Source organism: Ceratotherium simum, chromosome 11 (genome assembly GCF_057802395.1).
Source record: "Ceratotherium simum simum isolate JZ-2026a chromosome 11, ASM5780239v1, whole genome shotgun sequence".
Taxonomy (NCBI): domain Eukaryota; kingdom Metazoa; phylum Chordata; class Mammalia; order Perissodactyla; family Rhinocerotidae; genus Ceratotherium; species Ceratotherium simum.
Genome location: NC_141910.1, coordinates 59450378 through 59594556, shown reverse-complemented (window position 1 = coordinate 59594556; position 144179 = coordinate 59450378). Strand labels below are relative to the sequence as shown.

Sequence of the window (144179 nt, the reverse complement as noted above, 5' to 3'; positions counted from 1 at the left end):
ATCTGTATAACGGGCCTGGCCGAGTGGTGGCAAGGGGGCTCCTTGTTCCAAGTCTGTGCCTGGGGACTTGAGGCCTGCCCTCGAGGGGCAGCCAGAGGCAGCGGCCACAGCAGGCTGCCCAGCTGAGGGGTGACACACCACAAACCTGGTACTCAGCAGGGGGAGGCAAGTGGGGGGAGGGGCACCAATCACAGTGACTCCGTGTCATCGCTCTCAGCTTCCCAAGGGGGGTTATGGCCCAGTCAGGGTGTTAGAGATGTCCCAAATCAAGGTGACTCTGGGGATGGCAACTGGCAACCCACAGAGGGGGACAGATGGGGCAGCCAAGGCCTCCAGAGCCTTGTCCCTCCCAGCCCTGGCTGTCCTGAGGAGACAGCTAAGGCCAGAAGCTCAGTGCAGGATCCCCCCTCAGCCCCCAACGAGGGCTCCTTGAACTGCTCTCTAGGTGATTAATCCCCAACTCCACTGGCTTAGGGGCCTGATGCCTCTGGCATATGGGCTTCTAGAGACATCCTCCCTCTGCTCGGGCTAAATAAAGTGTCCTCAAGTTTCACAGAGGCAGAAACTTACAGCTTTTAAGACACCTGCAGCCAGCCAGGGCACCAGCTGTGCGCACATGGAGGGAGTGGGGAGCACTTTATCACCCGAATCTCTCCTATCAGTGTCCCTGCAGCTGCAGAGTATCCCCTTTAAAATGAAAACACCTCTGGGAGACTAGTCACTCACACTAGAGCAAAAATCAGCTCCATATGGGGGAGGGGCTAATTCTGGAGCTGGGGCACTGGGGATGGGTAGCAGCTATGGAAGATGGGAAAGGATTACAAAAGGGAGGCTACAAGACGCCAAGAGCAGACTTTTTAACCTGTTTCAAAATGTGGTCACCAGCCCACCCTATACCCAGGAAAGAAAGACTAACTTCCCTTTGCTCCAGCTTTGAGCCACAGATGTACATGACTTCTCCTCCCACGTACAGGAGAATAAGGGGCTTGCCTGGGAACCTGCCTCTGGGATGAAGTACAATTCAGACCGACTAGGCACTGAAGCTACTAGAAGCCCAGACAGACAGAGGAAGGGCAGAATGTCCTTGAAAGGGTCCCATGGGGGTGGGTCCCCTGGCAGAGTGGAGCTGGTACTTTCTGGCCTGAGTGACGGAGGGCAGAATATTCTGTGAAGGCTGGGTCTGAGGAGGCTGGGCTCACTTCCTAGATTGCTGGTGGGGCCCCAGCCTAAATGGGACCAAAGTAGCCAGGCCCTTCACTGTCAGCCTGTCCTCCTCCAGGGGACCACTTGATGGCTGGGAGGTCCACACAGCCTCAAGTGCCCAGCACTGAGCTCCCAGGCCTGAGCAGCATCTGCACACAGGAGGTGCCAAGATGGCTGAAAGGGGGCATGGATGCAGCCCCAGTCTTAGGAGCTCAGAGTTACCCCAGCAAGGGGAAGTAGCCACAACACCTTGCCCAGGGCTCAGGGACAGCCATGGGGTGGAAGGAAGAACCTAAGGATCCGATCTGGGCTGGGAATTACCCGAAAAATAGAAATACCTGAATTAGGCTTGGTAAAAAAATCACAGCTAATTTATGGAGTCCTAAGTGCCAGGTACTAGTCTAAGCCCTTTATCTGAATTAATTAATGTAATCTTCACAATAGTCAATGAGGAAATTGAGGCAAAGGAGACAAGCCAGTTGTCCCAGGGACACAGGCACTGAAGGGCTAGAGAGGGTTTGAGGCCATGCAGTCGTGCTCCAGTAGGCACGATGCTAACCACTCGCCACAGCGAAGACTCGCAGTGCAGACCACGGGGCTGGCTCTTACGCCCAGGAAGAAAACAGCCATCACTTCCACTGGAGGCTGCACAGGGAAAGTGCAGAAGGAAGGAGGAACAAGGGGCAGGGTGGCCTGGCCCAGTTTCCTCTCTGGGGCAACCTGCACTCTGCAGTTCTGGGCACAGGCCACTCTCCCCCACAGCTGGGGACCTTGCTCAGCTGGCCTGAGCCCCCACATAGGTGCCCTGGTGTCTGGGTTCACTGGGCCTCCTTCCACCACCTGCCAGCCCAGCCCACACCTCCTCGGATCAGGAGCCAGCCCCTGGCAGAGGCTCAGGTAGAGGCGAGCAAAGTCTGGCCTGCCAGTGAAGGCTCATTTATTCCTAAGAACAGGCAAAAGCCATGTTTGCAGACCCCATTATGTCAGCACACTGGGGTAAGACCAGCCGGCCATTCACACAGAGTGACTACACGCCTGGGCAGGGGCAGGCTGCACCCTTCCCCCAGCCGCGGCCTCCAGGGGTCTCCCCAAGCACAGTCAGCCCCAAAGCTCCCTCAGACTTGCTACTCTGAGCTCCAGGCAAAGAGGGGGCTCCCAATCATGCCACATATGTTATTGCATTGGATCTTTTCAAAAGCCCTCTGAGGCAGGATATGAATAACCCCACTTTGCAGATGAGGAAACTGAGGCTCAGAAGTAGGTGAAGGAATGTGCCTGAGATTACAGAGGGAGGAAGTAACAGAAACTGGACTTCCTGTCCTGTGCTCTTTCCAGCCTCCTCACAATGCCTCTCTGCTCCAGCCTAAGGGGAGACTAACCAAGGCAGACTAGCCAGCCAGTTCTGGGTCCCACCTTGCCTGGCCAGCCCCAAGGCTTCAGGACCCCAGACTGGGCCCTGGAACCCACCTCAAAGGTAGGCAGACCCGGGCACTCAGGCTCAGGCTGCTGCCATTACACTGGGAGGAAAGGGGGACGGGGCACTCGCCAGATGCCCAGCCCATAGATGGGCTTCTAGAAGAATGATCCTGTTCCACAAGGGGGTGGAGTGGAGGGGGTGAGGTCAGGGGCTCTCTGCTCTTCCCACAATTCCCAGAGCCCAGGATGCCTCAGGGCCTGGCTTCCTGGCTTGAGCCTGCCCCAGGGAAACTTCTACCCCTGTGCTCATCCCCCAGACCCCTGTCCCAAGGTCAAAAGTGCCTGCAAGGGGCAGGGAGGGGAGGCGGGGCAGAGCCTGAGGATGTCACTCAGCCCGAGTGGGCCCATTCTCCTAGCCTGGCCACAGCTCGGCAGGCCCTGGCCAGCCTGGAGATCTTGCTGTCCAGACCCTCCCCCGGCCCCATCCTGAGGAGAGGCAGTCTCCACGGACAGCAACACCACACCCCAGCGGTTCCCTCTGGGAGACGCTGAAGTGACGTCAGCCTCGACGACAGTCTCGGAGGCTCCTGAAACACCCCGCAGCCTGGGGCCCTGCGAGCCCAAACCTGACCGAATATCCACCTGGGACACTCCCCGGAGATGGGACGCCAGGGCCCCGGAGTTTCCTGGGCAGCAGGGATGCTGAGAAGCTACTGGAGAGAAGAGCCAGTGCTATGCTCCTGCCATGGGACTGACACAGGCAAGTCCCTAGCCAGGTCGGGCTCTGGGCATCAGTGGGCACCTCGGAGCCGGAGGCATGGAAAGGGCGGTGTAAGTCCTCAAGTCCTCCTGGTGCCCAGCACGTGCTGGGTGCCAGGGGCGGACGAGCACACCTCAGCCTTCCAGAAGTTCCCTCCCACCTCCCCGTGTCCCACCCACCCCAGGTGGCCCCAGAATCCCGTCTCCTCAGCCTGCTGAGGGGGCAGAAGGCACCCAGCGAGGGCCACTGTGGCCACAGGACATGCCAGTAGCCCCAAGTGGGAGGTTAGAATCGAGCCGACGTCATTGTGGTGAGACAGTTCTCTTGACACCTTTGGAGATCAGTGGCGTCCGAGAGCGGTCCCAGAGCAGGACTGGCAACCTCTGCCGCTCCTGCTGCCCCTTCACGGAGACCCCCTTCCCTTACACTTCCCATGGCCAGAAAACATCCTGCCTTACGGCCTGAGGTCCCGACTTGAAACTGCTGTATGGTGGGACCCTGAGACAAACCTGCTCAGTCTGCACGACCTTCAGTTATCACTCTCCCTCTGCCTGTCTACGCAGACCGACCTTCCTGTGGGATGCTAGGAATGGCCACCCACCCTCTCCTCCATGTGCCCCTGGAGCCCTCCCTACCTGCACAGAGCTGTCACACGGCAAGCGCCCAGGCTCTGGGCTTTAGATCTGGTTGAGCTAGGGAGGGCTCATGACCCTCCCAGTGCTTGAGGCAGAACTCTCCTGGGGCAGCAGGAGCAGGGCAGGCCCTGCTCAGATGCCCAGCAGTCCTGTGACACAGCCACCAGAGGTCACAGACACCCAAATGCATGACCTCCCCTTGGCCTCTCAGCCTCCTCCCCCATTTCACAGATGGGCTCACTGAGGCCAAGAGAGGCCCATGCACAAAGTCACTCAGCAGTAAAGAGGAGGGCCAGGGCTAGAAGCCAGGCCCCTGAGCCCTAGTCTGACTTGCTGTATTCCCCTACCCCATGCCCAGCACAAGGTGGGCTCACAGTCAAGGCTGGTTGGGTGAGTCTCAGGGGAGGATCCGTGGGCCTGGCACCATGACTCAGCTGAAGAGTGGAGTGATATACACGCCTGCCTTCCCTACTGCCCCAACCTGCCCGACATGGCTTCCGTTCCTGCGATGAGCGGACCTGGGGCAGGTGGCCAGGATGCCTGGGTGTGTGCAGAGAACATCACCAGGCCCCCACCGCAGCCTGACCTTCTTGCACAGGGGCCTCCATCCACCTCTGTTTCCCACACTGAGCTCTATAGTCCTCCTCCTCCAGGCAGCCTGCCCTGCCCTTTACCTCCACAGATGACCCCCCAGGCAGCTGATGCTCCCTGGAGTCCCCAGAGGAATAATGGTGGGGGACCCTGAGCCCCTGCCAAGTCCCCAGTGCCACCTTCACCCTTCCCAGGACAAGATCTCTGCCACCATGTGGCTGAGAGCTGAAGAAGGAAAGGGAGGCCCCTTGAGCAGACAGGGGAACTGAGGCACAGAGCGGCAACGACCTGCCCAACCACACAGCCGGGGGTTACACTGGGACTAGGGAGGACAGGTGTTCTGGCTGCCCTTCTCCGTAGGAATAACTTTGCCAGACTTCTAAAGCCAGGGACGGAGGAGTGTCAGAGCTGCAGTTCAAAGAGGAAGAGACGGCCAGAAAGGGAGGGAGCGAGGAAGACAGCTTCCTGGTTTCTGAGGAGGAAGCTGCAGACAGGTGGTGACCAGGTTTCCAAAAAACTTGGACTGCAGTCTAACCAGCAGGAAAGCCCAATGGGGAAATCAAGTCAGGACCGCCCAGGCAAAGCCATAGCTGCAAGCCATGCTGTGGCCCACCACCCCACATCGGTGTGTGTGTGTACACACACACACACGTACACACACACGCATGCACATGGCTACTCGTGGGCCTGCAACTCTCAGGTGAGTCCCTGGACAAGGAGCTTTTCCCAGGGCTGAAGGCCGGAAGAGCACCCTCTACATATAATTAGGCCGCCCACGGAGCCGTAACCGCCAGGAGGAGCGACCCTCAAGGGGCTCCAGAGGCAGGAGGGGGCGCATCTGGAATCCTCTGAGGTCAAGTCAACAGGAAACATCACTGGGCAGATGACTGAGTGAAGGAGCAGGTCCAGCCACCAGCCTCCCCCTCTCCTGACTAATGGTTCCAAGCCCTGAGACTGCCCACTGCACTCCCCTCCCCGGTAAGCTTGCCTCCACACACTTGCGGGCCCCCTCCCTGGCTCCCTAAACCTGCGCACGTGAGAGGCAGCAGAACACTATCCAGAGGAAGCTAGACCACCCTCCCACGCCACCCCGTGCCTCTCCCTCCTCTGGGCCCCCCAGCACCGAGCATAGAAGAGCTGACTAGGGGCCCCTGTCCAGGGCCTGGGAAGGCAGGGGACCTTCCAGTGCCAACTCTCCACGCAGTGTAAGCCTCTTGAGGACAGGCAGAAGCGGACAGATAAAGCCAGCCCTTCCTGGGGGCTGTGGAGGGGGCTTCCCATGTCCACCTAGAGCTGGAAGTTGCACAGTTGCTAAAGTGACCCCGAGCTCAGGGTCTTGCCTCTGTGGCCTCACCTCCATGGCCTGCACCCCCAAAATACCTCCTTGCTTTGAGGGAGATATGCATGCCCTCATGGCCCACTCGGAGGGAGGTTCCAGAATGCAGCTCCCATCGAAAGCCCAACCTCTGCTGGAACAGCTGAGAGGGAAATGACACCATGCTGAACCTGTTCCAGGGTGTGGGAGCCTGGCGCCGAAAGCCCTCTTTCCACAGACTCCGTTAATCCCATTCCTCCTCTCTAGACACACTCAGGCAGGCCCTTATGGGGGGGCTTTCAACCCAGAACTCCAAAATTGGTTGTTGAAAAGAAGGAGGAAATCAGGAAGTAGTTTGTCCTGTAAAACGACCAGGGTTCTGCAACTAGAAATCATTTAACCACCAATTCCTCATGTGGCTGCTGCTGCAGCAGGACCTGGCGTTGGAGCGGCCAGGAGGTGGGACCCAGCACTGGAGCCAGGAGTCCCGGGTTCTGGTAAACCCACCTGTGCCATGGTGCTCGCCTCCCAGGCTTAAAAAAGGATTTCCAAATCCACAAATGTTTCCCCAGTGCCCAAGATGAAAGTCAGTGCAGGCTGGCTGCTGCCCTGGGGGACCAACATGGGAACAGTATGCTCCCACCACCCCCGGGGTGGGGTGGGTCAGGCCACTGTTCAGGCCAGCTCAGCCTAGCCCAACGCCCCCTCCGTCCAAAATACACACACCATGGTTCTCCTGAATGGAACAGCAAATACCTACTGGGGCCTTGCAGAGTTCAGCCAGCCCCATATGCCAGGCTTCATAGGGGAGACTGGACAGTCCATCGATTTATTCATGCCATACACATGTGCACACACATACATAGGAATCCTGGTTCTGCCACGTCGGTCCCTTGGAGGGGCTCACTTCTACAGGCTTCATCCACAGAATGGGAACAATGATATACACTGTAAAGATTTGGGGTAAAGAGTAAATAAGAATGTAGGGAAAGCACCGAGCACTCAATGTAAGTGACCCTAATTATATCGACAGCTAACTTTCCTCCGGCGCTTTCATTACCAAATACTTTCACGCATTCATTATGAAATGAACACGCAAATGACAGAATGAGGACAGGGAGAACAGGTATGATGCCCGCTTTACACAGGACATCAAGACTCGGAAGTGCAGTGACTCACTCGAGATGACGTGGTAAATTAGTGGCAGAGTTGAGCCTCGATCCTGGGGTTCCACTTAATCCAAAGCTGTTTCTGGCCTGCCAGGCACTATGGGTGCGCTAAGACGGTGCACTGAATCCAAATACAACATGGGGAAGAGATGGAGACGGGACCCAAGCTAAGAACGAGGGCCCTTGCCAATCAGGATTTATCGTGAGTTAGCCTCACTAGGTCCAGGCTACCCGTGACTGGCAAGTCACTTACAACTCAAGTCAGGTGGAGGAACTCGGGGTCTTCAGGAGCTTCCTCCCAGAGGTCATTCACATCTGTTTACCGAGGGAGCTCGTAAGCACCTCCCTTGACAGGCTCTCTGTTATTCTAGCAGGGGTACTGCAGGGGTCCCAGCTGCTCCGTGATGGCACGAGATCCACATACCACAGATCATGAACACGACTCACAGGCGAGACCCTAACTCAGAACTGAAAACTCTTGTCTTAGAAATAATTCTAACAAATCTGATTCGTTTCTTAGTACTGCTGGAGAGAAGTGCAAATCAGAACTGAACCGAAAAGCTGCTTGCCACCCTTAGGCACACACATGCCACTTTTGGCTGCTATTGGACAGGGATGGAAGAGGGAAAAGAGCAAATGAGATTTCAAAATGTAGCAACCTGGGGCACCAGGTACTGGGGCAAAGTGCTCTTTGGAGCTCAATAAAGCCAGCAGACATGCTGTAACCTAACACAGGGACAAAAGTGAGGACCCCAGCATCCAGAGATCATGCTTTGTATTCTCTCTTTTTTTGTGTGTGAGGAAGATCAGCCCTGAGCTAACATCCTTTGCCAATCCTCTTTTTGCTGAGGAAGACTGGCCCTGGGCTAACATCCATGCCCATCTTCCTCCACTTTATATGGGACACCACCACAGCATGGCTTGACAAGCGGTGCCTCAGTGCGCGCCAGGGATGGAACCCGGGCCACCAGCAGTGTACTTAACGGCAACGCAACGGGACCGGCCCCCATATTCTTTTGTTAATAACAGAAGGGAAATAAACATTTCAGAGAATCCTGCCCAAAATAAGAATACTTTTGAGGGTAATATTGATTCATAAGTCACCAAAAAACCTGGATACCAAGGATACCTCATTCCCAAGAGAATTCAGAATTCAAAATTCTGCTGCAATAAAAAACATTCCTCTATAAAATACTCCAAAATTCAAGCTTTTCATTAATTCTTTCCAGGCTCCTCTCCCTTCTTATCCCTCTCCCCACCAATCTGGGTTAATGAGGTTTTATTGGACTCCCCATGAGCCACAGGTAGAGACTTAAACTGGCTCCACCCTCCCACTGGAGCTGAAGCCAGGAGTGACGTCACCTCTGGGAGGCTCGGAGCCCAGGCCAGGCAGTTAGTGCCCCCCTACCCCCCCTACTCCGCCAGGCCGGCGGGAAATGTCTCTACTAGCCCCCATAATTAAGGCAAAAAGGGATTTTATGCCTTTCAAGAAAGAGAAGAGAGAAAGAGAAGAAAACAGGAAATAAATTCCCAGAACAAGCAATTTTTCTTGCATGGCAGAAACAAAAGACCACAGGAAACACACACACACACACACACACACACACACACACACGCACAGAAACCTCTTTAGACAAACTTGTTCTCGTCTCTTGGGAGTGGTTTTGAGCAGCCTCCTGCCCTAGCAGCCTTCCCTCACCCATTCAAAGTCAGGTGCCCAGGATCATGCCCTACCTCGTGGTCCCCAGGGGGTTCTGACCTGCTTCCCACTGGGGCCAAAGAGAACCGTGGGAGAGGGCCAGCTCTCTGCAACCTGTGGACACCCTCTTACATTTAGGCAAATCCCACTGCCTTCTTTCTTTTAGGAAGAGGGTAGAGGAAGACTCTGGGAAGGTACTTTATGCCCCCACTTTTAATCAAACATGGACACACACTGTAAGAAAGAAAGGACAGAGCTCGGAAAGGGAAATGAAACTAAACTTTATAAAAGAAAAAAGAAAACCTAAGCTCCAAGCCAGAGTCTGATTCCAAAGCTTAGTGCTTCCAGGCTCAGCTCAACCACCCACTCCAGGAAGCCCTCCCACCACCCAGCTTTAATGAGCCACTCTCCTTCTCTCCTTTCCCCTTGAGACTCAACTGTCTCCTGGGCCCTGTGTCTCCATAATGTGTCAAAGTTTCTAGGCGAGAAAAAATGCCTCATATTGCAGCATCTGCCCCTACCCAGCACACAGAAAACTCTGGGAGACGTGGTCCACAGAGAATCTCAGATCCTCTGCCTCCCCAGTATTAACGGTACTCTGGGATCCCAGCTCACAGGAATGCCAGCCTCACCCACGGCGGGGAAGGCAACCACCACCACTCCTCCCGATTCTAGCTGGAAATAGGTGGAATACTGCTGCGGCCCACCTTGGGCCTGGAGAGAGGGGAGTACCAGGTAAGGCCAGGTGGGCCAGGGAGGTAAGCCAAGCAGCTCCACTGCCTTCTCCAGTGTTAACTATGGTTCAAGGCACAGTCTGAGTCCCACAGAAGCCATCGCCTGAAAGAGCAAAGGAGGAGCCAGACCTGAAAGCCAGGAGTGCACCGGAGAGCCAGCTCAGAAATCTCATTTTTCCCCATGGCTCCCCCAGATACACACCCCCACACACTCCAACTCATCTGCAGTTCAAGAGGCCTCAGGGACCATCTCCTGGACTTCAAAACGCTTCCAAGCTCAACAGTCACCTGGGAAGCAGGGCTCTTCACAGATCAGCCTGGAAGACACCTCACCTGAGGCTGACCCTGTAAAATACCCCCAAGGTCTCAATAACTGATACCTACTATCATTCTAGAAGGACCCGCTTAAAGAAGGTTGGCATTGCTGAGAGACTTGTCCAAATGCCACATTACAAGTGGAGGACGGGGGTACCCCCCCACACACAGACACCGCCGGCGCTCCTTCCCTGCCCACGTGCCTCCCTTGCCAGAGCTAGGGAAGTGGAGCCGTCCAGATGTGGTGGCGAGAGACCGCCACTTCCGGAAGGGGACTAGCCCCTCGCTTCGCACCTCCCCTCTGCATCCCAGGGGATGGCCGACCCGGCCCGCGGAGAGGACCCCGGGACTCTAGCACCGGTATGGGGGCTGGCGGGGTGGACGTGGGCAGCCGGTGGCCAGCGCTGACACCTGGCGGCCGCCCAGGTCCCAGCCCACGTCAGGGCCAGCGCTGCGGGGCGGTTCCCAGGAAAGGGTTACAGGGGCCGAGAACAAAGCGCCCCCATTGGGGAAGGCGGGCTAGGGGACAGCGGCTGGGGCAGGAGATCACTTTCTGGGGACCCTCGGGATGCTCTTGTCGGCCAGGTCCCTCGTTAGAGGGGTCCCACCCCTGGCCAAATGTGGATGCTGAAGTCCTACCCAAAGGCCTCCCCCCAGCCTCGGGCTCCACATTTGTCCTTCTTTTCCCCCAGCTCCACTGGGCGGGCCAAGGGTCCCGCCTTCCCTCCTCGCGGCTCCAGCACAAAGCCGGGTCGGGGGAGGGGAAGAGCCATTCCCGGGTCCACTCGAGTGGAAGGCGCCCGCCCGCCCAGGCGGTGCCCAGCACGGGCACACGCCCCTCCGCGGGCCGCACAACTTCAGCAGCCCACAAGTTGGGTTCCTGCAGGTCTCTAGCGTTCTGGGGCCAACTTCCCGGAACCTCTTGCTGCCAGCTCGGCCCAGCTCCCCTAGGGCAGCCAACGGAAGGCCGAGGACCCCACCTCCGCCCGCCGCCCGCGTCCCCCGCGCAGCCCTGGCCCCGGCTCCTTGGCAAACGCGCCTGCCCGCTCCCGCGCCGGCTCCGCTGCGCCCAAACTTGCCTCCGCCGAAGGGGCCGGGCGCCCGGGCTCGGCAGGTCTGGTTTGAATTAGAGTCTGCGGGCGGAGCGTTGTGGCCGCGGTCACTGCATCCTCCCGGGTCACCGGCGCGGGGCGCGGCCGCCACGGTGCCTGGGGTGACTGGGTGGGAGCCGGCGACCCCCGGTGCTGCCGCAGGCTGGCGGGCTCCGACGCATGTAGAGCCGTTTTTCAGAATTGAGCGCGGGGCCTCGGCGCAGGCTCCGCTCTCAGGGGCGCCCTGGCCCCCGGCCCGGAGCGGCGGAACCCGCGCGGCGCCCACCGACGGCGGAGGCAATAGGGGTGGGAGCCTCGATTTCGGGGCTCACGGTCTCCAGGCCAGCTGGGCTAGCGCGGGAAGAGGGGAAGTCCCCGTTTCCCCTCCCCCTCCACGTGCCGCCGCCGGCATCGGCGGGTCTGCAAGCCCGGGCTTCCCGCCGCCTCCCAGCCCGGCCTCGGGCCGCACTCACCGGGAGGGCCGGCTGCAGGCGCAGCGCCAGTGCGCAGAGCCAGAGCCAGAGCGCCGCGCGCCTCATGCTGCCCGGACAGGCGGCGGGCTGCGCGGGTCGGGGCTGCGCGGACTACGCGGGGCTCCGGGCCGGCTCAGCCGGTTGCGCTGCGCGCGGACCCTTCCGGCGATGCCCAGCGCGCGGCTGTCCTAGGCGAGGGCGGCAGGGTCCGCCGGCTGCAGTCCGCTCTCTACTGCTAGATTCCTCTCCGCTCGGCTCGGCTCCCACCCGCACCTCTCCGGCGGAGCTCCGCCTTATAATAAACCCACAGGCCCTTAGCCGTTGCAAAAACTGGCCCCCCACCCCCAGCTCGCCAGGTCTCTGGGCCAGCCCCAGTCCCCACCCCCTAGGACCCCGCCCCCCTGAGCCACCCAGCCCGGCCCCTCGAAACGCCCCACCCCCTGCGCCCTAGCCCTGCCCCCGCCCCGCCCCCTCCGCACGGTGGGGGCAGAGCCTCGCCCGGCTCCGGAGCTGTGGTTGGTCCGCAGGCGGCGGTTCCCGGTGTTTCAGCTCCGCTGCTCCCAGGTGGTGGGGGCCGGGGCACACCCCCTTCCGCCCCGGCCCAGGGTATCGAGGCTCCGTACGGGAGAGGGGCGGGAGGGGCGGTAACTGGTCCTCGACTGTGGGCGCCAGTCTGCAGCGCCCTCTGGGCGTGGACACGGAGCGCTCTCCAGGTGCGTTGCACTCCCAGATCCCGGCGGGAGGGAACACTTTCTTGGAGCTCCGCGGGGCTCCGAGGTGACGGGGCCTTAAACCGATGGATCCTTCCCTCGTCTCTCCTCTGGCTGCGGATGGGGCTCCCTGCGTCCCCGCTTCCCCCAGCACAGGTTCCCACATGCGCTCACGTTCTGCCAGCACTCCAGAAAGTGCTGGAAACTCGGGGTCTTACTTCACACAGCTGGACACAATGAGGAGGGGCTGTAAAAAGGGGGGGGCAGTTTTTGGCGTCTTTTTGTAGAAGACAATGCCCTCCCTCTTCATCCTCTGAGCTAAAAGGCAAAATAAACGGCTCCGTTCCCGGCTGACCTTCTCCACGGCCTGCAGATCTGAGAAGCGCCACTTGACTTCCTGGTCCTTTGTGATTCCCTGAGAGGCCCCGGACCTCAGTGTTTCCATTACCAATCGGGCATCTCAGTGCAAAACGGCTATGGGAGGCCTGTGAGGTCGGGCAACGGGCCTTGACAGAAAAAGGGAAGAACCGGCCGGGCCCTGCCTGCAATCAATCTGGTAGGCGGGAGAGATGGTGCCAAACGACCTTGGTACCTGGACCTGGAGACCAAAGATGGCGTCTTCCTCACCCATCCTCCCCAGGCAGAGGACAAGGCCGGCCTCGGGTTGGCCTGAACTGGGAACCAAGAAGGTTTCCTGAGGCGTCTTGACCTCTCAGGCAGGGACAGTTGGCTGAGAGCCCCTGGATTCTCCATCCACCTAGCCTGTTTGCCTGGAGCTAAGCAGCCTCCTGCGTCCCTGTCTCAGCCACACTTCTCCATCAGAGCACTAAAAGTGAGGCCCTCCAAACAGCACTCAGCCCTGTTTTTGCCCCTGCTCCTGAATACCTGTTTGACCTCCCTTTTGGGGCCTCAGTTTCCCCTGGTCTGTCAATGGGGGATGGCAGATTCTCATCAGGCTTCTCTGGGCCTGATGCAGGGTGCCTGAGTGCCTCGGTTTCATGGGTCATCCAACAGCATGGCACCAGGCAGGGCCTCTCCTGGAGCTCAGCAAGTCCTGCAGGTTACAAGGCCCTTCCAGGAGAAGGCCAGGAGTGTGTCTTCAGGGGCTAGCTCCACCTGTCTGCAGTCAGCTCTCTGGTCCTTTCCCCAACATGGAGGGACACTGGGTCAGTTTGGAATCTTGCCTTTCTCTACTGTACAAAATAGAGAGAGTTGGGGTCAAGAAGGGTTTGATGGAGTCTTTTCATATTATAAAATTCACCAAGTTAGTGTTTCTTCCCAACTGAGTAAATTTGCCCCAGATCAATGTGTATTTCTTTGGGAAGACTAGAAAGAGGAGGGACTCTACAGAGGGGTGCAAAGGAGGACACGTATGCAGAGAAGGGAAGTAGAAGGTCAGGGCTTGCCTTTGGCCCAGCTGACCCTGGCCTGCCTGCTTCTCCTCCCAGGCCAAATTGTGCAAGAAAGCCTCTTCCTCCCAGAAGCTTTCTTGGAGTCCCACTCCTCAGATCTCCTACAGCCCTTTGGAATGCCACAACCACATCAGCCTGTCTGCACCCGTATGGCCATCCAGTCCTGTCTGCACCCATCAGCTCCTTCCTTGGGGCCTCCCAGACCTTCATAAATCTAACAACTAAAGGGTTAATGTCTGGCCGAGCCGGGGGCCTCTAGCCTCCCTTCTGCAGGCACTGAGGCAGGGCCTCCATCCTGATTTGCGTTCCCAACACGGGTTATTAAATAGTTTCCATATCATCCCTGGTGAGTCACTAACTGCCTTGAATGTTGCTTCTTTTTCCCACTAAGAGAAAGAAAGTTCTGGAAGGCAGGGCCAGCATGTCCTCCCCTCAGTTCTCTCATTCTTCCCATAGACGCACAGGGCTTCGTTATGGCAGAAATGCACGCTGTTGTCACTAAGGTGGCAACTGGTGGCGAGCGGGTGGGAAGAGGCCGGCAGCTGTGGGGGGGACCGTAGGCACCTAGACTGGCACAGGCATTGTTGGGGCAGGTCGACATCTATCAAAACTTAAACTGCACTGATCTCCTAACTTAGGGATTCTACCTCAGGGAATTTACTCTTCAGAAGTATTTTCACCAGTGTCCAAAGAGGTATGTCTACAAGTTCATCAGTACAGGAAAAGTGAAATGAATGGAAGTACTCACACACCGTGGAATCCTCTACGATACTTTTTAAAATGAAGTAGATTGTTAAGTCCTGATGTGGAATGTTTTTTAAAACCTATTTCTAGATAAAAAGAGCAGGTTAAATAGTGATCTATATATAGTTTGGCCAAAATTTTCTTCGAACAAAAACCTGTGTATAATGTACATAGTCTATATATATATACGTAATAAAAAAGGTCTAGGGAAGGAAAATGGGATGGGGACAGTGAAGGAGAACTTTTAATTTACTCTGTATTCTTCAGTGCTTATAATGAGAATGTATATTCCTTGTTTAATTTTTTAAATTAGAAGTTATTTATTAAATCAATGAAGAGGCTTTCAACCTCAACTAATAGCTTTCCCTCAAGCAGCTTGAATAATAGGATAATAATTTATTACATAAAAAGTAGCAATAACTTATTGTGAATAATTTATTGCATGTACCTGTACCTGCATTGCCCACAATACAATCAAAAACTCCACAACCCTGGAACTTAAGCCCCTCCCAGCCTTCAGCGTAGCTTGTGTGACTCCGCTGTCGGGATGGTAGCAAGATGACGGCATTAGTTTCAGCCATCATGGCTAACACAGGCACAGCTGGAAAGGAGCCCACCACCTCCTAGTGTCTTCTTTAGGAGTAAGGAAACAGTTCCCTGAAGTCCCCACCTCCCCCCCACACTCTTTTTTTCTCATCTCACTGTCCTTAAACCGGCCCCAGGCCCTCTTGAACCCATTGCTGGTAGGGGGAGTTTGAGAACCCGCATGGCTGTAGGTTAACCTTCTAGAGGCTTGGAGAGCCAATGCCATGTCCACTAAATATTTTGACTTCTTAAAGAGTATCAGATGTATGTAAGGGCATTCTTACTTCAAGATGATACAAAACACAACTTTTTTCATAGCAACTTCTTCCCATCGGGAAGCATTTTAAAAGACAGTTTTATTGTGAACCGTTTCGAGCATATAATAAAGAATAATGTTCCTCAAAAAATTAAAAGTAGAATTACCATATGATCTGGCAGTTCCACTTTGGGGTGTATACCCAAAAGAATTGAAAGCAGGGACTCAAACAGATATTTGTACACCCACATTCATAGCAGCATTATTCACATAGACAAAAGGTGGAGGCAACCCAAGACAGATCCGTTGACAGATGAATGGATAAACAAAATGTGGTATATACATGCAATGGAATATTATTCAGCCCTAAAAAGGAAGGAAATTCTGATACATGCTACAACATTGATAAACCTTGAAGACTTTCTGCTAAGTGAAATAAGCCAGTCACAAAAGGAAAAATACTGTATGATTCCACTTATATGAGGTTCCTAGAGTAGTCAAACTCATAGAGATAGAAAGCAGAATGGTGGTTTCTGTGGATTGGAGAGAGGGGAGGATGAGGCATTATTGTTTAATGGATATGGAGTTTTAGTTTGGGAAGATGAAAAAAGTTGTGGAGGTGGATGGTGGTGATTGTTGCACAACAATGTGAATGTACTTAATGCCACTGAACTGTACACTTAAAATGGTTAAAATGGTAAATACTATGTATATTTTACAAAACAAAAAGAATGCTGGGCCAGCCCCGTGGCTTAGCGGTTAAGTGCATGCACTCCGCTGCTGGCGGCCCGGGTTCGGATCCCCAGCGCGCACCGACGCACCGCTTCTCCAGGCATGCTGAGGCCACGTCCCACATACAGCAACTAGAAGGATGTGCAGCTATGACATACAACTCTCTCCTGGGGCTTTGGGGGGAAAAAATAAATAAATAAAATTAAAAAAAAAATGCAGACAAAAACCTCAATTGCAATCCTAAAAAAAGAATATAATGAACACGTGTGCAACTACCACCCAGTTTATCAAATCTTAACATGTCTTGTTTCTTTTCTCTTATTCTTTTTTTTAATGAAATGAAACATTGCAAATTCAATTGTCTTCTCAATTTATGTTTTGAGAGTTATCCATGTTGATACATGTGGCTTTGTGTCATTTACCTTAATTGCTGTATTATAATTCATTGCATGCATATACCACAATTTATTTATCCATGGACATTTGGTTGTTTCCAGTTTTTCAATATTGCACACAATGCTGCAGTGAATTCTTGTATCTTTCTCCTTGAGTGCATGTGCGACTTTCTCTAGAAGTAGATAGAGCTCCTGGGTTATAGGTACAAATATCTTCAACTTTCGTAGGAATTTCTCTAAGCAATTTCTCTAAACAAACTGCTCTCCAAAGGGCTTTATAGCAATTTATACTCCTGGCGGCAGTTATGAGAGTCCCATTTTTCTACATCCTTTATATGACTTGGCAGTTATTGGAACTTTTATAGTTTGCCAATCTGATGCAGGTAAAATGATATCTCACTGTCATTTGGTTTTGAATGGCCCTCCCATTATGAAACATTTTGCTGAAGCCTTTGGTTGCTGACTGCTTGAGCAGACACTCCTGGTTGCTTCCCACATCTGTTTTTCTCCCCCGTTTCAGTAAAAGAACCCCTAAATTTCAACTGGGCTCATGGCCACTAGAAATAAAGACTGCCTTTCCCTGCATCTCTTACAGCTACGTGTAGTCACGTGAGTAGAGCTTGCCAATGGGCCATGAGCAGAAGTGGTGTATTTACCTTCAGGGAAGTGTCAAAGGGAAGAGGCACATCCTTCTCCTTTCCCTTTCTCCTTCCTCCTGGCTGGAATGCAGATATGATGGCTGCAGCTGGAGCAATCATCTTGGACCATGAAGTGAACAGAGGCCATGCATGGCAGAGGAGCAGGTTAGGAGAGGCATGAGTCCGTGGCCCATGAAGTGCCACACCAGCCCTGGACTGCCCACCTAGACGCACGGATCATGGAGAAATATCCTGCTTTGCTTCAGATGCACTTACCCTGGATTTTCTAACCCTTGGCGGCAAATCTGATCCTACCAGTACACTGATCAGTTCGGTCTTCTACCCCTGACCCCAGAAAGTGCAGAGAGCACAGCTGTGCCTGCGGAGGAGAGAGAGGAAAGGCCCTGAAGATGCCTCCAATAAGCACCTGTAGGAGGCGACCCGACCAGTTTCCAGTCCTGAACTGTGTGTTCAAGTTTGGATTTGACTCAAGTCGTCTAATAACCTCTGTCCCAAAAAGAAACGTAGACATGAAGGATCTAGTTTGAGCGGGTGGGTGTTGTCAGAGTCTGAGGCCCCCGAGGGCCTTCTGCTCCTCTCACGCTCTCAGGACTGCTCTCTCAGGGCGGCGGGCAGAGGCATGGCCCCCACCTCCGAGGGGGCTCTGCAGGAAGCCCCTCACCCGCACAGGCTGTGGGGCTGTGCTCGAGTCCATCCTGAGACATGAAAAACTAAAGGCCTTGGGAAGTTTCTGTTTCTTCTAGGCAGCCGATGTACTTGTTCTCGTAGGTGCTGAGAACTGTGTGCTCTGTTCCCTTCTGGGCTCAGGTAGCTCTGAAACGACGGGTTATTGCAAGCCCACTGGCCTTCATATCTTGCTTCTCTGTTACCATCCTCACCCACTGCCTCGTCCCCATGCTACCTGTCCATTTCTGATGCATAGTTTCCCTCGCCTTCTAAGTTGCCTCTAATATTTGCTAGAATCTCAGCAGGGGAGAGAAAATAAATCTGTCCTTTGTAAATATCATTGGAATTTACACATCCAAATCAGAGTATTTACTTCCCCAAAGCGGTCCCATGGGGAGATTGTGCTTATCACCCATCCCCATCCCATCCCTGCCCATCCCATCCCCCTAGGGAGGCAAAGGACTCTTTGTCTATGAGGATAGCTCTTTTTTCTTTGGAGGAGGAGGGTGGCGTGTAGTTCATTTATTTGATAAATGTGTCCAGAGCTGCAGTGTTGCCCAACTCCAGAAAGCACCCTTCCCAGTGCCTTCCAGATAAACGGTATCCTTTGGAATTGTGTTCTAGGGATTCACGTCCCACAGCACCCAGACTGAATGGTGCCCCTGGGACTGGACAATGCAGCAGTGTGGCAGCTGCACAAGTGCCTCGCTAGTCCCCACCGGGACCAGCCCCCCGCTGGGGGCTGGAGACACAAAAGTGAAAACATAAGGTTCTCAAGTACAAGGAGGTCACTGTCTTTGGTGAGAAACAGATATAAACAATCATAATAAAACAAAGAAGTGCATGTCATACCAGCTTGTTTACTGGCAGCTGGAGGAAACAATTGATTCGGAATGCAGAGACGAGGTTCCAAAGGTTTCACGGATGAGGGCAGGGTTGGGGATGGGGGAAGCCGTTAGAACCCGTCCTTAGATGAAGAAAGAGGATTTGGGCAGTGTATTAGTTTCCTGTGGTTGGTGTAACAAATTACTACAGATTTGGTGGCTTAAAGTAACACGTATTTATTCTCTTACAGTTCTGGAAACCAGAGTCTGAAATCAGTTTCACTGGGCTGAAATCAAGGTTATTGGCAGACCTACACTCTCTCCAGAGGCTCTAGGGGAGAATCTGTTCCTTTCCTCTTCCAACTCTGGTGGCTGCCAGCATTCCTTGGTCTGTGGCCGCATCACTCCACTCTTCAGAGCCAGCAACTTCAAATCTCTCTCTGCTGCATCTTCACATGGCTCCTCCTCTGTGTGTAGTAAAATCTCCCTCTGCCCCCTCTCATAAGGATACAGGTGATTGCATTTAGGGCCCACCTCGATAATCCAGGACAATCTCCCCATCTCAGAATGCTTAACTGAATCACATATGCAAATCAGCAAAGACCCCTCTCCCTTGATTTTTTTTTTGCCATATAAAATAACATTCGCAGGTTCCAGGGATTAGGACATGGCTATTTGGGGGCCATTATTCAGCCAACCACAGGCAGGTAGAATAGAGAGAGTTCATTCCAGGGAGGGAACCCAACAAAGAGCAGGCAGGCAAGCAAGAAAGAGCTTCAGGGGCCAGCCCAGTGGCATAGTGGTTAAGTTTGCACACTCCGCTTTGGCAGCCCTGGGTTCAGCGGGTTCAGATCCCAGGTCCAGACCTACACACCGCTCATCAAGCCATGCTGTGTGGCGTCCCATATACAAAACAGAGGAAGATGGGCACAGATGTTAGCAGTGGCAGTATTCCTCAAGCAAAAAGAAGGTTGGCAATAGATGTTAGCTCAAGGCCAATCTTCCTCACCAAAAAAAAAAAGCTTCAGGATGTTCAGGAACTGGAAAGAGTCTGCAGTGGCCTGAACTGGCCAGAGCACAGGCCCTGGCAAGAGCTGGGTCAGATGGAGATAGCCTGTGTAGATTTGTGTGCCACTCATGGGCCTCAGCAAGAGGAGCCACTGACCTTTTAGAGCAGAGGAGGGGCTGGATCAGGTTTGCAAGTTAGAAAGATCCTCTGGCCACTGCGTGGAGGATGGGTGGCAGAGAGGGAGACTGCAAGCCGGGTCATAGGGAAAGCCTGCAGAGAGAGGACCAAGTCTGCCTTGAGGGAGTGGCAGTGATAATGGGCGGAGGGGCTGGATTGAAAAATATGGAGGAGGTAGAATGAGACAAGGCTCGGAGATGGATGAGGGAGAGGAAAGGTGCAATTTTGAAAATCAATGGTAGCATCCTTCCACCTGGTTTATATAAATAGCTGGCGTCAGAGAGGCCAAATCGGTGTGTGAAGTGGCTGCCCGGGCTGGGGCGGCACTGGGCATTGATATCACGCGGTGGACTCTGCCTGCGGCTCATGACTCAGTTCTGGGCCACCTCAGGAGCTGCCTTTGTTGGCGGCTTGGACAGGAAGCTCTCCCGCAGGCAGGTGGCCAGCACCAGCCACACCCTCCCAGGTGCAGTCAAGTTGATTCATCCTGAGCCACTTTCTGGGGTGGGGCCGCTTGCCCCTGGCCCGCACTAGCCCGTCCCCACATGGCCGGCACCAATGACCTGGTGTCTGAGAAGCTGCAAGGCTCTCTCTGACTCAGCCCCCTGTTGGGAAGGGGTGTGATGCTGATGATATCAGGGCCAGGGGAGCGGGGAGCAGGCTGCAGGCCATGTCTGTCTCACCCTCCACCCTCTCAACTAGCAACTATGTGCACTTTCCTCCTACAAACTCTTAGCACTATTTTAGCTGTGCAACCTTGAGCAAGTACCTTAACCTCTCTGTGCTTTAATTTGTTCTCCTATGACCTGGCAAAATACTAGTACCTACTCACAGAGTTATAAGGATTAGATGAGACAAGCACTGGGAAGGGCTTAGCACTGTGCCTGGCACACGCACAAGTGCTCCCTGCGTGTTAGTGATGCTGAAAATGTGACAGTGGGCCTGGAAGAGGCAGATAGACTTGGGTTTGTGACCTGGGGCACATTCCTTAAGCATTCTGAACTCAGATTGTTGTAAAGATTAAATGAGACAATGCATGTTCAACACTTAGCACGTTAACTGGCATCAGGCCTGGAAAATGGAACTAATAGTTAGAGAAGTTAGGCATTCTAAAGCCCCCCCAGCCCTGAGACTAGGGCGGTGGGGAGGGTTGGGAGGGGACTCTGAAGGGATTCCTGGGCTCACAGCAGCTAGGCTGTTGAAGGCATGGCGTTATGTGGTTGCACGTATCTGTGTGTAGCACAGGTGCATACACACACACACACACATACACACACACAGGTGAGCCTCACCTCCAGCCTCAGGACACATGTACAGACTCACTCCACAGATAGAAGGTGACTTTGCATTCCGTCACAGAGACTGTTAGGCAGAGGTCGCAAACTGATGGCCCCCGGGGCTGCATTGGGCCTGTGGAAGTGTTTTGCCCTCACAGTGTTTAAAAAAAGATTTCCATAAGGGAATTGCACATAAGAATCCAGATTTCTGACTTTCTAGCAGAATCGGAAGAGCTGGTAACGCTGGCCCCAGATCCCTTCATGGCAAGGACCAGCTGAAGCCACGGGTCGTGAAGCATGTGCGTTTCCAGCTCATGCACCCACTCCTGGGCCCCGCGGGAGTCTGAGTCCAGAGCCCTGCGAGGCGGCGAGATGTGTTGGCTCTGGCATCAGCCGGATTTCAACTCTGGTCTGGCCCTGCCTCCCTGGACAAGTCATGCAGCCTCTCTGAGCCTCAGTTTCTTCATCTGTAAAACAGGTATAGTAATAGTACCTTCCTCCTGCAGTCCTTATGAGGGCGAAATGAGGTAATATGTGTAGAGCACGAGGCTCCTGCAGTTAGTCAATATTCTACACTTCCCTGCTATTGCTGTTATTACTGCTTCTGGTTCCAGCTCATGATTTCAGGAACAAAGCTGACCTCCATAGAGACTGGAAGGGACCTTCCTTAATTTGGACAGCCTGTTTTCCTCAGGTCTCACCCCTGGTAATCCCTGGGGACCACCCTGTGGGAACCAGAAGTCTCTCCCCGGACCCAGTGTTTCCACGTGTGTACATGTGGACCACCCAGTCCCCTGACACACGAACTTTTTAGGCCTCATCAGGAAAAACACTTATTGTTGACACAGAACTCCCACGTGCTCTGCTGGGTGCCGTATTTGGTTATCCTCCATCCTCCTTTTGGAATCCCGTGCGTGGTATGGAGTGTTGGTGATGCTGAAAAGGCATTCCCTTAAATATCAGGAGCAGGCAGTGGGGTCACTGCAGAGGAGGTGGTGTTTGCCCTCAAGGACCCCACCGTCTATCTGAGACAGGCGGATACTTGGGCAGACAGACACTCAGTCAAGATACTGGACCCAATAGGAGCCAGGCAGTCGGGCCAGGAGATTGTAGAGGAGGCCCCTGGGAAGGCAGGAGCCTCTTATGACAAGCAGAGCTTGTCTAGGTAGAGCGGAAAGGTGGGCCCTCCCGGCGGCGGACACCGCCCAAGCACAGTGGGAGAGGCTGGAAAAGAGCCATGTCTTACTGGAAACCAGATCGCCAAGCTTCTTTTGGGAAGGTGAGGTGGGCCGGGGTCAAGGAGGGCCGTAAACACCGACTCCGGGTGGTGGTCCTGCAGCCACAGGTAGTGGGAGCCCTCTGATGAGAAGACAGTTTTCTTGCACTTCCCTCGGCCTGGCCAGGAGGGTCTGGGTCACTGCTCCGGACAATCCCTCTTTGCTGAGGAGACCGCCTAGGATTGGAGCCTGAAGGTTCTCAAGGTTTCTTGATTTACCCCTCTCATTCATCCATTCAGTCATTGTTATTCATTCGTCAAAACTTTCCTTAGAAAACAGACTTTATTGTTGTTTTAAGGACAAAGTTAATATTTGCTTGTCATTATAAATTCAAACAGTATTAAAGCAAATAATATAAAACTTAAAAGTTCCTTTTCCATTAGCCCACTCCTCGGGGTAACCACCATTAAAAGTTTATTATGGATCATTCCAGATTTTTTCTTGTGCATACACAATTCCATGTGTGTGTTAATATTTAGGTTAACATATATTGGGCATTTTTACAAATCAACATATATAGCACCATCCCATTTTTTAAAAATACCAGTAATACAAGTATATATTTATGCTATAAAAAATTCAAACAATACAGAGGTAAAGGGAGGAAAAAGTAAGAGTCCCTCCCCTGTTCTCTGCTACCTTCTCCCCCTCCACTGTTCTTCCTTTTTGTATGCATTTATAAGTGGTACTTATACAAACATATGATTGTGTGAGTGTGTGTTTCTGCAACTTGCCTTTTGATTCGACGATATGTCTTAGAAATGTCGGTGTCTGGGGCCAGGCTCAGTCTCGTGAACCGCTGTTGGGACTCCACCGTTTGCTCCACATTGATTTATTTAACCATTCCTCTTCTGACCGCTGTCCTTTTTACAGACTTTGCTATCACAAACAGTGCTGCCGAACATCCTCACGTCGGCTTCTTCACGCAGCGTACAGATCTTTCTTGGGATGGAAGTAGACTGGCTGCATCGGAGGAGATTCTGAGAACTCTGCTAAATTGGTCTCCCAAAGGCTGGGCTTCCACGTTCCTTTGGAGGGCGCTTAAAATTGCATTGAGCGCCCCTGCCAAGCCAGGTCCTGGCACAGCTCTCGGTTGGTGGGGGAGGCAGCGAGGTGATACAGTATTAGGGTCCTATTAAGGGGTGATTCGGGAGCTAGGGGACTCCAGCACTGGGGGTAAGGGGCAGGAGGCAGGGCAGGCTTCTTGAGAAGTTGACACCCAGGCAGAAACCCAGCTGCTGAGTTGCCATTTGCCCGGCAGAGGAGCAAGTTGGGAAGGCTGTTCCAGGTAGAGAAGGGCTGGGCAGCGAGTGTGAAGGGGCCAGGGCCATCTGTGTCCTGGGGAGTAATGACGTCCCCTTAGGGCTTAGGGCCACAGATGATGGGAAGTGGGGCGGGATGGTGAAGGGCCTTAACTGCCAAGCTAGGGAGTGTGAATGTCACCAAAGGCCTGCCACGGAGGGTGTTAAGCAGAGATGCCTGATCACACACACACACACACACACACACGCACACACACACGCACACATGGTGAAGTCCGATCCAGGAGAGTGGAAGGGGGAAGAGGACAGATGCCCGCGTGGAACTCACATTGACTAAGAACCCAGTCATCATGAAGGAAGTGAGAAAACCCATGCTCCAGGAAGAGGCAAGAGGCCGGGTGTGGGTGTTCTGGCTGACAGCTCCCAGTTGGGTCCCAGCTGACAGCCAGCATCAACTGAGGGACATGTGAGTGAGTGCGCTGTCAGGTGATTCCAGCCCCCAGCCTTCAAGCCACCCCCGCCTACACCGAATGGAGCAGAGCCACTGGGCCCTGCCGATGCTTGCCCACATTGCTAATCTGTGAGCAAAAAAAAAAAAAAAAGAGAAGTTGCTGTTGTTTTAAGACCCTGGGTTTGGGGGTGATTTATTTTACAGCAAAAGATAAGTAAAACACATTATAATATGACAAAATGTTCCAGGCTCATTTTGTATACTTCCTACCCTAAACCTGTAATTAGCCAAAGAGAAATGGCGCTTGGACACCACAGTCTGAACTCTTGGGGTGAATTGAATTTATAGATTAATTTGGAGAGAAATAGCTATTTGCAATACTGCTTCTTCCTCTCCAGGAATATGATGTCACTATTTAATCAGGTTTTCTTTACCATCTTTCAAGCAAAATTATTTTCTTCACCTTGCAAATTTCTTATTTGCTTTTTTCCATGGTTATTTCATCGTTTTGTTACTAACATGAATTTTTTAAAAATTTGGCTCTTTTTGATGTATAATAAAGCTATAACCATTATTAGTTGTTGTATATTAACTTGGATCTGGCCAATTTCTTGAACTCTCATTAGTTCTAAAAGTTTTTCAGTTGATTCTCCTGGATTTTTCTACGTAAAAAATCCCATCATTTCTTCCTAATACTTCCACCTCTTATGCTTTTCTTAGTGCATTGTCTAGGACCTCCTGCTTCAGGTGGAATAGTGGCGGCGATCGTGGACACCTTTGTCTAGCTTCTGCCTTTAATGGAATTGCTTCTAATGTTTCATCATTAAGTTTGCAGTTTGCTTTTAAGTTTTTGATAGATACAACTTTTTAGGTTAAGGAAGTTTCTCAACATTGTTATGAGTTTTTTCAGAAACGGGCATTGAAATTTATCAATTGCTTTTCTTATTATTTGATATGATTACGCTGTAGTCTATTAAGTGTGCAATAGCATTATGTCTAAAAAAACAATGTACATACCTTAATTAAAAAATACTTTATTGCTAGAAAATGCTAACCATCATCTGAGCCTTCAGCAAGTTGTAATCTTTCTGCTGGCGGAGGGTCTTGTCTTGATGTTGATGGCTGATGACTGATGAGGGTGGGTGGTTGCTCAAGGTTGGGTGGTGTGGCAATTTCTTAAAATTAGACGACAGTGACGTCTCCTGCATCGATTGACTCTTCCTTTCACGAAAGATGTCTCTGTAGCGTGTGATACTGTTTGAGAGCATTTTACCCACAGTAGAACTTCTTTCAAAATTGGAGTCAATCCTCTCAAACCCTGCCATTGATTTATCAACTAAGTTTATGTGATATTCTGAATCCTTTGTTGCAATTTCAACAGTCTTTAGAGCATCTTCACACAGTAGATTCCATCTCAAGTAACCACTTCCTTTGTTCATCCATAAGGAGCAACTCCTCATCTGTTCAAGTTTTATCATGAGATTGCAGCAATTCAGTCATATCTTCAGGCTCAACTTCCAATTCTAGTTCTCTTGCTATTTCCACCATATCTGCAGTTACTTCCTCCACTGAAGTCTTGAACCCCTCAAAGTCATCTAGGAGGGCTGGAATCAAGTTCTTCCAAACTCCTGTTAATGTTGATATTTTGATCTCTTCCCATGGATCACGAATGTTCTTTTTTTTTTTTTGTGAGGAAGATCAGCCCTGACTAACATCTGTCAATCCTCCTCTTTTTGCTGAGGAAGACCGGCCCTGGGCTAACATCCATGCCCATCTTCCTCCACTTTATATGGGACGCCGCCACAGCATGGCCTGACAAGCGGTGCATCTGTGTGCGCCCGGGATCCGAACCCTGGGCCGCCGCAGCAGAGCGCGCGCACTTAACCACTGCACCACCAGGCAGCCCCACAAATGTTCTTAATGGCTTCTAGAATGGTGAATCTTTTCCAGAAGGTTTTCAATCAACTTTGTCCAGCTTCATCAGAGGAATCACTATCTATGGCAGCTATACCCTTACTAAATGTATTTCTTAAATAATAACACTTGAAAGTCGAAATTACTCCTTGATCCATGCGCTACAGAATGGATGTTGAGGCAGGAATTACTTTTTTCCCAGGCTCCCTCCCTTTCTAAACAATAAGGACATAACGCTTTCTCAGCATGATCTTATTTGATCATGGAATGATTTGTGGTGGACTTTTCTCCACTGTTTACCATTCTTTCCATAAGTTCTGTCTGGCCACGACCTAGGTTTTGGGTACCCAGTAAAGACATGGTCCTGAACTTGAAGGGAGCCTCCTACTCAACTGCATGGGCACCAGCACTGCTCCTAAAATGTCTGCCAAGGTGGGACAATCATACATGATCTTCTCAAGCAGCCCTTGACTTGCCCAGGAAGTCAGAGATGGCCACGTCCATAGAGGTTATTGGGCAGCGTCCCATATCTTCAGACTCTGCAGGTGGAAGCCTGCACTTGCTGTGAAGACTCTGAAGGTGGAATCCTGTAACTGGTGTGAAGAGTTGGGTGAGAACTTCTGGGTTTCTGATTTGTAAATACCAACTGCTTTGGGGAGGCTCTGATTGTCTTAACTTTGTTGTCCAGACAGATGCTGAGAGAGAATGGTTTACAAGGCCAACAGGTAAATTTTTCTCAATTCAGTGCTTTCCTTGCTATAATAAGCCAAATTGGCAGAAAATACTTAGGAGTGTTACTGTGGCTTCCTTCCTCAGAGAGAGAAGGAGGGAGGGGGAGAGAGAGAGATTCTCTAACACATTGCCTTTAATCTCCTGGCCCTTGTCTCCATCCTGGCACCATATACATCATGGCAGTGTACTATTACTTGTATTAGTACCAAGAAAAAGAGATTAAATGTACCAAAACAACTAAAATGCTGTAAAGTTTCTTATATTCATATCTTCAATAGTTTTCCTGCTGATTGATTTATCTGCAATTTGAATTATGAGCTCATTTGCAGAAATATAAATGAGCTCCAAACTAAATGTTTTGAGGTTGCACGTAGGCAAACAAACAAACAAACAAAAACACAAAAAACCTTTTTAGTTAACTCACAATAACAGGAGTCACTGAGTACTCACTGCTCCTGCACATCACATATATTCTAATTTAATCCTCACAACTGTAGGAGAAGGGTATCATTTCCCTTACCTACACATGAGGCAAGTAAGACTTAAGGCTTAAAAGATGAAACCATTCGCCTGACAATGTAAACAGTTTGGTACCTGGACAGCCTAATTCGAGAGTCCAAACTCTGCACCCAAGAAAATTTGAATTAATCTAGCCAATTTCTTTCTTAAACTACCAACTAGAATGCAGGGCTATTTCATTTGGTTTAAGTTTCTGGTAAATATTTAGAAAAAAAAAATTCTATGACTAGAACATAAAAGAAACGAGAAATTGCCTACACAATATGGAGGTAATTAAGTTCAATAAAAATTCCACCTAATTTTGAGCTTCCTGTAGGATCTATCCTGTAGTTCTGTTAGGCTCTTACCATCCAGTACTCCTCAGATCCAAGGTTCTGTGGGCAGTCAGGATATCATTTCCACTTTACAAGCCTAAAGGGTTCAGTTTGCCCCAAATCACACGGCCCACATTCCTTAGGGCCCAACCTACGCCCCACTGCCTCCCTTCCCTCTTCCCTCTGGTAGTGCTCAGCACTCTTCTAGAGGCACAATGCAGCCTCTTGGAAGTGAGCGCCAATGCCACAGCACTCCATTCCTTCTCACCTGCGTTCACAGATGAATTTACTTAACGTCTGGAGCACTCAAATCCCATCAGAGATGTGAAATCCAGTCCTTTTAAGTGAGGTACGTAAGGTAGACAGTGAATACTGCTCCTTCGGGGTTTCTCTGCCCTTCCCCTATCCTCCATCCCACCTTTTCACCTTTTTGAGAAACCACTGTCATGAGGGCAAAAAGAACAAATACTACCCCGATCACTTTAGGAAACTGCTTTTCTTAAGTTGGTAAGCTAGGGTGGTAGAATGTGGTATTTCCTTTTTAGGACTTTTTAATTTCATCACTACAAAGTGGGGTACGTCAACAATTCCAGAAGAGTTGCTTTCAGCTGAGAACAGAACCAAACCACAACAAAATTAAAATTGAAGATAATGTGTATGAAGAAAATTCCTTTTCCCATTTAAGTTTTATGTACATCTCCCTTTTGGAGTCTACCAAATTATCTATATGGCTTAAAAAAAAAAACAAGCTATAGAAGAGACATAAAAGTGGAAATAGTATTAGCATTGGTTGACAATTAGGTTTTAGGTAGCTTTTTACGTATTCTGAATTCTTAAAACCAATGAGGATTTAAAATGTTACTATCCAAGGTAACAATGAAGGCAGAGGCTTAGATGAGTTAACATGCCCAAGTTCACAACGTTTGTAAACAGCGACGTAAAAGTTAATTCCATGCCTGAACCTAAATTGTACTTCCCTTTAGACAACACAGTCTCCTATAGTGCATGTGGAAAGGAAACAAACACCTATGGTAAAGATATGTGATTTAACTGAGTCCTCAAAACAACCTTGAAGTATCATTTTTATCAATAAGGAAACAGGCTAAAAGTTTCATCCTATGAAGTATGTAATCACTTTATATAGACAGAGATAATGAATATTAATCAAGATAGGATAAATACCATCAGAGTGATCAGTGGCCCCATACTAGCATCTATGTGATAAAAATATTTTTGTTTTCCTTAAGTCAGAGTAAACTTAAACTTGAATGGGCAATGTGAATTTAATTGAAGGACAGAGGGGTATTTTACCTAGAGAAAAACACAAGACCAGGTTTATTTCATACAATGTTATTCACACATTTTTCATTTTCTAATTTATACATAATATACAAAGAAGATAACATTATTTCATATGAACCAATAAGAGCCAGGACTTAGACAAACTGGTCCAGAGAAACAATCCATATCAAAAGGAGACACTCAAGAGGAAAGCCTAAGTGGTTCTGCCCAATTATGTTTCTTTATTCTGAAATGTCATTTTTAGATTTTACCAAAACTCCATGCCAACTTATTAAAAGGTGGAATCAGAGAGGTGGGTACCAAAAATAGCAGACCATAAAATCTCTACAATAACAGATGTTTTTCTAAAATAGGCCCCAAAGCACTGGGAAGATACGGTCGCCAACACTGGGACACATGGGAACATGAGGACCCCAAGAAAAGGGTTGTTTCCCAATATGCTATTCTCTAGGACTTTCTAAACCTGCAGAGTTAATTGCCTGTGCCAACAGAGGGTAAGGACAAATGAAACGTAGGAATTCAACTGTGCAAATCCAGGAAAGTCACTACCAATCTCCAACAAGGACAACTTTGATCCTGAAACCATGAGCTGATACTGGGAAGAAAAATTCAACATGGGGCCAAGACACTCTGAGGCTGGCAAAACAAAGCAGGAAAGGGTGAAGTGGGGAAAGCACTGCCACTGTGACTGGGACATGCTGATGAACAAGACTGACTAGAAGGGACAGGGACAAGTGGCTGGATTTAATGGCCTCAACATGGAATGTTGGGTTAGAAAACTAGAACAACTCAACATTGAAGATGAAAAAGTATGCCTGGCACTCCACACTTTATACCATTATTTTTAGGTTCATGATATGAACAGCTAAGTGATAAAACCTTTATATTCAATATTATGCTCAGAAGATTGCTTTTCTTCTGCAGACTTCTAATAAAAAATCTCTTTACATGTTCAATCGAAAGAGATAGCATGGTTCATTAGTTTTCAGCACTAAACATAAGTGGGTCAACATAAATGTTTTATACAAAATACTGACTTCAACAAAATACAAAGCACTTTCTTTATCTTTCAGAAACTGAATATACAAAGCAAGTTTTTTTTCCAAAATATTTTCATAGGCAAAGGATTAAAAACCATTTTTAATTATACACATATGGTCACAATTTTGCCTTAAAAAGATTGTTGGGAAATGTACATAAGGCCGCTTGTAAATGTACATCATGTTACTGTTATGTCTTATGTCCAGAGAAAAAAATGTTATCATACAGATTTGCTCTTACTTGGGAGTAGGCTATTCAAAAATACAGTACTCTTCTGTACAAAGAAAAAAGTCACATCACATTTAATAAGATGGAAAAAGCATTGGCCTCCATGGTAACCAAATTATCTCAGTCCAATACTTTCTATTATGCACAATACCCTGACTTCTTGAAAATGATCCAAATCCTAGCATGTCCATATTAACAGAGTCAACAACTATGTTATAAAACAAAATGTTTCTCACAATAATAAAAAGAAAGCTGGTTCATACTTCTGAAACCATATAAAGATAAAAAATTTTTAAAAAATCACTCTTGATTTGGAGAAATAAATTTACATTATACAACACTATATGCCAGGTCAAAGAGGGCAGGGACATAAATGTACACTAAAATGCAAATGTTTCCCAAAGAGATAAAACAAATTTCATTTACAGCATGAAGGTTTACAAATGTACACCTGTACAACCAAGGAAAGCATCACTACTAAATTAGCAAGGCTTTTATAATAAACATTGAAACAAGATTTGCTTTCAAAGTGTAAACTTACATCTATTACTACACACACAATGCATATATTTATAGGAAGCAAAAAAAAGCTATCTGAATATGTAATCATGCTTAAATGCTGAGCTACCAAATTCACTTTTCAGTGGCCCCTTTTCACCTCTATCTGGTTCCTACTTTCTGAAATCTACTATGAATAAGCAAAATAAAGCTCAACATTTCCTCAAAATGTCCTTGTAATTCTATAAGCAAAACAACATACAAATTTCCACTCTTTCTCATTGCAAACCAAACTAAAAAGTTAAAATGGGACTTAACTTTTCGTTTAGTGCGCTTAACTGGATGGAAATGTCACCATGATTTTGTTTTTCCTACCTCTTACAACAATTACATATGTAAGTATATACAATACTTCTGTACATTGCCAGAGACATTTTAGGGCACTATTTGTATTAAAACCACATCCATTGTAAATAATGTAAGTTCTTTTCATCTCAAATCATTTAATTCTTGTCTTAATTGCTGAGTTTTTATTTGCATGATAGTTTGTGAATTACCAAAATACAACTTAACTTTCTTTTTAAAATATTAATAATATTTATGCAGTTGATTGTTAATCTGTTATAAAAGACTTCACACAAAGGACAAAAAAAAATAAGGACTATTTTTCTATATACATCTCTATAAACCTGTTGTGCTATGGGGTCCGTAGACCTACCAGACTGCAAGCCAGTTTATTAAAAGAATACTGTACTTTTTCCTTTAAAAACTATTTTTGTGACTTTACAAGGTAAAAATTTACAAAATATGTGACAGCTTTTTTTGATACAGTTACATCATATACAGGCATTCTGTGCTTTGCCAGCAATCCAATCTGATAGGTCTCCACTCAGGGCTGAATATAATTTATAATTCACCGCCCCACCCCCCCAAATATACACAAGAACCTTAAAAAATTTACAAATGGATGAATAAAGTCAATAAATAGTTTTGCTTTAAAAAAAAATTTGAAGATTCATAGTTGAGTTGTGTTTTGATAATTCACAAAAGAAACGTTCTTTTCACGTGGTTACATCTTCTTTCTCCTTTTCCTTTACAGCATTCCATTTGGTGGTCCTCCAATAGGCCCTAGATCTGGGCTATTTTTCAAATAATATTTTTCCAACTTGGCCAGTATATGCTTTCCGTATGTGTATTTGCGCAAAGTAGTAATGTGAGGTCGAATCTGAAAAACAAATAATCTGCTTAGGAAATCTAAGTTACTTCAGTTTCTGATTTCTAAAAAAGTGCCCCGAAATCTGGGTGATTTAGAAGAATAATTGGTATTTTAAAATTCAAATCCAAACAAAGTTGTTTGCAAAAGCAGTTTTGTTCCACGTAATCTCTCCAAGCTTCTACTTTCAAAATTGTTCAATGAATAAACACACCACTACTTCTAAAAGATTATGCATGCAAATAGTACAGAGGCTCCAAACACAGCAGGACAGTATCACTAGTGAGCTGTAAATTCTTACAAGTTTATGACGGCAGTATTTTATAACTCTAGGCAATTGGATAAAAATTCAATACAAAATGGAGCAAAAGACATGAACAAGCAATCAGATGTGTGATGGCTAATAAATTTAAGATGTTCAATATCTCACTAATAGTTTTTAAAATGCAAATGAGAAGAATCATATCATTATCTTTACATCCACACCGGCAAAGATTTTATAAGTAATAATAATCGGCATTCATGACATAAAGGTGAAACAGCCACTCTTCTCATATACTGGATGGACAGATGGGCAAACATGTACAACATGTTTTGAGACAGATGGGCAAACATGTACAACATGTTTTGAGAACAACTAGGCAGTATCTATTAAAATGTAAAATGTTTACACATTGCACCAGTAATTCCATATCTAGGAATTTAACCCACAAAAAATGTCTTATGCAAAGACATTCATATAAAGTACAGATTATAATAGTTAAAAAATTAGAAATAATCCAAATATTATAAATATGATACTGGTTAAATAATGTAGTTAAAAATAAAACTAAAATTTTTATATGTATATATATTTAAGCAGAAATATTAAATTTAAAATAAGGTAGCGGCCGGCCTCATGGCTTAGGGGTTAAGAGCACGCACTCCGCTGCTGGCGGCCCGGGGTTCAGATCCCGGGCGCGCACCGACGTACTGCTTCTCCGGCCATGCTGAGGCCACGTCCCACAGACAGCAACTAGAAGGACGTGTAACTATGACATACAACTATCTACTGGGGCTTTGGGGGAAAAATAAATAAATAAATAAATATAATTATTAAAAAAAGGTAGCAAGTTTAATCTATCAAGCTGAAGAATTTTAAAAATAAGAAAGCCAAAAATAATTTTATGATCTCACGAGATCATTTTCTCTCTATATGAAGAGAGGTCCAAAAAGGTTATATACTTTGTTCCCTGTTTCTTAATGAATAAATTTTGAAAAAGATAGAGTATTTAAATATTATTTCTTCCAGTGTTCGTTCGTTCTTTATTTTTCTTCCCCAAAGCCCCAGTAGATGAGTTGTATGTCATAGCTGCACATCTTTCTAGTTGCTGTATGTGGGACGTGGCCTCAGCATGGCCGGAGAAGCGGTGCCTCGGTGCGCGCCTGGGATCCAAACCCGGGCCGCCAGTAGCGGAGCGTGGACACTTAACCGCTAGGCCACGCGGCCGGCCCATCCACTGTTCTTTTTAATGGTAAGCTTTTCTACAGAAATTAATGATTTCTTCAAGAATCATTAGATTCTAGGAGGAGGATTAAGAAAACAGCTTAACTTGATTAAAAAAACCAATCAAATCAACATAAATTCTCTCTTTAGGACAATGTATTAGGTTAGTGAGAAAAATCGAATTAGATTTTAAAATCAATGTTTAACCCATTTATCATGGCGAATCAAATATACCTAAATAAGATGGGGAAGGGAAGAACAATGCTAAAAGTAGGTAAATAGATGAGAAATGAATGTGATTTTATTGTGTAGATTACCTTAATAATTTAATAAAAGGGTATACCATATCTACATCTGCCAAAGGTTATTCATTGATTTTAGATTTTTTTCTCCAGTTACAGCATATTATAGGAAATTAAAGCCTAGGGAAGTTAAATGCACAGACTAACGTTACACAAATTGAATCACCTATTTTAAGTGCTATAAACTGTATTACCTTGTGCATGATTATCTTTCTTTGAGCAGGTTCAGCCATATCAATCATCTTTTGAACCACATAATTGGCATACTGGTCCTTCATCATGGTGTATAAGGCACTGTGAGGACCATCATTCTGGCAGCAAACTTCATCAATCAGTAAAGCTCTCTCAGCACGGGAGGCATGAGTAACACACTTTTCTACTACATTGCTAAAAATTAAAGTACATAAACAAAAGTTATTTTTTTCTTTATAGCAAAATTTCCTCAGCTTTTCAAAGAACTTGCTCAACCCACTGGAAGAAAGAAGAGTCAAGATGGCGATTCTCTTGCAAGTCTCCTACAATTCCTTTTAAAATAGAAATTAGTATCACAGGAGAATCCATATTGGAAATCCGTAAGTTTAATTACAGGCCTTTTAAAATTATAATTCAACAAAGGGGTAACCAGGTCACTAATAAGGTCTGAGACTTTCACAAACATGCACTAAATATATTAAATTTGCTATTACTCACAGGTCTTGGGGACAAATAATTTTCTAAAAACAGATTTCCCAAACAGATTTCAAGAATGGGATATATAAGGGCAAACCAATTTGTTACGTACATTCTTTAAGAATAAAAGCAATGTTTTCTATATGTACTTTTTGCCTTTAGTAAAAAAAAGGATTTTATTCCAATGTTATATTCTACATGCATTTCTGTGCCTCCTAATAAAAGCCAAAGAGTTGAAAGAATTGACCCTTGGAATTAAAAAATACTGGAATACCTTGCAAATTTGTGTTGACTCAGGGCTAAGACTTTTCCTCTGATTTCAGAAACAATTTTGCTCTTGTCTTCAGGTCGACCATGTTCCAGTACATGCTGAATAACATAATTGCCATACTGATCCTATGTACAGATATTTAAAAATTACTTCCCTTAAGTCTTTAAGAATAAAGATTATTCTTTAAAAAGATGTTAATCATTTTTCTAAAAATCCCGTAGGCAGTCAGGAGAACACAGTAAGCATTTGTATCACTGTCTGTTTCTACAGTGTTAATTTAACAATAAATTATATTTCCTTAAAAAAAAAATCAGAACCATTTTCAAAAATATATCAACATTTCAAATTATTAGGGAATTTATACCTGTACCAACTGCTCTGTATGTTGGTGGAGTTCTTCTAAGATAGGTAAGGTCTGTTCTGCAGTGCAATGCTCTAGGATGCGCTGAATTACTCTGCAGCCGTAAGGATGAGTTGAAAGTACAAACACCTTAAAACAATTGGAAGAAATAAATTTCTATTCTCCAACATTTTTGGAAAGGTCTATGAGGCAGACAGGTTTTTCACGACATGCTGAATTAATTTAAAATAGAATGTGGGGGATTCACATTTAATACAATCACCACCATGTCAGGAAAGACTGGGAAGCAGGGTGCTCAATTTAGGAGCTAACAGATGTTCTGATCAAAAAGAACTTAACCAGAAGATGGAGGGCACGTAATAATGAGAATGAACAGATTTCAGGGTGGCAGTAGCACACATTTTAATTAAGAGCTATTAATTACTATGTATTGGTTACTAACTGATATTTATTTTCTGTCTTTTATTATACAGTCTTAGGTCTTCCTCTCCCGTCTCCTTATCCCAGGAAATTTGGAAAACACTGCTGGGTTTACAATTCTAATAGTGATTATCTTTACTTCTTGAAGTAATAAAATTAAACTCATGTTTCTAAATATTTTAGTTTCAAAAAAATGAAGCTATTTACTAACTCCCTGTAAGAAAGACGCAGAAATTAATGCACATTCACTGCTTTGTCTATTTTTGTAAGAAAGTACTAGGTATTATCTTGTGACTTATGAAAACTGTCAACACTCAAATTCTAAAATAATGCCCTACTAACTAATTAGAAGCCAAAAACCAATCTTACTTGTCCTTTGAAAGCATCAATGATGAATTGCAGTGACTGCGGCTGAACACATTCAATACACTTTTGTACAACATGGTTTCCATTCTGATCTTTCACACACTTGAGTACATGACCATCTAGCTCCTTTACCATTTCACTCTGCAAAAGAGAAATAACAATAATTTAAATAATTACCTCATCAAACAACATAATAGGATTAAAAAAACTGAGATGGGAGCAAAAGTATACTCAAAATTTTCTTTTTACAATTTTTTTATTTATCAAAGTTTAAAGTTTTACCCCCCCAAAGTATAATTAGCAGAAGTCATTAAAGGTGAGAATTACTAAAACTTTTTGCAGGATTATAATGTAAATGATACTTGCCGAAATATAACCTACTGATGCTGAATTTGCCATATTTAAACTACTATCTTCACTGTGTACATCTTCTACTCATCTTTCGCAGCTGACAACTAATATAACTAATTCAGAATTCTATACTTTTTCCCTACTTAGCATCCCCCTTCCCCTAAATAATTATTTTTAATGGCTGTATGAGTCTATCAAGTGCCTGGAAAAGGGTAAGGAATTGAGCACTTATGGGCTATATGATTTTCACATATTATCTCAATTATGGGAAGAAATTATTGTTGGAGATTTTTGTTCTTTTTAATGATCTTATAAAAAAAGACTTGCTTCAATATATACTGCTTTTATCATTTAAAACCTTCTTTGGGACAGATTCTTGGGAGCTTTTAGATTTTTGCTCATTTAACAGCAAAAATGACCCCTTTCAATGTATATTTAATTATTAATAACTTATTTACAGTAAGGTTTATTTAACTGCATTTTCTTTCAGCAAATGATCTTAACATTTTTTTCTTATAAATTTGTAAGAATTTGTGAAATAAACATCTTAATCCTTAGAGAAAAATATAAGTAGCCACACAATAATCTGTGTGCCTTATCGGTGCAATAGGAAACAGTATTGTGAAGAAATGGGAGTATACATTGTATAAAGTCTCTCTCACCCAAAGAACTCTCAACTACATTCTGACATAATTATAGAGGACTTCTGTTAAGTCAAGATTTAACACAGATGTTTAGTTATAAAATATGGACTAAATTACAAAATAAAATGTACATAAGAATCCAAACCATTATTCATTAACTGGTTCATCTAAGGCTTACTCTCAGTACTTTATATTTTCAAATATTAAAGACATTTAAAATATCTTTAAAGTATCTATACCAGTTTGAGACACCCTAAAACTCAGGATTTCCTCCAGAGAAATAATGCTATTTTCTCACAGATTTTCAATGTTGTGATTAATGCATACATACACATATCCATCCATCTATCATTATTGTTTTTAATTCTGGAATACACTTTATTGTATGTGGCTTGAGTGTCAAAGCTGCTCTCTTTCAAACTACCAATACGTTTTAAGAAATAATTATTTCCTTTACTCTTATTATGTTTCATTGTAATACACAAACCTGTTATATACAAAATAGTATCTACTTGGGGTTATGCATTTCATTTTAAAAGTCTGTTTAATCTCACATGAGAACCATATTAATTAATTAGTGATGCTTCAGCTTATTTTAAAAATCTAGTAGATCAGTATTTGTCCTCATCCCCTACCTCTCTTCAATATTCCTATGTATTTCAAATAATTTTTAAACTTATTTTGATCAGTTACAAGAAAATCCCCATGACTACATGATTGGAATTGCATTAATTCTTTTTTAACTTAAAATATTTAGACTTTTCAGTCCAAGAACACGATACATTTCCCATTTAATTCACATGTGTTCTTTCCTCTCTCTTCAAGAACTGTAAATCTTGTTAACAGAATTCTTAGTGAGTGAGAGTGAGATTTTAAACTTTATATATATTTTTAAATGACCATATAGGAATGCAATTGGTTTTTAAAATTTTATTCGTAGGACCGAAATATAAGTACAATCCAAATAAACACTGGAAAAGTAATATGTATTTCTGATACCAAAGAAAATCAAATAAGCAAGTGATAGCAAAAAAAACCCCATCATTTAGCACTCTGCTTGCCACATACAGATTAGCTAATCAAATATCTTCATTTAGAGATGAAAAGATGTTGAAGAGAATAAATAGAGGACAGATTAAAAATCTTTTGTAAAACTTTTAATTGAGACAGAGTGTGGAAATATTTCATGTTTCACTCCAAGATTATTGTAAGATAAAAAATAGAGTAATAATTTAAAAATCAAATAAAATAATACAAAAAATTTTTTCTTAACTTACAATTACCTGCTGGTCAGATGAAATAGACTCTAATGCTTTTTGAATAACACGGCAGCCATACATCTGCAAGGCTAAGGGTAGAACATGACCACGAATACGAGTAGCCAGGGCTAGTTTTTGATCCAAACTCCCAAACTGACAGAAAAGAAATAACATTAATAAAAAGTGACCAAAATATTACTTTGTTAAGCTTGCAAAACCCACTGTTTGTAGCTTACTGAATCTATTTTTAAAATATCACATTTGGTAATTATGCAGGGAGGAAGCATTTAGGTAAAAGCTAATTAAGATAGACCCAGAGATGCTTGAAATGATAACTGTATTATTGGGGGGGGATTAAGTCATACAATCTAAAATTTCCTTGTTACTTAACATATTAACCATCTGTTATCCTTTTAAAGTAAATATCTTCACTCTTCATTTCCAACAAATGTTTAATATAATGAACTTCTGAGCCAAACATTCAGACCAGATAATTCTCAGCTATATTCTGACATAACTGTGGAGGAAATCTGTTAAGTCAAACTACAACACAGATTTTTAGTTATAAACTAAACTAATTTATACTTATAAACTAAACTAATTTAGTTAGCTAAATTACAAAATAAATGACACCTAACAAATCCAAATAAAGACAACACTATTATTCACTAATGCCTCACCTCAGAGTTACTCCCAATGCTTTATATTTTCAAATATTAATCAGGATTAATATTAAACTTCTCATTTAAAGTAGGCCTATATATTTTAGAAATATTTTTGTAGTAAAATATATATCATAAAATATGTCATCTTTTCCAGTGCCCCCAAAAGAAATGCTATCTACATTAAGCCATAACTCCCCACTCCCCTCTTCTTCCAGCCCCTGGGGTAAGCCCTAATTTACTTTATGTCTCTATAAATTTGCCTATTCTAGATATTTCACATAAATGGAATCCTATAACGTTTGTCCTTCTGTGCCTGGCTTATTTCACTTAGTTTCATCCATGTTGTAGCACGTATCAGAACTTCATTCCTTCTTATGGCTGAATAATATTCTATTGTATGCATATACCACATTTTGTTTAATCCATTCATCTGTTTTGCATTTGGGTTGTTTCCATCTTTTGGCTATTGTGAGTAATGCTGAAATGAACACTCTTGTTTGAGTCCGTTTTCAACTTTTTTTGGGTATATACCTGGGAGTGGAATTGCTGGGTTCTATGGTAATTTTATGTTTAGGTTTTTAAGGAACTGCCAAACTGTTTTCCACAGCGGCTGCACCATTTTACATTCCCATTAACAATGTATGAGGGTTCCAATTTCTCCACATCTCCACCAACATTTGTTGTTTTCCATTTTTTTTCATTACAACCATCCTAGTAGATGTAAAGTGGAATCTCATTGTGGTTTTGATTTGCATTTCCTCAATAGCTAAGGACCTTGAGCTTCTTTTCATGTGCTTATTGGCCATCTGTATATCTTCTATGGAGAAATGTCTATTCAAGTCCTTTGTCCATTTTTTAATTGGGTTGTCTTTTTATTGCTGAGTTTTAGAAGTTCTTTAATACATTCTGTATATAAAATCTTTATCAGATATATGATTTGCAAATATTGTCCTCCAAGCTCATATATTTATAGGAAGACGACTCTTACCCAACTTTCAGAGCTTTTCTAAGCATTAAGCACACAGTTGGATGGATATACAAACACATACGTGTGCTTACCTCAAAAAACTTCTGTATAACATAGTTGCCAAAAACATCTGTCATTAACTGATAGGCTGCTTGTAGAATTTCATTAAATACCATTTGTCGCTCAGCTGGAGTAGCTCTCTCTAGCTTTTGCTGTATGAATCTATATGGAAAAAATTTTCAATGCCACGACAGTACATTGGAAACAGGCTCCTACAAAATCTGTATCTGACTTGAGTGTTACACACCCTCACCCCCACATGCATACACACAAATAAAATTATTTCCAGAAATAGTACTAACACATTTTATAGAGTGGACAGCCAATTTAAAGCAAAAAGGACAAAAGTTATAAAGCATTTCTTTATAACATCTTAATTTAAAATAACTTCTAGTTAGACTGGCAAAAAAAATTTGGAATAAAGATGTTTAATCCTTTTTAAGTGAGCTCTGGTTGCATTATAACCAATGAAAAAGAAAATTACAAGGATTTTACTGGTTATTCATGTATTTTTCATAATATACAATACTATTAAATATCTATTTTTAGAACATAAGAGAAACACTTAGAAATAAAATTCATCAAACACAACTGAATTCCTAACTAAGCTAGCCATTGTGAGTGATCTAAGGTTCATTTGCTACTGAATTTTCAACTATAGGGGGATAAAATTTGTATGCAACCTAATCAAATAATTTTTAAAAATTTCAGGTTTACCTTAAAATAAAACTATAAAAAGAGAAAACATCTCAAACCTAGTAAATGTGTTAGAATTCTACTACCCTTTTCCTTTCTATGCTCTATCTTGAGAACACTAATTCACATGTACCTCAAGCATTACAGTACATTATGTTTAATATGCAAAGGCACCAAATTCCCCTATAACAAAAGTGAAAAGTTTCAAAAAAAAAAAAAAAAAAGTGCACTGTGTCAATTTAAGCCAAGTCAGATCAAATATAAATCTATAAAGAAACACAAAAACACTTAACTTTGTTTTTTGATTTTTTTTTTTAGACAAAGTATAAAACAGGGACACAAGTTCACAAATGTAATTCAGAGCATTATTTTCAAAGGGAAATTGAAAGAAGTTAAATGTATTCAGAGTCAATGTAATGAAAGAAAAAAATATAATCCATATTGGGTATTTTTGAAAAGCTTCCAACTTTTATGCAGATTAAATAATTCTAGTCAAGAAAAATTTAGGCTCTTATAAGGTAGCAATTTTCAAAGCAAAAATGCAGTGGAGAGTATCATAAATCAAAATCACCTACCTAGAACCATGCTGGTCTTGAGAAAACTCAACTATGTGTCCAATCAAGTCTCTAAGCTGAAGGTTTGGGAAGCGGTTGTTTCTGAAATCTTCCAATAATCTACTTCGGCCAGAAGGCATAATATCAGACCTATTATACCGAAGCCGAGAAGGAGGAAAGAGCTGGCTGCTGGAGCTAAATAGACTGGAAGTGCTTGAAGCACTTCGATATTTTGCTTCCGCTCCAGGTGCTGCAGAGATATATCGACCACTACCATTTGTCAGTCCTCCTACAACAAAGCAGCTGTGGTCAGCAAATATCTTTGACCAAGTCATTCCTCAAATAAAAGTTACTTAAACTAAAAATTCAGTCAATAAAGAAATATTCACCCCACTAATTCCTATATATTTTAACAGGAAATTAAAATTGGAGGGAAAATCTCTGACATTTACTTAACGTCTGTGGCTATAGGATATGGGGATAAAAGGAGACTAGAAAACATGATAAAAATAAACCTGTATTTGTTCTTGGCAGTTTAGGTTAAAACATAATTATAACATATAATGTCATACACAAAACTTGTATTTGTTCTTGGAAGCTTAGTTTAAAACATAATTATAACAACTAATGTCATATATACTAGCAACACCAGAATACTGAAACCACCAACAAAATTTTAAGTTACATTAACAAGCAAGGTACAAATATCTAGCAAACTCAGATCTCAAGCCACTGAAATAGTTTGATTGAAATTTACTTGCAATGTTAATGGAACACCAAGGGCTAAATCTGTACTTTTTTGGAATATACAAAAAATGCATTAAGTTGTATAAACGTCTATGTAAAGAAAAACTATTTCTTAGTTAACTCACTAATTAATTTTTGAAGTTAAAAAAACTCACAATATTAGACAATAAACCCAAATTATACGCTATATTAAAATATTTAAAATTTTTATTTAAAAAAATTTCTCCACAAAATACTATTATTTTACAGACAAAAAATGGTACTAATAAACAGCATTTATTATTCTTAGAGCTTTAATATTGACCATTTAAGACAAATGAATAAAAAGCCTCTTTAACTTATATGTCATTACAAACAAGAAAATTAAAGGGCAATCAATAGAAACAAAAATAAATACAAGCAGGAAATTGTTCTTATTACAAATAACCGTTTAGAAGTACTTGACAGTGTCCTTTTAAAAAAGAAAAATGTATAGAAAAATCGTAAAATGCAGATTTAGTAGTTCAGATAAACAAAATCCACCATCAGCTTTATGCTATTATATACCACCTCTGCGTTGAGTAGTACTATATATACAATCCAGGCCACAAGGTACAGATGATGTCAAGGACACACTGTCAGTGCAAAGTTATAGACAGGCATTAAAGGCCAAAAAGAGGTACAGTGACAAGGACAGTAAAAGAGTTATAATCCTGGAGAGTGAATTGCGTTAGACAATTCCTCTTTTACTTTCAGTTCCCACTGCACTAACTTTATTTTTCTTCATTGAATTTTCCATCATGCAGTATAGTATACATATTATCATTTATTTGAATCCTCAGCCCCTTTTCCAAGGTAAATGCCATAAAACTTACCTACAGGCTAGATAGATACCTAGTGCCTAAAACAATGCCCAACAGACAGTAGGTGCACAATAAATATTCATGAATATTTTATGTAACATCAACTGCCTAAGGTCCAGTTCTGTAATATCTTGCCTAAAAGTATGTAATTTAACAAGCCATTTTATACACCAAAATCACTAACATTACATTCTCATGTTCATTCCAGTTCTACACAACTATCTCAACGTTCTCATGTATGAAAAATCTAAAAAGTGAATGAATTCAGTGTTTTAATACTACCCCAATTTCCTCACTACTATTAACCCTCCAGTCCCCCATTATTATTTCTATTTCTATAGTTCCATCAACTGTTCACAACAATAACTAACCACCAGCCAATTCGAGTCTAACGATTCTTTTAACCTTTTTGTAGGGCAGGGATGTTCTGCTTATCATTCCAATCTATTTTTACAAACAATTATATTTTCCTGTTCAAAGGCCACTTTGATGATGTCACTTTATGCTAAAAACCTACAGCATCCTGCTGGAGTACCTCCTCTAAATTCTTCAGCCTAGTTTTCAAGTCATTATTCTAAATCTATTTCTCACACAAATTTCCTAGTAGTACCCTAATTGTTCACTTCTCGCCCTCTTATTCTTGACTATCTCTGTATCACTGCTTATCATTACCTCAAACATAAGGCCTAATCCTACCTCTTTTTTCAACACCAAATTCAAAATACATACTTGCCCCAGGAAATGACTACGCCAATTTTATTTGGTATGTTCCAAGCAGTCCTATCAATATCCAACAGGAATTTCTCCCATGTCTAGATACCCTTTGATTACATTCTATCAGCTCCTAAAACCAAACTCCTGATACACTCTTTGACAACTCAAAATGTCTAATAATGCTAAATTGCTCTGAGTTTAAAAAATCTTGGAATTTCAGTTCTAGAAGACTATTATTTTCATTTATTAAATTGAAAAAATTTCACTCAGGGCAGGATACATTCCTTTCTTTACAAATTAATCAAATAAGCATTTAAAATCCAATGTATAATATACATTAAACATTTTAAATTTGGTTGTCTAAACACTGAAAGAATGTCATCTAAAACCTGTTTTGGGATTGAGGGACATTCTACAAAACAACTGGCCTATATACCCTTCAAAAATGTTGAAGTCATAAAAGACTGAGAAATAGTTCAAGATTAAAGAAGAGTAAAGAGCCATGACAAATGAATGTCACATGTGAGCCCCCAAACCAATCAAACTCCTTCCCAATTTCCCCGCCTCTTTCCCTCCTTCCCCTCCCCCTTTCTTGCTTTTAAAGGACATCTGTGAGGCAACTGGCAAAGTTTAGATAAACTTTTTCGGCTGATTTGATAGTAGTATTATATCACTGTTAATTTCCTAACTTTGATAATAGTGTTATATATAAGAGAATGTCCTTATTTTCAGGAAACATACAGTGATATATTTACGAGTGAGGGACATTAAGTCTGCAACTTCCTTTCAGAGGTATCAGGAAAAAAAACTGGGTGTGAGGGGAGAGGGAGATGCAGAGAGGGGCAGAGAGGGGGAGAGAGGGGGAGAGAGGGGGAGAGGAAAAGAATGATAAAGCAAAGGTGGTAAAATAACATTTGGAGAACCTGAGTGAAGGGATATGCTAGAAATTGTTTTTGTATTAGTGTTACAACTTTCCTATAAGTCTGAAATTGTTCCAAAATTAGTTAAAAACAAATATACAAACAAACAGGTCATCTATATCCATACCACGGCTGACTGGGTGTCTAAAAGCAGAGGTGCTCTGCATCAAATATGTTAAAGGGATAACAGTCCCTTCATTTCCTCACTGACACCCCCCACCCCGTCCCATCATTTACCACTTCTTAATCACTATTGGAATAAGTGTACAGGGCATGGAGATCTGTACTATGATTTCACAGATGAAGTCACTATGGTCCAAAAGTGATGCAGCTAGACTACTAGCCAGGACTCTTAGGCCAGAGCTTATCACACAATAGTGTGCTGCCCCTTCTATGTTATTCACATAGGTATCTTGCATGTTCATTCATGACAACTGAATGAAGGCAAACACCCTACAACCATACTAGTAGAAAATAATATGACTTCATACATTTTCATTAATTTTCTTGAGAAGTCTGCTTAGAATCCTTTCCTATTAAATATCAGAAATCAAAAAGATTTAATACTGGGAAAAACACAGGGGAGAAAAACAATGTAACAACTGAAACAACTACAAAATAAATAAACCTAACTCGTCTTTACTTTTCATTATTTTCCACCTCCCTGGGATTTGGAATGGCAGCTCCTCAACCTGTCCATCAGACCTGTGTATTCTTTTAAAAATACAGATTCCCGGGGCTGGCCCGGTGGTGTAGTGGTTAAGTTTGTGTGCTCCACTTGGGCGGCTCAGGGTTCACAGGTTCAGATCCTGGGCCAGGACCTAGGCACCGCTAATCAAGCCATGCTGTGGCAGGCAACTGGAGGATGGGCACGGATGTTAGTCCCAGGCCAATCTTCCTCAGCAAAAAGAGGAGGATTGGCAACGGATGTTAGCTCAAGGCTAATGTTCCTCACCCCCCCAAAAAAAAAATCCACCTGAAGGTTATTCTGATAGAAGAGCTTGGAGGCTAATGAATTAGAATCAAGATAATTTAAGGTTTCATTTTATAGCAGGTTGTCAACTACTAATTTCAAATAAGAATGGTAATCCAAGTAGATTTGGGGTCCTGAAAAGAGTACAACTATATACGAGTTACTAGGCAGAGTCCACTCCTCTGGAAAGCTCAAGAAATGGTAAAGTGATGATGAAAGATGACTGGTTAATTGGAGTAGGCAAAGAATAAATGATACAGAATGGGTAGCCGGAAAAAAATCTAAAATGAGGACAGTCTATTTTATTTTATAGCATTAAATTTAGTTAGTTCTAATCCATAAACAGGTCCACTTAGTACTTTTAGTTCAGTATTTTTTCTCTGTTCACTTTCCAAAAGAAGTGTATGGAACATTCAGAGTAGACCATAACAGCATGTTGCTAGACTTTAGTGGGAAAAAAGACTTCAGAGCAGTGCTTCTCAATACGCACATAAATAATTTTGGGATATTGGTTTACACATTTCTAATAGTAAAAGCTGTAATTTTTTCAAAGGACAACACTGGTCAGATCTTTGTCCCGAGTTTTAGCATTTCATTTTAAATAGGTTTTATGTGTTCAACATAATCAGTTTCTTTACCTACTTTAGAAAGTCCATTTAATGACTTAATATTCATAGTTAATACTATTTGCTAGACCCTGAGGGTCTATGGCATGTATTACTTTGAGGAACAAAAAGGCAAACTATCTGTGAGCCTAACTCAACCTACTATCTGCACATTAATATGGCCTTGTCATCCTCCTGTACACAATAACTGCTTTTAAAAAGGCAGCTACCATTTACTGAGCATTCTTTATTGGGCACAGACAGTAAACTTTGCATAAAATGCTGTACTGTGTTGAACTGTGTCCCCCTAAAAGTCTGCCTTGTTTTAAGCCACTCAGTTGTGCTAATTTGCCAGAGCAGCCTGAGGAAACTAATACAGATTTTGGTACGGAGAGTGAGGTGTTACTATAACAAACACCAAAAAATGTGGAAGTGACTCTGGAATTGGGTAATAGGTAAAGGTTGGAAGAATTTCAAGGTACATACCAGAAAAAGCCTAGATTGCCTTGAAGAGATATTTGTAGAAACACAGATATTAAAGTCAATTTCGGTGAGGGCTCAGATACATGTGAGGAGCACAATAAAGAAAGCTTCTACTGTCTTAGAGAATACAAACATCGTCATGAACAATGTTAGAAATACAAATGCTAAAGATGCTCCAAGTGAGGTCTCAGAAGGAAATGAGGAAGGTGTTATTGGAAACTGGAGGAAAGACAATCCTCGTTCCAAAGTGGCAGAAAACTCAGCTGAAATGTGTTATGTTGGGAGGAAAGGAGAACTTGTGGGATGAACTTAGATATTTAGCTGAGGAGGTTTCCAAGCAGAGTGTTAAAGGTGTGGCCTGGTTTCTCCTAGTTGCTTATGGTAAAATAAGAGAGAAATAATATAATCTGAAGAAGCAACTGTTAAGCAAAAACCAGCCCTTGATGATTTGTAAAAGTCTTAGCTTGTCTAGAAAGAGTGCAGAGGAAACAGAGCCAATGGGTGTGGCTCGACAGCCCTCTGACATTAATGGAACACTGACAATGTTTTTGAAAATTTTTATCAGTAGACACTGATAGGGACAGAGAAGGGACGAAATGAAGAAGACTGACTCCGAGGGCAGAGCTGGAGATGCAGAGGCCAGAGTGGTGGGGTTACTGCCCCAGCAGATCCAGAGGACAGAGAAACTAGCCACAGATGATTATTTTCAGGCCTTGAAACCAAATGAAATTTACCCTACGGGGTTTCAGACTTGCTTGGGACTGGTAATCCCTTTATTCCTTCCAATTTCTCCCTTTTGGAAAGGAAAGGTCTATTCTATGCCCATCCCACTACTGTATTTTGGAAGCAGATAACTTGTGTTCTAGGTTTCATAGGTACACAGATGGGGAGGAATTTTGCCCCAGGATGAACCATATCCAGATTCTCATCTGATTTAGGAAGATGAAATTTGGGACTTCTCTGAGTTGATATTTAGATGAGATTTTTGGACTTCATGTTCATGCTACAATGGGTTAAGACTCTGGGGGATGCTGGGATGGGGCGAATGTATTTTGCATGTGGGCCAAACATGAATTTTCAGGGATCAGAGGGCAGACTGTACTAAATTGGATTGTGTCTCCCCAAAGAGATGTCCAAGTCTTAACTCCTGGTACCCGTGAATTTGACTTTATTTGGAAATAGGGTCTTTGCAGATGTGATCAAGTGAAAATGAGGTCATGCAGGATTAGGGTGGGCTCTCATCCAATGATTGGTGTCCTTATAAGAGGAAGAAAATAGGACAGAGACACAGGGAGAATGCCGTGTAATAATGAAAGCAGAGATCAGAGTGATGTGTCTACTAGCCAAGGAATGCCAAGGACTGTCAACAACCACAAGAAGCTAGGAAGAGGCAAGGAAGGACTGTCCTCTACAGCCTTCAAAGGGAGCATGGCCCTGCTGATACCTTGATTTGACTTCTAGTCTTCAGAACAGTGAGACAAGAAATTTGTTGTTTTAAGCCACCCAGTTGCAGTAATTTGTTACAGCAGCCCTAGAAAACTAATACATATGCTAGCCTCTTAACAACCCTAGGAGACACAGATATTATCTCTATTTTACTTGTGACACAATAGGCTTAGAGAATCTAAATACCTTATTCAAGGATGCATAGCTAATAATTAGACGGAGTTTTTATGGGGTTATTATGGTGGTAGGAAGAGGGCTGATCTGGGAAGGCACTGTGAAAGAAGCATTTAACCCAGAAAAACCTAAAAACAACCCACCCCAAAACCAAAAAACACAAAACACACACATGCAAAAATAAAAACTCCACAACTGACTGCCATAAAACTTTTCAAAGTGCAGTATTCTAAAGAGTATGATCCTAACACACTGATCAAGAGCACCCAAATAATGCTTTAATGTAGAAATCTATGTAGGAAGTAAAATAATTTTTTAACCAAGAAAGTAGCCAGTGGCCAAGAACAGATTCATCAATAAAACACAAAGAAACAAAACCACTCAAATTCAATTACCCAATCATCTGTTGGGATCTGAATGCTCTTCAAGCTGTGAAGAAGGGTCTGGGCTTTCTTGCTTCTAATCTGGTAGAGAAAATAAACCTAGAAGCAACTCTAATATAACCCAATCTGTGGTAAATTTGGTCCAAAAAAAATCATGAAGAAAAGATGATAATTCTCATGGAGAGAATCATTATGTCAAGTCAATAAGCATTACAATCATTAATTGTAACCGCTGGTTTACTTGTCTATATTCACCACAAAACCACAAACTTGATGATGGTGGGTAGGGATGGTGTTTTTTTCCTTCAACACTGTATCTCCAATCCATGCCAGACAGTCTGGCATTTAGGTAATTCAATATTGGCTGAATGAATTAGTAAGTAAAAATTCTGATCAGATACAAAAATTCTAAAATGGAGGCCAATAAAACTATATTACAAAAGAGAAACATAAAATAGGGACTAGTCTCAGTATAAATTGAGCTTATTACTATTCTATTTAAAATATTTTAAGAATATCACATTAAAGAAGATCCTTATCTGACCAGCTTTAATTTAAAAATTAGTAATAAAATATTTTAAGAGACCTTTTAGGTAAAAAGTATTTAATTTGGATTAAAGGTCAATGTTACACCAGGTGAAAACCCATAAAGAGGCCAATATGTTGAAATTCAAAAACTCAACTTTTCCCACTAACTCGCAATAGGCTAAAAATTATATTTTACCACACTTTTATAACAAGTTCACAAATACTGTAAACTTAGGGAACAGGAAAAGATCCTTCATTTATTCAGATAGATGTTAGACAGAAATAAAAGCATTCTTTGAGAAGCAATGTTACATCATGGAATGAGCCAGATAAACCTGGGCTCAAAATTTTTGTTCCTTACTAACTTCATGACTATAAGCAAGTTACTTAATTTCTTTGAAAATGACATGTGTGTGCGTGCGCGCGCGTGCGTAGTGTGAAAGAGGAGTCAAAGCTCATTTCTCCCCATTTGGATATTCAATTACTCTGGTACAACTTGGTGAAAAGACAATCCTTCTCAAATACAATGGAGCAGCATCTTGGCCACTAATCAGGTAACTAATGAGTAGTGGATCCACTACTCTATTCCACTGGTCTATTTATCTACCCTTGTGCCAATACCACGATTTTAGTTACCGTAACTTTATAATAAGTTTTGATATCTGGCAAAGTTATGAAATTCTTTAACTTTGTTTTTCAAGATTGTCTTGACTATTCCTGGCTGTTTTCCCATTTCCATTATTTAAATCAGCTTGTCAATTTCTTTAAAAAGCCTGAAAAATTCTTATTGAGATTGTGCTAAATCTATACATCAGCTAGAAGTTGGTATCTTTATAACTGTCTACCCACAAACACGGTATATCTTCCCATTTATTTGTTGTCTTAACTTCTGTCAGAGTTTTATACCTTATAGATAAAGATCCTGCCCTTCTTCCATTGGACTTATTCCTGGGTACACTATAAAGAAACAGTCTCACATGAAAATACTCTCAACATATAAGATACAAGTCAATTTTCAATGTCACCCCATGAGACACATGCTGCTTTCATTTTTAAAGGTTATTTGGTTAATGCTGTAGATCTCTCATGAAGCGCATTTGCCTGCATTTTAAGAACTATTTTTTATCCAGTGTTTACTCAATGTACATTATTTAGTGTATAAACAGTGCAACGATGTAAATTCTAGGTGAGTTCTTGGTAGATTAAAAGAATTTTTAAGGCATACAAAGAATTATTTGCTATCTGAGTAAGAAGGAAAAAGTAGAGAAACAACTGAGGAGCTGAAATGCAAATGTGAAGGAAAGATAGGGCCAATGAATAAAAAGGAAAATAAAATGACAGTAAATAATGACATACAGAATTACAGTCGGCAAAATTAAAAAAAAGGAAAAAGCTTCAATTTGCAAAATACCTATCAAGTGAAAAAGGTATTTAAAAACATATACAAAAAGAGATCAGACTGTTCTATTTTCTGTCTGATCCTATAAACTTTTCTGCAAAAATTAAAAAAATGCAATGGCAAGTAGAGTTCAGGTCAAACGAAGGAAAAAAGTTAAGAAGAAAAAAATGCATTAGGGAGATGATGGGGGACAAGGTGAAAGGCTCATATGAACATACAGGGATCCAGATATTAGGAGTTAAAAAGAAGTATGAACTGCAGTAAAGTCGTATGTAAATTATGAATTCTTTCTTTCCAAGGTGTCTCTCTCCATGTGGGTGCTACTGGAAATTTCAGTGGGATAATCCTTTTTTTGTTATGAAAAGTTTAGCATCTGGCTGCTGGGTATCTAGGGTCAACAGAATCCCTACAATCATTGTGACAAGCAAAAACCGTTGCCACACATTTCCAAATTGTTCACCTCCTCATACTAGATATTTTACACAAGCACTCCAAGCAGTTCTGATGCTGAAACAGTGAATCAGATCAAGTATTTTCTAGTCCTAAATCTAAGATTATCTTAACTGCATTAACTGGTGAAAACATTCTCAGTCATTAGCACCACATCACAGATAGTGTTATTAAAGGATAAGGAATAAAACATAAGGGCAAAAATTAATCATTACGACCCCAAACTAGAACTAAACTTAATAAATTTGTATACAGTAACAAAACATAAAATAATAAAATAAATTCCTCCACATAATAATAATTTTAGAATTTCTTCACCACATATTTCATACTCAACTAATAAATGACTTTTAGGCATAGCAAAGGGTTGAAGCAGTGTTTTAATTTACATCACCATGAGAACCTATAAACAACATTCTGTTGAGAGCCGGATATGCTGTTCTATAGCCAGTCACTGAGTCGTCTGCCTTATGATTAACACATTCTTATTTCACGGAATAGATAATATATTTGGACTTTAAAAACGTCTAGACAAGAGCTTTACTATAAATCTCAAGAATAACTAAACTGAGAAAGGGATCTAGAAATCTAGTAATCTTATATACAACTTAAAAAAAACATAACCTATGCCATTGTGAGGTAAACAGTTTCTGACAGGCTTATTAGAATATTGTTAATTACACACTTTGAAAAATTGTTCAGTTCATTATAGAACAGCATAACAGAAAAAGCAGGATAGTATCAGGAGTCAGAACCGTGCTCTAGCCTCAGTTCTGTCATTTACTGGTTTGGGCAAGTCTTTTGGGCTAATATGACCTATAATTTTCTCATCTTTAATGGGTATATCACTTAACCAGTCTAGCTAACAATTAGGATGAAATGAGATAATGAATATGAAGGTGCTTTATAAAGAAAACTATCAAATGCTATTCAGTTACAGGGAACTTACTACTTAAAGGATAATAGTACTTTCAGTGAAAGTTTCAAAACAATTTATATTGTTTTCTAAGGACCATACGTGAAACGCAGAAAAATTGCACATAGCCTTACAACCAATTTGGCCATACTTGTTTTAATTCTTAAACATTTCATTCTAAGAGAAGCAGCTGACTAAAAGTGCCAAGGGTCTGTAATTTTAACAGATGTAATTACTACTGAGGGAAAATGATCCAAAAAGTTTGTATTATCCTGCCTATTATTTAATATAAAATTTTCTGTGATTAAGAGAGAAGACAGGTTATAAAATTTTCTAATCCATAGCAAGCTAAAGCACTATTTGATTACTGAATACATGACATTACCGAATCTTCAGAACTGGTAGCCACCTTTCAATAAACTAATTTCACTGAGTTCAAAGCTTGCATTACGCTTTTTAGTACCCTTTTCTTAAGGAAAAAAAAAAAAGCCAGTTCAAAAATGAACTTGCTTACTTGTCAGGCCTTAAGTTAAATAAAAATACAGAATGCTGCTTTATACCCAAGAAGTTCCACATCAATCTAATCAGTATGAGCATAAAGATAAGAGAAATGAGAGATCACTATCATATTTTAAAAGTTTACTAAAAGAGGAAGAAGAAAGGAACCAAGGAAAGAATTAGTTAGCTAGGTCCAGGTAGAAGAATAAAATAATAATTGGAAACATTTAATGTTCTCTCGCAGGGAGTGAAGTACCTTGAAATAAGATGCTGACTTCTATCAGAGAGAATGACTAAAGAAACAACTGCAGGTAGAAGGTTTTTCCCCCACCTCTATAGATTAATATAACATGAGAAAATAATTCATTTAATTTTCAACACTGAACCTGAAGCCCAGAATTTGCCACTGTTCTTTGCATTTCAAGATAAAAAACATTAATCTTAAAGTTCTTCTCTTTCCTTGTTCTTTTCCACTTGTTTCTCTGACCTCCAGTAATTTAAGTGCTGCTTTTAAAAAGCTGTAGTCAATTTTAATTTTAAAATGCAAGCCAGGGGCCGGCCCCGTGGCTTGGTGGTTAAGTGAGCGCGCTCCACTGCTGGCGACCCGAGTTCGGATCCCGGGCTCCCACCGGCGCGCTGCTTCTCCGGCCATGCTGAGGCCGCGTCCCACATACAGCAACTAGAAGGATGTGCAGCTATGACACACAACTATCTACTGGGGCTTTGGGGGAAAAAATAAATAAATAAAATCTTTAAAATGCAAGCCAATCTGAAGGGGCTCCAAATGGCCTGAGATGGTAAAATTTTAGGATCAAAAAAAGGTATAAAATTGATGTCTCTCAGACTGCAATGGACTTAAACATATCAATTATCCTAAAATCCATCGATTTACAGGTAATGATGATTTATAAAAAACATGAGTCATCTTTAGAAGTTGCTAGGGCATCAACTCAAAGTTAGAAAATAAAGAAAAGAAATCAAGCATTATCCTGACTCCTATATGAACTATATTTCAGGGTAACCTTACAATTGATGAGGGTAAGTTCTTTTTTGTAGAAAAGTTCCAGCTAATAAAGGCGGAAGGAATGACAGAATTAGGGTATCACCATTTTGCAACCTCTGAAGAAATATTTAGGCAATGATCAAAGGCTGTAAGTCATTGGGTGGATCAGGCTGACGACCTCACAATGGAGACAACCGGACATGTTTCTCCCGATATGGTGCAACAGAAAGAATACAGAACCACATCTTGAAAAAATAACAAACCAAACAACAAACAATCAGACTAGGCCCCTAGATTTAATTCTATTTTACAGGAAATACAGAGAATAGAGAAAGATGTTAAACATCATCATGGGGAAACAATCAGCAAAGTCAAAAATGTGGGAAATTCAAGAGGACAAAGTTTCTTCAACAAATAAATGGAAAGGAAAAAAAAAGAGGAAGGGGAAATGGTTCCATATTAAAAGACATATGGAACAAATGCAATGTATGGACCTTATTTGGACCCTGATTCAAATAAAACAACTGTAAGAAGACATCTAAGTCAATTAGGTAAATTAGAGTAATGAAAAATTATTAATTTTAAAAGATACGATAATGATATTGTGGTTATAATTGTTTTAAAAAAATCTCAATCCTTTAGGAATATCATACCAGAAAATGGAAGAATAAAATTATCTTTTCATGTTTCTGGCTTCAATACATTAAAAAAAGGTTAAAACTCTTAAAAATATTTTAGTTCACAAAAAATGAAGAGTCAAAATCTATGAACTGAAATACTTGTTTTTTAATCAAAATGACTACTAGTCATTCAGCTAAAAATACTTATGTTGATCAAATGACAAGTATTTTAAAAAATGAAACATCTTTTTTGGAAAGCCAGAAGCACACAATGTTGCTAGTAGGCTTTTTCTGTGAATCAAAAAAGTAGCATGAGCAAAGGGTGAGTTGGAAAAAAAAAACAAAAAACAAAAAAAAAGTTAACTAATAAATTTAATACTTTAAGAATATAGATATCAAGGCCTGTCAATAACTATAATGGTTAGATGTCTTAAAATTTCACAAGAAAACAACCTGGAACTAATTCCAACCAATTCTAGTGAAACTGAGATCTTTTTTTTTTTTTTTTTTTTTTTTTTTTAAAGATTTTATTTATTCATTTTTTTCCCCCCAAAGCCCCAGTAGATAGTTGTATGTCATAGGTTCGCATCCTTCTAGTTGCTGTACGTGGGACTCGGCCTCGGGTTGGACGGAGAAGTGGTGCCTTGGGGCGTGCCCGGGATCCGAACCCGGGCCGCCAGCATCAGAGTGCACGCACTTAACCGCTAAGCCACGGAGCCGGCCTGAGAACTTATCTTTACCTCATAATGTATTCTTAATATATGAGCTGAGTAAGACTATTTTTTTAAAAGGATATGCAAGTTAATTTCCATAGGTATTTTATAAATCAGCAGCCTTAATAACTTGATTCATGAAGAAATCTACTTCAAGAACATACAATGTAAAATATTTTTTAGACCAGAGAGCTTGTAAATTTTGCATGGTGATCCGATCACAGGAAAGCAAAGGATAGATTATTTCCACGAACACTACGCAAAGAGCAAATTTATGAAATCTACTGAATTACTTTCAACCTGGCAAGGTCTATTCCTTGTTAACAATGTTGCCAGTCACACTACAACTAAAGCATAATGGAAATTGGGGGGAGGGGGGAGTCACAAAAGAAAATAATCTACAAATAATCCCAATTAGAGGTGTATTAAAATATCAGATTTCAAGATGCAGCTAAACTAAGGAGTTTAACTGCGGGTACAAAATGATTATTTCTCATAACTGACTAGAATTCCTTCCCTAAGCATCTATATGGCTGGATTCCTCACAGTCTAAAGAAAAATATCTAGATTGCTGTTTAATTAGAGAGACATCTAAAAAGTCACTTATAATCCAGTTTCTGAGAAAGCTATATAGAATATTTAATGCCATTTATACAGGCTCTAGAGCACAACAATGAGCAGTAACAGCTGACAGAAATCTGATCTGAAACTTACCTATAAAAAATGACAGGACATGACAAATATAACCTTAACAAATAAAACACAAAACTATTATGAAAGGTCTGTTCTTAGGTTTGTTATGTTCCAAATTTTTGTGTCCATTTCAAAGTTTCAAAGGCATGTCTTATATGGGGGTGGTGGCAGAGGGCCTGAATAGAGATAATAGAAATCAGGAATTGAGTACCTCCTGTGACTAAGAAAAAAGGGGATAGGAAGGTCTTAGGCTAAAACTCATTAAGTTTACACAAATAGTGTTGCAAAGCAGATCTTAGGGCCCCACCTGAATAAATTAATTGGTTGTATATATTTAATATCCCCAAAAAAGCAAAGGTCCAGAATTTGGGGCAAAGGACCAATCGCTAAAAAAGAAATCTAGCCCACTTTGCAATGACATAAATCTAAAAGGTATGCAAAAGATACCTTTGTGACATGGATACTGTATTAATGAGCTTTAGGAAAAAATAGCTATATCCTTATGATTGGGGGGGGTCAAACATAATTACTAACATAATATATCTGCAACATTACTTTTGAAATCACAAGCTGATTTAAATCTTTCCAAGCACATAAAAATCAGCAAAAGAATCCCTCAGATGAAGTAACTAGGATTCCAAAATTCCAAAATCTAATTTTAATGACTTTCTTTGGAGAGATAGGGATTCATACACAGCCTCTGACATCCAAAAACCCTTCAAAATATACTATTAACTACATGGATAAATACTTCCTGAAGAGGGAAAAAGGTAACCACCACTTCAATAATCTTGGGGTGGGGGCAATTTTAATATACAGATATAAACAAAAGTTCTAAATGCTCCAACTTCAAAGGTACAACAACAAGCCTAAAACATTTTTTCTTAAACAACATATTCAAAAGTAAGAGAAGTATATGGACCAAACCCGTAAGATTCTCTAACTCACAAACACACTAAATTCATATGTAACCCTTTGGTAAAATGGCCAGGCATTCGGAGGCCAAAGTAAAAACCATTGTACTAAATTATTTAAAGTTCAATAACTGTGTGGCTAATGTTTTTCTTTTGGTGTGCAAAAATTTTTGATAGTGAAACTTCTCTTTCACTATCATGTATACATAGTTGACTTTTCAAATGGTCTAAAACACACACAAATCAAAAGCACAGACAAGAAAAAAACACACCACTGTATTTCATAAAAGGAACATAAGATACAATAGGGGTCTTTACCTTACTGTACATTAGACCCTCACTTTGAATTTTCACAAAAGTAGAACTTTTTCAAAAGGCTAATATCTAAAAGCAAAAGCAATCTGGCATGTTTTATCCAACATTAAATATTTTACATATATTATAAACACACACACAAACACACTTACATGTATACATACAAATAAAAAGGGTTTTGGTTTTTTTTTTTACCTAAATGCAAACTGGATGAGGATCCATGTGATGAAAGTGATGGCGGTGGCGTAAGTGAATGTCCTGGAGTTTGGCTTGGCAGAGGCATGCCTATTGGACTTGGAGAGGAGGAAAATCCCAGACTATTGTAAAATGGTTGCCCTATGGGTGCTAGGCTGCTACTAGATCTTTTGTACAAGTCAGAGCTAGTAGATAGAGACTCTCTCCTTGTGGCACTACTACTTGCAGAACTGCCAACTGAAGAAGAAATAAAAAAAACCCTAATTACATACAGTGTTAACTGAATAAAATCTATCCCCAACTCTTGCTGGGAAATAACAGAAGTGATCACAATAATTATTTTTAGAAACATTAGGGAGAAGATAATTACTGTGATAACTATATATACTAACTTATTAATCATAAAAGGGTATAAATGCACCCCAATAAAGTAACCAAATACTTAACAGAGCAGTCATATGTTCATTATTTCACACATATTTACCATTGACACATATGATTACTGTGCTTTAATACCCTGGTATGATTTATAAACCCTGGAATTGTAAATTGTCTGCTTTAGGATATCCTAGAGATTAAATTCCAATAAGGTTAAATTTTGGTAGTGTCCTAATCTCTGGAACAAGGTTCTTAGACTTCAACTCAATGCCAAGAAAAGATTATACTGATAAATAGAATATTAATACATTTCCCTCACCATCCACATTTGATTTGATTTGGCTTCTAGCTTGTATTCAAACCATAGTCCTTTAAGTTCATATTGGCCCGAATATTAGTCAGTTGTAAAATACAGATGGCAGCTTACTCCTCAGTACTTTTCACACTACACATTCTCCCTACCCTTCAACAACTAAATAACAATATATGCGAAAAATGTAAACTTTCTTTCAGAAAATTAATAGCTTTCATCACTGTTATCACACCAAAGACATGCTTTCACTTACCCTCAGGATCTTCCATTCTCTAAGATTCTATATTACTGCCTCACGAGCCCCTTACTAAGCAAAGACTGATCAGCCATTTTTTTTCCCTTAGATAATATACAATTATCTTATATCATATCCCTTTTTGTACTATATACCAAATTCTTTTTACTTAATCTGAAATTCAACTGTTAACTTTCTAGTTCTTTTTTCCTTTTGTACACCACAAAATCATGAGGTAGAATCACATTACCATGTAGCTATGCATGCTCAGAAGAGCAACTCAAGATCTGGTTGTTAACCAACATATACCTGGATAATCAAATTCCTGACCAGTGTTTAAAAGGGCTGTCCAAACCTCCCAATTCTTAAGTCTCACGTAGAGCCCATATTTTCAAGAATGCTTCTTTCCTATTTCTAAGCACTGGCCTTGTTTTAACCGAATGCCTTTTATAACTAAGGGAATTCCATATTACATTTTTTTAAACTGTCAAGTTTTTTAAGCACAAGCTCTATATTCGGACCAATATGGTAATTCTTTTCAAGAGAACTGTAAAGTTTCTATTAGGTCTTGGTTTTCTGACCGCAAGTCAATTGTAAGTAGGTCATAAGGGCACAGATTAAAGAGAAAAATTAAGCAGAGCACATGGTGGGTAGACCAAGTTAGGCTTGTAATACAGATAGGAAACTTTATTACACTGGTTTTGCCAAATTCAAAATTGCATACAGGAAAAATACCAGGCTCACCCTACTGTATTAGGCAAAATATTATAACACTATTCAACCTTTTATATCAGTTGTGTGGATTCTGAAAGACTGATCATGTTTTATTGAAAATTTCACATTTCAAGATATCATAAAATAGGGAAATACCAGGTAACTATATGCATTTTAATAGCAAAAACAAATATAAACACTAATGTAATAAACAGCTCTTCTTGAGTGGGTTTTGGCAAAACTGTCAATGTATGCTACATTAACTATGCTAATTTAAAAGGACACTGTCAAAGTGATTTTTCTAAAACATGGCTACATTTTAAATTCCTATTTATTTCAGAAAACAATTTAATTGACAAGAAAAAAGACAACAGCTCTCTAATGAGAGCAGCAACACTATCATTCCCCTGGCAAATAACCAAAGAAACCATAGTTTTAACACATGCAATACTATTTCCTTCCAAAAAGGAAAAGCCAAGCCAAGCATTTAAAAGTAATTCAGAAATAGCTTTAAACATAAACAAGCTGGCTTCTTAAATTTTACTATATGCCTAAATTATATGCAACAGTATGACTATGATATATTAAATTAAGTATACCTAAAATATCTAAGAGGCTAGACAGACATTCACTAATATTTATCAATTTTTTAAGTTATGAACTTGCTATTATAATAGCACTTTTTAAATAATGGGTCATAGAAAGGATGATTTCATTACTATATCACAGTGGCTAAGCTTCCTAGCCTACTGTGTTATAAACTGGCGTATTTAATACTGGTAAGCAGTAATAATTTCATCACATAGGTAAGGGAATGTACATATGTTACTATGCGTGTATATGTGCACATAACCATACTCTATTTTAGATTTCATATAGGTAGAGAATTGCCAAAATGTGAAATGGCAATGGGTAGACTTGCTGTAAGAGTACATATGTGTAGCACTTGAATGAACTCTCACAAAATGTCCAAGAGGAGGGAGGAGATGACAGACTACTGGCATTCAGGGGTGGCAATGACTAATGCCCTCTGAAGCAAGATGAAACAGAGGTACCCCCGAATGGAAATCAGAATTGAGTAAGCAATGCTTATTAATAAGGGAGGCATGAAGATTAGTTTCTGAGAAACAGGCATCTGCAGGGGACATTTGTAGGGAACAAAATGTTCATGCCAACCTGTTCCTGAATGCAAAGGGAAAAGTCTTAACAACTAAGAACAAATGGGAATTGGGAAGAATTGGGTAAGAGGGCCTACAAATCTATACTAGACAATCAGTGACATATTTTATTAGAAAAGGGAACATAAGGCTTATCAAAGCTCTTCTCTATTTTTCCTAGATTATTTAGGGTCTAAAATCTATGGTTTAAAAACTAGTTATTACCACAAAGTTTGTTTCTTCAAGTTATATGATCTTCCAATTTTCTTTAGTATATTTAGGATTATTTGGGGAAACTGCTTGTCAATTGTGTTAGAAACAAAAAATGAGTCCTACAGGAGTGCTTGGGCTAGAGATAAAATACTGAACTCCAAGAGGAATGAAAAAACTCATGTAGGAAAATTTAAAAGAATGAACAGTCTCCTTGTTCACTAGATTTTCCCTCAGAAGTTCTTGTGCCCATTCTTTACGTAATTTTATGGTAGGCAAAAAAGATATTTCCCTATTGTATTATTAAAAAAAGCATTCTGTATCTAAAGGTTTATAGCTGTTTTAAACCTTTCTTCTTATAAATATGAATGTTAAAAGTTCAGGAGACACTTTCTTAGAAAACTGGCAAGCATAGTTAATAATAACTGGCACATGTTAGTTTTGCCACTTTCCACACCACAAAAGAACATAATTTATTGTGGTGGGAAAACAGATGAGGAGCAGATAGTAAAGATTCTAGGATGTTACAGAAATAGAAAATCTCTTGAGGTCCAAATAAATAGCCCTGCCTCTCATGGAGAAAAGGTTGCCAATTGTACCAACAGAACTAGGGTAAGCCATTTTTTCTCCTAATGTTTCCTGAGTACTCTGGAAAGCTCAGAGAATGATAACACAAGGTGTGTCAAGAGGGAGTCAAGGTGGGCCTCTTCTAATTTCACTTAGTTCTTCTTCAGTTACAAAACCAGTTTGTGTGTGTAAATTATTTATTTTGTGAAGCTATTTAAAATTTGGATTTCTTAAGTATTATATAAAAAGCTAGGATACAGGAAGAAACATCCTTTTAATTTTTAGTGATAAAGGCTAAATTACTTAATCTAAAATGAAGATAAGCATACTGGTACTATCTTAGGGGCTTCTGTTCAGAATAGTTCATTATATTTTATTTTTATACACTACACCAAATAAAGAAAACCATAATGATACACTAGCATTTAATAAGAATAAACCATCTGATAAGCACACAAAGATAATTATTTTAAAATACCAGAAATTTAAGATGGCAAAATATTTACTTTCTCAAACATTATGTAGAGAATAAGGAAGAGCTAATAATTAGCATAAAATATATTGCACCAAACAAATCTTACTAAAACAAAAACCACAGTAATACAATTCTTAAAGCCAGCGGAAAAATGTATTATATTTGAGTAAAGGATGGGCTGCTTGAAATGAGTTAAACATTCATAAATGTTTAGATTTGCAGGAAGTAGTTTTTCTTCTACAAAATTAAACCAGTATTTTATTCCTGTCCTTTCTACACTACAAGCTTTTTATTATTGCTTATCTTAATATTAAAAACATACATATACCTCATATCCACTTAGCAGGGTACTCATCTTAAAAAGAAACTTACCTGATGAACCAAATCCACTGAGGGCTGAGCCTATAGCAGCACCCAAAGAGCTACTGCTTCCAAAGCCAAGAGATGTACTTCCAGGCTGGCCAGGTCCGTGAGAAAATAAAGAACTGCTCTGGGAGCTATTAGTCAAAGAAGTGCTCCCATAAAATGAATTAGACTGCAGATTAGTGCTTGGCTGCTGCTGTTGTTGCTGCTGCTGTGGTGGCTGAGTGCCAATTGGCCGAAATAGACCATTTGTGCTGCCGGTAAGACTATTTGCAGTTCCTCCAGCTGCTGCTGCCGCTGCTGTAAAAGAAGTTTCAGATACTTCTTAAAACTACCCAGAAACTATTCTTTATTTTTAAAATATCTCAAAAAACACCAGAAAAATATTATCCCTGAAAACATCAGTTATACTTACCAGCTTGTGCTGCTGCTGAACTAATTAAAACAGGTGTTGGAGCCATTAATCGAACTGGAGCTCCAAGGCCAGTTCTTGCTCCAGGGCCAACCACTAAGGCACCAGTCTGATCATAATAGGCAGTTGGAGCTAGTACTTGATAGCCTAGACAATATTAAAATAAACATTTCTAATGAAAACATTTATTATAGAAAACATGCATGTTTACTTCCCCCTGCATTTGTGTTCATACCAACCAGAAAACACAGCTATTGTATACTATTAATATAAAACCCTTAAATAGTTACCATATAAAAGGAAATAGATTTGAGAAGCTATTACTAAATCTATGAAAATATAATACAGCATAGGTATTTTCCTCTAAATTTTAACAGAGATGCCTTTGACTTATGGAGCACAAAATGACGAGGTATTTTCCTTGATAAAGAAACTATATGCTACCAGGGGCTGAAATTCGAAAAGTATTACCACTTAAAGTTGGTTTTGAGAGGAGAATGGATAGAAAGACTAAGGGAAGTGAGGCAGAACACTATAAGAAATGTTCATTATGCAATTTTAGTAAAGTTCTAAACCAAGTGCCTCATTACCAGCATTCCCTTAGACTTTCATTTGTAAGCATCCCTTTAAAAACTTAAGTCATGATATAAACAGATACCTTAAAATCATAATAACAGTCTATTCGTAAAGGTTCTAAAGCTTGAATTTGAATAAAAATCATGCAGGCATTAGTTTTATTATAGACTTGAGCACAAGAAGGTGACAATTTACATTATTCAGAACTACATGAGAGTGAAGTTTACCTCCTAGCAGCCTTTCTCAGTGGGGGATTCCTCATCTGAGCCAAAGAACAGAAATCAACTATTTTGAACAGAAAAGTGACTATTTTGCCAATTCTTCCAAGGAAGGTACATAACAAGTACCATTCCAGATGCATAGGAGAGCAGTTAAATACATATAGTGGATACTTTAAGGCAAAAGGGCTTAATTCTCTCCCAGAACTCAGGTAAAGAAAGGCTACCTTCTACAGTCACAAGGACTCAGATTCAAGAGCCTGACAACCACTTGCAAAAATATACTAGAAACTTCTGTCACTTTTAAGTTTTAACACTATCTTCACCACTAACACCAACACTTTCACATGCAAAGGTGGTTTTTAATTAAATATAGTATTTCTGACTCTTGTACAATTAGTTTTACTGTAATGGATATAAATTAGGAGGACCAGCCAAATGAAGAGATGCATAGGGCAAAATCCAGGAGGGAATGCAGAGCTTCCAAGCCCTCTCCTCATGGAATGAACGTAATAAATTTGAGAAGATTATCAGACATCCAACTGGAGATGTCAAATAGGATACATAAAGTCTAGAGTTTAGAAGACAGGTCCAGGCTGGAGTCATAAATCTGGGAGTTGTCAATATAAAGACGGTATTTAAAGCTGTAAGACAGGATGAAATCACCAAGGGAATAAAAAAGGGGTCTATGGACTGAGGGTACTTCATAGTAAGTGGTTGGAGAGAGAAGGAACCGGGCAAGAGACTGGGAAGGAATAACCAGTAAGGAAGAAAGAAAATTGGAATCATGTGGTCTCTCGGAGGCCAAAGGAAAAAGAATTTCCATGAAGACTGAATGATCAACAACGCCAAATGCTGCTAAAAGCCATTAAGAGTTGAGAACTGACCAATGGATTTAGCAACATGGAAGTCATCCTAGTAAGGGATGAAAGCGAAACTGTGGCGAGTTCAGTAAAGAATGGAAGAACCAACAAGTACAGACAATGCTTTTGAGGAGTTCTGCTGTAAAAAGGACCAGACGGGAGCTATAAAAAAGGGAGTGTTGAGAGTAACCTTTTCTTAACCAGAAAATGTACTTTATTAGCAGAACATGATACTCTGTTAGTGTTTAAAAACTTGTTATTGTGAAATAAAACACAGAGTACAAAAAACAAAAGTACAGTATAACGGCTACAACACAAAAAAGTGTAATCATCATCCAAGAAATAGAAAACTGCCAGCATCTCACCTCTCATATGTCCCTGCTCTATCACAATCTTCTCTTTCCCTTAGAGTTACACACTTTTCTAGTATCCATAAATTCCTCTCTCTAAACAATCATTTGGTTTGGATTATTTAAAAATTTTTATGTATGATTCATCACTGTGGTTGAATATAGATCTTCCTTGTTTCCATCTCTGTCACCGTATAGCACTTCATTGGATAGACACCACAATGCATTTTCCATTCTACATTTACACTGTTCCCAGTTTGGGTCCACTGCCAACAGTACTGCTATAAACATTTTTGTACATGAATCCTGGTGTATTGTGTGTACACATTTCTCTAATCTAAGGTATTTATCTAGTAGTTGATACCCTAGGTCATAGGGTATGCCTATTTTCAACTTTGATAAATAATGCCAAACTGCTTCCAAAGTCACTGTGCATATTTACACTCTTACCACTTTGGTATTAGAGCTCCCATTATTTCATGACTTTAATAATACTTGATATTGTCAGGCTTTTACAATTCAGCCAATTTGCAAGATATGCAGAAGTACTTTTGTTGTGGTTTTGATTTTCTTTCCCCATTGGTAAGGAGGTTAAGCATCTTTTCATTCGCTAGTTGGGCACTGGGATTTCTTCTTGGGAAAGGCCTGTTCAAGTCTCTTTTACCCATTTTCCTAGTGGGCTGCCTTTTCTTACTGATGTATAACTCTTTATGTATGTTGAACCAAGTCTTTCACTCTTTTAATGTATCACAAGTATCTTCTTCCATTCCAAAGCCTGACCTTCCATTCTCTTTATGGTGAATTTTGAGGTAGTAGGGTCAAATTTATTATTTCCTTTACTTTCATAACAAAATTTCCCTATATTATCTTCTAATAGCTTTAAAATTCCACTTTTCACGTTTATGTCTAAAATCCAAAAGGAGTTATCATTGACAAATACAATATAGGGTAGGGCAGAAGTTCAATTTCATTTTGTTTCCCCAACAACCAACCAATTTTCTTTATTTCATCTTATTTATAAAACAAGTCATTCCTCCCTACTGTTTTGTACTGCTTTCTTTGCTACTAATTAGGTGTCTACTTCTTTCGGGATTTCAGTTTTGGGGTCTCTATTCTGTTCCATTAGCCTGTCTGTCTCTCCATGCAGTAATTTAACTGCAGCTTTAGAGTAAGTCTTACTCTAGATTAAGTCAGAACAGAGCAAGTCCTTCTACTTATTTTTGTTCTATAAGAGTGTTTTGGCTAATCTTGACCCTTTGCATTTTCATTAAATTTTAGCGTCAGCTACCAAAATACCACAGAAAGAATCTATTAGGATATTTTACTGGGAATGCACTGAAACTACAAGTTAATATGGGGAGAAACGATATGTTTAAAATACTGAGCTGTCCAGTGGTATCTCTCTGTTTATTTAGGTCTCTTTTAATGTCTAAATAAAGCTGTTTCCCACAGAAATCACATACACTTTTTGTTATTAATTTATTCCTAGGTACTTGCTACTACTTTAAATAATTATCTTAAAAATTTTTCACTTTCAAACATCATGCTGTTGGTTAACAGAAGATTTTTAAATAGATTTTTATATCCAAAAACCTTAACAGACATATTAATTCTAATACTTTATCTACAGATTCATTTAATACATAGTCATATTTTCTGCAAATGACAATTTTTTCTTCCTTTACAGAATTTTTTCATTTTATTTTTCTCTCTCATGTTACAGTACTGGCTAAGATCTCTAATATAATGTCAAAGAGAAGTAGTATTAACAGGAATCCTTTTCTTATTTCCAGTCTTAATGGGAAAACTATCAACATTTCTTATAAATAGGAAGTTTTTCATCCACTGGAGGGGAGTCAATTCCCCTCTTAGCATATTAAGGAAGTTATCTTCTAGTCCTAATTCACTAAAGAGGATTTTTTTAAAATTTATTTTTAATTACTTATTTTTTTGTGAGGAAGACTGGCTCTGAGATAACATCCACTGCCAATCCTCTTCTTTTTGCTGAGGAAGATTAGCCCTGAGCCAACATCTGTGCCCATCTTCCTCTATTTTCTATTTGGGACGCCACCACAGCATGGCTTGAGGAGCGGTGCGCAGGTCTGCACCCAGGATCTGAACCTGTGAACCCTAGGCTGCCAAAGCAAAGCGCGCGAACCTAACCTCTACGCCACTGGGCCGGCCCCTAAAGATGATTTTTTGAAGACAATGAATTTATTGTTTATTATGTTTTTCCTGCATCATTTGAGAAGTTCTTGTGATTATTCTCTTTTAATCCTTTAACGTGGCAAATCACACCATGTGATTTCCTAATGTTCACCTTGCACTCCTGGGATAAAACAAACTTGTTCATGATATATTATCTGCTTACATATTGCTAGATCTGGATGGCTAATGTTTAATTTAGGATTTCTAAATCCATGTTCGTAAGTGTGATTAGCCTATAATTTTCCTTTTCTGTACTGTCTTCAACAGGTTTTAGTATCAAGACTATGCTAGTACTATAAAATGACTTGGGGAGAATACCCTCTTTTTCTATTCCCTAGAATTTTAAAACCTGGAATTATTTCTTCCTTGAATGCCTGGTATCATTTACCGCTGAAGTTATGTTGGTCTGGAATTTTCTTGGTGGAAGAATACTTAATTGATTTTCTTTAATTGTAATGAACTTCAGATTTTGTATATATCCTTCAGTCTGTTTGGTAAGTTACTTTTTTTATTATTTGTCCCTTTTGTCTACATTTTCCAATTAGTTAACATGAGATTGTTCCTAATGGCCTCTTATGATTATTTAATTTTCTGATATTATTTATTTATGCCTACTCTCTTTATCTTTTTTTGATGAGCCTCTCAGAGGTTCACCAATTTTGTTAGTCTTTTTAAAGAAATAAGTTTGGGGATAATTCAACCCTTTTTATTGTATGTTTGTCATCTATTTCATTCATATCAGCTCCTATCTTTATAATTTTGGTTCCTTCTACAATTCTTTGGATTTATTCTCTTTTATAGTTCCCAGAAAGAAACTTATTGTCTAATGTATGCATTTAAACCTATATATTTCCTTTTTATGTTCTGTTTTAGGTGTAGTCCACAAGTTTAAATACACAGCATTTTCATGATCATTCAGTTCAAAAGTTTCTAATTTCTACTGTATTATCTTTTCGTTACTCAGAGAGTTTGATAAGACACAGGGGATTAAAAAAAAGACATGGTCCCCACACTCAAGAACTGTACAATCTAGTAAAGAAGGTAACGTACTATTTTCTTAATTCTAAGATGCCATTTAAGACATGACATTGATCTAATAACTTCCTTTCAGGGAGAGATACAAAACTCTTCCATTTTAATTTTAAGACATTTCCCACCTTTAAACATGGTAAAATACGTGTAGTATTGAGAAAATAAACTACAAATAGCTAAATGAAACGTGAGGCAGAGAGAAGTACTAAAGAAAGGTGCAAGTTATGTGCCACAGGAAAGTAGAAGGAGGAGTAATTATTAATGAACAAGCATTGGAAAAGAAAGATAGGGGAAGGCTTCATGGAAAGGATCATATTAAAGGATGAGAAGAAAGGTTAATCACAAAATATTTTATAAAGCTAGGTTAAAAAAAGGAAAACGTAAAACTATCCCAGTTTTGCTTAAAATTTATAAAAGGGTATTCTAAGCCAAAAACATTAGCTAGGGCTAAACGCATAAAAGTAAAAGTATGTTTGCGGAACAGTATGTGGTCTAGTGTGTTAAAGCATAGGATTAGAAAGGGAGACTACCAACTAGGTTAAAAGGGTAGTCTGGGGCTAGATCACAGAAAATGTAAAAACCAGACTGGTATAAACTAACTTGTGTTTTTGAAAGGTAACTAAAAAGAGAATAAAAAAATAAAGTGAACAGAGGAGATGAGAGGCAAACAGTTAGTGGGAGGATAAGGGAGAGGCTAAACAAGAACAGCACAGATGAAATGAAATGAATATGAGACAGAATAATCAAGAATTGGCAAGTTATTGAATGTGGAGCATAGAAGAAAACCAAGAGTTAAAGATGACTCTGAGGCTGAAGCCAAAAGTTTCCAGTTCAAGAGGCTAGTGGAGTTAATAGTGAAATAGGGTAAACTGTAAGATAAGCAAATTTGGGAGAGATGAGTTCATTTCTTGACATTTTCAGTTTGAGGACTGGCTGGAACATACACATGGTAATGTCTGGTATGAAACTACTTTGTGTTAGGCATTTGAATGTGTTAGGCATTCAGAAAATCCAAGATGCAGATGTAAACTTATTAGTTGACTGGCATACGGACAATAGTTGAAAAGATGAAAGTAGACAGACTCCCCTAAGGAAAAAATGTCAAGTATCTCTATTTTTCCAATACTGAGACAAGTTCAAAGAGGAAAGTAACTTGGCCAAGGCCACACAACTAAGTGGTAGAGCAATATGCCAGATATGACTCCAAAGCATCTGGTCACTAAGCCAGACTCTCTTCTATGTTTAAGGTTGTACACAGAGGAAAGGGAGACTGATAAAAAGCAATGAGAAAGGTGGGAAAGCCAGGAGAGTAAAATATCCCAGAAGTGACAGTAGAGAGGAGTTGCAGAGAGTTGGACATAGTCAAGATGGTGAAATACAACAAAGAGTTGAGAAAAATAAGGATGCAGGAGAGTTGAGAAAAATAAGATGCATTAACTCAGAATTGCCACTGAGTTAATAGTAGAGCTACTGCAAAGGAATCGCGGAGGTAGGGCTTAAAAGAAGTGTGGGGTAGAATGTAAATTTTGACAAGACGTTCAAGAGAGGAGCACAACAGAGGTAAATCTTTTTAGAATGAAGAGGGAGACCAGCACAATGGTTGTAGGGAAGGAGGTGGCAGAGGGAGAAAGACTGAAGATACAAGACTAAAAAACAACAGATGGCATACAGAATCAAGCAGAAGGCTTAAAAGTCGATAATCAATATAGTATGAGGATCAGGGATTTGATGGATGAGAGATGAAAAAGGATAGAAGGTGGAAAAGTTAAGGACTGTATGAGACTTGAAGAAATCAATTTTCTCAAGTGATCTCTTTTATTAGCACATTAAGCTTTATAACTATGTAACTATTTGAATAAGGAAAGCGAGAATTATTTCATCATAGTCCTGGGCAGAATGAAGTATAGAAGGCATTAGAGAAAGTTTAAGAGTGAGGGAATCATCTAAACAGTCAACAAGTCACTTAGTCATACAAATACTAATTCTAGTAAAGCCCCTTTTATGAGAATGGTTTTTACATTTATATTTGTAAAGGGACTAAATGTTGTGGCTCAGAAGGTTAGGTAAAACAAACCATTTTTTTCCTAAAAGGTTTACCTGTTTTTAATTTTATTTAAAGTCAATTGTTTTAAAATAAATACAGTATAAAAGGTAGCTTTCTTTTAGGATTACCAACATGGAGTTCACTGTTGAACAAAACAAAACAAAAAAAGCAATAAAAAGCTTTCTCATAGAATGGAAGAAGAAAAGAAGTAACCATAAAAATAAATTTTGAGAAGACCAAAGTTGATAAAATTAACAGCAAAATACCTTGATGTTTTTAGTAAATAAGATGATGAGCTGAATATGAAGAAAAGGAGCAAAAGCATTTATAAGAAATGAAAAATAGGACCAGCACTAAGAGCCAAAAAAGATCAGCGAGAGTTACAAGCAGTAGCAAATAAACACAGGCCAGAAGCACTCTCTTAAATCAAGGTTCTACCTAGAATCTAGTAAGGTAGGACTGTTGTACTCCATGACTCTTCTCCCTTTTTTACCTGTGGCTAAAACCCAAGATGAACCCAGGGCAGGCTTAGCAGTGGCTTTCATAAACTAGTAGCTCAGTTCTTTTTAGCCCTGTCTCCCCCTCCATGTGCCTACAACTTCAGCTTCACGGTCCATTTCTCAAAGGGCTGCTTTTGCCCAGGTCTCTAATACACAATGGCTCCAAGATAGTAGCTTCTATGAAGCAAATGTATAGCTGGAGTAAAAAAAGGAAATAAGAAGAATGCCCCCATTCTATCATTTGTACTTCAAGTACAGTAGTATTAACATCTTCTCTTTATCCAATGGGCTAGACAAGATAAACCCAGATCTTAGAATTTTAGAGAGAACAGAATGAATGCAATTGATATAAAAATCCTCAAAATAACATACAAAACTATTAGCAGCACTTAACACATAAAAGAAACACTCAATCATATAAGTCAGAATCTTTCCCAATACACAAAACATATTTCCTAAATGATCTGAATAGAAAATTTAACTACATTACAATTAAATGGAAACTGGAACTCATATTTCATTAATAAGTAATCTGTATAGTAATAGGAGTAACTACTCATAAACTAAAAGTGAAAAGATAGCATACTTAAAAGAAAAAGTGAGTCTTCAGGAGTGGAAAGAATGAAGGAATAGAATAGGAAGTGATGAGTTACCTACTGATATTCAAATGTAGCCTTTAAATCTCACTTTAAAAACATAACACGTGGGGCCGGCGCTGTGGCATAGCGGTTAAGTTTGCGCGTTCCACTTTGGGGGCCCAGGGTTCACCGGTCCGGATCCTGGGCATGGACCTACTCACCACTAATCAAGCCATGCTGAGGCGGCATCCCACAGAGAAGAACTAGAAGGTCCTACAACTAGGATATACAACTATGTACTGGGGCTTTGGGGAGAAAAAAGAAAGAGAGGAAGACTGGCAACAGATGTTCGCTCAGGGCCAGTCTTCCTCAAAACAAAACAAAACATAACAAGCGCTGCTTTTATTGGCTTAAGAAAAGTATCTTCCTTCTTCCATTATTATTAAAGTAGTAATTTTGTATCTAGTTTCATAAAAATCTACTTCACAAAAAATGTATTTTGTTGGCCCTTTCTAAAAGTTGTACTGTGGCAATGGGCAGAAATTTTTCTAATTTTCTCTATATTAGGCTTTCATAGGCATATTATTGTAGGCACTGTTGCTATTAGGTTATAAATATTAATAGCTTAAAATACTATGAGTGCACTAAACAAGACTGAACAATGTTAAAAGTGGAAAATATTAGCTGCAAACGTCTCAATATTAACTAACTAAATGACTGTTCTTTTAAGGCAGGAATGGCAAATTGGTTTTGTATTACATGCCAACTCTAACCAACTGGTTTTATTTCTTGAAACTCTGCATTGAGAATTCTGGGCTACATTCAGCTGGAAAGATGCTATGGTTTATGCCATAAATGGAGTAGAAAAAATGGCTCTGTTGAGAATTCTAATACATGTTTGCCATCCTTAATAAGTCTCACAAAACTATTGATTTCAACTATTGGCATCTGAGTTCTAAATAATTTATTGCAAGGCAGGCAAAATTTTAAAGACATTTCTTCTTTTTTTCACTCTTCAGTGTGAGAGTCTACACTTAACATTTTAAATCTATTCAAATTTCTATAATTAACCAACTATATACCTGGCATGCCCGTAGCAAGACTCTGACCAAAAGCCAAAGTTGGATTTGCTGCAGCAAGTGATTCTGCCTGCTGCCCTTGCTGGCCCTGATTCGGAGTAAGAGGGCGCTGACCTGCTCCAGCACGAAGAACCTACAAAGGACAAACGATTTCCTTAAAACTGAAATTATAAAATAACAGATAATAAATAAATTTATCTTGGACAACTTTGCATATATCACAAACAGCCTTTGAATATTCTTTGAACATATTTACATGCAATGAAATGTCGATTTAGCATGAAAAAAACATAAAATAAAACACAGTCACTGGCTCTTAACAACTAGAACAATCTATTAAGCAACATGGAGATTCTACAAGGTCTTTGGGAAAAATTATTTCTAGTATTTGTGCTCTTTAACTTACCAAAGTAGTATTAAAGAAAGAGAGATTTATTTGGGAGTGGGGGAGATGGCAAAATCTCAGATGAAGACAAAAAATTTAATTTAGGTTTTATTTTCTAAGGCTGAAAACTGAAACACAGGAAGTTTAAGGGAATAAATTAAGTATAATTATTCAGTTAGTCTGTTATGAGATTATGGTGCAGAGTGAAAACTTCAAATTGAACGAAGTTTTCAGAATTCAGAAGCTTTAATAAAAGTAAATAAAAGCTGATTTTTAGCAAAAATTCTTAGGGTGACAAGAACACAAGATTATATCAAAACAAGGTGAAAACTTAAGGTTGGTCAAGTTTTGCTACTTTGCAATACATAGCTGTTGTAGTGCTTCTATTCAAGCATAATACACATTGATTTCACAAAGACAAATATTTAAACAATTCAGGACAAGGGGGACTCATTGTAGTCCAACTTGTAAGCAAGCATCACACACAGGCGTGTTATGTTCAGGCAGTGTTATATTTTTATGTTTGCCCAAGAAGATATAGATTTAAAAAATTCATTAAACAATGCTGTGGTATAATCTATAAGGACTGAGCCAAAGGACAGCTTCAACAGAAGATCAATATAGTATTATAAACTATATTAAAGGAAATTTAGAACAAAATTTAACTGCCAAGTAAGTAACACTATACTTGCCATTAGGTTGCTTCTTTGGTATAAATATGATGAATCTGACAACCAGAATTCTGATAATTATCAATAGTGTTTTTACATTTATCAAAATAGTTCTAGGAAAGTGGCTGAAATAAAAAAGAATCTTCGTGATAAACATTTTGTTTTAAGAAATTAAATCTAACCTTCGGTAAAAATATTTCTTTTCCTGCTTAAAATTATGAAGTATCCAGTAATCTTTTTCTGGTCAAAAGTTAATATTTAAACTAGTAATTTAACACCCAGAAGAAAATGAAGTGACAACCACTCTGATAGACACATTAAATAGCACACTGTAAGAGGTGATAAAAAGAAAATTAAAAACTGCTAGAGATTTCAAGACAGTTTCAGTAACAAAAATGTAGAGACAGAATACAACCAAATCTTTAAATTCATATAATACTGATTAGGGGGAAAAAAATGTAATCAATATCTGTGCACCGACTATATGCTAGGTACCATGTTAGATATTGAGGAAAAGAAAAAGAGAGAAGACACAGATCTCGAACGCAAGAAGCTCACAGAATTTCAAAGATTCTTCAGGTATTATTTAATGAAGGCAGGCCTATACCTGTTGCTGTCCAGGCTGAGCTTGTGATGCTGCTTGCTGATTTGCTGTGTTGTTTGCCGCAGCTGCAGCTTGTTGCTGAAATAAATTGGCTGGATACACCCCCCATGGAACACCATAATACTGAGGTGGAACCACTGCTGGACCTAAACCCCACATCCCATCCCCCAAAAAGAAAAAAAAAAGTTACTACATTTTATAGATAAATGAGGTCAGTTACCATTAAACTAAAAAAAAGGGAATTAAATCATAAAAAGGGAAAGTGCATAAGACTTGGAGCAGATGCCCTAAAAATCTATCCACTTACACCTGTAATATCCTTTCTATTTTTTTCTGCTTCTATTAGGGAGAAAGTCTCATTCAGGTATTGATTATTAAAAGACAAAGTATTGAGGAGTGATAGCAGTGGCCTTACTGTAGAGATATGAAGCTAAACTCAGGAGGACCAATGAATTGACAAGACACTTAACCATCTATTTAACATTTACTGAATGCCAGTTTATGGATATGATACTGGCAAACAAAAACAACATATTCAGGGGACATTAGATGTCATAAAACTGTAAGATCTCCTAGGCTCAATTGATAAAAAAAGAGTATTTTTATCTTCTCTTAAAGAGAGTATTTTCTGACTACTGAAAAGAATCACAAAAATAAAACAACTCACTTTTACCTTCTAATTTGCAATCTATAACATAAAACTAGGGAACATTCTGGTACCAAGCTTGCTACAACTGTGTTTGAATTGTAAACCTTCAATTTAAAAATATTCTTCATATTTGAAACAGAATTAGTCACAATTCTCACAAAGTAATTGAAAATCACATGAAAACAAATCAAACACCAGTTTTTACGTGATTAGGAAAATGGGACTAGTGAGTCAAAATAAGAAAGAACTAGGTAATGCAAGCACAGAGGGACACAGACATAAGAAAGCAAACTAGGAAAAATAGCATGAATTGTTCTTGCTCTATTCTACTTTATCCAAGATAATGTTTGATTCCTGGAGAGTAAACAGCATCATGCACAATAAGCCCCACCCACCATTAAACTAATGAATAAGATGTCATGATTCCTAATATAACAAACATGTCCTCAAATTCCACTGATATGATTTTAGTATATCTAATTTGCGTATTTTTAAAAGTCAAACTCTTGGTTTCACTTTGTTTTGGAAGAAAATAAAGTTCCAGTCTAACTGACTGAATTACTAAAATGAAAAGCTTTAAAAAGTTTAAAGGAAAAATATATTTCTAAAGATAGTTTAAGCAATCCTCAATGAGGACTGTTAAAACACTGAAAAGGATTTATGAAGGAAGGATACACTGTCAAAATAAAACAAGAGCCAGACATCTACCAGAACCTCTCTGTCCAAAACAGTAGCCAGAAGCCACTTGTGGCTACTGAACAATTAAAAGTTGGATAGCCTGAATTGAGATGTGCTCTAAGTATATAACATACACAGGATTTAAGACTGAGCATGAAAAATAAGAATATAAAATATCTACTAATAATTTTAAAAATATTCATTACATGTTGAAATGATAATATTTTGGATACGCTGAGCTAATCAAATACATCATTGAAATTAATTTCATCTGTTTTTTACTTTTATAATAATGTGACTACTAGAAAAATTTTAATTATATTATCTGGCTCACATTCTATTTCTACTAGACAGTGCTGGTCTTAGAAAGCCTAGAATGCTTCTCTCAAAACTAACAACTTCTTAAAGTTGCCTCTCTCAGTTGTATACGTTAATGATTCTCTGTATGTATAATATACCAGCAGTTAAATGGCACCAGGAAAGTTCATGTGATTCATCTTTATGGAATCACATGCAGATCTATACCAAAAACTACTGAATGTGACAGGTTAGTTTCAGCCTGTTAAGATAACAAACAAGAATTTGAAACTAACATTTTTTTCACTTCTTAAAACAAAGTCTTGAGTATAAAACAAAAAAAAAGTCCCCAAACTCCTAGGAAAAGACTGACTGTTCTACAGTCATGATAATAAATAACTACCAGAAGTAGATTCATAATTGTCTAATTGATCAGTGACAATTCACTTCAGTGAACTTATCTCTGAAAGTAAAAAAATCAGTGACAGCCTGGAGTTATGCAAGTCAGCCCATCAGTAGACTCACTTCAGTGAACACACTTCTGTGGCTGCCATCACCCTGTTCCTGCCTTGGTAACCAACATAAACCATGGCTAAGACTAATTTATTTCTGTCTCTGTAACCAACTCAACCTAAAACAACCTTCCCCCAACCAACTCTATACAAGATCAGTAAATCGCTTTGCTTAATAATAAGACTGACTGACCAGCACACAACTCTCCCTTACTTAACATAAGCAAGAAATACAGTTTTCGTTTTTTTTTAAATTTACAGCTTTACTGCAATAGAAGTGACATGTAACATTGTGTAGTTTTGGTTTTTATTTCAGATTTTGAGTGGTGGTCTCAGGCTTTGACAGTTTTTACTAAGTTCTTTCCAACTCCACCCCACCTCCACCTTTTTGTCCCTCAGGCTTGCCTGCACATTTTAACATTGCTAAATAAACTTTACTTTTCAGATATTCATTCTCCCAAGATTGCTGAAGCTCTGTATCTTACACTCTTCTCTGACCTGAATATTAACAGCACCTACCCCTAGTTTATTTTCTGAGAAGTAACTTAACTTTGCATCATCTCTGCGGGTATCAGGATTGGTCTCAAGAATGAAGATTTGTGGTTGACAACGTAACATTTCTGAAACTACAAAACTGAAATGTAAACCAACTATATACAGGAGGAAAAGAGTTATCAGGCTTAGGCTTTGTCCTATGGCATTAGAGTTGAATAAGCTAACTGTCTGGAAACTTCAGTTCATTCTGGATAAATGTTTAAGTTTTTCCTAGGAACATCAAATTGCCCAAATAGAAAAAACAAAGCATATACGACAATTAAAACTAAATTCATAATAAGCAACAAGGATGAACAATAAGTTACCTGCTAATGTTGCTGCTGCAGCCAATCCTGCTGCAGTATACGGATCGGTCCCTGGAGGAGCAGCACTAATAATATATGGATTTGGCACAAATGCAGCTGGAGCAAGGCCTGCTGAGAATACACCAGCTGTATTTAAAAGGGGGAGAAATAATGAATGAAAATGTAAAGTATGATTTTCTTCATCAGGTAAAAATATTTCTACTCTGAATTTGGGGTGGGGGAGGAGAGTGTGTATAATGGTTCAAATTCTTATTAACTGAGTGACCTTGGGCATGTAACACAACCTAAGTAAGGTTCTTCATTTATGAAATAGGTGTATCACCAGTTATCTTACAGGATTTTTGTGAGAATTAAATGTGATGTTGAATATGAAATGACAACATAGTACTAGCACATAACAGGCACACAATACATGTTTAGAGTTACAACCACTACTGTTCAATAGTAGTTTTTCATTCAGTCTTGACTAAGCCCACTATGAGTTAGGGATTCAACGGTGAAGAAGACAGATAAGATCTGCCCTCACAAATCACTCCATCTAGTGAGAAAAACAAACAAGTAAACTGGCAATTAGAATATATTATAATAGGGCTATGGGCATAGAGAGGAGGGGTATCTCCCTCCTCCAAAACCAGCTTTGGAAGGGGTGGGTGGGATGGAGTGGGACTGTAGCGTGTAAGATAAAACCAGAGCTATAAACGGAAGGAAGACCCATGAAGTTTCCCAGATCCTGTTAAGTAGTTTGGACTTGACTCTGAAAGCAACAGGACAATAATGAAGAGTTTTTTGTTTTTGTTTTTTGCTGAGGAAGATTTACCCTGAGCCAACATCTGTTGCCAATCTTCCTCTATTTTGTATGCGGGCTGCTGCCACAGCATGACTGATGAGTGGTGTAGGTCCACGTGCAGGAACAAAACCTGGGCCACCAAAGCTGAGTGTGCCAAACTTAACCACTAGGCTACAGGGCCAGTCCAATGAAGAGTTTTAACCAGGAGAGTGACTTTAAGCCCACCTTTGAGGCTAATATATGCCAATATGGATCTGGCAAAGGCTAAGAAAGACTTTAAAATATTCATTTGCAGTACTTATGAGAGAGAGAGAGAGAGAGAGAGAGAGAGAGAAGAAACCGCTGGTATGGAGGAATCACTGTGTAGACCTTTTACCATACAGTACTAAAAAATTACTTTGAAAATGTGCTGCTAGATTTGCCTCTTTTAGAAAATAACAGACAAGTAGAAGGTGAGGAAATATTGAAAGAGGATGTGTTTAAAGGAGCTCAAAAAGGTTAAGGTTAAATGATGATTAAATGGGGGAGGGGGCCAGCCCAGTGGCGCAGCGGTTAAGTGCATGCATTCTGCTTCAGCAGCCTGGGGTTCACAGGTTCGGATGCCAGGCGCGCACAGATGCACTGCTTATCAAACCATGCTGTGGCGGCGTCCCATATAAAGTAGAGGAAGATGGGCACGGATATTAGCCCAGGGCCAGTCTGCCTCAGCAAAAAAGAGAAGGATTAGAATTGGATGTTAGCTCAGGGCTAATCTTCCTCACACAGACACACACACAAAAAATTTAAAAAATTAAAAATTAAAAAAATAAAAAATAAAGGGGGGAGGATATGAGAATAAAAGCAGATGGACATAAAGTAACTTTTAAAAAAGTACTCAAAAGGAGCATTTATCTTAAAATCAAGATTCAAACACTTAATTCTAACTATATTATAGTGGCTTTCAAGTTTTTTGACTGTGATCCACAATATGAAATATATTTCATATCAACTTAGTATTAATATACACACACACACAACAAAAATCTCAAAACATATTTATCCTTATGAAGTTCCAATGCACTCTATTTTCTATTTAATTTTTCTTTATTAATTTCTATTATATATTTAATTTTTAAAAATACTGGCCATAACCCCCAAGACTTATTTCATGCCCACCCACAACACGGCATCTGAAAAATGTGCTTTTAATAAAGGAAATAAGAATTAAACAGAGGATTCATTGAATTCTTGCAATACCATTCACTGCAATATCTGAGCAAAATCATTTGCTCAGAGTTGCATTCTAAACTATGCCTTAGGTCAAAGATTTCCCTCCAGTTCCTCTACAATAAACGATCTTTATTACAAGAATAGAAAATGATGTATTGATATTCATGGTCTACTCACACCACTACACAATCTAAAAGCCAGGACATAATATTTTTATGTTCTATAGTTTTATTATTAAAAAAGATTGCTTTTAAAAACTTAAATACACGGAATGTATAAAGTAGAAAGTCAAAGACCTCATGTAACCTTTACTACTGACACTTGGTTATATCCTTCTAAATTTTTTTCAATTTTAGAAATGATTTTAATACAGCTCTCTCCATATTTATATTATAAAGCAGATAAGAAGTTTTCAAATATTTGAAAAACAAGGAATTAGTTCAATCTAATGCAGATAAATTAAACCTTCTGTTGAAAAAATGGAGAAGCATGTATTTTAAGCTCACATGATTCACTTAGAAATATTTATAATACATTAAACACCAAATATGCTTGTGTATGTATATACATATATTTGTGTTTGCATGCATATATACATGTTTGTATCTATGTGTTTATATATGGACATACGTATAAACATATACGCTTCTAAATTTTTAAAAACATATACACACACATACATTTTATAATCTAGGCTATGGTACTTTAATACGCTTTTTTCACCTGCCAATTAACCACAGATCACTTTCTATGTCAACAGATACCTTCTAGCTCATTCTTTTTAACGGCTGCGTAATATGTATTCTATTGTACAGAAGGAACATAATTTAACCAGTCTACTACAGATATATATTTAGATGGTTTATACTCTTTTGCTATAAATAAATAATGCTATTATTCTTTAAGTACTCAGGTATCTGCATTATCATCATTTCTTTATGAAAAGTCACGTAAATGGGCAAATATATATAAATTCTTGATCCACATTTCCAGATTATCCTCCAGGAAAGTTGTACCAATTTATACTCCCGTCGAGAATATATGAAAATGTCACTCACACTCCTGCCAAAATAGGACATTATCAAACTTTTTAAAGAGTTGTCAATCTGAGAGGTAAAATAAAGCATTAGTTTTTGTTTTCATCTATGGTTTTTCAGCTATCAAAGATGCAAAACGGGCCAGCCCAGTGGCGCAGTGGTTAAGTGTGCATACTCCACTTCGGCGGCCGGGGGTTCACAGGTTCGGATCCCGGGCATGCACCGACGCACCGCCTGTCAAGCCATGCTGTGGCGGTATCCAATATAAAGTAGAGGAAGATGGGCAGGGATGTTAGCCCAAGGCCAATCTTCCTCAGCAAAAAAAAAAAAAAAAAAAAGAGGAGGATTGGCATCAGATGTTAGCTCAGGGCTGATCTTCCTCACAAAAAGAAAACAAAAAAAGAGGCAAAATATATCAATCCTTTCTATTTTTATTTTTCTCATTTAAATTTTTAATCTATCAGGGATAGGACCCAATTATCTCCAAGCTATTTTCTAAATACATTCTTTTATTGATTTGAAATGTCAATTAAAATTAAAATCCACCCCATCAATGCACCCCAAGCACATACACACATCTATTTCAGAGGGTTCCTGTCTACTGATCTACTTGTATATTCCTAGGCCAGTATCACACTGTTTTAATCACTGTAAATAATACTTGTTTTGAAATATGGTTGAGTAAGTCCCCCTCTTCCACTTTAGTTTTCCATCAATTTCCCAGTTTTACTTTTCTGAGACAAACATCAAAAACAAACTTTCAAGTTCCAAAAAAATCCTATCGGGATTCCAACCAAGAATACATTAATCCACAAATTAATTTAGGGAGAATTGACATCTTTATGAGTTTTCCCAAAAAGGCATGTGTCCCCATTTATTCAGGTCTTCAGGAAATGTTTATAGTTTTCTTTACATATGCCTTGCACATCTTTAGCTTCTCCCTACTCTACTCTATGGCTTCTACTTTCTATTTTCTATCTCCCATGTCCTGATTACTATGGGTTATCTCAGTGTTCTGGGATTTTTCCCCAGTTTTATCTTCCAGTTCATTTAGTCCTAGTTGATAGCTAGTCAATTATGCAGCCCACCTACATCTTTTTATTTACAAGATTCCAAAATGGTCTGTTTTCACATCATTTTGTTTCAAGACCTCTGATCTTTGACAGTGTAAGTCCTTTATCTCTTAAGATTCTGAATATACTTTTAAAGTTCTTTCCAGAACTTCAAAGTTCTCTTATTTCTACCTCTTGAGTGTAACCTCTACTGTTGGTTATATGATTCCTTTCTGGCTGATCTTTCTTGTTTGCATTCTAATTTTTGTTTGAAACACTGTCTTATATGAGAGATTCTCTTACATTCACCTGTCCATCAGGTTGTATCACGATTGCCAACTATACACCATAATGTTAAGTCTCCAAACCAAGTCTTATATTAGTGGCTTAGGGGCTCTTACCCTACGTGGTTAGCATGACTCAACCCCCATTCCTGGCAGTGTGTAGGCCCTCTGTTTGTTCGTTTATCCCTCTTGTAGCCCTCTGCAGCCTAGATGGTTTACTTGCAATTTACTTCTATGGATCGTCTCTCAATTTCCCATACTACAGAAATTCCCCACCATCTAAATAACCCTGCCTCTTTCTTTTCACTGTCTCTCCCTTTTGAGTAGAGATGTGTATTTTAAAACATAAAATATATTGTATCTGTTATCTCTTTCTGACCCAGTCCATGGGCCAAGTCCAGCCTGGTACCTATTTTCGTATGAACTAGCTAAGAACAATTTTAACATTTTGAAATGGTTGAAAATAAAATAATAATTTGTAACACATGAAAATTATACGAAATTCAAATTATAGTGTCTAAAATTTTATAGGAACACAGTTTTATAGGAATTCATTTATGTATTGTCCATGACTGCTTTTGTGCTATAACAGCAAAGTTGAGTAGTTATGACTGAAACACCATGGCTTGCAGAATTTAAAATATTTACTATCTGGGCCCTTATAAAAAAAGTTTGTCAAATGCCATTCTAGAAGAACCTTCTAGAGCTGCACTGTCCATTATAGTAGTTACTACCACATATAGCTACTGATCATTTGAAATATGACCAGTCTAAACTGAAATTTGCTGAAAGTGGAAAAACGCAAACCTGATTTCAAAGACTTTATATAAAGAAAAGAATGTAAAAGTTCTCATTAGTAAGTTTTATATTAATTACATCTGAAATGAAATTTTGGATGTAGTGACTTAAATAAAATATTATTCAAATTAATTTCACCTATTTCTTTTTACTTTTTAAAGTGTGGCTACTGAAGAATTTAAAATCCTATGTGGCACATATATTTCTATTGGACAGTGCTGTTCTAAAAAATCCTATGTGGCACATATTATATCTCTATTGGACAGTGCTATTCCAGATGAGCTATCAGCCAGCCAAGAGATGACTTGGATAAAAGGACTGATGGTCAACAATGATATATTTAACTGTGGAACAAAGATTAAAATGTAGGGTCAATTTTGGTAAATCATGTGTTCTTGGAAATATTTCTGGTTTATTCAGGTTTTCAAATTTATTTGCAGTTTCCTAGATGGCTTCACAAAGAAGTTCTGCCAAATCTTTAAAGATCATATAAGTCCAACCCAAAGAACTAAAAAAAGAGACATTTCTAAACTCTTTTTATGAAGTATACTGATATCAATATCTGACAAAAAATACAAAAACACACACACACAAACTAGATACCAATTTAAAGATATAATGAAAGATAGGAGACCATTTACAACGAGACCAAAAGATTAAACACCTGAGAACAAACTTATCAAGAAATATGCAAACTTATATGAGAGAAACTTTAAAGCATTCATAAACAACACAAAAGCAAACTTGAACAAAAGTAAACATACATCATGTCCTGGATGAGAATATTTAATGTCACAAAGATGTCAATTGTCCCTAAGTTAACTTAAAATTTTAAACTGACCTTCTGCAAGTAAATACGCGGATTCTAAAGCTTGCCTGAAAACACCAAATAAGCAAGAACAGAAAATTTAAAACTCTAAAAAGGAAGAGCAATGAGTGTAGTAGCCTGCCACATATTAAAACACAGCATGAAGCCTCAAGAAATAAAAAGTGTTGTACTAGCCCATGAGTAGACAGCAATCAGCATATTTCTAACAATCAGAAGGAAGGACTAAGTACAGGGATAAAGGACGCTGGGGAAAGAGGAAAGAAAACAGGTCTAGAGTGCATGCTACTATCAGAAGTCATCTAGAAATGTGTGGTCATCTTTGATTAAAACCAAAAATACAATCTGGGACCTAGGAAGCCTTCTTGGATTGACACAGAAGAATATGAAGTTAAGGGAAAAGAATCAACTTAATATACCCTCCTTCCACAGATTCTGAGGTTGAAAGCATTTACAACTTTTCCAATGAGTAAATAAAACAAGGTTAGCCATAATCAAATAGGTATAAAAATGGTTACACAAAGCTACACGTGATAAAATGACATAAAACTATACACACAGATTTACCAATGCCATATTCCTTGTTTTGGTACAGTACTATAATTATATTAAGATGTAGTCATTTAGGAAAAACTGGGTGGGGAACCTCTCTGTACTCTCTTTGCAACTTCATGTCAATCTATAATTATTTCAAAACGAAAGGTTAGAAAAAAAGACCCCAACATGGACAACAAATACCAATGCTTGAACTCAAGCAGTAACAAGTGTGCAACTGTAATAAATGACATCACAGTAAAGACTAAAGGTCAAAGACCAAATAACTTTGAATGAAGTAAGGAAGAAAATATTTTAAGAAATTTTCTTAGGATTCCTATTTCCAAAACATTTTTAAATTAAACATTCTGACTTGATAATGGACACAAATAACTACATCTGAATTTCCAAGTATTTGACTCAATGTCACAATGAGAAAAAAACTTATATGCTGACAGCTTTCATCAAGATATAGATTTTTACTTAGCCAACTATACAAGTAATAATCAGAAACAGTTCTTCCCCAGTTACTATTAACTCTTGCCATGAAATCTATTACTCTTTGATCTCACTGAGATGTTTCAAAAAGTAATGAAATAACACCATTCAGTGAAAGAAAAATGAAACATTCGAAACACTTTAACACAAGATTTTTAACAGTCTAACTAAAAACATAACTTATAGACTCACCTATATGTGGCTGTTGAGCTGCAGCTAATGCATATTGCTGCTGTTGAGCTGCAGTTAACTGCTGAACTGTTAGTGCATTAGTCCTCTGAAAGAGCTATTAGGGAAAATATTTAATACAAAGATTAGTCTCAGGCATTTCATTTCTATTTAGAAAGCTGGGAACAGAATATTTTAAACACTTATTTGAATAACTTTCTCAACTATAAGGACATTTTATTCAATAAAACATTAAGCGTTCAAGAACACACCTATTATCATTCAATGCCTCATAGCATTTCAGGCTACATTAATACATAGTTAAGGGGAGATTCCTTAACGGAGGGGCATGTTTTACCTGCTGCTGGGAATTGTAGTCAAAAAGGCCTACAGTAGCTCCTGAAGAGTCCATTGGTACTTGATTACCAGGATAGTCAAACTGTAAGGAATCCAGACCAACTTGTTCCATGGCATCCAGATTCTGAGTTTCAGGATTTGAAAATTCTTCAACAAGTGGTTTATTAGCTGCAGGATTAGGAAGAGGCCCCAATCCTTCTGAGGGGTTAGTATTGGGGCCCAGGCGCTCAACTACTTCAGTTGGAGAGGCTTGACGACTTCCAGGAGTACGACTACATGAAGAAAACAGAAAGGCATCATGAATAAAAGTAACCAAGTAAATCACAAGTTGAAATGGGAAAGTAGGAAAATCATGAAAAACAAATGGTTTTAAAATACAGAGGACAAATTAGGCACCCCAGCTCACTAACCATTCTGCTTTGTCACATATTTTTCTACCAAACTTCCCCTTGAGAATTGACATAGTTTCATTTTTTTATACTATTAATGATTATTCTCCCCAATTTGAATAACATAGAGATGTAACTCAATTTTACACATAATCAAAGTGGCCAATATCACAACCTTTAGGCTTAGATTACTTGACACTTTTGTCTCAAATCAGACAAAATGAATGGTAGGTTATGAATATAGCAGACTCTCAAGTGACAAATAGCAGAAAGGCTCAAAACCAAAACCCACCTACCATACTCCTGTCTTGTCCACCAGCACATAACTTTGCCATAACACCTTACTTAATATTTCAGGAAAAAACAGGCCATAAAGGATCATTATGGCCTTCATGACTTAAGGGTATAAAGCGTGGGATACAACAGAAAAGGGCAGTGAACTAAGACAAAAGGCTGACTCCTTGACTCTGTCTTTAAATATGATGTTGAATAAATCATTTCATCTTCCAGGCCTCAGTTTCTTTATTGAGGAGACTGAAGAGATGACCCTGTGGTTCCAACTAACAAGAACAAAAAAAACTATTTGTGAAAACTCTCTCTGACAGGTCTCCAAAAACCATCTTTATCACACCAAATTGTTTCAGTTTAAATCATCAGAAAGAAATGGAAATGTATAACATTTATCAAAAACTAAGTGTGCACATCAATGAAAAGCATAATTCTACATAAAAAAGCAACTTTCTCTATTGACTAGCCTCAATTTCCCCCCCAAATTTATTAACATTGGACTAAATTTTTAGCATTGACTCTAGTCATGTGTCACTTAAAGACGGGGATACATTCTGAGAAATGTGTTGTTAAGCGACTTCGTCATTGTGCAACCATCACAGAGTATGCTTACACAAACCTAGATGGTATACAGTACCACTCACCTAGGCTATGTGGTACTAATCACATGGGACCACCATCATATATGCGGTCCATTGTTGACTGAAACGTTGTTATGCAGTACATAACTGTATTCTCTTTTTATCAACATCCTTCATGGTCTAAACTTTATTTCTAGACATAATTATCCTCATTTCCAGTCTCTTTTCTTCTACAGAAATATTTTATATAAGATCTTTTCCCTCACAAGAAATAAGTCTTCTCTGAGGAATCATGAGTTCATAGCATATTCAAACATAAATACGCTAAATAAATGGCAATAACGATTTTACCTTGCTTTCAATGCCAGTTGTTACACCTATGTAACTCTGTCCGCAACATCAGGTGTGTCACATTGGGATAAATTTGTTAACATGCACAGAGCATTTAAAAAAGTAATTACTTAATTACCAGAATTGTTTTCTAGATATTTAGGTGAACTTACATTTTATTTAAAAATCAACCACTGTCCTTGCAACATTAAAAGAAATTTCAAATTTCTTTCCCTTTTAACCATACCTAATTTTTCACACGAAAAATTGGTATCCACTGGGGACTGGTTCCAGGACCCCGCCGTGGATGCTCGCCCCTTATATAAAATGGCATAGAATTCACATATAACCTACGCACATCCTCCCATGTACATTAAATCATCTCTAAATTACTTACGATACCTAATACAATGTAAACCAGTTGTTACACTGTATTGCCTAGGGAAGGACAAGAAAAAAAAGTCTGTACATGTTCAGTACAGACGCAACCATCATAGGCCTTTTGATCCATGGTTGAATATGGATAGGGAGGGCCGGCTGTACTGCAAAAGTTTGTTTTTCATTCAGAATATATAGGAACAAAAAGTAAAACTGAATGGATCTTCTTTAAACTCAGCCAATTAAAAAAAAACAAACCCTGCTATAGTTCTTTCATTCCCTTCAGTTCTACTCCAGTAATGTATATATTGACGATGTATCAGTTAATGTACATATTAATGATGTGCTAGCATATTGACCATACAGCCACAGCTATTTGAAACGTTTGTGCATTGTCAAGTACAATACTCTATCTAAAATAATTTATAAACAATTTTTTTGTTTGTTTGTTTGTTTTTGTGAGGAAGATCAGCCCTGAGCTAACATCCATGCCAATCCTCCTCTTTTTGCTGAGGAAGACCGGCCCTGAACTAACATCTATTGCCAATCCTCCTCCTTTTTTTTTTTTTCCTTTTTCTCCCCAAAGCCCCCGTAGATAGTTGTATGTCATAGCTGCACATCCTTCTAGTTGCTGTATGTGGGATGCCGCCTCAGCATGGCCAGACAAGCAGTGCATCAGTGTGCACCCGGGATCCGAACCCGGGCCGCCAGTAGCGGAGCACGCACACTTAACTGCTAAGCCACGGGGCCGGCCCCTAATTCATAAACAATTTTAAATACATACCCCAAACTTAATGAAACAAAATTAGAATGCTAATAAATATAAAGTCCATATTAATATGGAGAAGTATAGCCTTTCACACAAAACAACTCTAATATGGCAAAAAGTAAAGGATACCACAGAAAAGAGTCATCATGCTATCAGTGGTGCTATTTTCTTGCTATAGTTAATGGTGTATTAACACTTCAATTATAAATGTATACTCTGAAGAGTTTATACTCAACTCAGTTTTAAATGTATGCTCTTGACAAACTTAGATTAGGTAATAGCAGAAGAGCAAAATCAAGACAAGGTTCTAAAACAAATTGAATAGCATTAAATTTATTTCTTGTCAAAAGAGGTTTACTGGTTTTGGATGCTTTTTTGCACTTAGATACAAATACTGTTTTTAAGAAGCATTGTTACTCTGCTTTTGATAATTAAAGGCAATAAATGTAAAAGTATGACACCCACATGTACCTACACTCAGTTAACTGAGATTCCATGGTTCATAAGATCTCAAAGAAACAGCTCATTTTCAGGTATAGGCCCCAAAACATCTGACTACTGAAGTATAAAGCACAGAAAATCAGTATGAATAATTTAGATAAATGTGCACTGCCTAATCTAAGACCAAAGGCTAGAAGAAGAGAAATACGTATTTAATCGCCATAGAGAGACAACTAAAAAGCTACAACTTAAAGAATTCCGAGCTTAAAGCTAACTTTTTGAAGACTCTAATATTTACTCCACTTCCTAATTTCAGGAATGTTAAGTATAGCAAAAACTCACATATAGTAAGAAGAAAGGTCACAGCTCCTAAACTAACTACGTTTCTTCATTTCCGAGATTAAGAATTAAATGGAGGGTAGGGGATACAATATAGGGATAGAAAGAAGAGGAAACTCCACAGAAAGGCGCTCAAGAGCAACCCCAAGAAGAGTTTGCCAAGAAAAATCACAGAATAAACCTGAAATTCACCAAATTTTAGCAGGGAAGAAAAAGTTAAAATTTAGACTACCATATTAGCAGAAAGGTAACAGCAGCTTCTAACATTATTCCTTAAATGGAATGCACTGTTTTAGAGATTGTTCTGAAGAATTCTTTTTTTAAAAATGGCCCATAATCATGAACTAATATTCCTTATGAAAAAAATTAAATCTTCCTCCAAATTAACACAAAGTACAAAGGGCAATAAAGTAAACCAAAATTGGAAAAATGTCTAAATCAGTCACATCAGCTAGTAGTAATAATCTCTAAAGAGATATGCTTTTCTTCTTGAGAAAGTTAAAATCTTACTTAAAATCTTTGCAATCGGCATCCATTCCATTTGGCAAACCTCTGCCATTTATTTTAGAATCATCATCATCTCCTTGTTTAAGATCTCTGTTTTGGTCCTCCTCAAATGGAGAAGCCTTGCCTTTTTGATCTCCTTTCTCAGGTCCATCTGTTTCAGCATCTCTAGTGCCCTGAGGAAAAAGAATCTGTTTGATTCTGAATATTTAATAGAACACAAAAAAAGGCACCATAAGGTGACCTAAAACTACACTATAGTGCATGTAAACAATAAAAGCATTGAATCTTATTTTAATTTCGTAGTCAACTAATTTATCAAAGGCCAAAAAAATTGAGTACAAACCAGTGATTTATAACAGAAGGGCTAAGGCAACCTTAACTATAGCGGTGCTGGAAAAGCAGTAACACCACAAACGAGATTAAAATTCTACTTAATGCATAGATGATTTTGTTTATTTACTTTCAGATCAAGCACTACCACAAATAAGCAATTTTAATCTTGCAAATTATGCTTTTTAATTAATATGGTTTGATTTTTGTAACATGGTTAAGATTATAAATATTCCCAGTGGTTTTACTGTTTCATGTATTTCAAGAAGTGGCCAAGAGAAGAAACAAGAGCACCAATAGCTACAAAATTTTCTTTAGCTCTAGGAAGGGCCACAAAAATAAAATGACTTAAAGATAATCAAATAACCATTGAGCAATTACCAAATATTTCTTTTTTCAAAATACTTACAAAAGTTCCCTTCCTAAATCGAGAATCCAATTTATCAGCAGGAGAAGAACTTAATACATATTCTACCATGCTCACACCAAGGCCTCCACTTTCTGATCGCGGAGACAGTATTGCATTTACTTCACTGTTTCCATGAAAACCCTGTCCAGATCTTCTCTGTACCATAATAGGCTGGGACATTGAATGGTCTGTTCGGAAGAAAGAACACAATTACATATTTGTAGTTTTAAAAGCTAACCAAAATGTATTTACACAAGTTAATGTACCAAAGTAAGAAAAATCGGCATACTGTTTTAATTTGAAAGTTGTTATAACCTTTATAAAAAGCTCTTCATTCTGTTGAGACTCACTGGCCTGGACACATTTCTTGAGAATACAGATAGAAAGAGCCATTTGGTAAAAAACAGGTAAGTGAGGAATATTCTTCTATGTGAAGAACAGTCAAACCAAAAAGGTCAACGGAAATAGAAACATTAATCTGAAGGCTCAGTTGCCTGTTAAGCATCTTACTTATTTATTTTTTTGAGGAAGATTGGCCCTGAACTAACATCTGATGCCAATCTTCCTCCTTTTTTCCTTTTTTTTTTTTTCCCTCCCCAAAGCCCCCAGTAGATATTTGTATGTCATAGTTGTACACCCTTCTAGTTGCTCTATACGGGACGCGGCCTCAGTGCGGCTTGATGAGTGGTATACAGGTCCGTACCCAGGATCCAAACCAGCAAACCCCAGGCCGCCGAAGCAGAGCACGTAAACTTAACCGCTACGCAACCAGGCTAGCCCCTGTAAGCATCTTATTAAAAAGTTAAAGTTCTTTTGGCAATTCATAACAATTCAAAACAAAAACCCTGAGGGATAAAACCTAGAAGAATAAAAATAACTCCTCCTAAATTGGCAGAAGCTCATCTCAAGCTCACAGTTAAGTACTGGACAGATTCATAACACATGGCTGTATTGCTATAAACAAAAGAAAGAGTTTGGAAAAGCCAGTAATAGCACAGAATTTTCTATTCTTGGTGGAAAAACTAAGTAGCATCTAAAGTTGATTTTGAAAAATCCCTTCTAGTTTAAAAGTTTCCCATTTATTTTTGTTTAACAAAAAATTATTCATCTAGTACAAATACCTTTTCTACATATTTTTGTGACAAAAAGAAAAACCAATATTTAAGATCTGAGAGCAAATGGAATACATACATAATAAAACATATGAGGCAACCATTCACATAGATTTGCCCAAAAACTTTTTTTAAAGGAACCAATAAGCTGCCAGCTACCTGACTCATTTATGAAAACACACATACAATACTCAATATTAGGTCTATTCCTTAAAGGATTGAACTACCACAGAGGTACTCAGTCATCATTTCATTAACTGTAATAATTTTTAAATGATTGCTACTTTTGTTAAACCATATTAAAACATTTCCATATTAAAACATTTTAGTACCTTTACCCATGAGATTAGTTGTTATATTTTTTCATTCAATCATTCACACAGTTCAAATACTGATTTACTATCTCTCATATGCTAGGCATTGTGCTATGTATAGAGAACCCAAGAACAAACAAGACAGTCCCTGACCTCAAAGAGATTACAGGTTTATCAGAAAGCAATAATAATGGAGTAAAGTGCTTCAATACAAATAATCCAGGATACTATGGGAACAGAAAGAAGTAGCATCAATCTTTCCCAGGCTCAGAGTGAATCCCAAAGGAGGTGATATGAAGGGTAGAGAGTTAAAAGTGAGGAAAAAATAGGTGAAGGTGGGGATGTAAAGAGCATTTCAGTTAGAGAAACCAGCATGTTCAAAGGCCTGGAAGTACAGGAGAACACAAGGAAATTAACAGTCACAAGTAGTTCAGTTCAGCTGGGAAGGAAACACGTATATGATCAAGTTTCCTGCAGTCATAGAAAGAATCTGTCTTAGAATGACAATTCCTTTACGAGAAGGAACGTGCTATTCATACTTGTACATGCTTGGCATTCAATAAATGTTTGTTCAGTAAACAAAATAATTCCATTCACTTCTAATTTTCTCATGTCTTCTAGTAAAGACTAATATTTTTCTTTAAAATTGTATCCATACAAGAAAATTAAGTTGGGAGAGGGAAAGGTATAAAGAATTAACTAAAATTATAAATCTGACACAAAAAAGAAATAGGAATATATAAATATGTTGCTTAAATTTTTTATTGCTGGTACTAGTTGTCCTCCAAATATAACATACCAAAAATATTTCCCTACCATCCATATTGAAAATAATCTCCTTACCATGTTCTACTCAGGACGCTTTGCTTTGGAATGCGTTAAAAAATAATTTGGTTTTGGTAAGTAAAGCAATTAACCACTCAACCTTTAAAACAAAAATCAAAACATGTCTATCAACCAAGTTTTCACGCACATGTGATTTTAGCAAAGAAAGTGCCTTTCGTGGGAAAAACGTACCCTAGTCCAAATAACTGAATAATTTAAAAGTCCAGTCTAATACAGGCTTTCAAATTCAGAAAAAAAAAATTCCTTGAGGGCAGGGATTATATCTCATTTATCTTTATATTCTCCAAACCTGGCATATTATATTACATATTGGTTGAACTCAAAGAAAATTCCCAGTATTTTAAGGAAATTTTAGTCTAAATTTAGTTTTATAACCAAAGTTTTCAATCTTTATCAATGGTGACTGTAAAAGAGTATTAATCATTAAAATCTTCTAGCACTTCCTAATTTTTTGACAATTACTTTGGTTCAATAATTTTTAAAACTATAAAGGACTTTAAAATCTTTTAATATATTTTAATGATCTGGAGAATAAAGAAATACCTGGCAATTTACACTCAAAATATAAGGCTAATTTGATAATTATCCTCCAGAAATTTGTTTTTATATTATTTTGGTCATTTTGTATAGCTTTAACAAGCTACATTAAACTCTTATAAAAAGAGAAAACTTATTTGTAAAATACATGTTGATAGTTTCATGGGTACATCTCTCAAATTTTACTCATCAGAAACATTTAAAAATATAATCAGTACTATTTTAAGACGATAACTGTGCTTTTTAATTTACCAATATATACTGTCACTCCTGTGAGTTACACTCCTTACACACCAGTTCCTTGTCTCTTAACAGTTTCTTGGACCTAAGTCTCTCCTCACGACTTACAGATATCAAAAACATTCAATGTTTGCTCCCTTTCTGGGAATTTTACCTTACTAAGGGAGTTTACCACCTCCTTTCTGGATGTGGCTAATGTCTAATAAAGCTAGACTGAGCTAAAATTAGATAAATCAGTCACCATCTTCTGATACAATTTAAGATTAAAAATGCCTATGGTTAAAATGTGTTCTCTATTGTAACAAACACTTCTAATCAATAAGTAGACCATGAGATAAGGATTAATTTACACAAGAAAATGCACATTATAATGATTTACGAAATCCTCAACAAAGATAGCACAAATTTTCTCCAAATAGTGTCTGAGGGTGGGCAGGGTTTTAAAAAAATCAAAGAAAATTCATAATTCTCACACATATACCAATAACTTACGAGAAGTTCCCCATGCAGTCTCTCTCCATTCATCATCCCCAAGAAATATGCCTTTTTGTCCATCTTTTGTTGAATCATCAGGTTCCCAAAACTTTTTGGTAGGCAAAAGCTATTTGGGAGGGAAAAAATATTACATTTAAATTTTATGCTAATTACAAAGAACTAATATGTAGTTCTATAGCAAACTTACCACTGATATGCACAAGTTACTTTTCAATGCTAATGATAATTCAGAGTGACCTATTTCCTAATTTGTCTCACTAATAATAAAATAACTCTCCACTTATGTTTTTCGGCACTGGCTCTGATAATTCTAGACCTGAACATTAATCAAAGTCCACTTTTGACTCTTCTAAATTTTTCAAATGGTTTTACTATTATGTGATTTTCTTTATACATAAATTTTTTCAAGACTAAATTTCTTACTCAATACAGATAACACAATAAAAATAACTACACCAATGATTAAAATTTTTCCTTTACTTCCAAGTACTACCCTTGGATCACCTCCTATCCTACAGCTTCCATGATAAAAAATGTATTTTCATTCTTACTTCACTTATTCAACGGAAGTGAACTTCACAACTCTTCCTAGGTCCTGAATACTAGCAATCTATCAATCCCAAATCAGGAAGCTACCGATGGTAGAACAGACACACAGAAAAGACCCTCAAATACTTCTGAGATAACAAGTGCAAAGCCCTGTGCTCTATATATCCCACATTGTGATATACACAGTACATAAACACTGCATTGATACAACCATTCATTGCTTACTCAAAATACATATTTGGCCAATTCCTAATGATACTTTAATATTCATCCAGACCTCTCCTCTCTACCTTCTCTGAAACTCAGAGGAGGTGGACTGGGGGATACGTCTGTTTGAAAAAAATAAACTGGTCTTCTGAGATATGCTTTTGGCATTTTAAATAAGCATTTGTAAGATACCCAGCCCTCTCAGCCTGTAATTAGGTGCCCAGTCTTTCAGTGCTCATAATTAAACCAGTATATACCTCTATTACTACACTTATCACACTAAATTACCTGTGTTTGTCTCCTTAAGCACATGGTGACCCTATCTTCAGAGAGCTCACAAACACATAAACTAACTATAATAAAATGAACTTAGTAAAACCTGAATTGGGTCTTAGAAGTAAGATTGTATGTGTGTGTTGGGGGTTGAAAGTGTGAGTGGAAGGTGAGGAAGACATAGTAAATCATGAACAACTTGAGAAAATGCATAGTGTGTAGAACAGGGTATAAGATGGAGGAAGTGATGTGGGAAGATCAAAGTTGATGCTGGTAAAACTATCTAGGTCAGATAATGAGGAACCTTAAAGACGTGCTAAAGAAACTGCATATTACAAATTGAAGCAATAGAGAATCAAGAGAGGTCAGCAAGAGTGACATTATGTTTTAGAAAAAACTCAAGCTGTAAGTTGTAAGAATAATGAATATTCTAGACTAGAAGCAAGGAGATTAGTTTCGAAGAATTACAACAACAGGGCAAAGATGACAAGAATTCAAACACGGTACCAGCAGAAAGAAAGAACTAAGAAAATAAAATGGATTTGAGAGCTGTCTAGGAGAGTCAACAGGATATGAATACAAATGTGGTGGGGGGGTGCTGTGAATAAAAGGATAAAACTTTGGGCCGGCCCGGTGGCTTAGCGGTTAAGTGCTCAAGCTCCGCTACTGGCGGCCCGGGTTCGGATCCGGGCGCGCACTGATGCACCGCTTCTCCGGCCATGCTGAGGCCGCATCCCACATACAGCAACTAGAAGGATGTGCAACTATGACATACAGTTATCTACTGGGGCTTCGGGGGGGGGGGGCGGGGAGGAGGATTGGCAATAGATGTTAGCTCAGAGCTGGTCTTCCTCAGCAAAAAGAGGAGGATTAGCACGGATGTTAGCTCAGGGCTGATCTTCCTCAAGAAAAAAAATAAATAAATAAAAGGATAAAACTTTAAAATTTGGATAACAAGGTAAATGGTAGTACCACTGATCAGAACAGGAAAAAACCAGGATGGGGCCAGCCCCGTGGCGTAGCGGTGAAGTGCGTGCACTCTGCTGCTGGCGGCGCAGGTTCGGATCCCGGGCGCGCACCAATGCAGCGCTTGTCAGGCCATGCTATGGCACCATACCATATAGAGTGGAGGAAGATGAGCACGGATGTTAGCCCAGGGCCAGTCTTCCTCAGCAAAAAACAGGAGGAGGACTGGCATGGATGTTAGCTCAGGGCTGATCTTCCTCACACACACACACAAAAAAGAAAAGAAAAAACCGGGAGAAGCAGCTTAGAAGGGAGGAGGGAAAATTCAATTTGGGCATGTTCCTAATCTACAGATCTTTGGCTAAATATTTTTAATTTTAAAGGAAATTAACTTATGTTATTTAAAAAAAAAGTTTTTTGCATGTTAGGATCTTCCTGGGCTACAAATGATTTGTATTTAAAGTATAGACATTTTAAACAATAATCTGCTCTAACAAAGATCCCAGTAAAATACAACCTCTGTTGCTTCAATTTTTTAAAATCTCACTATAAAAGTTTCATGTATTTTATTCAAACAAAATATACAGCTGGTAATACTAAAACACTATATTTGATATATTTAAATAATTGAATATTTATTCACCGTAAAACCCAAGTTAATCCCTTGTAAATACTGTAAATAAAGCCATTTCAGGCAGGAGAAAATGGTTTCTGAGAGAAAAAAGAAATGCTTTTATCCCATACTGCATGAAGAAAAATGTTTCAATATCAAAATAAGAGTAACAATAAGTAATCAAAAATAAAGTTTTAACAACTTAAGAGAAGCACTGATCAGAGACACAGAAGCAGCTGAAACAAACTAACTGTCTGAGGTAGCAGAAATAACAGAATCTCTTTGAGGAGACTATTCTAAAGTCTTCTGGGATGAGGTTCCATGAGGTGCTTTAGTAGTAGTTCACAGATCACTACCTTAAAACACAATCTGTACAACTACAGAAAAAAATTTATATCAGGCACTTATCCAGTGTGCCTACTTTCTCCCAAGCACTGAGCTATGAATATTTCTTCATTTTGCAAACATTTATAAGTTATCATCCAAAGGAAAATAATTTAGTGGTTAATAAAATTAACACCTCCTAACAAAAGCCTTTATCAACATTCTAGAAACAGCTTTCTATGACAGTTTAGACATTGATTTCAAACACTTTTAGAGAAACTACTGGCTTGTGACCAAGAATAAGTTAAAATGAACTAAATACAAAGAAAGGCAACAATTCAAGATAGAACCGTAAAAAAAAAAAAAAAAAAAAAAAGGATAAAGCAGTATGCAGGTTGGAACAGCAATAAAAAACAGAGATTTGTCCCTGGAAACTCTTTCACTGTAGTCAAAGTGGGGAAGCACATTACAGAAAACAAAGGCTAAATGATCTTGAAGATCTGTAAAACATATTACCCATTATCACTTCATATTAGTTTCCTAATTCACAAAAGTTCTAAACCAAGGTCAAGCAACTCAGTATTTCCTGTCAACCCACTCCTCTGTCCTTCCAACTCAGAAATGATTGAGTGGACATACAAATTTATCCCCCAACTGCCCACCATTTTATTAGTTCTTTCCTTCAAGAAGCATTTATGGCTTGCCCTCTCCATCTCCAAAGAAATCGGTCAACACCCTAGCATACTGCCTCAAAATAATAAATAATAAAATTCCTGCTAGAATTTATACTATGAGGTGCACTTACACTTTAGATTTTTCTAATACAAATTGTTATGTAAAACTACCAAACCAACCAAATTAACATAATCCTAAGAATTAAAAGGACTTAAAGGCCAAATGTCTACTTCCCCAAATCTTCTCCATTCCTAATATCCCTTATTATGACCAGCAAACATTATTAGATGTCGCCATTTCCAATGGGAAGCAATACTGTAAATAGTCAAGACACTCATGAATTCAAACTGCTGTTCAAGCACTATTATATGGTCTTGGGCCAGTTAATTAACTATTCTGAGCTTCCGTTTCCTCATCTGTGAAGTAACGATAATAACAAAGCTACTGTCACAAAGTTTCTATGAGGCTAGAATGAAAGAACGTAGTAAGTAAACTGCCTAGAATAGCATCTAGCACACAGCAAACACATAAATATTAGTTATCTTCACTACCAAAAGTATGAATCCTTTAATATCATAAAACATGAATAACATGCTGATCAGCAACATTTAACTGGCTGATTATTTTAAAGGATTATAATATTATTCATTACAAAAATCTTGTCTATAGCTGTTTGCTTTCTTCTTTGAGTCTGTTTGAATATCCTAGGGGGATGATAAACCCCATTACTTTTAAAGAAACGTTACCTAATAGAGTCACATTTTGCGTAAAGGAATAGAATCAGAGGTTAAATAAATTGTCCAAGGTTACATAAATAGCTAGTAAATGGCAGCATTAAGACTTGAACTCATATCTGTTTAATTCTAAGGCCCATTCTCTTTACACTTTACTACTACAGAAGATGGTTCTTTTCAATCATAGTCTAATTCACCAATGTTTCTGAAAACTTTCAGTATTAGACCACCACTAAATATAACGAAAAAATAAAAGTTTAAGATATTATCATGATATTCAGCCCATATAATGTGGGTATTCATGATAGCCGATAAAGTTTAAGAATTGTTAAGATAGGGATTTATGTAGACAAAACTATGATGAGCTACTTGAAAGGCTGGTTTCCATTCCAGTTATCCCTAACAGCTCAGATCAGAGCTGGAGCATTTGAGAGATATATGTGATTCATACAAAAGGGTTATTCTTATTATCTTCAAAAAATCAGTCTTACTCAAGGTCACAGCACTAGATACAGCTGTGAGAAAACAGAAATTCCCTTACTCCCCTATCTAGTATGTTTTCTACTTCACCACACTACCTGGGATCTTAGCACATAAATTTTCTTAAACGTTTTCTTTAAATACTGTTGCGTCAGACAAGGAAGGAGGGAGCATTATTTATCATACTAAGCTATGATAATATCCCAAAATAAAACACATTAACTCAGCGATTTAAAGTTAAATTCTGGATTCCCTAAAGAATTTCAGGCAGGGGCTTCTTTCCCCTTATTTAAAAAATAAACAGGAACATATATATATATACTATACTATATATATAAACACTATACTAACGAAGCTGAGTTCAACCTCCTATGAATTAGCTTTGCTCTTTTTAAGTCTCATGACATAACGTAAACTGGTAGCCCTTTTCACAAAAATATGCTATGGAAAAAAATAGAAAGGATGAGTTTACGAATGGATAAATACAAATCTCTTCCTACTTCTGGATGAACTAGAAGAGACTGCCCTTCTGATGACGGGTCAGTAAAACTATCATGATCTACAAAAACCAGTACATTTGAAAATAGTCCTACATGTAATGCAATGCTTTGTACATGAGAGACTTACAGCAACTTAAGACATAAGGAAAACATTATTTTTAAAGAAAAAGTCAAGAATAGGGCAATCCATTAAAAAAGGATGTCGCAGTAAAAAAATAAACAAGCAATTTTAGAAAACTCAAGAGCCAGAAACTCAAGGCTGCTTTTACTTTATTAAAATGAATTCTGGGATAAAACAAAAACAAAAAACCTCACCTGTCAGGAAAGGAGGAGAAGACTGGTGAGAGAGAGACAGGCAAAGAAGGAAATCCCAGAAGGTTCCCTGCTGCCTGTGAGATGAGGAAAGATAGAAAGGCTTGTGGGAGAGAGAACCCAGAGACAGAAACCTGAGTAGGTTTCTTAGCTATCTCTTAGAGGTAACAGAATTAGCTGGTAAACTGTTTAAAAAAAAAAAAAAAACAACTTAATTAGTGAATAACAGCTTATTTAAAAATATATTTTTACTAGATGAAGGTCACAGAAGCACGGACCTGCTGCTATCCACCAAAAAAGCAGGCAATCTAAAACCCTAGCTGCTTTTTTACTCTGCATATCTGACATTTCCATTAAGAAAGTCTAAATTTAAGCTTAGATCATTTAACATATACTATTCAACCTAGCTTCTCTCTCTTCCAAAAACCTCAAATATCCCTCCTCCACCCCCAAATAACTAAACTCTTTCAACTACTGTTTCTGATCATGTTTTTATTTAACTGCAAAGATATCTCAGGATTTATCAAATACTATTTAGAAAGGGAGGGGAAAAAAGCCAATTTGTCAATGTATATAAAATGTAGATCTGGGAAGTAAAGTGTAAGGTAAGGGTATGACTACTTGCTCTTAAAAAAAATCAAGTTCAAGTTTGTCACAGACTAGGCTGAGATACTGTTCAAACCTGCTTTTAAGGTATGTTATTCTGCTTTCTAAAGACCAAAGAAAACAAGCAGCAGGGAAAAACAAAAGCCCTTTTCAACTGCTTTTTATTCACCCATAGTATAAATTATGCCTAAGCAGCCACTGCATTTCAGTGAAGCTGTAGTTTTTTCATCTAAAATATTATTCCCTTTCTCAAATTTTTCTTAGGGCCTAGAATTTTACCTTATGCACTGGACTAACAAGTTTACTTTGGCAATACTTATGCTTAATCACCTTAACTCACCCTTAATCAGTCCTCTGAAAATGACAAACTCTTTGGAAAACGCTGTTCTGGAGAAGGGGAGGGTTAGCTAGCTGCAGGGTGCCCTCTTGTGGCCCAGAGGAGTGACTGGACTCTTTTTCTGCATCTGAAGAGCACAGCATTGGATGGAGTGAGTCTCATGAAGGTCTCTAATCTACCAAAGTAAAATAATCTCCAGGAGCAAGCAATTAATTACACATCTTAAGTTCTGTTCACTGTTATTTTCTATTATCAAAGTCCACACTATGTTAGTACTATAGAGCATGACAAAATAAAGATGTGACCACAGAGTTTTCATAATCAAAGTTTTCTAAATATTCATTAGGTGTATGGAAAACTAGTATTTTTGATGCCTTAAATTATGTGATGGTGAGGTTAAATGGGATGACCCAACAAAAATCAGAGATTAACAGGACTGATAAAATCCATTAAAAAATTTAGAGTGCTCACTATATGCTAGTCATTCAAAGCTAACAATCTACAGAGGAGACCTATATAAAACACATAAACTATAACCAGCAATATAATAAAAGTATGTATAAAGATCTATGAGAAGTCAGATGAGGAAGTAATTAATTCTACTGAAGACAGCAATGGGACAATAGATAAGAGTCTTTTTCAGTAGAGTCTTGTAGAGGATTAGAAGTTTATTAAGCAAACAGAGAACAGGGAGAGATTTTTGGAAGAGAATAGTGAACAATTAAGTGTGGCTAAGCAAACATAGCATACATATATAAAACAGCAGGACAAGGATCAAGGAAGGCTCTTTTCTGGGCAAAGTAATTATGGTTCATTATCAATAATAAGATAAGACAGTATCTAACCAAGTCAATCAAATCAACTAGACAAGATCTCACTAAAAAAAAAAAAAAAGGCTGAAAATTACAACTAGAGAATTGCATAATCTGAGATTTAAAAAAACCCACATCATTTGGAAGACATAACCACTATTTTCACAAAGATTTATGGTTAAAAAATAATCTCAATGGCTCAAACAATCAAAGTGAGGTATACATTCTTAGTATTCATAAGTATTTACCTCTCCCATTCCCCGAGATTCTAATGCAAGAGCTTGAAAATCATGATTCATTTCATCCACAGATCAAACCTGTTGAATGACAAAATCAAAAATTAGTAGAAAGAAAAATTTAAGCAACAGATTGTATCAACTATTTTTACTTTAGTATATTGCAGCTATTACCGATGTTAGCATGAGCTGAGATGGGCAAGAATTCTCTATGAAGACAAGTTTTCCTAAATAAAGCTTTCCTAAATAAAGCACATGACAGCAATCTACATTAAAATTTGTAGGAAAACCTGGGATCAAGGGTTCTTGGGTTATTTTGTGTGCCAAAAGAAACCCTCACTAGTTGCTTGAGCAAAAGAACAGACGGAAAGTAAAGACCAGAAGAAGCGAACTCATGCACTAAAATATAGTTATCTTGTTTTTTTATGTTGTTCCTGTTACAAAATTATTTTGCATTATTTCTTTAAGATTTTTCAAAATGTCTCAGCATTTCGTTATTTGCAGATCTTACAGCAATGATAAAAAATTCCACCGAAAATATTTAAGTGGTGATCCAGTTCTACCTCAAAGCAACATACAAATTAATCAGCTGTGAGAGTAATTATAATATTCAGAGGTTTCCTTAAGAATAATTCCTTTCCCTTCTCCTCAAACTAAAACTAAAGCATATTTTTCTATTTTTCCATTTCTAACAGTTTAAATTGCTCTTTATCTTCCATGTGACAATTAATGCGTTCTTGAGTCAGAGGCCCTTTGTTTCTTAGTGTTAAGAACTGCTGGAGAAAACCATTCAAAACTGAAGCAATTACAAAATCACAGCCTTCAAACTTTTGGGCCTCACTATGTAATCCTACCATTTTCCCCAGTCAGTTCTCTCTATCTAAAACTCTATAGTATCTGACATTGCAAAGCACTCGTTCCTTCCTGTAATACTGTTCTCTGTTGCTACTCCATCTTTAATAATTCTTTTTACTTTCCCATGTGTTTAATTGCTTCTTCACAGACTCCTATTTGTTTCCTCAACTCCTAAATGTTTTTCTTAGAATTCTACCCAAGGTACTCCCTTCTCTACCCTTTATCCTGAGCAATCTCATCCACTCTCATTGCTTTGAGAACTACAGATACGCTTAGGACCCTCACCCCGACATTTGTATTTATAAACCAAATCTCTCTCCTCTTCAGAATTTCCAGTTATCTCCTTCTTTCTTCCCCAATTATAACTTAATTCTTTCCTTTCTTACACCAATATCCAATCACTAAAGTCAACCTCCTACACCTCACTTAAATCTATTTTCCAGCCGTCTGGTTATTCAGACCACCATCATCTCTTACCTAAAATACTGCAATCCTCTCCTGTCTTCCCATCCTACATTCTAATCTCCAAAATGTAATTAGTCATCTTTCTAAATGTACTCTGATCATGTGACTAACATATTTTAGTCCAGGACTTAAAGATAAAGCTCAAATTCCTTAATGTGGCTTACAAGGGGACGGAATTGGATTCAAATTATAGTTCTGGCAGTTAGTAGTTCTGTTACTCTGGACAAGTAACCTAAACTGTTTTTTCTCAATTTCCTCCTGGGAAGATAAAAGTAGCAGCTGCCACACGGCTTATTATGAAAATTGAATCAGATAACATAAAACACTTAAAATAGTGCTGGGCACATAAGCATTCAAAAGTTAGCTATTAAAAAAAGCTCTTCCATCTTTTCATCAAATGGTACTTGAACAACTGGATATCCGTATACAAAAAATGAACTTCAACACATATCTTACACTTTGACATAAAAATTAACTCAAAATGGATCATACACCTAAATGTAACATCTAACATTATAAAATACCTAGAGAAACAGAGGAAAGCCATGTGACCTTGTGTTTGGTAACGAGTTTTTAGATCAATATCAAAAGCAGAGTCCATAAAAACAAGGATGAAAGATGAAAGAAAAACTGATGCCTAAAAATCTGACTTCATCAATAAGAACATGCTCTACAAAAGACACTGATAAGAGAATGAAAAGACAAACCACAGACCAGGAGAAAAATATTTGCAAATCACATATCTGATACTGGATTTGTAGCCAGAATAAAAACTCAAAAAACAAAATAAGACATCAAACAACCCAATTAAAAAATGGGAAAAGGTCTAAACAGATACTACATCAAAGAAGATATAGAGATAGCAAATAAGTTATTCTTTTCTCATAACTTGCTAGAAAAGCTGGATTCATGAACAGTTCTCATAAAGTTAGCATTTCATTCATCTTTCCATTAATTCAGTAAGCTTTTACTGGGCATCTTCAACGTGTAAGATTTTGTAGAGAAAACAACTGAGTTAAAATATGGTCACTGTTCTCAAACAGTTTATTTAAATGGGTCTCATATGTTCCCTGGTGGTTGGAGGAATAACTCCTATCAGACCAAACCCTCCTTCCTTCAGATAACTATAAGCTCTGGACAAAACATAAAAACTATTTGAAGGCAATGGAAAACAACTAAACAAACTGGAGGATACTCTACACTTAAAAGAAAAGACTGGCACAGGGCCGGCCCCGTGGCTTAGCGGTTAAGTGCGCGCACTCCACTACTGGTGGCCTGGGTTCGGATCCCGGGCGCGCACCGACGCACTGCTTCTTTGGCCATGCTGAGGCTGCGTCCCACATACAGCAACTAGAAGGATGTGCAACTATGACATACAACTATCTATTGGGGCTTTGGGGAGAAAAAGGAGGACTGGCAATAGATGCTAGCTCAGGGCCGGTCTTCCTCAGCAAAAAGAGGAGGATTGGCATGGATGTTAGCTCAGGGTTGATCTTCCTCACAAAAAAAAAAAAGAAAAGAAAGGACTGGCACAGAGTGAGGTTTTTTTTTACAGCTTTTTTGCCGAAGGATAGGCCTGGGGGTAGAGGTAGGACACCAAAATTCCTATAGAGAACTCAGTCTTAAAAGAACCCAAAGACAGCTCTTGGGGGCAACCAGAGCTGCTGGAAACTGAGGAGGGAAGTCTCAGAAAGGAGACAACCAAATTCTGATGTAAATTCTGCTCAGATTTTTAGACAATTCCCAAACACAAGACTCCAAGCAACCCAATTAAGGCTAAAAGAACTCAGCAGAAATGTCTGCTGCTGACCACCACAGAAGTCACAGGAATTTGGAGTTTGAGTCTCATGAAAACAAAAACAAACAAAAAACCAATATTCACCATAGAAACATAAAAGAATCTAGAGTATCTTCAGCATATCAATCATAACATCTGGAACACAATCCAAAATTGCTAGGCATACACAGAAACAGGAAAATGTGACCTAGACTAAAGGGAAAAATTAATGAAGACCAACACCAAGATGACCCAGAGGTTAGAACGAGCAAAGATCCTAAAGCAACTATTATAACTGTGCTCAAAAATGAAAGAAAAAATATACTCCTCATGAGTGAAAAAACAAAATTTCAGCAAAGAAAGACAAACTATAAAAACGAAATGGAAATTATAAAATTGAAAAATATCTTTCAAAAGTTTCACTGGATGCACTTAACAGCAGATTGGAGATAAAGGGTCAGTGAATTTGTAGATAGAACAATAGAGATTTCCAATCTGAAGAGAGGAAAAAAAAGAAAAGGAGAGAGAAAATGGAGTGGAAAATTATTTGAGAAAACAAAGGCCATGGGCCTGCCCCGTGGCTTAGCAGTAAGTGTGCGCGCTCCGCTGCTGGCGGCCTGGGTTCGGATCCCGGGCGTGCACCGATGCACCGCTTCTCCGGCCGTGCTGAGGCCGAGTCCCACATACAGCAACTAGCAGGATGTGTAACTATGACATACAACTATCTACTGGGGCTTTGAGGGGAAAAATAAATAAATAAAGTTTAAAAAAAAAAAACAAAGGCCAGAAATTCCCCCAAATTTGATGAAAGCAAAATTTACAGATTCAAGTCACTCAGTGAACCCCAGGCAAGATAAATAGGAAAAAAACCACAAAACACCAAAAACCCATACCCGCACATATTCTAATAAAAATGGTGAAAACCAAAGATAAGAGAAAATCCTGAAAGCAGCTAGAGGAGAAACAACATTACATAACGGGGAAAAACGATATGAATGACCACCTACTTCGCACTAGAAACAGTGCAGACCAGAATATAAAGGACCAGACTTTAAAGTACTGAAAGAAGAAGAAATGCCAACCTAGAATTTTATATCTAGTGGAAATATTCATCAAGAATACCGGCTAAAAGAAAGACATTTTTAGATAAAAAGAAAATTCATTACAGCAGACTTCTACCTCAAGCAATGCTTTAAAAAAAATTCTTCAGGCTAAAGGGAAATGATACCAGATGGAAACTCAGATCACCAGGAAGAAAGAACACCAGAAATGGTAAGTTTGTGCCTAAGTACAAAGGACTATTTTTTCCTCTTAATTTCTTCAAAATACATATGCCCATTTAAAGCAAAAATTTCAACACTGTATTATGAGTTTTATAACATATGTAGCTGAACCAATTTACTTGCACGCACATACATCCAATACCTACTCTCTAGCCATACCAACCATCAGGACACTTTGGGTTTTAAAGCAACACACAGTTTGAGATCAAAATATTCTTTTACCACACAACATACACATAACATATACACATATAAAATTTTATATACATATATATTTTGTAAGGGAGGAATATTTATATATATCCCCCCCAATTATCAAGATAAGTAAAGGAATCTTGGTCTAAATGTGTCCTATGCTTCTCAGTCAGACAATCAAAGTTCTCCATCTTAATATGACACAATTCATTCTAATGTCTAATATAGTTTGCTTAAACCATCTTTGATTTCTAAATATTTCTTTACAATTCCCTAAATTTGGACATGATCCATTTCATTACTCCATAAGTACTTCATAGGATTTCCCACATTGCCCTAGATTCTACATCCTTTATATTTTTTCTTAGATTTACATTTGTGATCTCACTTTCCCCTAAACCTTACATTTTACTTACAGACCTTATATTTTCTAGATCTTCCATTCCATTACAGCCTCAACTTCTTCCAAGCATTAACTGTTTCCCAAATCTAATGGCCAATCATCCGAAAGCTTCAGGATATTGTTAACATGTTCAATCACCTAGCGAGGCTTCCTAATATTTATGCAGCTTTCTAATTTCTCAAGAATGCTTCGGGGGGCCAGCCTTGTGGCATAGCAGTTAAGTGCGCACACTCCGCTGCTGGCGGCCCGGGTTCGGATCCTGGGCACGTACCGACACACCGCTTGTCAGGCCATGCTGTGGCGGCATCCCATATAAAGTAGAGGAAGATGGGCACAGATGTTAGCCCAGGGCCAGTCTTTCCCAGCAAAAAGAGAAGGATTGGCATGGATGTTAGCTCAGAGCTGATCTTCCTCAAAAAAAAAAAAAAAAAAAAAGGAATGCTTCAAATTTAAATCTTACCAGCTTTACAAGGCACCCATGTAATTTTGACTTTGTAATTCAATTTATCAACATACATTAAATGATACTAAGCCCTGAAGTCTGGGCTCAACGTACAAAGATGATATCAATTACAGTCATTTAAAAAAAATCTTCCATGTAACATCTTATGTATCTGTATCCTCTGAGAACAGATTGTCCTTATTAAGATAATTGTCCCATTAGGGCCAAAAACATAAGATTCTCATTATTTGGATGGAAGTGGCTCTAAAATGGATCCTTTATCATTCTGTTATACTAAAGAAAGCATAATAGACAAATTTTATATGTAAGACAATATGGTATAGTAGAAATCGTACGTGATTTACATTCAGAATATGAGAGTTTGTGTTTTGACTTTTGCAAGCTGCCTAACCTCTAAATCTTAATTTACTTATCTGTTGTGAAGATCCAATAAGATAATGTATCCAAAAGTGTTTCATTAGCTATTAATAAAAAGTGCTCAACAAATACTAGTTATCATTAAGAACATCATTAGAGACTACTCTAGAAAGAACTGATACTTCCTGAGGCTCCTAGCGTACTCAATGTTTGTGTCAGCCTCCTGCCTTGTTGTCAGGTTAAATATCACTTGACTTGTACATAACGGTGCCACTTCTGATCTTTCTAATTAGGTTGCTTTTAATTTGCAGTAATCTGTAGCCTCAGATATCCAAGTATGGTACACTTACAAGAGTAAACAGGCTCTTAGAAGGAAACTACCTCTATCAAACACAAAAACACGTTCTAAAGTTACAATCCTTTCTAGAAAAGCAATTTGGCATCACATATATAGGTTCATATCTCTTGAACCAGGTTCCCCCAATTTTGGGAATCAATCCTAAAAATAAAACCTAAATATAAAAATGCTTTATGTACAAAGATGTTTGTAGTATGTTGCCTGCAGACTCTGAAATTATAAACTGCATAACTGTCCCATAATAGTTAAGTGATACAACACATCTATAAATGAAGTATCATGTAGCTATTAAAAATATTTGTTTGTACTGGCACAGCCACTATGGAAAACAGTATGGAGATTCCTCAAAACATTGAGAATAGAACTTACCAAATGAAACAGCTATTCCACTGCTGGCTGTTTATCCAAAGAACATGAAAACACACATGCGTAAAGATACATGCACCGCTGTGTTCACTGCAGCATTATTCACAATAGCAAAGACCTGGAAGCAACCTAAGTGTCCATCAAGGGACGAATAGATAAAGATGATGTGGTATATATACACAATGGAATACTACTCAGCTACAAGGAACAATGAAATCCAGCCATTTGTGACCACATGGATGGACATTGAGGGTATTATGCTAAGCGAACTCAGTCAGAGGGAGAAGGTCAAATACCGTATGACGTCACTCATAAGAAGATAAAAACAACAAAAAACAAACACATAGAGACAGACATTGCATTGGTGGTTACCAGAGGGGAACAGGGGGAGGGAGGAGGGTGAAAGGGATGATTAGGCACATGTGTGTGGTGATGGACTGTAATTAGTCTTTCAGTGGTGAACATGATGTAATCTATGCAGAAATAGAAGTATAATGATGTACACCTGAAATTTATGTTATAAACCTATTGTTACCACAATAAAAAAAATAAAAATAAAAACAAAGGAAGAAGTCTTGTTAAGAATTCCTGATGAACTGTGAATTTAAAAAGGAAAAATGACAATGTCATTTAAAAATTTTAAAAAATAAATAATAAATTTATTTTATTTCAATTAAAAAAAGAAAAAAATTTGTAATAAAGAAAATGCTTATAAAGAAAGATGGAAATAAACCTAAATCCATACAGTCCTTAAATGCTCAGAGTACACCAATTTTTTCATCAATTTAACTGTATTTTATTAGTGCTCTACAATAAATCTATATAATCTATGAATTAGAGGAGGGAGATTTTTATTAAGAAAAAGAAGAGCGTAGTAGACTTAAGAATTTTCTCAAGAGTAAAGCACTGGAGCTTTACTGAAGCCCTTTTTTGCTTACTTCCAGGTTTTCATCTGTAGTCCAACCTAGATGAGGTCATAAGTTAACCTCTGGATAAATGTGAGAGGTCTCTTAGCTCTATGATTCATTCTTTTTTTTCCCCCCAAAGCCCCAGTAGATAGTTGTATGTCATAGTTGCACAGCCTTCTAGCTGCTGTACGTGGGACGCGGACTCAGCATGGCCAGAGAAGCAGTGCGTGGGTGCGTGTCCGGGATCCGAACCCGGGCCACCAGCAGCGGAGCGCAAGCACTTAACCGCTAAGCCATGGGGCCGGCCCTCTATGATTCATTCTTACTTTTACAGTGAATCATGCTCCAGTGAAGGGGTCAACAAACTTTTTCTGTCAAGAGACAGATAGTAAACACTTTAGGCTTTGCAGACCATATGGTCTCTGTTGTAGCTTCTCAACTAGGCCTTTGTAACACAAAAGCAACCACAGACAACATCGAAATGAACAAGCAGGGATGTGGCCTAATAAAACTTTATTTATTAACAGTGAAATTTGAATTTCATATATTTCTCATGTGTCACAAAATATTATTATTTTATTTTTTTCCAACCATTTAAAAATCTAAAAACAAATCCTAAAGAATGGGCCAAACAAAAACAGGTAGTGGGCCAGATCTGGTCTGCAGGCCACAGTTTGCCCACCTCTGCTCTAATGCATTTACTCTCTCGACTGCTCCAGAAAAAATCAAATGTAGATAATCCACTCTCAAATATGAGCAAACCAAAAGGTACACCTCAGGGCTTTGCTTTCAACTTTTTCATTTATACTATCCCCACGCAAATTTTTTTCTTATAATGAATGGAGATTTCAGATTACATTTAAATGTAGGTGACTGTGTTATTTTCTTTAAATGACTAGGACAGGTTATAGGAAAAAGACAACAAAAAAACAAAACACACAAAATAAGACTCAAACTTAGCTTTTCAGTTTAGGGTATTACCATTTATTTCCATCATGAGGAAGAGAATGGAGGAGAAAGTGGGCAAAACAATGGACTAGAAAGAAAATAAACACTGTTTAAATTCTCCTGCAATAACCTCCATATTAGCAATAATAAAGTTGAAGGGGTGGAGGTCATACATATGCCACTAAGTGGGGCTCCAAAATTTTTGCAAAACGCCAACCTGCTATGTTCTATGCAGCTACAGATGTTGGTATCATCTGACAGCAAGGGAAAAGTAAGAATGTGGACATGAATTTAACAACTTTACTCTGAATGGTTAGATCTTAGGGAGAAACAGAACAATCTTTTCTTATAACAAGCAACAGAGTATCTAGCAACCAGTTCTATAATATTGAATTGACTATGTTTACTGGAAGAACATGTATCCAGGAGTTATGGTACACAGTACTGCTTGGGGTGTAAAGTCTGTCTTCAATTTGTCTGTTATTAAGCCATGAAACTTCTCAGTATTATTTCCTTTTATAAATAATTAGAATTTGCTAAAATAGAAGATACAGAATAGAAACTTTTCTACGGCCAAGACCCTGTGTAATCTTGAGGTAAATTTGAATGAAAAAGTCATAGTTTTTAGGTTATGATTCTTTGTTTCCTAGTAAAGAACAGTGTCTTACTGAATTCTAAAATTTAACAGTATTAGTTTATTTTTCAGTAGGCAGCACTAATACTATTTATGTGAGAAAAACAGATAAAGCACCTCAAATAACAACTTGGTTAAGTTCTGTGAGTTTTCATATTTACTAACGCATAATCCAAAAGGTTTACAAATAGTCTGTGTAAAGAACCAAGAATATACATTAATAAGTACTTTTATATCATTAATAGTACTAATTTTTCTCCGACAACATCTGATCCAATTCCTCACCATATGGCTACCATAAAAAATAAGTTGGGGGGAAAAACCATTTAGAGCTACAATAAATGATATTAAAGCACTTTCTACCACCGTATGATATTAATCACATTTTCATAGTATTATAATTCGTTGAATTTTAGGGTTATCATAGAAATTAAACTCTGGGGTCAAAGGGGCTAGGAACTGTGTTTTAGCCATCTAAATGCTCAATATATACTGAATAAATAAAATTTTCATTTTATGAAATGTAAATTCAGATATGAAATCAACTAATACGTGGATAGTGACTGTTTATTGATACACGATGCTTGTTTTAATAGAGAGACAATGAACAAGGCCCTTCCTCAGACTTTTTGTACTGCTGCAGACATTTATCAACATACAATGACTGAGTGCATTTCCCATTGGCACTACTTCTCCAAATTGGTCCTCTAGTACCTAGAGCTGTTGCTACCTTGTGCATCAATTATAACAAGAAAATTACATAAAAACTTAATTGATTCATATAAATATAAGTCAAAACACATAAAGAGTACTTAAGCTGCTTATATATAAAATATTCTTGGTAGTCATCCTCCTCGGACTGTTTTTAATGAACATAGTCACTGAGCATTAGTGGTATCCATTGCAAACAAATGGGTGCTCAAGTCCTTAAGAATACCTTCATGTCTTCAGCATTTTTAAATCACTTTTGCAAATTTGCCACAATAAATTTGTTTAGCAATGCCTTTTCTTATCCATATGAAAAAAGGAAACCTAAATCCAAGTTTAAGTATTTAGAGTAGACCATTAGCCTTCAAAGATTTAACGTTAGAAGTTTCTACTAATCACCATCAACACCTACCACGTAATGCGTTCTTTTTCTGGGAGCATGAATTGAACCATACACTTCTCTAGTGGTGTTGGACAAGTCACTTAGCTAGTGACTGAGTCAAGATCCACATCAACATTTTTTGATATCTGCTACTTGTTTGTCCATGTACTTCATGGGGGAACAATATATACTTGTTTTACTAGCATAAAGAACAGTATTACTGACTCAACTATATTAACAAAAAGTCAATGTTTTGTTTTGTATTGTTTTTGTGAGGAAGATCAGCCCTGAGCTAACATCTATGCCAATCCTCCTCTTTGCTGAGGAAGACCCGCCCTGAGCTAACATCTGTTGCCAATCCTCCTCCGTTTTGTTCTTTTCCCCCTTTTTCTCCCCAAAGCCCCAGTAGATCGTTGTATGTCCTAGTTGCACATCCTTCTAGTTGCTGTATGTGGGACGCCGCCACAGCATGGCAGGACAAGCAGCACGTCGGTGCGCGCCCGGGATCTGAACCCGGGCCGCCAGTAGCGGAGCACGCGCACTTAACCACTAAGCCACGGGGCCAGCCCCCAAGTTTTATGATTTGAATGAAATTTGGCAAAAAAAAAAGTGTCAGGAATATACAGACTCCCAGAAATCATCAAAGACCCTAGTTCAAATCTAACTACGATTAGAAATTAGTTTATTCCAGTACCCGCATTTAGACATTAAATAAAAATTTACCAAATATTTCTATGCAAGAATGCTTTAGCTCTCTGACGGTAAATCTCACAGAGATCACATTCTCAAGGAGGCAAAATAGGATAAATATATACTTAGATATATGCAAATATAAGGCAAGATATTTTTTCCTTAAAATTCTCTCAAAGGAGAATCACCATATATTTGAGTCTTTACAAAGTTTCTTGTATTACAAGGCTTTCTCTCGATTTATTTTGAGAAATAAAATACTGTTTAGAGAAATTCCTTTATTTTGAAAAACAAAATACTGCTTAGAGAAGATCTACACCCTAAAACAACCTCAACCAATGCTCATTTTTGATGCCTTTAGATATCAAGCATCACCTGAGAGAAGCACATAAAATAACTTAAGTGGAAATAAAGATGACATGCTTTAGAAGACTGTTAGTGCAAAGTGGCCCTAAGGAGTCAAAGATATATGTGAAATGTCAAAGATATATGATACGAAATGAACCCCCTAAAAGCAGTATTTCTAAATTAACCTTATTTTGTGATTTAAAATGCCATTACTCTGCGGCCAGCCCAGTGGTGTAGTGGTTGGGTTCACGCACTCCACTTCAACAGCCCGGGGTTCAGAGCCCAGGCACGGACCTACGTGCTGCTTATCAAGCCATGCTGTGGTGGTGTCCCATATACAAAATAGAGGAAGACCGGCTCAGATGTTAGCTCAGGGACAATCTTCCTCAAGGAAATCCTTAAGAGGAAGATTGGCAACAGATGTTAGCTCAGGGCCATCTTCCTCACCAGAAAAAAAAAAAAAAAGCCATCATCCTAAAAGTGGAACAAGCAGGCATTATATGCCTTATGATGTAACGTAATATGAAACAGCACCACCACCTACCCAAGAATTACTGCCTCAAAAAAACAAAAAAAGGGCCCAGCCCCACAGCATAGTGGTTAAGTTCAGCACATTCCACTTCAGTGGCCCGGGGTTCAGATCCCGGGCGGGGACCTACACCACTCGTCAGCCACACTATGGCAGCAACCCACACATAAAGTAAAGGAAGACAGGCACAGATGTTAGCTTACGGTTAATCTTCCTTAAGCAAAAAAATGCTGAGGACTAGCAACAGATGTTAGATTAGGGCTAGTATTCCTCAGCAAAAAAAGGAAACAAGTAGCTTTGACTTTAATGAATAGACATTAAAGGTTTAAAAAAATAATAACACTAAACTTCAATCTAATAAAGCTGCTAGATCTAAATACTGGTTTATCAGAAATACGAGAGAGAGAGAGAATAACGAAGTCAATAGATAAAACAAGAATATAATCATTCAATCCAGAACACGGAAAAAAGGAAAAATTATCTAGTTTTACCAACATATTTATGACATGAAATTTTAAAAGAGGAGGAGAGAGGAAGGACTATTATATAGACAGGCTTAAACGTCAAATCCATTGGGTAAACCTTGCTTGAATCCTGATTCTAACCAACCAACTATAAAAAAGACTTTTTGGGGAAATCAAATAAAGAATGGGTATTAGATGATATTAAGGAATTTTGTTAGCTGTGATAATAGCAAGAAGATTGTATTTTTCAATAAGTCCTCACAAGTAAAAGAATTTATGCTTAAACTGGCGTGTTGTCTGGAATTTGCTCTGAAATATTCTTTTAAAAAGTAAAATATGGGGCTGGCCTGGTGGCCTAGTGGTTAAGTTTGGCATGTTCCACTTCAGCGGCCTGGGTTCAGTTCCCAGGTGCGGACCTATACCACTTGTCAGCCATGCTTTGCAGCAACCCACGTACAAAATAGAGGAAGACTGGCCACAGATGTTAGCTCAGAATGAATCTTCCTCAGCAAAAAAAAAAAAAAAGTAAAATATGAGTATAAGCAAGATTTCACACAACGGTGAATATGGATGATAGATATCTGAGGGTGCACTGTACTTTTCTACTTCTTTGAAAATTTCCATAATCAAGTTAATAAAATACATATAACAATATGAAAGAAGGCCATGTGAAGCAGGTAGTATTTAAGCTGGGCCCTGCATGATAGGTATGACTTGGACAAATCCTTTTTTTTTTAAACAAAACATTTATATAAACTGCAGGTTATACGGGGGGTTACTCACCACAAGGTTAACTGACTTAGGGTCCAAGCTGTTCTATAAATTTCATGTCACTTATTACTTCCTCAATCATATTTTTGACAAGTAGTGTATGAAAATTTTTTTCTAAAAACCGATTTCCAAATAAGCACAAACCTCTTTGGACTAATTTTTATCAGACACCATGCCCCAAAAGAGAACAACAGAATTTATTGAGCATCCATTTTATGCCAGAGATCATATTAGGCATATTATACCTAATTCTCACTAAAATCCAGCAAAGTAGGTATTATATCCCTACTTTACAAATAAGGAAATTGTGGCCAATTTCCCTACCCTAATAGACAACGCTACTAAAATAGCAAAGGATTCAATACTATCAAGACTCCAAAAGCTCCATGCTCTTTTCCATACCAACCAAGCATAAACCATCACTCAGCCCATATGTTAATTACTCAACTCTCCAAAAGCTCTTTCCCTCAACATTCCCTTTGTTTACACCATTCCAGTCCCCTTGACAGCTCTTCACTATTTATCTCTTCATGTGCAAATCCTACAAATCCCTCCAAGTTTGGCTCAAATGCCACTTACTCCAATAAAACGTACCCTAAGCAATCTTTTTCTTAATTCCCATGGCATTTAATTGCCATTTTTCAATATATTAGTAACACCATCTTATCCATTAGATTTAATTTAAAACTTCTCTAAATCAGAATTAGAACAAACATGTAACATAACTTTGCAAATTGTTCTAGTTATGCCAGTGTTCCATGAAATGTTAACAGTTACAAGGGAGGAGATTAAAAGGAAGGATAGTAAGGATACTGTATTATGGAAGAAGGAAAAGATAAAATTATCAACCATGAGTCTATTAAAAAGCATGAGATAGAGGTACTTATGCATATATCGAAAAAATTCCAGGATACTAAGTGAAAAGACAAGGTGAATACAGTCTATTTCTATCATCCTGTTTTTGTAAAAACAAGAAACAAGCAAAATATATACGTATACATGGAAGACAATCAGCAACAGCGACATGACTGTTAAAAGTGGTCACACTTGGGAAAAGGGTACCCATGACTTTTATTTCACATTTTATAGTTCTTTACTCCTTGAATATTTCCCACTTGTTAGTTATATTTCTGAAAATATTTAAAATACATGTTAAAAATCACTGAACACATTTATTCATATAGTTCTTATTATAGTTAAGTTAGCTTGGAAATCAATGGCCTTATATATAGTAGAACTCAAATATTTCATAAATACACCTATGTATAAGCTATGTATCATGAATTATAAAGAAACATAACAAAAACATCTTTTCAATAAACCAAGCATCTTTTAAAAGAAAAATATTCTCACTCTAGTCTTATTTGTAAACTTCTAAGGGTTTTTAAGGCAATCCAAAGGAATTTACAGGTATACCCAATAGCTACTATAGTAAACACCTCTAGCCACACCTTCATGACACTGGGTTTTAAAAAAGCAAAATCCTATTTGTAGATCTAAATATTCTCTCATCACTTGATTTTAAGGAATTGAACTTATGTGGTTAGAACTTAGTTCGGTAACCATTTCATCTAGGTTAGTTCTACCCTACTCTTTGATATATTCCTTAAAATGTAAAAAATTGGAGGCAACCAAAATCATACATTTAAACTCCACAATATATTTGACAGTATTCTGTGACAAATGTGATTTACATATTTCTAGCTTTCAAAGTATTTCACAGTATTGTTCTTTGCTTTCTAAGTATTCTTTGACAATAGGTTAGGGAAGAAAAGGTGAACTGGTTAAAAACAATTGCCATTACTCCTACCACCCAAAACTATCATTGATCTGAATTTCGAAAATCCCAATGGAAGCCAAAATACTCCAGTTATATATGACATTTTACTCCTAACAGCAATGTGAATAAGAAAGATCACTAAAGGATGCTAACTCTAAGTTTGATGCCCTGAAGGTTTAACCACCTGGGGTAAAACACACCACACATTAAGATTTGGGATGGATCAGAGGTATGCCTTTCTTAGCACAGTGAGGATCTGTTCACTGATAACTAGAAAACGAAATGTGTTAACATTTTGGAAACTCTTCATGTGCCCCTCAGGAATATAAGTAACCTGATTTTAGGTCACTGGTTCTCAAACCCTCACAGTACATCAGAATCTAGGTAGAAGATTTAAAAACTACAATTATTCAGATCCCACCTATCCAAGACTTAACTGAATTAGTCTGGGCAAGGAGAGAGGCATAGATTTTTATTAGTATTTTTTTTAAGCTCTACAGGTAATGCTTCCCTATGCAGACAGGAATGAGACTCTTATACATCACCGTACCGCCTATGGCTAAGGAATACACCCACAAATGGTTTTCTAACTAAAAAAATTTGTATCATTCATCATGGTGTGACAGAAACCAGAATCGAAAGACCTAAAATACAGCTCCATGTTTGTCTCCAACTAATTGAATTAACTCATACTACTTGAACTCTCTGGTCCTATTTCCCCATATGCAAATGAGAATAACAATGTCTCCTTCATAGGGCTATTGTGAAGATTAAATGAGATTATATATGAAATTGAAATATCAGTGCTTTCTAGAATATTAATGACCCACGATAATGAGTGAACGTTTTTTTTTTCTGTTTAAAAATCAATATAAAATTCTTTGACCCAGTAATTTCTCTTTTGGGAATTTACATAAAAAGCACCAAGATGAAAGAATGAACTGTACAACAATAGTTACTGCAACATTGATTGTAGAAGTTCAAAAAGAGAAAATGAACAACCTACACAGAACTACAGAAAAATGGTTTAGCAAAATAAAAAGACATGCACTTGGGACCGGCTCAGTGGCATAGTGGTTAAGTTCACATGCTCCGCTTCAGCAGCCCAGGGTTCTCGGGTTTGGATCCCCGGCACACACCTACACACCACTTGTCAACCCACGCTGTGGCAGCGTCCCACATACAAAACAGAGGAAGACTGGCACGGATGTTAGCTCAGCGACAATCTTCCTCAAACAAAAAAGAGGAAGACTGGCAACAGATGTTAGCTCAGGGCCAATCTTCACCAAAAAAAAAAAAAAAAAAAAAGCCGTGCACTAAATATTACAAGTTATTTATTCAGTTATATGTAATACAGTAAAATGTCCATGACATTAAATAAAAATACCAAGTTGCCTAAGGTGTATCATATATGATCCCATTTTTGTTTAAAAAAAAGAAGAGGGGCAATATATATATGACTGTGTTGAGTATGAAAAAATAAACATCTAACTTTAGCAGGAGAGGAGGCGCTGCTGGCTTTATCTTTGTATTTCTGTGTTGTAAGGCTCGCTGAAGTCAGCAAACTAAAGTTTTTCTGAAAAAGCCCTATATTAATACAGTTTAAAGGCATTACAGTTTAGAGGCTTTTTAACAGAAGAGAGTACAAGTGATCTTGTGTTATTTTCAGTTCATATTAGTACTAGGTTGAATGTCCAACAATTGAAGACTTATCTCATATGGCTATCTAGTAATTTTCAATTGTTACACATTATCAATTAGAATCAATACAGCACCAAGGAGAAATAACTTAAGAAATGTTAATTAGGTTGTAACAGAGAATTAAAGGAAGCCATTTGAATGCATGGTCTGAGACAACTGGAAAAAATAAACAGCAGACTTCAATGCAGTTTTATACGGATTTTTTTCTTTAGACCAGAATTTTCCAAAGCGTGTTCCTTAATCACCAACTCACAAAGTTCTTTGAAATAAGAGGCTCCTTGTCTAATACATTTAAGATATGCTGCTCCCCAGCACCCACTTGTTCTTTTGCAAGCTGACCACTTGGTCATTCTGGAATTCATTCTCTCTGTGTCATTAGCATAGTAAAGGCTCTGAGAAGTCCTACAATTAAAATTGCTTAACTTTAACCCAGTATTATAACTTTTTTCTGTAAATATGTTAACACAAAAGATTATTTTGAGAAGCAGTATTTCTAGTCATTTCCAGAAAACAAAGAAAAATGAATGAGTTGTATAACATAGCTCAATTTTCTTAACTTTTGTCTAAGAAAAGCCATAACTTATAACAGTTAAAAGTTTTAAAATGTTTAGTTTATTATGACTATTATGAATAGTCTAAGAAAAAATATATGAGCTGTACAAGTCTTTGAATTAAATAAAAGGAATCTTTTGGATGATGAATATGAATTGTGATTTTTCTTTTTGTGAGGAAGATCAGCCCTGAGCTAACATCCACACCAATCCTCCTCGTTTTGCTGAGGAAGACTGGCCCTGGGCTAACATCCGTGCCTATCTTCCTCCACTTTATATGGGACGCCACCACGGCATGGCCCAACAAGCGGCGCATCGGTGCGCACCTGGGATCCAAACCCGGGCTGCCAGCAGCAGAGCGCGAGCACTTAACCACTACGCCACAGGGCCGGCCCCTGAATTGTGATTTTTAAAGTTCCTCAAATATTCAAGAAGAAACCTTGAATTGGTGATCATTTGTTTCCCAATAACTTTAAGTGAGATGACCAAACCAATTTCCTAAGTACACTGAAGTTTAAAAAAATATTCTAGGGCTGGCCCAGTGGCATAGTGGTTAAGTTCACGTGCTCCACTCTGGCGGCCTGGGGTTCGCAGGTTTGGATCCTCGGCAGACCTACACATCACTCATCAAGCAATGCTGTGGTGGCCTCCCACATACAAAAAAATAGAGGAAGATTGGCACAGATGTTAGCTCAGGGCGAATCTTCATCACCAAAATAAATAAACAAATAAAAAACAAAATAATATTCTAAGTTGCTGCTTAGAAAACAACAAAATAACCAAACATCTAGACTGCAGTGTCTGAAAAGAGAAACCAGATCTATGTTAGTTTCCAGGAATATTAAGTCGTATACCAAAAAAAGGGTCTGTGGTAGAAATATTCTTCAGTATAATTTAAATGAAATTTACGCTATATTCATTTAAATAAAAATTTTTGGAAGAAGGCACACTTCTATATATCTCATAAGAAATATACACAATAAAACAAAAACTAATCTTAGGAAAATAACAAAGCAAATATTGAATAACAAAAACAGTAAACTCAAAGTTTAACTTCAGAAGATACAAAGATAAAGGAGGGAAAACATACAATTCTCACTATCCATAGAAAGAAATCATACCAACTCCTTGGAGGCAACCTTATTTCTAGCACTAAGCTTTAAAGAAATTTCTTATATCAGGTAGTATGGAGGACACAGAGTTGTAATAGAAAATATCTTCAATGACATTCTCCTAACAGATCCAAGGTTTCATAATCTCATTTTTATAGTCAGTCCCTCAAGGAAAGTCATGTACCTAACTCCTAAAACAATCAGGGAAAGCAATTCCATAGTAATTCTGTAAGGGTTCCTGGACAATGTGGTCCAAATCTTCCTAAATTATAATCTTGGATTTCCAAAGTCTTTCAGGATTGTCCAAATTATTATTATTTTTTGTGTGTGAGGAAGATCGGCCCTGGGCTAACATCCGGCCGATCTTCCTCCACTGTATGTGGGACGCAGTCACAGCATGGCCTGACACGAGGTGCATCGGTGTACGCCGGGGATCTGAACCTGGGCCGCCAGCAGCGGAGCGGAGCGCGCGCACTTAACTGCTCCGCCACGGGGGCTGGTCCCCAGGATTGTCCAAATTAGATAAGGCCCTTAAATCTGATGGGCCCCTACCTATCTCTCCAGTCATCTTTTCAGTTCTCCTCCCTACCTCCACTTTAAGTTTTGCCATTCTCCCCTATCAGGGTCGCTACACATTCTAATCTTTCTGGATGAATGCCATTTCACTCATCTCTTGACTAAATTAACTTCTCTAAGTCTTTTGAGACTCACCTCTACCTCTCATGGAAAGCTTTTCCCGACCCCTCTACCTATGTGAGTCCAAAGCACTGTTGTAACACCACCTCCGTGGCATTTAGCGTACTGCACTGTAATCACAGGTTTAATCATGTTCCTCTCCACCTTACTATAAACTCCTTAAGAACAAGAATCATGTACAACCAACATCTAAGGACAGTCTGGCACACAACAGGCCTGCAAACGTCAAAAAATGTGGACAAGTTTCTAATACGCTAGCTTGATTAAAGGTTACAACTTAGAATATCCAGAGTAACAAACGGACTCAATGTTCTTCAAGTAATACTCTATGAATATTTTCTCAACCAGACTTAAAATAAAAATTAGCAAACAATTTATCTTCGGCAAATCCTAGAGTACTCCTACTTTTGGCACTGTAGGAGCCACACAATTCAGAGAGTAAATAAAGGTACCTAAAACTTTCCTTTGGATGAAAAGCAATCAATTACACTTCAACTGCAAGGTGATCCAAGAAAACATCCGTAGGCAAAACCTGGAGCTATCATCCTCTCTAAACTTCAAATCTTAATTCTGTTTATGCTGAATCAGTTTAAAGATCTGAGTTTTACCCTAGAAAACAATGTTTTGCATTTAACCATGCTAAAAGTGCTAATAAAATACTATGTAGATATTAATAAATGACCTGGTCACCAAAATGGAAGACGCAAGTAGCTCCTCTATCTGTATATAATTCTTTCTTGTATTTAACAAAATCATATAATATAAATACAGTCCATATTTTTCTCTACCTACAATTTGGCTCATTTGACTGCCTAGCAAAGGCCTATACTTAGGGTCAGCCAGCCTCTACCCCTCTTTTACCTTCTTTAACGTCTGAATGAATAAAACCAGTTGCATCCTATACAGTCAGTTAAGACTATCTCCCACTGATCCCTAATAAGTCTTGCAGAAACAGTACCTAAAATCAGAGGTCACCACTTTGAGATCTAGAACTTAATACCCTTGACATAGGATGTCCACAATAGAAATCACAAAGATCTATCCTCAAACTAGGTTCTCTACATACTTACTGTTTTTTTTTCCTGGGCTAAAAATAACGTAAAAAAGCCTTCCCTTCCCCTCCACACCATTTTTTATGTACTTTGGTAGTCAGCTGCAGATTTTATTCTCCCAGGCACGTGTTGAATAGACGGTTTTGTAGTGTCATTTAATAGCCAATTTCACCAATCCCTTCTAGGAAGTAGATTTTTGGAGGTTTTAATGGTCTAAATATACATTTCACTCTAGGTAGGTGATAATGACTGTCCCTTTTTTCTGTCCCATTTGCAGTCAAAGTTTTCTGACACTCCAACCACCCCTTCTCCCTTCTCCTTTCACACCTCTTCCTCTTTTCTGCACTTGGCAGATACAGTGAAATCCTGTGATACGCACATAAGGTGTACACATTTGGATGTTTTCCAGTACTCCACTCTAAACTCTTTTATCTCTCCATAAGAAAATAGTAAGAGAACAAGAAGTTAAATGAAAATCTGTGATATGTAAACTGAAAATGGACAGGATTACAGTAGTTAAATTTGTAGAGGTGGAATATACTAAAGAAACTATCCTTTTGCCAACATGCTTGAACAACCAATCCTTTTTATTTCTTTAAAGCACTTTAGAAAAATATAAAAAAGAGCCAGGCAAGGGTCAAATGAAACCTTCATTTAAAACAAAGGTCAACGAAAGACAGAAATTTCCATAATTTCATTAAGAATTAAAATGATTCTCTGGAAGGTGACACTTGTGTTTAACCACATCTTAATTTTTCACTTATAAATAAGTCGGAGCTTTCGAGTTATTGGAAGAAAAAGTCACTAAGGAAAAAAATACATTAACCTTATGTCTGTAAAAATACTGCTACTTGAAACTGAGAAAAAGCATTTATCGTGCATCTACTTATGTAATAATTCTATACAGTGTTTCACTGCAAAAGCTTGAAAATAATATTTCTCTGTAAATTCACTTTTTCCACTACAAAAGCAAAAAAATTTTACCTATTTTTTTTTGTGTGGGGAAGATCAGCCCTGAGCTAACATCCATGCCAATCCTCCTCTTTTCGCTGAGGAAGACCAGCCCTGAGCTAACATCTGTGCCCATCTTCCTCCACTTTATATGTGACATCACCACGGCATGGCCTGACAAGCGGTGCATCGGTGGTGTCCGGGATCCGAACCCGGGCCACCAGCAGCGGAGCACGAGCACTTAACCGCTACACCACGGGGCCAGCCCCCAAAAGCAATAAATTTTAAATGAAAAATATTTTCTATATATATATTTTTAAATATAAAAATCACTATTAAAATATTAGCTTCTAAATGACAGAGTTTGAGGAAAACTTTTTCTACCACATCAGAATTCAGAAGTGAGAGAGACAGGAGTTACACTGATGGCAATCCAAATATCTCCTTTATTACTAATAAAGCTACACTGGAAAGCATAATTTAGACGTAGGCCAAGTGGGCTTCCTAACACCACACCCCATAATTATCTTAACCCAGTCACAGGTAGCACTGGACAATCATGGTCCTCCTCCAGAAAGGGGCAGAGTCGATCCCTAGTGGCTTCATGAAGAAGCAGAACAAAGTGCTTTCCACAGGGAGCAGACTCCCAGAGTGAAAAAGGGATGAACAGTACTTGATCAGTTCCTTCTTAGAAATCCATCAAAGGGAGGAGGGAGGAGGTGGGACAATAGGAGCAAGTCAGACTATTTTTATGCCTTCTTAAAAACAGCAAGAAATCTATTACATCACAAATCAATTTACTTAGTTTTAAGTACAATTTTTATCTTAATCACACCTTTCAGTAAAGTGGTCTCAAACTGTGAATGCAAACCAGACAAAGCCATTTGAGATGCAGACAGACATTCAGATATTTAAAATATCCCTAAGTCTTAAGAACATGAAAAAATATGAAATATTTTTCTATCTTAGACACCCATCAAGTTCAAACGTCATTGAATTAGGAAGTATGCAGAACTTGAGTCCAGGAGACAGGAACCAACCTCCACTCAAAAATTATGAAGATCCTGTCAGTGTCCATAAAAAGGAGATAGTCTGGTCACTGAGAAGATTCGCTTTGGATGGCACACCTCACCCAAATCTCTGATCACAACTACTACTGGATAAGTACCTACACAGGAAGACAAATTATCTTTGAACACCAGAAAGATTTATAAACTAGTACGGAAAATTTTAGAGAAACAAAATCCTAATATTAGTTATCTGTGTTAAGACTGCATTATTTGGCTTACATACTTGTAATGCCTAAGAAAAACAGGCCTATTACAGTGACAATCTTGTAAGACCAATTTAAATATGGTAGTAATTAATTCTGACTTCTTAAAAAAAGTTGAAATCTTACTAAATACTGAAAACAACTAAGAGAACTTTGGACTCAGACAAATTAAGAAAACCATGTATTAAAATTAACAGTTTAAATTGTTTGAAGATGTTTGTTAATAGCAAATCTAACTCAAAGATAAAACTGCTAGACTTGCGCAAATAAGAAAAATGAACTTAAAAAAACCTGAACTTAAAAGCTTCAGAACCAAGATTCTGAAATATAACTAATTTTTTAAATAAGTGTAAACCTTTTCTGCATACAAAAACCTGCCCTCAAGGACACCAAAAGACAATTCTAAATAACTTAATTTCACCAAAAATTGGACTTTTAAAGACATTCTTGCAATAAGGGAAATGTCAACTATTTATGATGACTGTGCAGATGAAGCAAATCATTTTTAAAAAGCAGGATATTAAAAGCCTAAGAACAGAAACGTAGCCAATTAAAAATATTTATCTTTGTATTTTTAACAGGATTCCTAGCCAGAATTCCTTAAATCATCCTCCAATACTCCAGGTCACATGGTGAAGACTCACCTACTAAACACGAATCTAAGCAGTAAACAAGCTTTTAAAATACCTAGGTAACACCCTTTATTAAACTTGTTTTCTGGATATACAATACCTTTACAGGTATTACATTTCTCTTAAGCGTTTAAAAGCATTTTCCTAATAAAGCTTTCCCTAAAAACCTTTACCAAAAAAATCTGTCACCAGTTTTCTTAAGTTAAAATCTCACAAAGTACTAAGTCCTGATTTTAACCGACACGACTGTCTTATACCTAATATATCCGCAATACTCCCCCCTCAAATGTTTAAATACGTTAAAATGAAAAGCTAAGAGAAGTGCGCTCTCCCTAGCTATGTTCTCAGAAGCAGCACTAACTTTTACACACGTTTGGGCGTAAAACTTGAAACAATTTATTTTCCCAAACTTTGGCCCAATTCAGATACAAAACTATTTCTAAAATGTTTGAAGCCTCTAATCTTTTTGGTTTTAATTTACATATTTTTCATAGTATTGAAATCTGTTCCAATAACAAAAACCCAACATTCCTTACTAATGGCACCTAACAAGTCGAACCCAAGTCGCTGTTCCTTTCATACCCACACCTGTCTACCCCAAGCTTGCCCTGGACACACTCGAGCCCTAGAGACTCCCACACTTGTTTTCATAAACACACTCCTTCCTCCTCGCCCACTTCCAACGCGCACGCTGCTCGGGAGCCACCCGGTCTCTCTCCTCTCCGAACCCAAGCGCTGGGCGGACGGACAGCTCGGTCTCTAACCCAAACCGGAACCGAGGAAGCGCCGGGGGGGCCCCAGCGCCGCGAGGCTGTGGCGTGGGGGAGGGAAGGAAGCGGGAGAGCGAGCCCCCCCCCCCCGCGCCGGGCTCACACCCCCTTCCGGCACCCCTCCCCCTGCATTGTGCGAGCGGGCCCCAGGCCGCAGCCGTCCCGGGCAGCCCGCAGGCCCCGTCCGCCCTCCCGCCGGCAGGCTGCTCCCACCGAGACCGCAACACAAAGCCCGGGGAGCCAGCCCCTGCGGCGCCAGAGCGCGGGGAGAAGGAGCAAGCGCCGAGGGACTTACGGGGCTGCTGCGGCCGCGCTGCCTCAGCCGGGGACACCGACCGTTGGGCACACGGCGGCGTCGCTCTTGGCCGTCCTCCCCTTCTCCGCCTTCGGTGGCGGCAATATCTTCTTTCTCCACCTACCTCCCTCCCCCCCCACCCCACCTCCTCCTTCTCCTCCCCCTCCTCCTCCTCCTCCTCCGAACCACCGAAGTACCGAGGGTGAGACACAGACACTCACAACAACATGGCTGCCACCGCCGCCTCCCCTCCCCCCCCGCCCACCGGGCGCGCGCAAGGCACTCCGGGAGAAAGGGGAGGGGGAGCACTCACCGCGGTGCCGCTCCCCTCTGTGGTTTCCGACGCTTCTCCCGCGCTCCGGGCGCGAGCCGGTGGGCGCTCTGCGCGTGCGCACGCACTCTGCGCTCGCGCGCTTCGGCCGTCCTTTCGGCGTGCGGTCCCCCGCCCTTACCTTGCGGGCTCGCGGCTGGTTTGGGGCTCGGCGGCGCCGGGGTGGGGCGGCGCTGGAGTTGCGGTTCCGAATGCTGCGTTCGCCTCTGTCTTCCTGCGTGGGGCTTCGACTTCTGAATTCGCTTACCCTCCGCTTCCTCCCCGGAGCTCATTGTTCTACTACCCCCACTGCCTGTGCGGGTGTTAGCGCCCCCGCCGCGAGGGACTCCTCGCAGTTCGCTTCCGGGGTGCTGGAACCCATGGGAACCGGACAGTAATCAAGGCCTTTAGGTTTCACCCTTAGCCTCTCCCTGCAGCAAGACGCTGGACACGCATTTGGGTTGGAAAAATGAACCCCTTAAGTGGACTGTCGTTCTACTCGTTGCCCTCTGGGCATGTGGAGCCAGCAAGGCAAATTGCCGGCCCGCAACGCTTGGCTGGGGTAAACAGAAAGGAAACTCAGGTCGTCCCCCTGCTGGGCCGGTGACTCCCGCTCGTGGCTGATTTTCAGCACCCGCAGCCCGCCTTCGCCAGGCGCACTCCCCTCCGCAGCTAGAGGCTCCAGACCCGCGCTGCCGGCCGGGCTCCCCGGCTTTGGTAGTGGTGATTCCAGGCTTGAAACCCAACTCGTGGCCTCTCCTTGTCACACGGCTGTAATGTGGTAGGGCACTGGCGCTGTGTCCGACTGGTTCATGGTTTGCACGACTCCTGGCTCTCCTGACATTCTGTGCTTCGGAAACAGAGTTCCTGTAGTTTGCTTATCTTCCTGGGCGACTCTAAGCTCCACAAGGACCTGCAGGGACCGTGTGTGTTTTGCCCGCGCTGTCGCCCAGTGGGTGGGCCATAGTTCGGTGTTTTCATGTGTTGAATTCTTAGCAAAAAGCCTATGACATTGAATTCCATCTCAAGCATTTACCTCTGGCCCAAATTTCAGGCTTCTAGATATTTGCACTTGAATATTCTTCCTGGCACCAAACATGTTCAAGATTGAATTCACACTCGTCCCCCACCTCCGACTCTTGCATTATCTCAACAGTTGGTGGTGCCACCACCTATTCAGTTACCCCAAATGAATCCTTTGAACCATCCTTGTCTCCTCATCTTATACCACTCTCTTCATGTAGGTAACTTGCTAAGCCTTGCAGATTTTTACTTCCTAAATATTTCTGGTGATAGTCTTTTCCCCTGCATCCTCATTAATACTAGGCTTGCTTTCCAGGTCTGGATTTCTGTAGCAGCCTCTTGATTAGCCTTCCTGTGTTCAGTCTCCCTCCCTCCAGTCAGTTCTGCTCACTGCCATCTAAAGTGAAAACCTGGGCCGGCCCTGTGGCTTGGTGGTTAAGTGCGCTCGCTGCTATGCTGGCGGCCCGGGTTCGGATCCCGGGTGCGCATCGAGGCACCACTTCTCCGTTCATCCTGAGGCCGAGTCCCACATACAGCAACTAGAAGGATGTGCAGCTATGACACACAACTATCCACTGGGGCTTTGGGGGGAAAAAATAAAATAAATAAAATCTTTAAAGTGAAAACCTGATTCCTGGCACTCATGCTTCTCCTTCAGCCATTTCATTGCTTCCTGTTACCCACAACTGCATTTCCCAAGTGTGTTCTCTTCAATGCTAATAGATGTTCCTTTAAGAAATATCCCATGATGAAGTTAAGTATGAGAGACATTGGGATGTACATATTTTGCCTGCCTTCTCCTTCCTCCTCCATTGGGCTGATAATAGCAGAAGAGTCTTTGTAGACAGTTGCTTAGTCCAGGTGAAAATAGGTGGACCCAGCAGAGACCTTCCTTCAGAATTCGGAATTGGGATTAAGAGATCCCAATCACCCCCTGGGAAGTGTCTTGAACCTAGGATCTCTGGGCTGACTTGTCCCACCACGTGGCAGGGAACCCATAGAGAAGAGTGGAGTTGAGAGAGAAAAGGAGATCCTGATGTTTCTCTTCCCCTTTGTTCCTGTACCTTGCTGGCTGCCTCAACCCTTGATTCTGAAACACATGCCTGGAGCCTTATAATAAATTCTGCTTTTTTGCTTATGCTAGATGAAGTGAGTTTCTGTTACAACCGAGAGTCCTAACTCTCGTTTGTGTATACCATAGTTATTATATATTTAGTGCTTACAGTATGCAAACACTAAAGCACTTTCCATACATTGTCTCATTTAATACTCCGAACATCCCCATGCAGGGCAGCTTCATGTGACCTGAGCAGTTGCACAAGGCCTCAAGCTTTAGGAGTGTCCTGCAACTGGTTTAATGCTCTATTGTCACCACTGTGAAAATTAATAAACAGAAACCTCATTTAAAATGGAGTTGGGAGGCCAGAAGAGAGAACTCTCACCCACATGCCCTGGAGCACACTAGACTCCAACAGGAAGAGACATACCTTGCGCCTCCCACAGGAAGTGATACTACTTTACTACCCCAATAGAAGGAAGTAAAAAATTCCTCCTTGCCTGGCAACAGCTCAGCCAATGAGAGACTGCCATCACTGAACCGATACTTGAGCCATTATAGAAAAGCCACTATACTTCAAACTCCCAGTTTTCTCCAGTGGACTCTTCAGTTTATAACAGCCCCACCCAACTTCATAAAATAACATTCCTCTCTTTTGTTTCTCTGGACTTGCCTGTGGTTGACCTTAGACCACGTGTCCCGAATTGCAATTCTTTTCTGTTCCAGAATAAACCCATTTTGCTGGTAAAATAACTGGCTGTTTATTTGTTTTAGGTCAACACCATCTAGAAAGTCATAATAGTTTTTGGAAAAGAGGCCCCTTATTTTCATTTTGCATTGGGCTCTTCAAATTTTATAGGCCATCCTGTTTATGAGATATTGTCTCTGACAAAAGGCTTCTTTACTAGCAGACTTCATAGCACCTTTAAATAAATCAAAATGTGCATTGTAAATATCCAAGAGAGGGACATGGTATGCAACATTTCCCAAACAAATTTGACTCTAGAAGACTTTTTTTCATGGAAAATCTCTTAGAGGTTCTGTGCTCTGCAGAACACAGGTTAAAGCCCAATCCTTTAGTGATCTGACTCTGCTTAGAAACAGTTCCTGATTCCCCATCCACAGCAAGCAGTTTCTTGCTTCTGTGCCTTCACAAATGCTTTGCAATCTGGCCTTGCTCATTAAGCATCTTCTGATTATAATTGGCTTCTCTTGTAGATGTACCTACAAAGAAAGAATGCACTCTTCAGCTGCTATAAATATCAGATGTGTTTGATAGTTAAGGTGGACATTGTAATTGACGCCTGACAGCCGTTCTAATCACCCAGGAGCTTGTTAGAAATGTAGAATCTTGGCCCCACTCCAGACCCACTGAATCAGAATCTGCATTTTAACAAGATTCCTGGGCAATTCCTCTACACAATAAAGTTTAAGAAGCATTGGTAAACCAATCACAATAATTCAATCTCACTTGATAAGGACTGATTCTGTAATGGGTGTGCCATCCATTTTGAGCCAGTGAGACACAAAGAGGTGCCAACTCAGAGCATCTAGGAGAACAAAGCCAGTCTCTCTATCCTTTTGGATGTAAATAAGAAAGCATGTTGCCCCAGTTCCTGCTGGCAGGTGTCTTACAACCATAAGGGAACCCAGACTGTGGCCAAGATTGCTAGTAGCCTACAGAGTACTCATTCTCTCCTTCTTTGCTAGTAAGAGGTCCTGTGGATGTTCCTGTGGGTTAGAGGAGACACAGGATAGAATGAGTGCCCTGACTTTCCAGCAACATGCATTGCATCTTAGGAATGTGTCTATATGGCCTGTTGAGACAAGTGGTTCTCAACCAGAGTTGCGCATCAAAATCCAAACATTTTAAATATATCAATTTCCAGACCCCATCCCAGAGATTTTGATTTAATGGGTCTGGGCTGAAGCCTGGACATTGATATTTTTAAAAAGCTCCTCAATGGTTATAATGTGTAGCCATCAAGAACACCAGTTTAGACAGATCACATCTTAGACCATAAGGCCATTTTAATATTTCCTGTGCAAGTGCCCCCTTTCCACTGGGACTGCTTATGAAACTTCTTGTAAACTCTTTTTATAACTTGGTTGTTTTTATAAAAATAAGTCCTTTATAAAAATTTTAAGAAATACAGAAAAGTTCAAATCATCCCAATTGTAATATCACAGAAATACTAATATCCACATTTGGTGAACGCCATTATTACACACATAACTACAGATAGAAGCGTGGATAGAGAGCTACGTAGAGTGGCCGCAACAGGAATAGGCTCAATCTGCACATGCTGTTTTTAAAATACAATGTTGAATTTAGTCTTACTTGAATTTAATAAAAGAAAGAACTGAAGGAACTGCTCAGATGCTTGTTTCTTCATCACAAGAGAGATTGATTCATAAAAGGTCTCTCAAAGGTTAAACAAAATGATAGAAGCATTAATAGGACAGAGTAACTTTTCAAACTATATGCTTCAGTATTGGTCAGTACTGAGTTCTGACCATCTATCATCAAGATAGATGAGCACTCATCCTTCTACCTCTTCCTCATACATCCTAATTTTTTGCTTATATTATTTTTCACTTTGTCGGAGTTTTTAACATTTACATTCTATTTTTATCCATCATTTCCCTATTGATTTGTCTTAATTTCAATATTTAAATGTATTTATTGTTTACATCTTCATTTCTGACTTCATCTTGATTTGGTTATATGGATCTCATCATGTATCAGTTAGCCTTTACTTGGGTTACAAACTACCCCCAACAATCATTTCCTAGATCCCCAATCTGTGGGTTGGTCGTTTGGGCTGGGTTTCATGGGGGGTTCAGCTGATGTCTCCTGGGATCTCCTATGCAAATACAGTCAGCTGGTGGCTGGGCTGGGGCTGCATGGCTCAGGTCTAGTGGTCAGCCAAGGCACCTTGCTTGCTCAGTAGGCTTGCTCCAGCAGGCTTGCTCAGGCCTGTTCACATGGTGGCAGAGAGTGAGAGTGGAAGCTGCAACGCCTCTTGGGGCTGAGGCTTGGAACTCATATAGTGTCCCTTCCACTACAAGTCACTGGCCAAAGCAAATCATAAGGCCAGCTTGGATTCCAAGGTGAAGAAACAGACTTTATCTTTTGATAGGAGAAGCTACAAAGAATTTGCGTCCATTTGCAATCTTTCATGATAGCCTCATATTCCCTAAGTTATTTTGTGCTTGAAAATGCCTTCCTGTTTTATTTAAACTTAAGCAACAACTATTCTTGGGTCTTGCTGTTTTTCCCCTCAGGACTTTGTGGACGTTGCTCTTGTGGAAAAGTCTGAGGCTGACTTGATTTTAACCTACTTAAGAATTTTTTTCTCTACTTTGGAATTTCAGTATCTTAACCCACAACATGTCTCATTGTTAATCAGTCTCTAAAAGATTTTCCTGGTATTACAATATAACCCTGATATTTGAAAATTAAGTTCTTTTATCATTTCAGGAAAATTTTTCGGTATAAAAGTTCTGAATATTTTTTTCTCTTTCAAATCTACCTTTGATAGATTCTCTACTTCAGGGACAACAATTATTCTTATTTGAAACATTTTGTACGGGGCTGGCCCCGTTGCTTAGTGGTTAAGTGTGCGCGCTCCGCTACTGGCCGCCCGGGTTCGGATCCCAGGCGCACACCAATTCTCTGGCCATGCTGAGGCCGTGTCCCACATACAGCAACTAGAAGGATGTGCAACTATGACATACAACTATCTACTGGGGCTTTGGGGAAAAAAAAAAGGAGGAGGATTGGCAATAGATGTTAGCTCAGAGCCGGTCTTCCTCAGCAAAAAAAAAAAAAGAGGAGGATTAGCATGGATGTTAGCTCAGGGCTGATCTTCCTCACACACACAAAAAAGAAACATTTTGTACAATCACTATTGTAAAGCTAATGTAAAGATACTATCAAAAAGAATTTTAGGGAAAAAAAAAAGAAACATCTTTGTCCTCCACATGTATCATCTCCTTGCTAACTGCTTTAATATCTTTGTCTTTTTCTTCAGAATTGACTATGATTAAATCCAGCCTTTTCACCATGTTATTAATTCAGTTGTCAGCCAAATTGTGCAATGGTGCAATGTCATGGTATGGTTTTGGTTTCAATGCTTCCTTAGCTCTCCAATCATCCTCTTCATCTCATTTTGATGTTTTATCATCGTCTGTACTGATTATTAATCTATTGTCTTTCAGCTCCAAACTTTGTGATGGTGAGGTTGAGGTTCTGCAAACAACACTTCTTTACCAGCTGGCTCCCCGGTAGACATTGCCAATTGTGGGCACTTGGAGAGAGATTAGAAGGGGGAGAGGGATTGTCTTGCTTTTTTCAGTTTGCATGTTATTCCTGTCATAATGATCCCCAAACAGCACTTCAGCCCACCTGTAACGGTTGGTTCCAGTTTCTAACTTCTTTGCACACTATCAGAACTAGCTTGATGGTATCCCATCAGAGGTGTAAACAGTGGCTGAACAGTGCCCCTCCTCAGAGGACTAAGGCCCAGTTCCTTGGGGACTCTTCTCCAAAGTCCTGAGGTAGTAGGAGCAACCAGGGCATCCCTTCTTCAGAGGTCAAAGTTCCAGCTCTCTGGGGTTCCTTCTCTGTTTCTAAGTTCACATAACATCCCCCTCTTTCTGTTATTTCCCAGGTGTGGCAGCTGCTTACTGCAGTTACTAACTCTGTGTTACTCCATAGATCCTTTTTCTTTTGTCATCTCTTGAATGCCTGTTGAACCAATTGCCTGTGTTAAATTCTCTCTGTTAGAATAACCAGTGTGGTCTCTGTTTTTCCAACTGGACCTGAACTGATGCATCATCTTCTGGAACTTATTTTATTGAAGTCATGTTATGAAATATTATAGCATAAGCATTTGCAGAAAACGTGATTGTTCCTTTTTTTAAAAAAATCTTTTCCCCTGCCTTTATTGTCAATTTTTCTGTATCTATTTTTTTGTTTAAATGAGTCTCTTTTAGACAACATTGCTAGTTCTTATTTTTTAAATAGATTTATTGAGCTATAACTCACATGCCATACAACTTACCCATTTAATGTGTGTCATTCAATGGGTTTTAGTATATCCACAGATACATACAACCATCAGGATAGTCAATTTTAGAATATTTCATCACTTCAAAAGGAAACCACACACCTACCCTTAGGCTATCAATCCCCATCCTCCTACCTCCTAGTCCTAAGCAACCACTAATCCACTTTTTATCTGTATAGATGATTTGCCTATTCCAGACTTTTTATATAAATGGAATCATATAATATGTGGGGTTTTTTTTTTGTGACTGGCTTCTTTCACTTAGCATAATATTTTCAAGATTCATCTAGGCTGTAGCATGCATCAGTACTTCATTGCTTTTTATGGTCAAATAATATTCCATTGTGTGGATATACCACATTTTGTTTATGCATTCATCAATTGATGGACATTTGGGTTTTTTCCATCTTTTAGCTATTATGAGTAATGCTGCTGTGAACATTTGTGTATAAGTTTTTGTGTGAGATAGCTTTGTCCTTACATTATGGTTTCTCTCAGACTGGGTTCTCTGTCTTTGTGTGCCATGTTCCTTTTCTTCCCCTGTTGTAGTATGTTTGCCTAATGAATGGCCACTTTTTTTTTTTTGCTACTCACTGTTACCATGGGCAGACCCGGCACACTTTCTTTTTGCTTTGAGCTAGTGCAAGTGAATTCTTTTTCATAGCTTTCTCACTCACAGACCATTGTGTCTTCCCTTCAGAGCTATAGTTTGAGTATTGGATATAGTTTTAAGCTACTTTTCTGTAGCCAGAGGAAACCATGGTGGTCAGGGGAACGATCTTAGTACTAAACTGGATTCTTGTTGGAGGATCTAGATTCTGGTCACTCAGTAGAGATCCTCCTAAACATTCTTTGCCGAGGCCCATGCCACCCACGCAAGGGATTATTCCACTCTCATGGGGTTCAGCTTGTTTTGTCAACTAAGAGTGTCCTGGAAGATACCAAACTATGGTGACATTCACTTTGCTTCCTGGCTTGTCCCATCGTAGCAGCCTGGTCTGTTAGAGCCCTATCTCAGTACTAAAGCAAAGCAGGAGCCCCGACTAGCCTGTGCATAGCTGCTGTGAGCTTCCTTCCCCCTTCCCTTTCCCTTTCCAGGACAGAACCCAATTTCTTAAGGAATTGTATGTTTGTGGAGAATTGGTTTATATCAATTTCCCATTTTCAAAATTGTGAGGAAAATCTTCTTAGATGTTCTTAGTGTAGTGACCTTGCATAACATGGAATAATCCCTTGCTCTCCAAGTGAAGCATCCAGTCTCAAGCAGAGCATTTCTCCAAAGCTTTTATTTCCCAGGTGGGAAATAGTTTCCTCAACTTCCTTCTGTCATTCTGTTGGTATTCTAAGAAACAACATGGCTAGTGCAGGCTTGAATTCCACTCCCTCGCCCTAAGCCCATGCAAAGTAACGACACCACTGTGAGATAAACCTTGAATGCCTATTCTTTCACAACAGACAATAAAACAACAGCTATCTGGATTGTGGTATATTTTGGGTTCTGGGCACAGTTATTCTAGCTTAGATAAGCTATGGTAGCTATGGGTCTGTCTGCCTGTATTCTCTGAATGTTTGTGCATGAGGCCAGTGCTGTCATAATCTTATATGTTCTATTGACCCCTGAAGGAGAGGCCAACTGAATATTAGAGGTTACAGCCAGAGGCATTTCCCTGAATATGAACGTGCCTGGATGGGGTGGGGTTCTCCCTGCTTGTTATGGTTTCTCAGAGGGAAAATCCTGGCTATTTCTCACACTTGGGCAGTAGAGTAGGGCTTTCCTTGGCTTAAAATAAGAAATGGGGGTCCTAGAGACAGGGAGATCTATGACTTTATCCAATGTCTCTGACTAAGGCAAGGGCAAAACTGACCAGGAGGCCCTATACTATCTCAGACACTTCACACTTCTATAATTCCGAGAGTATGACTCGCATACCATTGGGGTGATTCTGAGGCTGTGAGAAGGTGAGTCAAGGAGTCAAGTTATGCTCATAAATTCAAAAATAAATCACCACTGGTCCTTGGTGTCAAGGAAAAGCTACTGGTATTTTCTACTTTAGAGACTGCCAGGAATGGAGATTGTATCTTCTACTTATAGAGTGCCAGGAATGGAGATTTTGAAAGTAGATTATGCTGTCTCATTTTGTCATTAAACTAGAGATGCATTTCCACAGGAAAAACATATACATAATATTATTGAAAACTTCCTGGTAGTGCAGCAGTCTCACTGTGATACTGTGATTTACAATAAAAAATACATATTTGGTCTTCATCCCCATTCCTGGCACAGAGCTCCTAAAATCCTTGGAATTTCCTTAGCAATGAGAGATAAAAGTGTCTTTTGTTATTCATAACAAGTCCATTCAACCATATCTGAGTTTATGTTAATGAGGTGACTTTTGGAAAGCCCTTAAGGATTGGGCTGGTTGCCAGGGGAACCAGCCAGGTAGTTAGAGGGTTGGAACTTTCAGCCCCATCCCCTGACCTCTGGTGAGGGGAGATGGGTTGGAGATTGAATTAATCGCTAACGGCCATGATTTAATCAATCATACCTACATAATGAAGCCTCCATAAAAACCCTAAATAACAGAGTTCAGAGAGCTTCTGGGTTGGTGAACATGTCGGGGTACTGGGAGGATAACACACTTGGAGAGAGCATGGAAACTCTGCACTCTCTCGCCCATACCTTGCCCTATGCATCTCTTCCATCTGGCAGTTCTGAGTTGCATCCTTTCGTAATAAACCAGTAATCTAGTAAGTAAACTATTTTCCTGAGTTCTGTGAGCTGCTCTAGCAAATTATTGAACCTGAGGAGGTTGTTGTGGGAACCTGGGAACCTCGGATGATTTATAGGCAGTAGGTCAGAAGCACAGGTAACAACCTGGAATTGTGATTGGTGTCTGAGTGGAAGTAATGGTGGTGGGGGGGAAGTCTTCTGGGACTAGCCCTTAACCTGTGGTGTCTCTTCCAACCCAAGGTAGGTAGTGTCAGAATTGAACTGAATTATAGAACACCTAGTTGATGTCTGCAGAGAATTGGAGAATTGCTTGGTGTGGGGAAAAAACCCACATTTGGTGACCAGAATGAAATACTGAGGGTACTAGATGAAGAAACAGTTTTCTCCTTTAGCTGGTATAGTAGAAGAGGAAATGAAGAGTTTTTCCTTCTCGCTCACCCTCAGTGTTCGTGGTCCCCTGTGTGGTGTGTGTGTCAAAGGGCTTTAAGGTATCCCTCCCACTGCAGAAGCTCACAGAGGAGGCTGGTCCCAGAGAGAAAACACAGCATGGCAGGGAAAAAAGAATTGCCCCATCACGTAGCCTTCTTGGGTTGACAAACAGAGCCAACATTCAGCATTTTATACAGCATGTTAGAGAGAAGCAAATCCTCCTTTGAAATACAGACATAAGCCAAAACTGTGAATCCTTGACCATGAATAGTAACAAATGGTTTGAAGCAAGAAGTAAACATCCCAGAGCAAACTACACCACATGGGATCATCTCAGTGTGGTACCTACAAAGGAAGATGTGGAAGAATCCTTGGGCAGAGGAAATCTAAAGGGAGGAGACTGTTCTCTTGGCCACACTAGTTACGGATTTTCACCATCTTCTAAGTGAGGAGAAACTGAAGGCCAATGTCAGAACCTTCTGCATAGCATTTATTTTATTGTCTATGAGATTTTAGAGTAAAGTGATTGTAGTTCTTGTTCCACAGTATGTGCTCCTCATTCTCAGCTAATCCTTTTGATGTCTATATAAAGTCCCAAATAAAACCTTGAGGTTTTGCTATAGATGATATTAGGGCTGGATGAATCTTCTTGTACTATTCAAGTCAAAGGTCTAGTACATTCATTAGTCCAACAAGGTGAGTAGCTGCCCTTCCAGGCTACTACTTTAACAGGATTCTGTCTGAGTGTACCTTATGGCACATGCATACCCCAACGCACACCTGTAGTGTCACCCTCCACATGTGCTGTGGGCTCACCTGCATTCGTACCACATGCCCACCATCAGTATCATGTCCTCATTGTGCCCCTTGAGTACTTACATGCCCATCAGCATGGACATTTGCAGGGTCACCCTCTTCAGTGGACTGTGATTACTGTGGCCGGGTCCTTGGCACGTCCCTTTCCTGATTCTTGATTTTCATTTTCTTTTCAGAGAAATAAAAGATCCCAGGGTTGAAAGCATTTCCTCGTGGTAGCTTCATTCTTGCTGTTTGTTCAGATCAGCATTCTGAGTCATCCCTGGAGTCATCTTTGACTTTTATCTTTCTCTAATACTGCACATGCAATCCATCAGAAAATCCTGTTCGCTCTACCATTGAACTATATCCAGATTCCATCCATTTCCTACTACTTCCACCATGCCCACTCTAGTCCAGGCTACCATCATCCCTCAGCTGGATTACTGCAAAGCCTTGTCTCCCTGCCCCGACCCTCACGCAGCTCTAGTCTACTCTGCACCCAGCAGCCACTGTGTTTCTTTTATGATTCAAGTTGGATCATGTCTCTCCTCTGCTGAGAACCCTTTAATGGCTTCCCACGTCACTTGGAATAAAAGTAAAATCTTTACCATGACGTTCATGATATGGTTTCTTCCTACTTTTCAAATCTACCCCGCTCCCCTCACTTAAGCCACACTGGACGCTTGGCTGTTCCTCAGACATACCAGACACTCTTGCTTCAGGATCTTTGTGTTTTTAATTCCTCTGCCTGGCCCATTTCCCCCCAGATACACACATAGCTCACTCCCGCACTTCCTCCAGGTCTCTGCTCAAATTCACTTTATTGGGAATCCCTTCTCTGAAGACTCCTCCTCGGATAACACATGCACTCCTGTCCTTCCCAGCCGTCTGTATCCCCTTATTCTGATTGCTTTTTCTTCTTGGCACCTAGCATGGCCCAAAGTATTATTTGTTTATTCATTGTCCTTCTTCCCGCACTAGAAGGTGAGCTCCAGGAGAGCAAGGAGTTTGTTGTGTTTGTACCCCGGTTCCTAGGACGGTGCCTGACATGGGGAAGGCATGTGAGAAACGTGTGGAATGAGTGAATGAACTCCTCAGGGGAAGTGTCTACTCACACTTGCCTAAACATCTGTGGGGAAAAAGCTTTAATAGGGATTTCCTTCAGATCCTCTGAGGAGACACGGTCAAGGAGGGCGCTGTCTGCCTCTGCTCCTCTCCTGGCCACAGCAGGTGGCTACCCCAGGAAAGTGAGGCTGGGCTGTGGGAGAGATGACACCGTGAGGTGTTTATGATGCTGTTTTCAGGAGTGTAGGCCCTGTGATGTGGAGCCATCCAAACCAGTCTGACAGGAGTGAGGGCAGGATCCTGCCCAGACTAGTATAAAACTGAGGGAAACTTGGGGGCCTCCCAGGCCCTGATGCTGTCCATGCCGAGTGAGACTTGCAAACAGGGCACTGTGGCAGTCCCATAGAGTCCTTGCTGAGGGACGGAGACTGAGACAGTGAGAGCACGGGGCATCCTCCCCGTACACAAAGGATATAGAAGCTGCAACCTGTTTTGCCATGAAACCAGCAGCTACTGGTAAGCAGGCCTTACTTTCAGAGTCATCCATTCATTCAGCGAATATTTACTGAGTATGTGCTATGTGTCAAACATGATTTGAGGCCTTCTAGGAGCTGGAGATTCCTGGGATATGGACCATAGGGCCACAGGGAGGGGCTGCAGTTGGCTCAGGAGAGTGCCCAGACCCCCTTCAGTCTGGAGTCTTCCGTTTTTCTCCCCTCTGAGGGAAGCAACTGACGCTGGTCTGCCCCTCCACCTCCAGCAGGGATCAACGCTGCCTGTGTCATGGAGGCTGCTGGTGACCCAAGGAGGCACTGGGAAGCCTCTGGAGGTTCCCACCCTGGCTCCTCACCATGAGGACCCCTCTGCCTCTCCTCATAACTGCTCTTTGAGGGACTGACAGACGTCTCCTCCACCTGCTGCTCTCTGAAGGACTGACGGACGTCTCCTTCACCTTCTGCCCTGTGTTCTGGACCCAGAGCTCCACCTGCTGAGGGACTCTCTCCCTTCGCTGCCCTGGAGGCTGCCCCTGGCACTGGCTTTGTGGCTTGCTGGGGGCGAGGAAGACGACTGTGCCTAGTGAGGAAGCAGAAGATGGAACAAGATATGTTTCTTCAGGGCAGGGTTGTTGGGGGTGCTGGCCAGGGCATGAGTGAGGAGGTCTCAGGTAGAGATAGAAGAGGGCCAAGTTATAAACCAGTCAGTCATGTTGGGAGTTTAGAATGGAGCTCAGCTCCTGATACTGGAGCCCAGGCACTGATGCCCAGGGCCTGTCCCGACTCTGGCAGAGGTCTCCCTGAGTGCCAAGGCCTGGAGGGCAATGGGAGATCCACAGAATCTTCAGTGGGGCATGACAACTCTGAGGTCTTACAGGCTGGCCTCACCCACTCACCCTTAGGCACAGGGGCCACAGGGCCAGCTCAGACTTCCTACAGGACTCTGGGAGTGGCGGAACTTCTATGATGACTGTCTTCTCCCTGGCAGCTGGAGGGGGTGAAGTCACCTGTGAACCCTTGGGTGTACATCTGAAACAACTGAGTGAGGCTAAGAACATGCAGAGGCTGATGTGATCTGGTTTCCAGAATTCGGCACTCCCTGCCTGGCCCTTGCAACCCATTTTGAGTTCTGGTGATGACCGGCCCAGCAGGGTCAGGGCTGTCCTCACAAGTAGGACAAGAGCATTACTTTGAGTCATCTCCAGCTCTGCTGTTCTCTGACTCAGAGGAGGAGAGATATATCTCACAGGCTTGTCTCCTTCTCAGTTTCTATATAGGAACTCTCCGAGCTGTGAGTACAGCACTTGTTATTTTTCAGGGCATATTTGTACAATGTACTCGGAGAGCACCCAGACCCGCGGCAGGGCTGGTCAGAGGTTGGCATTTGCAGAGTCTGGGCGCCAGAGATGTGCCTGAACATCAGTTCTCCAGGCAGGGGAAGCTAGTGAGTGACAAGGAAGAGGAAACCACAGAAAGCATAAGCATTCATAAGGTCCTCAAAATACCTGAAGGGAGGCACCGTTGAACTGGGCTTCCACTTCAGAGAGAGGGAGATGGGAGGTAGAGGAGGATCTCATTATTAAAAACTAGTTGTGTTTTTTTTAAAATAACCTTATTTGGCAGCCACAGGCTGCTGAGGTCTGGGCACTTGGGTGAAACAAACAGGGTTGCTCCGGGACTAAGGAAGTCAAATATTTCACAAAATCAGGGATATTTCTGTCTGGAGCCCAGAACCTCCAGCACCTCAGTCAGTAGCTTTGGAAACACGGGAGAGACCACTCCTGGGGCAGACACTGCGTTTTCACCAGGGGCACTAGTGATTAGGCAGAGACTTGGAAGAGAGGAGCAGGCCAGGAGAGACCACAGGGCCAAGACAGTTGACACTGACTGTTACTGACAGACTGGATTGTGAGCACGTGTGAGACACCTCCTGAGAACGCCCCAAAATACTTGAGGGAAATTTTCAGGGCCCTGGAGCCTAGAATGGGCAAGTGGGAGCAAGAGCAGGAAATCTGAAGTATTGAATTTGTATCCACAGGCTGACAAGATCTGGGGACTTCTGGGTTGAATCTTACAAGATTCTTTGAGGCACTTAGGATCTCTGATTTACAGAGGGGGGCAGCCCTGAGGCTCAGAGTAAAACCCAATGTCCAAAGCAAAGTTTCCTGGCCCCCGGGGGCTCCTCTTCATCCCCACACCCACTGCTGAGAGCAAGTGGGGCCACAGGCAGGGTCTGCCCCTTCGCACCAGTGGTGACAACCTGGCAATGGCCTCACAGGGACCCCTACTGAGGCTGCATGACACTTAGGTCTGACAGGTGGGTGGACTGGTTTAGGTCAGTCATAGCCAACAGGCCTCAGCCTCCCTAGTCCTCTCAGACCAAGAAAACCCTGAGCTGGCTCATTCCTCTTCCCCATTATTTTCTCGGCACTTCTAAGCTCTAGCCTTACTTTCTAGCTGCCTCTCCAGGGCACAGGCCCCGCTGACCTCTGGGGTCAGTCACCTCACACCCCCATCTTGCTGCAGGTTTATGGGTCTCAGATGGCTTCTGAGTCTTTGGGGTTGACAGAGTAGCATGTTTTTTGTACATTAATAAATTCTTACCAGAGGGTTCTTAGAAATGGCTGATTTCTTACCTCAGACACCAGATAATTTCCCTTTCCTGCTGACCCCATTCTACCCCTCATTTCCCATCTAGTCTCTTCTATCCCCATCTTTGCTGCCCCTGCTCTGTTACTTCCCAGGCATAACAAACCCCGTGTTGCTGGTCTGAAGAGAGCAATGCCGCCTCTTCTTCTGGCCTCTGTTGATAGGCTTTTGTGGAGACGGTTTAGGTAGGGATGGCATCATTGGGGAATTCTACTCCAGGGGGAATATCTGCATGGCACTTTACCTGTTCACAAAGCTTCTTCATAACACGAGGTATCAACTGGTCATCATCATTCTCCAATAATGCCTAACCAGAAGTGGCTTCTCATTTGCTTTGCCCACTCTGGACACCACCATCTGGACCACAGTTAGCAGTCGAGTTCGCTTAGCTTACCTACACACGACCCCACAGCTCTGCAAATTTGACTTACACGACTTAAGAAGGGTCTTTAATTAAGAACTTTATTTATATAAAAAATAATTTTTTGATTATCTGATTTTGAATTGAAAACTCCCAAAATAACTCACACAATATACCAGTAGTCAATTATACGATGACCACAAATTCTATAGAGCTGCACTGTCCAGTATGGTAGCCACCAGCCACATGTGCCTATTTAAATATTTTAATTAATGAAAATTAAGTAAAATTAAAAATGTAGTTTCTCAGTTGATCTAGCCACATTTCAAGTGCTCAGTAGCCACATGTAGCTAGGGCTACTGTATTAGCACAGATAGAGAACATTTCCACCATCACAGGAAGTTTTATTACAGCTCTGTTCTAGAGTGTCATTCTGGCATTAAATCCAATCTCTTCACACTATGGAATTCATATGGAAACCCTTATCTTGGTGTGATTGATGAAAACATCTCTGTTGTGGTCCTGTCCATCTCTTCCTCATCCTTAATTCTGACTCTTTCTCGTCTGTCACCCTCATCCCACGCTGTCTGAACTATAAGAATCACCTCTTGATATCTTTGCTGATCTGCCCATCACAAAGAATTCTATCTTTCCATCTGCAGTTGCCTGGAGTTTACCTTTTAAGAACAGAATCCTTTTCAACTAATTCTGCACCAATGGCTTTAGAGAGTGAGTACTAGAAGTTTGCATGAAAACCTCTCCTTTTTGGAACTTAGCTGAGTTGTCCTGGGAACAAGTGTCTCTGCATTTACACAAGTCTGACTCAGTAAGGTGCCAGACAGAGGGCAGAGGGCAGGAACCCAGGTCTTTAGAGAAGCCTGCTTGTTCTTTGTTTCAAACGCCTCCCGTGGGCTGCTGTAATCACTAACTCTTGCAGGAGGCTCAGATCATCTGCCTCTGATCAACGAGAGGCAGCTTCTATTGAAGTCCTGAGCTGGGAGCAAGAAGGAGGGAAATAGAAGTGAGAGGGTGACAGGCAAGAGCCTGGCGGTGGGACACTGGGAAGGGAGGGAAATTGACCTGCAGCACACCGTGTCCCTCAGCAGCTCTGGCACCTTCATGTCTCCGTGGTTGTGTTGGTCCCCATGGACAGCCCTGGGGTCAGCCTCGTGATCTGGGCAGCCTATGGCCTCCTGGTCATGCTGGACACTGTGTGCTATGCTGGGCACTGTGTGCTATGGTGGGCACTGTGTGCTATGCTGGGCTGGGCACCCTAGTTCCTGAGTCTGGGAGTGGGGAGGTGTCCCACATTTCCATCTTACCTACCCATGGCTCCTTGTCTCCCTTTCCTGTCACCTTGTACACAATCTTGTACACATCGGTCCTGATAACCTGCTGTCTCTGAGCTTTGCTGAGTACGCATAGCCCCTTTACCCTGGCTGTTCCTCATGACCCCAGGCCGTGGTCAGGCTGCGATGCTCCATGCTAGACTGCCTCCCCTGCTGTGCTGAGGCCATTCTCATGCTGCTTGGGCTCTAACACCCTGCGCCAAGCTGTCCCGCCGCGCAGAAGCCCTCCTCACCCACTCAGGCTCCAATGCTCTACGCCAGGCTGCCCTCTAGCATGGACACTCTCCTCACCCCTACTTGGGCCGTGATACACTTCTCAAGCCAGCTGTTCCCCATGTGGCACCCTCCTTAGGCTCTGACATCCCAGGACAGGTCACTTGTTGTCTCAGTTCAGGCTGCTCTAACAAAGTACCATAGACTGGGTGGCTTATAAACAAGAGTAATTTATCTCTCACAGTTCTGGAGAACGGACATCTGAGATCAGGGTGCCAGCCTTGTCGGGTTCTGGTGAGGGCCTTCTTCCGGGTTGTAGATTGCAGACTTCTTGCTGTATCCTCACATGGTGGAAAGACAGCGGGGGAGTTCTCAGAAGTCCCTTTTGTCAAGGCACTAGTCCCATTCATGAAGGCTTTACCCTCATGACCTATAACCTCCCAAAGGCCCCACTTCCTAATACTGTCACATTGGGGATTGGGATTTCAACATCAGAATTTGGGGGGGACACAAACATTCAGTCCATTGCACTCTTCTACACAGTTGTCCTCCTTACTCTGCTCAGTTTCCAACACTACTACTTCTGGGGCTGCGGCAGCCCCCTCCCTCACTCCCTCCATGCATGCCTATCTTGCTTGGTGCCCCCGAATGACTTTTGGACTGAATCGATTAGAAGAGAAAGGGAAAAGAAAGAGGAAGAGAAAGAGGAAGAGAGATTGTTTCTCTATTTTGAATGTCTCATGTGTCTCATAGTGTCCATTTCCCCGGGGAATACAGTATGTCAAGTTGCCTTTTAGTTCAGGAACATTTTCCTGCACTGTTTGTTCAGTTCCCTTGTTTTGTTTTTCTTCTTTGTGGAGACTCCTCTTATGTGCGTATTGCATCTCCACTGTCTGTCTTCTCTATGTATCAATTTCTTTATGATTTACTTAAAAACTCTGCTTCCATTTCACTTTCTATACTTGTTTCATTTCTGTTCTCTAGCTCTTTTACTGTGTTTTCCACTGTATTTATACTCCCTTGTGCTCCTCTACTTTTGTTTTGATTCCTGTCTTGTTTCTTTCTTTCTTTTCTTGTACCTCTTCTGAGTTCTGCAAATGTGCAAGATCGAGTTTTATCTTCTCTTGTCTTCTCACCATTTCTTCCCTGGGACTATATATTTCTTTTTTGTATCCTTCCTTTATTGAGGCTATTTCTTCATTAAGTCTTTTTAAGTAACAGCCAAATATTTGGTCAGAATTTTCATCTATCTCATGGCGACTTTTTTGGTGATTCTTTGTACCTGGTAAGTTTTGCAGCAATTTCCTGTCTTTTTTTTTTTTGTATTAATGCTGGCTGCCTTTGAATTTCCCTGGTGTACCTATCTGTTTGAGGTTCAGGGGAAAAAGTTTTGCTAACGTTTTTCTCATATTGGTCATTTAACCATCACAGGTCTTACTGTAAGCAAGGGATGTTGACTTATCACCTTAGGTGGAGCCTCTTCCCTATAGCAAGTCTTTATGCTGGGTTTCTGAGATCTGTTGCCCTTGGGCTATTTTGCTTTTTACTTTCCTACTCCACCCCGAGGGGCTTCCACAACAAATTACCTAAAGATTATGAAGTGAACACAGCAGCTTTTGGTACCCTTTATGCGTTTTTGGAGTCTGTGGATCATGTGTCTCCTAGTTTGGCTGAAAATGAAATTTGTGGTTTTTTCCCCATTATTTATACCAAAAGAAAACTCCTTTTTCTGCTACTACTACTCATACCACTTCTGACACCAAAAGTGTAAGATTTTCCACTCCAAGTAATTCTATTTTTGGTGGATACCACCTGGGTGTTCTACAATTTAACTCAATTCTGCCTGGAGTTAGTGCGGACCCAACAGGTTAAAGGCTCAATCTCACAAGACTGCCCTGCATTTCAGATGCCAGTTGCAAGTCCCAGGTTTTCACCGGTACTTCTGACCAAGTGGCTATAAGTTGAGGGTTCCCACGACCCCCTCCTTGTGTTTGATAATTTGCTAGAATAACTCACAGAATGCAGGGAAAAACTTATGTTTCCTGGTTTGTAATAAAGGATATGATTAAGGATACAGATGAACAGCCAGATGAAGAGGTACCTAGGGCAAGGTCTGGAAGGGTCCCCAGTGCAGGAGCTTCTGTCCCCTGGGATTGGGGTGCATTACACTGTACCAACCCAGAAGCTCCCTGGAGCCCATACTTTAGGGATTTTTATGGAGGCTTCATCACATAGGCATGACGGATTATTGACTCAGTCTCTAGACCCTATTCCTTCCACAGAGGATAGGGTTTGAGGCTGAAAGTTCTAAACTTCTAATCATCCTTAGTCTTTCCAGTGACCAGCCACCATCCGGGAGCCCACCAAGAATCACCACATTAGAACAAAAGATGCTCCTATCACCCAGGAAATTCCAAGGGATTTAGGAGCTCTGCTAGGAGGCTCTTATCACCTCTATCACTCAGGAAATTATAAGGGTTTTAGGAGCTCTGTGTCAGGAACGGGGTCAAAGGCCGAATATTAGCAGAAACCCAGGGCAGACACCAATATATATATATATATTTCTTCTTCTTCTTTTTTTTTTTTTTGTGAGGAAGATTAGCCCTGAGCTAACATCTGCCAATCCTCCTCTTTTTTCGCTGAGGAAGACTGGCCCTGGGCTAACATTCGTGCCCATCTTCCTCCAGTTTATATGGGACGCCGCCACAGCATGGCTTGCCAAGCGGTGCGTCGGTGCGCACCTGGGATCCGAACCGGCGAACCCCCGGCCGGCGCAGTGAAGCACGCGCACTTAACTGCTTGTGCCACCGGGCTGGCCCCCCTGTATATATTTCTTATTATTTCACACGGCTCATTCTCCTTTTGTCCTTTCAGTGCTTTTACGTAGTTGACAACTCTTTATATTAACTTTCTCCTGTTAATAAAACGCTATGCGGTTTCTGTCACCTGATTGGACTCTGACAGATATATATGGTTTTGAGATAAAAAACAAATTTTTCCATTTTTCTTGTAGTCCTTTTAGAATTTTTATATTTACATTTAAATCCTTGATACATTTGTTATTTATCTTGGTATAAGGCATGAAATATAGATATATCTTAATATTTTTTCCCAAATGGCTACCTAGAGGTTTCAACCCCATTTATTGAATGATCCATCTTTCCCCCATTGATTTGAAATGTCGCCTTTATCATTAACTATATTTCCATCCATATGTGGGTCTATTTCTGGATTTTCAATTTTGTTCCTTTGTTATACCTGTCTGTTTATGTGCCAGTATTACTTTTTTATTTTACTTTTATTATTTTAACTTTATAATATATTTTCATCTCCTGTAGGGCTAATCTTCTCTCACACTCTTTTATTTCTGAATTTCCCTGGCCATTCTTATTTGTTTGACTGTTTTCTGGAAGAACTTTAGAATCAGGGTGTCTAACTAATTAATGAAAAATTAATTAAAAATTAATTAATCTCCTAACCTAGATCATGGTTTGACTTTCCATTTGTTGTAGTTTTTTTCTTTTATCTCCATCAAGAGAGTTTAAAAACTTTTTAAGTGAATCTTGTTCATTAAAGTTTAATTTGCATCTCTGTAATTATTATTAAGGGAGAGAATTTTTTTATATTTTAATTGGTCATTCATTTTTTTTTTCCCCCCTTATTTTGTGAATTGCCTGTTTGTAACTTACTCTCAAAGTTTTATTGGGGCCATTTTTCTTTTCCTTATTCATTTATAAATGTTGATTTAAAGGTGTTACATAATCTGGATACTAATTTGTTGTCAGTTACGTGAATTGGAAATATCTTCTCCCAGACTGTGGCTTGTTCTTCTGTAGTGCCATTTGATTTTTTGAAGTTTAATTTTTAAATATAATGACATTTATCAATCTTTTCTTTTATGGTTAATGCTTTTTGGGTCCTGTTTTAAAAAAAACTTTCCTAACTTAAGATCAGAAAGATATTTTTCTATGCTTTTTTGGGTAACATTTTCAAATTTAGTTTTTCATATTTAGTGCTTTAATCCATGTAGAACTGGATTTTACGTATGGTATGAAGTAGGATTAAATTTTATTTTTCAACACAGTTAAGCTATTTACCAGCACAGTTATTGAAAATGCACTACTGACATATTCCATGTTTCCACACAAGTGCATATCCATCTCTGGGCTCTCCGGTCTACTCCTTTGCATTCTTTCTTTCCCTGTACCAATATCACACTATGTTAATGACTATAAGTTTTGCTATTCAGGCTGAGACTCCTCATCTTGTTCTTTTTTCCCCCAAATTTTCTTAGATTGAAA

At 39.8% G+C, this 144179-nt stretch overlaps 2 protein-coding genes across 8 annotated transcripts in view; both read right to left on the bottom strand.

Annotated features, from left to right (window-relative positions):
• SDC1 (syndecan 1) overlaps positions 1–11704 on the bottom strand; it is a 24175-nt gene extending 12471 nt beyond the window's left edge. Inside the window, exon 1 of the mRNA XM_014782232.2 lies at positions 11402–11704. Coding sequence (XP_014637718.1) covers positions 11402–11467 — 66 coding nt within the window. The 5' untranslated portion in view covers positions 11468–11704. The remainder of the gene's footprint in view (positions 1–11401) is intronic.
• Positions 11705–28650: 16946 nt separating this feature from the next.
• PUM2 (pumilio RNA binding family member 2) lies at positions 28651–122568 on the bottom strand. Of its 7 annotated transcripts, none has more exons than XM_014782184.2 (21): positions 122546–122568; positions 98620–98688; positions 90981–91089; positions 87440–87627; positions 86704–86873; positions 82680–82950; positions 82346–82439; positions 75129–75254; positions 72136–72278; positions 70476–70605; positions 61028–61171; positions 60622–60912; positions 56201–56437; positions 40691–40958; positions 39452–39581; positions 37746–37880; positions 35477–35614; positions 34691–34816; positions 34330–34451; positions 33581–33773; positions 28651–31610 (listed from the first exon to the last, which is right to left on the bottom strand). In XM_014782184.2, exons 2-21 carry the CDS (start codon positions 98668–98670, stop codon positions 31479–31481), a joined length of 3198 nt encoding a protein of 1065 aa, XP_014637670.1. In that variant the 5' UTR covers positions 98671–98688; positions 122546–122568; the 3' UTR covers positions 28651–31478. The 7 variants fall into 7 exon arrangements, with proteins under 7 accessions (XP_014637670.1, XP_014637666.1, XP_014637683.1 ...); XM_014782180.2 differs by lacking the exon at positions 122546–122568 and adding an exon at positions 122325–122450; XM_014782197.2 differs by lacking the exon at positions 122546–122568 and adding an exon at positions 122325–122450 and having other exon boundaries at positions 37752–37880.
• Positions 122569–144179: the final 21611 nt, after the last annotated feature.

What these genes read in the sequence shown, in the direction of transcription:
- PUM2 (XM_014782184.2), bottom strand. Translation starts at nt 98,670, where the DNA reads ATGAATCATGATTTTCAAGCTCTTGCATTAGAATCTCGGGGAATGGGA. An exon ending in CTCAGCCTGGACAGCAACAG is followed by an intron (nt 70,606 to 72,135) that starts GTATAGGCCTGC and finishes TGTCCTTTGTAG; the next exon opens with GTTCTTCGTGCTGGAGCAGG. An exon ending in TTATACAGAAGTTTTTTGAG is followed by an intron (nt 37,881 to 39,451) that starts GTAAGCACACGT and finishes CTTTTCTGTCAG; the next exon opens with TTTGGGAGTTTGGATCAAAA.